The sequence below is a fragment of the Crassostrea angulata genome, chromosome 10 (genome assembly GCF_025612915.1).
Source record: "Crassostrea angulata isolate pt1a10 chromosome 10, ASM2561291v2, whole genome shotgun sequence".
In the NCBI taxonomy this organism is placed as follows: Eukaryota; Metazoa; Mollusca; class Bivalvia; order Ostreida; family Ostreidae; genus Magallana; species Magallana angulata.
Window position 1 is genome coordinate 20,199,633 of NC_069120.1, and position 125,960 is coordinate 20,325,592.

The 125,960-nt window shown below is 32.9% G+C and overlaps 7 protein-coding genes across 9 annotated transcripts; 2 read left to right on the top strand and 5 right to left on the bottom strand.

Annotated features, from left to right (window-relative positions):
* Nucleotides 1-4,370: 4,370 nt before the first annotated feature.
* Nucleotides 4,371-12,471, top strand: LOC128165631 (transmembrane protein 178B-like). The gene is made up of 5 exons (XM_052830356.1): nucleotides 4,371-4,762; nucleotides 8,600-8,707; nucleotides 8,919-9,056; nucleotides 9,462-9,562; nucleotides 11,511-12,471. The coding sequence occupies exons 1-5, from the start codon at nucleotides 4,546-4,548 to the stop codon at nucleotides 11,817-11,819; spliced, it is 873 nt and encodes a 290-aa protein (XP_052686316.1). The 5' UTR covers nucleotides 4,371-4,545; the 3' UTR covers nucleotides 11,820-12,471.
* Nucleotides 12,472-13,615: 1,144 nt separating this feature from the next.
* Nucleotides 13,616-15,870, bottom strand: LOC128168217 (uncharacterized). Its single transcript, XM_052834398.1, has 3 exons — nucleotides 15,741-15,870; nucleotides 15,064-15,184; nucleotides 13,616-14,766 (listed from the first exon to the last, which is right to left on the bottom strand). Exons 1-3 carry the CDS (start codon nucleotides 15,768-15,770, stop codon nucleotides 14,333-14,335), a joined length of 585 nt encoding a protein of 194 aa, XP_052690358.1. The 5' UTR covers nucleotides 15,771-15,870; the 3' UTR covers nucleotides 13,616-14,332.
* A 2,718-nt stretch (nucleotides 15,871-18,588) lies between these two features.
* LOC128167036 (epithelial membrane protein 1-like) lies at nucleotides 18,589-30,002 on the bottom strand. The gene is made up of 4 exons (XM_052832535.1): nucleotides 29,170-30,002; nucleotides 22,901-22,981; nucleotides 22,201-22,338; nucleotides 18,589-21,446 (listed from the first exon to the last, which is right to left on the bottom strand). The coding sequence occupies exons 1-4, from the start codon at nucleotides 29,408-29,410 to the stop codon at nucleotides 21,193-21,195; spliced, it is 714 nt and encodes a 237-aa protein (XP_052688495.1). The 5' UTR covers nucleotides 29,411-30,002; the 3' UTR covers nucleotides 18,589-21,192.
* Nucleotides 30,003-43,172: 13,170 nt separating this feature from the next.
* LOC128166155 (uncharacterized) lies at nucleotides 43,173-54,947 on the bottom strand. Of its 3 annotated transcripts, none has more exons than XM_052831134.1 (5): nucleotides 54,643-54,947; nucleotides 52,114-52,222; nucleotides 50,938-51,026; nucleotides 50,165-50,348; nucleotides 43,173-47,530 (listed from the first exon to the last, which is right to left on the bottom strand). In XM_052831134.1, exons 4-5 carry the CDS (start codon nucleotides 50,310-50,312, stop codon nucleotides 46,431-46,433), a joined length of 1,248 nt encoding a protein of 415 aa, XP_052687094.1. In that variant the 5' UTR covers nucleotides 50,313-50,348; nucleotides 50,938-51,026; nucleotides 52,114-52,222; nucleotides 54,643-54,947; the 3' UTR covers nucleotides 43,173-46,430. The 3 variants fall into 3 exon arrangements, with proteins under 3 accessions (XP_052687094.1, XP_052687095.1, XP_052687097.1); XM_052831135.1 differs by having other exon boundaries at nucleotides 52,109-52,222; XM_052831137.1 differs by having other exon boundaries at nucleotides 54,836-54,933.
* Nucleotides 54,948-55,112: 165 nt separating this feature from the next.
* LOC128166156 (5-demethoxyubiquinone hydroxylase, mitochondrial-like) lies at nucleotides 55,113-58,481 on the top strand. Its single transcript, XM_052831138.1, has 7 exons — nucleotides 55,113-55,266; nucleotides 55,455-55,745; nucleotides 56,102-56,216; nucleotides 56,405-56,489; nucleotides 56,836-56,890; nucleotides 57,600-57,668; nucleotides 58,227-58,481. The coding sequence occupies exons 2-7, from the start codon at nucleotides 55,560-55,562 to the stop codon at nucleotides 58,302-58,304; spliced, it is 588 nt and encodes a 195-aa protein (XP_052687098.1). The 5' UTR covers nucleotides 55,113-55,266; nucleotides 55,455-55,559; the 3' UTR covers nucleotides 58,305-58,481.
* A 1,134-nt stretch (nucleotides 58,482-59,615) lies between these two features.
* Nucleotides 59,616-71,225, bottom strand: LOC128166805 (ethanolamine-phosphate cytidylyltransferase-like). The gene is made up of 15 exons (XM_052832190.1): nucleotides 71,097-71,225; nucleotides 70,659-70,701; nucleotides 70,473-70,518; nucleotides 69,675-69,760; nucleotides 69,220-69,295; nucleotides 68,693-68,759; nucleotides 68,270-68,317; nucleotides 67,964-68,045; nucleotides 62,690-62,830; nucleotides 62,443-62,517; nucleotides 62,149-62,226; nucleotides 61,746-61,811; nucleotides 61,476-61,541; nucleotides 61,280-61,368; nucleotides 59,616-61,008 (listed from the first exon to the last, which is right to left on the bottom strand). The coding sequence occupies exons 1-15, from the start codon at nucleotides 71,186-71,188 to the stop codon at nucleotides 60,924-60,926; spliced, it is 1,140 nt and encodes a 379-aa protein (XP_052688150.1). The 5' UTR covers nucleotides 71,189-71,225; the 3' UTR covers nucleotides 59,616-60,923.
* Nucleotides 71,226-74,502: 3,277 nt separating this feature from the next.
* LOC128166271 (uncharacterized) lies at nucleotides 74,503-111,146 on the bottom strand. The gene is made up of 35 exons (XM_052831334.1): nucleotides 110,944-111,146; nucleotides 101,415-102,119; nucleotides 100,946-101,292; nucleotides 98,947-99,763; nucleotides 98,662-98,809; nucleotides 98,424-98,581; nucleotides 97,954-98,264; nucleotides 97,006-97,825; nucleotides 96,341-96,684; nucleotides 95,423-96,239; nucleotides 94,972-95,312; nucleotides 92,145-94,708; nucleotides 91,772-92,017; nucleotides 91,066-91,253; nucleotides 90,736-90,912; nucleotides 88,018-88,197; nucleotides 87,545-87,669; nucleotides 87,282-87,443; nucleotides 87,003-87,107; nucleotides 86,681-86,833; nucleotides 86,460-86,595; nucleotides 85,513-85,751; nucleotides 84,212-84,409; nucleotides 83,658-84,099; nucleotides 83,342-83,532; nucleotides 82,632-82,853; nucleotides 82,365-82,535; nucleotides 82,101-82,261; nucleotides 81,209-82,007; nucleotides 80,960-81,098; nucleotides 80,562-80,791; nucleotides 80,146-80,323; nucleotides 78,734-79,993; nucleotides 77,778-77,884; nucleotides 74,503-75,512 (listed from the first exon to the last, which is right to left on the bottom strand). The coding sequence occupies exons 1-35, from the start codon at nucleotides 110,990-110,992 to the stop codon at nucleotides 75,354-75,356; spliced, it is 13,389 nt and encodes a 4,462-aa protein (XP_052687294.1). The 5' UTR covers nucleotides 110,993-111,146; the 3' UTR covers nucleotides 74,503-75,353.
* Between the last annotated feature and the right edge of the window lie 14,814 nt (nucleotides 111,147-125,960).

Here is a 125,960-nt window from a genome sequence, read left to right on the forward strand (position 1 = left end):
ACTGTGAAATCATAATGATAATGGTTTAAAAGATCTAGATGAATCATGAATGATTTCAGACGCATCAACCTGTAGGAGAACGTGGAATTGCCAGAGAAAAGAACCCATCTCTCTGCTTGAGTGAACTATCAGTCGTTCACATCTCGATTTTCATGTTTAACTGCTAGCGTCAGATTTGTAGCTCTAAAGGAAAATTCGGGTCGGCAGACCGTTGAACTAGTTCCTCGTTCACAAAATCATTTAGAGTGCACAAAAACGTGCGCTTTTTTCACAATATGTCTGAAGATTCTATTATGTAATTATAAAGCATGCTTTAAGTCTACATCCCTAAACCCTTGGATTGTTAATTTTAGGTTCGGGGAAGTTTGTATTTTGTTTTTGTTTCTTTTCTTTTTTTATTATTAATTTTGTATTGTTGAGGCTTTTTGCTTCCACCCCCCCCCCTCCCCCACACACACACCCTGTAAAACGATGCTGTGTCTGTGATACGATTTAAGTTCATTTCTAGCTAGCGCTCGCTTTAATTGTCGTAAATTGAAAATTTTCACATACATGTATGTATAGCTTTATATGACTTACGGTGTTTCAACCCAGATTTTCCTATAGAGTACAGTTCTACAGCTACCTTCCTTTACAATGTAACTTAAATCAATTGCAATGTACAAAAATTGGTAAAGATAAAAGTGGCAAAAAACTTATTGCTAGCGCTCTCTCGAGCGCTAGCAACGCCGTTAGTCTTTTTCACTGGAATACGCACGCTCGACTCCATAGTCGGGGATTCTGGGAATACTGTTCTACTGTAGATGTACATATTGTAAATTGTACCATTTGAATTTCATTTTATCATCTTCACATGGAGTTTTGTGTTTTATTGCAAATGTCAAAAAGTAACAGTAGCTTGGGTCTTATAATGCAAAGTTATTTCAAATTTTATAATAGATACCTAGCTCTATCTAAAATTCCTCCAAGCTCGAAAAACAATTTCTGATATGTTTTCCGAGCTTGCCGGAAAGGCCCGAGAAGATACGATTGCGAAAAATCAGTACCAATGGTTCTTGAAAATTTTCATATCGAAATTGAAATTACAATACATACATAATGATTAAGGCATAGTCCATGAGCTATGCCATTGCCGTTATGAAGCCCACTCTGGATTCACAATTCTAAAATGAAACCCCACTCCAACACAATTCCACTTCACCACTGTGCCTTCCTATCGTTAATTAATCGATTCAGAGAGAACTATATATGATAAGAGTTAAATTTGGCCCCCACAATTCGCCATTTTTTAAGTGTTTCAGATACAATAAAATGTTAACTAATTTTTTAGAAGAGTTGATATTTTTTTTATTTTTCATCTATTTATTTGATTTATTTGCACTCACTGGCAGTATATGACGTCAGAAGTGACGCCATTTCTATAATTCAATCAATATCAGCCAAAAATTGACATTTTTCTTATCTACTTACGAATGGGAAATATAGAGCGCATGCTTGAACAAGAAATTTTTTTTTGTCACTTATTAGTCTTGGCTAGATACATCTCTGATTAAAATATTTCATTTGTTCAAGAATGCGCTCTTTGTTTTCGGAAGGAAAAACTGCTTGAAAACAAGCTGTTTTACGCTAAAAATGCAAAAATGGCGGGAAAAGGTTGTTTTTACAATGTCATATTTCTAAATTGTGGGCACTTGAATCAAAATGAATATTACGTAAACACATCAAATACATATCTGTACTAAGAAAACAAAGAATGATAGTAAAATGATGATGTTCATTTTAGGGGGCCATTTTAGGCCCTTATCATATATAGTCCTTTAAACAAATGTTTTATAAATCTGCTTAATTCTGTGTTTTATGATGGCTATAGCGCTAGCTCACCAATGTTTTTAAAAGACTAGACTTTGCCCCGTGTGTGCACGGGTTGACATTGCATATGATATCGGATATTTACAAAATAGATACATCAACACACCGTGTTGTTGACATTTACATAATAATGCTATTAATTTCACTACACTCTGTTTAGTTAAAATAAACTAACTGTGTCTCGGGACAGGCCTTCACCACAGTTAAAATGCCTCCGAAACGATTATGGAGAAAATTAATGAAGCTACATTGAAAAAAAAGTCAAAGTATAAATAACAAAGTATTCATAACAAACCATTTTGATGCTGTGAATACATTTTTTTCTAAAATTTTATTCATATTAATGAAGAATTCAACACTTTTTCACTAACGTTTTAAAAAATAAGAGCAAATTGGTAATCTTCAAGTACCAATGATGTTTAAAGTATATAAAACAAAAGACAGTACTCCTCTGATTTCTCGGTATTAAATCCCAAAATTTCGAGTCTATTATTTTAATATAGTACTATTACATAAGCTTGTATATATGGAATGAGAGTACCAATGCACCGGATGTTGACATCAGAGAAGTGTTAAAAAATACAAGATTGGCCGCGCAGAAAAAGGTATAGTTATTGTGATTGGCTGAATTAATTGCTGAAATAATGATTATTTCTAAGTAAATTTATCACTGTTAAAATTCAATGATAGATTAAAGAAGTGCTGTAGAAATTAAAGAAATAAGAGGGGTTGAAATACGGGGTGGGTGTCATTGATATTTTGAGACTTGGATTTATTTGCTGCGGGTCGCTATAAGTTGTAAACAAGCTCAATTTTGACCCATAAACGCAATGGGTCCCTATACATGTATGTTTCTAGTGAGTTTTTGTTAGTGCTTGGAATGAACTTTCAAATGTGACCAAGGATATGTCTTTAAGTAAAATAGCAAACTAGCCAGGTGTGTTTAGGTTAACATTGAGCCCTATGGAAAATGAATTGGTACTCTTTTCCCATATGGACATCAACGCCGCTGCTTTTAAAACTGTAACCTCTTCCAACATCTGAAATTTTTGGCTCACAGCATCCAAGTCTAGTGTAACATCATTTGCACCATCCAAGAAAGTTTAGTAAACTTAATTATAGACATGAGATTTGCTCAAAAACCAACCTAGGTATTGCATAAGCCCCCACAACCCATTCACCCATCTTATTAGGTTCCTCTATGGTAACATCAGAGCATTGGGCAAGTGGTTCGTCTTTAATGTATATCAGTTTGTCACTGGCGCCATTCAATCGAAAAGTTGTCTTACGAAATGCAATTTGGTATTTTGGTCTGCAGATATTTGATCGATGATTCACTCTCACGGAAAAGTTCGATATCGATTACATAACCAGAACAACTAATATGCATCTTTATGTTACATTTATTCATGTACCATATTAGTTTGAACAGTTCATCGCCAGTGACAGGACTTTTAGCCGGAGAAGATTTATTCAAGTACTCAAGGTACCAATGAATGACAAAATGTGCCGAAGTGCTGCCAGCAACAACAAAGCTCAGACATGTATTATCTATTTAACTACGTATTCATAACGTTCCAAATTTGCCTAACTGGCCATAAACAACATGCAGAAACAGGGGCGTCGAAAAACGAAAAGCCTTGTTAATGATAAAATGCACATATTTTTTTCAAAACAAAGACATGTAAATAAGATGTTTGCCATAATATACTAGTATGTATTAACATTCTCAAGATTTTTATCATAAAATTCAAAGTATATGAGTATTTAACCTGCTTTAAGTCTCCTGCTGACTGTAAACCATTTTTACAAATAACATGAAATTAAGAAATCGATTTAAAATGCATGTTGTACATGGAGCCTAAAAATTGCACATGTTTAGTAGTGAAGGGGGGGGTGCAAAGAGTTGAGAATCTAAACGGTTACTGGTACTATATGCTCCGTCAGCATGTTTTTTAAAATGCCTGGTCAAAAAAATAGTTCATTTCGACATATAACTGCAAAAAACTTGATAATAAGAGGTGTAATTTAGGGAAAAGACACGGTGCGCCAGTTGGTGTAACACTTTTACAAGTAGCTTGAGCGCGAACGCTTGTATTTCCAAAACGGAGCAAGTTACACATGTATATTCATGTAAATATATTCAATTCGAAAATAATAATTGTTTAAAGGTATGTACCAACAAACGAAAGCGGTCGGCGAAGTCAACGTGTTTTCATTATGGAAAACTTGGGACACAATAATACATACCGAACATATACTTTATTTAAAAATTTATTTGCAATTACTCCTAGGCTAAATTTTCTCATATAGAATACTTTTATTTTCAAATTAAAGAACGCTTGACTTCAAATTGGTTACGTTTCTTCAAAACGCGAACTTTTTTCGCACTGCAAGTGCCTCCTCAAGTTAGAAATTACCTTTACAGAATACGGCGAACATATTAATAGGGCTCTCCTTTATGTGAAATCATTGGTCCGGAACTTTTGCAAGGGCCTCAGTGTAAACTGATCAGTGAGCAAACAATATATGGATTTTCTTCACAGTCGGTGAGCTTGCTCTAAACGGCTCTGTTTCGTGGGTCCCTGCCCTGTTGTGTTGTTTTTTTCTTCTTTCGGACCAGAGGGTAGGTACTTTGTCAGGTTACCGGGAGCGAGATACAGAGGAGGGACAGCCATGAGGACCAGTACTTGTGGGACAGTGATGCTGGTGTGTGCCACCATTCTGGGGCCCATCACCATCGTCTTTCTAGCAGTTTCGTTTGCGACAGACCACTGGCTGGAATTTAAGGTGGACCCCGGTTACACGCGATCGTCGTCGGATAGGGACCGGGTGTCCCACACCCGACACAGAGGGATATTCCGGGAATGTTACCCCGGGAACGACACAGCATGTGAGTATCTATTTAGCGGAATCTAAATCTAAGGTTGATCACAATGCGTACCTGTAACAGGTATTTGGCAGAGGCCCCACCCTTTAAATGGCCGACTCAAAATCAAAATCACGATGCGTCCAAGGGTGGAATTTTCCAAATTTGCTTGAAAATAAATAAGAAAAAGACTCTCAGTGTTATTCCAAACCACTTTTATTGATTGAATACCTGATCCTACCTGTATAGACCAATAGTTCTGGCCGTAGGACGGTGAATTGTTTGTGTGACAACACATGTGACATTTCGCGTCATTTCCATATCAATCAGGTTATACATCATTATTCAGCGTGTGGTTTCTGACATCTATTCATTTAAGAAATTTCATTATTAAAATAAAAAGTGGATTTAATGGATAAACATATAGTGTTTCTTAAATATTGATAAACTGTTGAGAAATAAAAACTAACAGCATCCAAACCTTACGCTTTAGAAAGTTTTATTCAGTATTCTTCAAAAGTTTAAAAGAAAATTTCAACATTTTATTGATGAGGAGGAGAAAATGACCGCATGACCTACAAAGCCATCTTCATTGTAGGATCAAATTTCGGGGTGTGCTTGTGGAATGTCAAAGATGAGTGATTTTTATACAAAGCTATTCAAACTGTTGCCGATTCTAGGCGAGGTTTTAGGTTTCTCTGTGGCAAATGTTAACAAATTACATTAAAACGTGGTTATCCCTCATAACGGAGGGGGGTTAATCACCAATATACGATTTTAACAATTAAACAACAACAATCAACTTATATTAACTTAGAGAGAAGATTTGATTTTTGCAAAATCTCAGTTTTGAAAAAAAGATATGTCTCTCCTCCTTTTAACCCCTTAACCCTAACACCCTGTATTAAGAACTTCATGTATTTTTCAAACAAGATTTTATTTTTTGGCCTGTAAAACTTTACCAGGAGGTTTATAACGTATTTACTTTTACAGAGCGACATGTGACGTGTTTCTAATTACTCACGCTTGGTTTGAAAATGTTGGACGACAGAAATTTGCATAAATTAACTTCACATTTACACAATTAAATCGTAGATACACTTCCTCCATTACATACCGTCAGTTAGGTATTTCATTATTTTTATGTGAACGACTCTTTCTCTTTGTGCTTGAACAAATGAAATGTGCGTTTTTAAGGACTTCAACACTCACAATATGTTGCAAAAAATAATATAAGACTCTAACAAAACACTAATGTTGATACGAGTTTGAAAACATCAGAAACACAAGCAAAGTTCTTAAAGCGCGTATATGGTCCTTTTTGTAGCGTTCAGGTGTAGGTATGTGTAATTCTAAAAGTGATGAAGTTAGCGGATAGAATATGAATGTGATACCCCAAGGCATAACACTCACACACTAAATCGGGTAGATATGTTACAGAAAATTCTGAAGCGCATTGTATTGCCTTCCCGTGGACCCGTATATTTACTGTCAATAAGTCATGCTTCAGTACCTCGCTAGTCTACAATTTCCCTTAATGGATGAAGCTACTCAGGATACATGTAAATAAAAACGAAACGGGCAATGCTAGTTTGACCTATTTAATACAGAGAAAGTCAAAGAGAAGTTTTTAAGGCACATGTACATGTACATGTAGTTTCAAAAGTGAGAAAGAGACATTAACATTTTAACGCTTTCTTGCAAAATTAGTCATATTTCCTTAACAACCGCGCCCATACCATTTTCGACCTATACCCATTCGTGAGTTAAAGGGACTTGGACACGATTTGACTTAAAATTTTCAAATTTTGTTTTTCCATTTTCAATGTTTATACTGATAAATATAGAAGTTAATAATACTATGTCAAAATTTGAAACTCAAATATCAAGTTATAAGCAAGATACAGAGTTCATAATTCTTTGTTTTGTAAACAAAGCTCGAACATTGTCATTTTTACATATGTGTTGTATTGATGTAAGTTTTGATCAAATGTAACTTTCTTTTGTTGATAATAGCATTTATGAAGATATTGAATTAGTTTAAATTGTTTTTTACATGTCACTTTGTCTAAGAAATGGTAAAATTCTACATTACATTTTTTGTAAACAACTATAAGACTCGAGCTTTGTTTACTAAACTATCAATTCTTACCTCTGTATCTCGCTTGTAACTTGACTTTAACATTTATTATTTTGGTCAATCATTTAAAATGCACAAGTAAATCATTTTATACATAAAAAATGAAAATAAAATTTTTGATCTCAAATCGTGTCCAAGTCCCTTTAAGTATTTTGAAATCTTGATATAGGCCTACCAACATTTGCATTTATTTAAAAACAACAACAACACTAACACGAATATCTGTACATTCTTTGGATTAAAATAAAGGCCGATCCTGGTTTAAAGTAAATCGGTTTAAGAAATTCTAGGCCGTATGTATTTACCTGTATTACTTCCTTATTCAGATTTCCTGAAGTTTTACCTGGCCAGTCGTTGTGATTTCTCTTCCTTCTTTTCTGCATTGGACACTACTTTAGGGATGAAAAACAATGTTTTTGTGTAAATCTAGGCCTTAAAGTGTATTATGATATCATTACATGGTGAATAATTTTTAAATTCATTATTGCAAACTGTTTTCCTTGCAACAATATATTTTCTAATAGAAATATGTTGAAGTATTTTTATAGATTGGTTAAAATATGTGTTTATCAGTTTAACTAGACGCTTTAAACAGTTCTGTTGCACCAAATGCAAACGTGTACATAATTATCCCCAATGACAGCAGCATGGGTGTGATATCCTTGCAAAATGTACATAAAATATTTTTTGATTTTACGTTTCAAATAAAACATCTTTCTTAACATGTGACGAAGTTTTAAGAACTCCATTTTAAATGGTGCTTGAATATATCTAATTGGGAATATGGGTAATTTTCCTCTATTTACAGTGTAACCAGTTGAAATTTGACACGCATTCAATAGCTTTTGTGGTGTATTCATTTGAAGAAAAATAATAACTGCATTGAGCTCGCTGAATTTCAGATATTTTTTATTCAAACTGACATTTTGGAATTTACACAATGAATTGTTTGTTTGTTTGGTTGGTTTTGTTGTTGTTGAATGAAAGTATTGTCACCAAGGTTATTTTATCTATCAAACTTAGTGGTGCACAATACATATAATACATGATAACTTAAAGGATTGCTTCGTGAACTGTTGAATATACATCGAGTAAAGAATATATATATTTGCTAGTTTATAGGCGAGAGGGCCATATCGTGCACAGTTCACGTACATGTTTATGCAAGAATCTTGTAACCTGTCCCTAATTTATAAGTATTCTCGGGCTTTATCACCTTGGTGGACGTAAGCTATCAATTATTGACAGAATATTCCCAGTCTCTAGGAACACGATCACTGTCGGCCATCGATCCCAATACACTTAAGACAAATCTTACGGGTTACGGGTTAAATTTCTATCACAGAGTCTAAAAGTGCTTTTTAATCCATTGGTCATTTTAAATTTTCATTTGCTTGAGTAAATACGGCATATTTATTTGTGTATTATAATCAATGTTTATGCTGTATGCATCTTAGTTTGTGTTAGAACGTTTAGGAGAGAACATATATAGGCATTGTGCCTGCAAATTTGATACAGTTAATTTCATGTATTCATATAAACTTGAATAAAATTCTTATTAAATTAAATTAGATTATTTTAGACAGCAAGAAATTGGGGACTATCTGTATCATTTATATCCAAGAACTTAGCTGCAAATAATCACAAGTTGAGATACATGTATAATAACTTCAAACCAACATTATGTGTAACTCTGATAAAATGTTTTAATTTGTTGACAGTTTTACTGACGGCCAAGGATGTAGTTGACAACTACTGTTTCAACATCGACTATGAGGTTCCCGAGTCCAGCACCATCACACTCAGTACTGAGTTCATGGCCAGAATCCGTAAGTCGGAGGAAAAAGTACCTCACCACACAAATGATTTCAATCTAAAGATACAAACTATAATATTACAAATTTACATCTAAGTTGTTGTGACCGCTCGTGCTGCTTAGAAGATTTCCAGACATTAATGAGTAAAAACTGTTTAAAAATTGTTTTTTTTTTTTTTGTTTTTTTTTTAATTCTAAATGATTTGAATTATCTCGTGTTTCAGATCTCTCCCGTTGTTTCCTGGCCTTCTACGTGGTGGCGCTAGTGGTTTTCCTGCTAGCATTCATATTTGGTCTGGTCGTATGCTGCTGGAGAAGGTCTAAATGGGCGTACATCGCCGGCCTGTGCGCCTACATTGCAGGTAACGATACCGTCAGGCATGCTCCCATCTTTTATCTTAGTGTCACTAAGATCGAGATTATTTATTGCCTGTTTTTTATCGAACGAATGAATAGTCTCTAGTTGCTATTTACTAGTTTTGCAGAAATATTACAAATCTTGGATGGTTCGATCTTTCGTAAATTTCGTAGGCATTCCTCAAGAATTGACATCTAAGAATTATCAAAAATAGCATTTATTCATTATCAAAAACAGCGTTTATTATACGCTATACGAACCTTTAATAAAATACTGACCCCACGTATGGAAAATGGTTTTGAAGAAGGATGTGTAACTTTCAAAGAAAGAAAAATCATAACGTTTGAGCTTTCTTTTTGTACGTTACAAAAACCCAGCTTAACTTCTTTTCTTCTTTTTTCCTCCATAGCATTTGCGACTGCGGCGGCCATCGCTTTTTTCCATGGAGCAGAGTACCTCGAGAGGAACAAGATTGAAGATACCACGGAATTCTACTCCAAGTGGACTGCAGTAAGTGTGATAGTGGACAAAAAAACCCCCCAAAACAACCATGTTGAGGTGGTATGGGGCTTCCATATTGTGACTACTTTCGATCGAAATAGAAAATAAAATTAGTTACTATAGCATTGAATGATTTATTTTTGACGTCGTCGTGTCAATAACTGCCGTCAGGTGAGCAGACAAATTGAATAACGCGCGTTAGCGCGTTATGATAATTTGTCTGCTCACCTGACGGCAGTTATTGACACGACGACGTCAAAAATAAATCATTTAATGCTTATATTTACATTCCCTTACTGAATAAATCAATTATTTACTTAAATAAATCGATATAAAGTGCAGATCACGGAGGGAGTGAATAAGTAACAGCAAGAACAGCTGTTTTGTAAAACCGGTTTAAACTGGTTTTCACATAGACTGTTGAGATGAGATCCACGAGCATGAAAATATAATCCACGATAAATAACTCTTGAAATGTTGCTTTTAACAATAAAGTCAAATTTTTTTGTTGAATAATTATAAAACATGGTGTTTTGACAACATTCATGAAATACATTTTTAACCGATAACATAGAAATCACTGTTTGAGAACTACTTATGTAAATTACTCGTATATTCATACGCAGTGAATAGGTGTTGCATTTAGAGGCATTTAAACATCACAGAATTTAATGAAAAAACACAGTAGAATGTAAATATAATTTTATAAATGTTTTCTTTCCCAAAATTGTTACCTAACAGCGTAGTGCAATTGGTTCAAGCGTGAACTATAAATCTGTAAGTCATAAGTTCGAATCCCGCTGGGGCTATTATTTTATTTTTTTTACATTTCTACACAAAATTTAAAACATATTTTGGTCAATTAATGTAAAAATTGAGAATTCGAAACCGGTAAAAGTATTTTTTTTACTTTTATCCAAATTAATATGGACAGTTGTCCCATATACCACCTTAAATGTTTTTCTTTTTATTAACCTTTAAAGTTGTTTTACCTGAACTTGATTCAATTTGATTGACCCATTCTTTGTTGTATTACAGTATTTATCAAACAGCTTTCTAATATTCTATGCAATTTTCATCTACAGGATACTGTGTCAAAAATCAAATTTATAAAACATTAATACTACTAGACTTTGCAGAAGATTTTTTTAAAATAAATTCGTATTTTTCAGACACTTTGTATGAAATCATAATTTTTATTCAAATGCAAAAATTCCTCTTCTGAATGAAACAATATGTGCACAATATTAAGATTGTTATTTCACAATATCTTAGATAATGTTCCTCTCTTAGAATCATCTACCTGTACAAAGATTTGAAAGATTTCGAACTTTCAAAAAATGAAAACGTAAAATATAAAGCCACCAAGGTGTCTTTCATAAAATAAATTAATGATCTGGGCTTAATTCTCACTTTATTTCATGCATGCACGTGCGTGAACCTAAAGTATCATTCATGGCCAGTAATTCTGGTTCTTCTGGTTTTGTTCCTCATTGCATTTTAAACTTTTGATAGGCTTCTGTCTGCAAACCGGTTTCTTTTCTTATACTCTGCACTTTTATGACATGTTTCAAAGGCCCGTCTATCAAAAAGCCGCCCAAATTAGTCTACTCTCTAGAGTTTTAAGTTTTTGCGGGGGTTTGTTTGTTTATACCGATGTCTTGGCAAACATGTTTTGAATATAAAATATGAATGTAGAAGATATTCGTTTTTCTGTAAAGGTCATTCAGATATCATTCCAAAGGTTTGTCCTTATAAACATATCATTTATTATTTGATTTAGGCCTTGTTATTTAAAGAAGCTATTTACATGTAAATGTGTTATGTGTATTTAAATGTAACATAGTGCCTTATGTATCCAAGGGTGCTAATTATTTTAGTTCCAAATGATATCATGGTTGTTTTGTTTTGTTTTTCGTTGATGAGTGAATAAATGACCTTTGACTTTTATTTCCAGGGTTTGCAAAACGCTACAACTCGATCTTACGGCTGGTCGTACGTCCTGGGATGGGTCGGCATGATCCTCGCCGCACTCTCTGCAACGTTTTACTCGGTGGCTGGATGCTACATTGGAGGAGAGCGTTATGATGACAAAGAATATCTCGACAAAAGGCGGGAATACATGGAGACGCAGATGGGACCCGACTACTATTACGGCAGACCCTACCCACAACCCGCTATGATCGGACCCTATGTTTATGACATGGAAACAAGACGTCAGCTGCCGGCCATCGGATACGGAGACCCGTATGTTTCATGGAGCTAAAAAGTAAACGTCCTAGGCATCTCAAAACCTTCAATATGTTCCTAACGTTATAATTATAGTAAAGGAATGGATTTTGACATATTACTTGCTTGTTTGTGTAAAAGACACAAGGACTTGAATGGTTGGAACTCTCTACTGCCAGGTGTATGAAAGAGAACAATAGGCTATCGAAGAAAAATACATTCCATCTTGATGCTTTCATAAGTTTTGAAAGGGAAATACGCACTAAAGATTCACTCCATGATTTTTTTTAAAGTCGAAGATATCATTGGGAAGATTGAAATTTTATTAATTGTTGGATCAAAGATTGTAGAATTTAACAATTACTTGTTTAGGTATAGTTGATATAACTTCATCACGAAACATTTGATAACCATTGTACATTTGTACGAAAGAGCGCATTGTATGAGAAGTAATCTTTGTGTATTTCATGTGTTGTTACATGTATATGATATTTGAAAAGATCTTTTTGCTTTATATCCTATCGATTGGAGTCGTTTATAAATTTATATATATATAGACATTTGTATGTGTATATATATGATATTATGAATCTACATTACAATGTATCATTCACATATATTACAAAACATATCTTTCTAAAGTATTGTGAAACGTTCAAATTGAATATTATATTATTTTCACAATATTAGTTCCTTCTTGTTTTCTTTTTCACGTGCACATTTATACACAAAGGATTTCAATCAAACTCTAAAAAGGATAAAGCAGATCATAGCGAGTCGGGGAAAGAAACTGCTACAAATCGCATGATAATGCTACAGCTGGTATCTTTTCTTCGCAGTCTTAAGTTGTTTGATAACAATAAAGAGCAGGAAATGCATACATTGCATTCATATACAAGACCAAAAGCAGATCCAGAAATGATTGCTAAGATAGGTGGAGGAGATATAGGACCCGGACCCCTCCCTCCCCCTCTTGGAAAATTCAAACTACTAAACTTCTTTTAAAGTTAATCAACTCGCCTCTTTGTTTTTGCGGCGAAGTTGAAAGTACTGACCATTTTCTATTACACTGTAATACATATTCCAGAGTTAGGATCAATACAATCCTGACCCATATTTTCTTAATGTTGAATTATTGTTATATGGTAACGCTAATTTATCTGAAAGTGAAAACATCAATATTTTTTACCTTGTCCAGAAATTTCTTGTTGAAAGTAAAAGGTTCTGAGTTCACCTGTTGTTTTACTATAACTACTGTATTACATTAAATACCATATTTGTATGTACCTGTATGTTCACAGATATTTAATGCTTATTTAGAGCTACTAAGCAACATTATGGTTCAATATTAATACATGTTTAAGTAACCTTAGTCTATTAGTATAGACATTATCTATTGGTTTGATACAATTTCTTTCCCCTTCATTTTTCCCAATCAATGTTTATGTGCAATGTTATTGTAATTGAAAATTTTACCCACCTCTCATTTGTAAAATGACGAGAGCGAGACTAACATAAGCCTTTTGGCTTGTTTCTCAATCTTCTGTGTACTGTCATTTTAATATGTATGATGAAATTTACTAAATGAATATTGTTTAAACTAAATCTAAAATCAGAAACTTTAAGTTTAATTTACCAAAACTAGGCATCTAAAGTTTCTGGATTCGCGCAAAGAAAATATTATTTTTTTCAGAGGCAAGCCTTGATTTTCCTAGTAGGTATATTATCATCTTATATAGTATTTCAATATATGCTGAGAGAGAGAGAGAGAGAGAGAGAGAGAGAGAGAGAGAGAGAGAGAGAGAGAGAGAGAGATAGAGAGAGAGAGAGAGAGAGAGAGAGAGAGAGAGAGAGAGAGAGGAGAGAGAGATCTTGCTTCGCAGAACAACAAAACCATTACGTTTTCATCTCATTTATTCATTTGATGAAAGCACAGCTATGAATTAAACTATATATCATATAATTAATAAAAAGAGGGCGTATATGGCATAATAAATCTCTTGCTTTAATAGGGCAATCAGAATAGAACCTATTTATTAAATAAATTTGTAATAACAATCTATGAAATGTAGGATTCAATTTTACACAGCGCAAAGTTTTATGCAAAAATCCTCTCTGTCTACAATGTAGTACGTTTTCCTTAGAAACCACTGAATAAACAATAATTGATTTCATACATTGTGTACATTATATGAACTTTCACAACCTTGCTAAGTAACAGCCAAGTACAATCATGTTAACCCTATATTTTTGATCGTTAGTTATGAGATCGAAACTTTTTGAGATTTTCTTTATCTTTCGCAAATATTATACACAACGAAAATTTTAAACGGTGATTTTACGTGGATTTGTTGACTTTTAAATTCCAATTCTAGGATTGCATTTCTCTTCTTTTATGAATTTAATATTTTTTAAACTGTCATTTCTCTACACGTATATTGATTATTTATCAATGCACATCTATTTTTTTTTTCTCCTAAGACAGTTGTCGGCCTTGAATTCTAAATTTTGGAAATTTGACTTGCGTTGTAACGCCCATTCATGCATTTTTCACAAGTGGAAACAAGGATATTTACCCCATCCTTCCAAGCTGTGGTCGTTTTCTTTGTACATTCTGTACATGATCTGACACCGCGTGCACCAGCAGTAACGAGGCTCGTACGATGAATGACGACGTACACGCTCTGGTTTGGAGGCGGCTCCATTGCGCAACTCAGGAAAGACATGCAGTATTTCCGGTTCCGGTGTCCTATCTGGTAACTCCGTTATTGTTTGCTCTGTCGACTCGGTCTCTCCTACCTCTTTGTCGAGTTCTTGCAGCATCTGTTTAGTTTCAGTCGAGTGTTTCTTCAGAACACCTTCTGGTTCTTGGGGAACTGTTGCGATGGATACCCTTCTTTTTTCTGCATGATTATGGCACGATGTTATTCTAAGAGAGGAGGTAAGGGGAGGCAACGTGAAGGCAATGTGTCCGTCATGTCTACCTGTGAAAAATTGACATACATTACTGCAAACAGCCAGCAACGCTTTAGCCAACAGTTCATTTTAAGCAGTCTTCTATCTCGTCAAACGTACATGTAGCAGGAACGATTAATATAAGATCTAGGTATAAATATATAGTAAAGTATTTAAATTTTAAACCTATATAAATTTTTAAGTTTTTGAAATCTGAAGTTTTTCCTTACTAAATACATTTGTGATGACTTATATCTTAAAAATTCATTTCTAAAATTACAGTTAGATTTTATTGTAGTTAGCTGACCACTCGGCCTCTATCTTACTTTGCTGCTCCCTTGTCCGCGGTGGGAATGGGTTTGAGATACCAAGGGAGCTGTAATATTGTTGTTTCTCCTGGTCAAATGCACTCTTCCCTGTTAAACGTTTGCTTGATCTGGCCGTCTGCTGTATTTAATAAAGAATATTCATGTTTATAAGGACAGATTACTCCATTCTTTGTTGAACAAATTAAATTAATTTAATATCTTGCACTATAACTTAAATATAATAATAATAGATATTCGAATAGATAATATTTTAGAGAGTGTCGCTTGATTTTCTTAGTATGAAAATTAATTTATTTGATGAGAATCAATGACACACTTGTGACTCACATGTTGTGAGTAAGACCTCTTCATATTCGATTTTAGCTACTTTTTAAAATTTCATTTTTCCCTTTCTTATGTTAACAATGCTTCATTTGGATTTTAACAATGCTTCACAGTGAGATGCTTCTGATTATGGTATAAGTTGTTACAACAGAATGTTTCTTTTCGTCATGAAGATAAATATAGAACAATAGTGTTAGTCATATTTGAATTTGTTATAAACCTGGTATTTTCTACTCTGTACTCAGATTAAGACGTTACATTTCAAAGAATTTTAGTTCTTTATATTGATAGTAACTCGACGACAGACGTTAAAATTTAAGTTGACAATCGTACAACATGACTATACATACTGGAGAATTTTTTGGTACCCGGAAAGACATATTAAATCCAAGTATGCGATGTTCAAAAGCAGAGGAAATCTCAAAAGTCACAATAAGAGCCAACGTCGTAATGTTAATTTGAAGATCATTCTCAACAGCTGTGTCGTCCAAACTTAAATCTTATTTTATTTAATACCATCGTTATATGTCACAGTGTATCGTATTAATTGCAGGTGATAATTAGTACTTATGTACAGATATTGGAAAGAAGGTGGTATTTCTGTGACTGGTAAACAAGTTGGCGTCAACGTTTTCAGTGAAGAAAATCACTTGTCGTGGGTTCTATGACTCCACGTGTCGACATAACTGCCGTAAAAAACGGTTGATTACGCCTGGAAGAAATTTACACTACTTACGCGGTAAGCTTACGACCACGTAAAATACCCTCGTGCGCGTGGTAAAAAACTCAAACCTTTTGTGTGGAAATCACTCACCTGCTTATTTAATACCCACGCGTAATGACTGACCTCAGAAAAGGTGTACTGTTTTTTTTTACTAAGCCACAAGTGTAAATAACCACTTTTACAGTAATCTGGGCGTGGTAAAAAACTCAAACCTTTTGTGTGGAAATCACTCACCTGCTTATTTAATACCCACGCGTAATGACTGACCTTAGAAAAGGCGTACTGTTTTTTTTACTAAGCCACAAGTGTAAATAACCACTTTTACAGTAATCTGGGCGTTTGTTTTCGAAAGAAATTTCGTTCTTTCATACAACTGAAATACTCCTTTCCAACTAATAAAAACTGGTTTCTATAATTGGATTCATTCTTTATTTATCTGATATGAGGATTATTTCAGAATATACAATTATACATACTTGCAAAACATATAATTATAAGTCAAAGCATAAATACAATACATGTACTTATATATATATATATATATATATATATATATATATATATATATATATATATATATATATATATATATATATATATATATATATATATATATATATATATATATATATATATATATATATATATATATATATATATATATATATATATATATATATATATATATAGTTGTTATAGTACATACTAGTAGACAAAAAAATTGATGTATGTAGCGAATTGTAAAGCTTAAGGTAGTACGAAACACCCGTGAAATTAGTTACTAAATTTTTTTCTCAATTACACAAAGTTATGACTTAATAATGTGTAAAAGTTAATCTTAATACATTATCTTAGGAAAATGATATAAATCATTGCATACAGATAAATTACTCAAGGCAGAACAAGATTGAGATACAGCATATCAAAAGTAGGTTTCAAAATTATCAAAATACGCTGTATCTATATCAATTTTCACCTCTATCAAATATACTCAATTATACCTCAATTAATCTTTTTCTTTAGAGACCATTAATTGTTGCAAATTTTCGTCTCAAAAGATGATTAACAAGTGCTATATTTACCTTATATTACATAAGAAAATACATTTAGTACCAGTTAGAATTTATTTCAATGACTGTAAGTAACAAAAAGTCCCCGGTATAAATAGCAGTAGAAACATTTGTTATATCTTTTAAATAACTTAAGCCAAGCAAATTCTAACAATGGCTATTTCATTTAAACTCCACTAAAAGGAGATTCAAACGGTAGGTTTGAGGCGATGTGGGAAAAAATTGTCAGGTCAGATTTTTTTCTTCAAATAGATTTCATTCCAAACAACAAAAAATTAAAATTTCAGAAAAATTGAACTATGGGAAAGGTTTAGCTAACTAGTATCTGTTTTGTACTACCCTAAGGATTACATGATGCGACAACACCGCACCTCAGTTCATTGAATGCATACAAATGACAAGTGTCTGGGATCAGCGGGGGTTTATAAGACCTTTATCATTGTTACGTGTAATATACCTGGTATTGTCTTTTACAAAATTAAGATGTTATTTACAATAAATGATTTTTTGATTTGACAAACAACAGTCTGGTTTAGATTGGGAGCGCCTGTGGTCGTAAAGTTGACAATAATGAATTAAAGTACTGAAGTGAGTTGATTTTATCGATTATCATTTATTTTAAAATCAACTTATCTTGCATGGCAATTAGTTTCTAGTCTGTACTTGATTTACGCACTTTTTTATTATATGAACTTTTAGACTTTTCCGACAAGAATTTCGAGAAACCCCATATGAATCATGTTGTGTAATATTTAAAGATACTTAGATTTCAAACTATGTATTAGTAATTGAAACAAATCTCCGACAAGCAAGAGAGCCGAGCGTCTGGTTGAACGAGACTTTATTAAACACATGAGACTACAAAATTATCTAAATTGTTCGTATTATATAAAATCTGACTGTTTTCAAAGTGTTTACAGATAAGTTTCCTTGCAAAACAATGCTTCAGCATGCACTACATAGAATTTTTTCTATTATTTTCAAGAACTTAGTCTTGTCAGACAGCCGTGATGATTTGTGCTTAGGTCCAAACACTGTTTCACTTTCGGTTTGCCAGAGTAACTGCTTAGAAGAGTTGATAAAAATCAACTCCCAAAAATAGAGAAAATAAGATTGACGTTCTGAGGTTGATGTTCTTAGGTTCTCAATAAGGATTGAAATGAAATAATCACAGTCATGTATTTGCATGCAGTGATTTTGATTTAATCGGGAAAATTTTAGATTCTAAATCAAAATTTGAACATGATTATTTTAAATATCCCCACGTTATGGATCCTAGTTCGACATGTCTTCATGTAAAAGATCATGACTGTTCAATTACACATTTAGTTATCTCACGTGCGGTGAAGACAAACAAAATGCAAAATTACTGACCCACCAAAAGAGCAACAACAACGAAGTGTCCACCGTTTTTTTGGTGCAATGTAAAAACACTTTATTTGATTCATTGACGGTTTATTCAATCCAGACATAGGTAAAGGTAAATGCATCTTAACAATGAGAAAATTGGGATTCTTTTCAAAGAAAAAAAAATTGTATTCATTTTCTATCGTCAAGTGAACCATAGTCAAAATGTACATGTAACTATTACATATGGACATTCAATGACAGAGCGAAAATATGTTTTATTTATTTTAAGTATTGTTCATTTTATAGTTTTAGCTTCATGTGAAATCAAGTACATATTTATCACAGGCACCTAGCGTTACATATTTTTTCTCATAATAAAATTTATAATACCCTTTATCTATATTCTTATTATAAGAAAATTATATGACGTCAGGTGCCTGAGATATTCATGCAGTTATGCATGTACGCATATTTTCAACAACACGATTAAGAATAACCAATCTAAGTATAAAAAGTGAAAAAATCTATCAGCTACATGTATGTACAAATTGGAATATTCTATAATACACATGTATGAAAAAATACCCTGTTGTTTTAAAAAAAAAGATACACTACAGTAGAAAAAAAAACACAAGAAGTCCACGGGCCACATCGCTCACCTGAGCAACAATAGACATAGTAAAATCTTAGCATTGTGAAGTCATAAACATGTACAAAATAACTGAACTATATAGCAAAATAGGTCCTGTATAAAAAAATTAATTATTCTTCCCTTTGATATTCTTATGTTTATTATTGAACAAACTTAAATCTACCGTACTGAAGATGCTTATACAAATATTAAGTTTCAGCTTTTCTGACCAATCGGTTTCCTAGAAGAAGATTATTAAAAATATTTCTTTATATATTCTTCAGTAAAATTTTGACCCCCTGTTGTGATCCCACCCTACTCCTGGAGATCATGATATCCACCCTACTTGAGGATGCTTCCTCAATAGTTTCAGCTTTTTTTGACAAACAGTTTTTGAGAAAAAGATTTCTAGAAAAATACCAACAAAATTTTCATAGTTTTTAATTATCTCCCCATGGACGAGTGTGTGACCCTTTGTTTTAATAAACTTGAATTCCCTTTACCTAATCATGCCAATTTAATTGAAGCTGGCACAGTAGGTTGAGAAAAAGTCGAAAATGTAAAAAAAATCACAGACAGACTCACGGACAGACAGGCGCCGGACAAACTTGGATAAAAAAAGCTCACTTCAGATTTCATCTCAGGTGAGCTAAAACCAGTTCGGATTTCAACAGGAAGTACAAGTTTTTAACTGGCTGATTGGTATTTAAATCATTTAATAATCTAAAACGATTTTTATTTTTACAAATGTTATAGTCTACAAAGTTTAAAAGGCAGTGGGAAGATTCTGATAATCATGTGATGATTCAATGCACCCTGACAGTCATCTAGTATATCATACAGCTTCAATTAGAGCCGAATACATTTTGCTAGTTGTTGCCCTTGCTTGCATAGTCTCGTTAAAATGCGTATTTTTTTCTTTTTTATGATATACAGCTAAAAACACTTATAATGACAATGTCGTGGAATTCATTTATCTTTTTTTCTCTTTATATATTTCAGTTAATGTAAAATAAGAACTATAGGCCTACACGTTACTGCAGTATCGAAGTCTACTTGTATTAATATCATGTTATATTTACATGAAATTCCGCATTGACGACAAAACCCTTTCATTAATCTACATTAGAGGCGTTTGGGCCTACGGGTTGAAAAAAAGAATAACATTTGTGTACTCACACTGATTGGATAAAATTAAACAAAATGGTATAGAGACAATAATTATGAAAAATGTAAAAATTGAACACATTTTTTGGGAATAGAACATTTTGGAAGAAGGGTTGTGTACAAAATTTATATTACAATTGCAAAAAAAAAAAAAAAAAAAAAAAAAAAAAAAGACAAAAAAAACCTTCTAACCAGTTGGCTTACTGACTATTCATTCTACTATAAACAAACGATGATATAAACAAGGCCTCTGCAACCAAATAAAAATCATGGTATAATCTCATACTTTTGTCTCTGTTGAAAAACAGTAAAAATTCTGATTGATAATAAAAAAAAAACCCAAAATTTTCAATACAAGTTGGCTATGCTACATCTTAAATGTAAGTTTGAAATAAAGCACAATCGATTCTTTTAGGTTTTTACCGTGCATTAACAATATTTAATGTAAGTTATAATCAAAGTAAGAGTATCAACTCTGTAACTATTTCACTATATATGCACCGTGCAATGAACAATTCGATTAAAGAAGTGAGCAAATATTAAAGTTATGAAAGCTAACAAAATACGCAGACAACATTTATTTATCAAAAGTAACAAATTGCCATTCTTCTTTAGAGTTATTTTTTTCTGATTGCCGGGTATTTCCTTCGGATGTCCGATGTCACGTGGAATGCACTGTAAGCTGATATCTTGAAAAATACAAGCTGTCAGTTTATGCTTTCTATCACAAGTTTAACATAGGCTTGAATTGTCTTCAAATTACTTTTCTTACAAGTATAGTGTGGTACCATCCGATCGGTCAATTACATAGAACTGTTCGATTAAAACGGATATGACGTGTATTTGTTGCTATGATGACGTCAACGCCTAATGACAACAGGGTCGTCTTCTTCCACACACTCATCAAATTCATCCGCCATGTCTGCCTTTCTTTTGTGCGAGGTAAACAGGAACACTGCACCAGCTATAACATACGCCACAAAAGAGATCCAAGACATAACGAACGAATAACCATGAGATGTTTCTGCGCTTGCAGGAATGCGGTCGGGAAGGTTGTCTTGTGTGTATGATATTTTTCTGATGAAAACCTCGTTTTCAACTAATACACAAGCAGCTGCAAGAAAATGGCGTTAGTTAGAATTAAGTTTTATTTTCAGAAGTGACAAAAGTGAATAGTCTAGAAAGTTGTTAATTGATATACTGTATGGGTAAATAAATTGATTTTTAGAGTATTTAACAGATTGAAAAAGAATTGCCGATGAAACTGACATCTGCTGCAATTGTTGGAAAAAAATGTTTATGAAAAATTCATTATATCGATTTGTAAAGCTATGCATTGGCATAGATTATTTGACACAAGTTTTTACAATTACCGAGAAAATTCTAAAATTCAGTTCTTCTAAATTTTCTTTGAAATATATGTTTCACGGAAATTAAGAATATTATCAAAGTCAAGATTTCAAATGACTTTAAGACGGACTTCTTCTTTAGACCTTATATTCGCCTGTTTGTGTGGTAGTATAATACACGATAATTTGTAATACGTATTAGTTTTATTCTATTTTCAGCTTCTTGCTATTTGTTAATAGAGAGGCATTTTAATGAAACACAATGACATCAGCCAGATTTGACTCATATCTTTAAATGAAAAAAAATATATGTGACGTACTAGTATACAAAATGATCGTATGTATTTTATCAATTAATGCCGGAAATGTATATGACGTATATTGAAAACGATCGCCTCATTTCTATTTATAATACCTGTAACCATATAAATCGTGTTAATTGTCATTTTTATTTTAAACGAGGCATACATATCGTTGCTCTTTCTGGGTCTATAGTTTGTGACGTAATGTTTTTCATACCTGTCATGAAATGCATCAGTGATGTCAGACGCTTGACAATGTAGCGTGGCCTTCTCAGCGTATAGAAAGCGAAGATGTGACCCAGCATCATAATCAACAGAGATATTATGGCAAAGGCAGATCCCGTCCTTACGTAGTCTAAAAGCAACAAGATCAAAGATAACTGTGCCTCAAGGTAGTTCACTACAGTTGTACTTGGTTTACGCAAATACATCATTTCTATTATATAATAGTCTTCCTTAATTAAGCTAATTATTATAAAATGGCTGATAAAACATCTATATCTTTATATGTAATCGTAGCTCTACGTAAAAATAAGGGTTGAGCTACAGGTTAAAAATTTTGCAGCAAGTAATATAAAACTTGCTTATTTCATTTTTCTTACATACGTTTCCTACAACTTCACATAAATTGACATACATGTACATTGTATTAAAAACAAAACTGTTACAACCAAGAAACTTAATTTGAAGACCAAATACTGCATCTAAAATAAATTGACGTTTTGATCTCGTTCCTTCCTGTGAAAGCCAGCTGAACGACATTGGACAAAAATGAAAAATAAAAATATAAATGAGGTTTAAAAGCAGTTTTTATGATGAAATCTACGGCTAGACCTTGAAATCTTTGTAAACATTACATGTTGTCATTAATGTTATTTTGAATCAACATCCTCATGTAATTCTACATAAATCATTACCTACAATCTGTATATCAGTAGTCTTATCTTTCTTCAGCTCGTGTTCTTCGGGGAAAAACTTGTGTGATTTGCACCCCTCGTCTATAACAGAACAAACAACTGTTAACAAGAATATAGAGTACATAATGTACATACATTTAGTAGAAGTGCGTTCAGGTAACCAACATCATTGTCTCTTTTTCTTCAATTTTAAAGCATGCGTGGATCTAGAGGGGGGGGGGGGGGTCGGGGGGGTCCCGACCCCCCCTGGAAAATGAAAATTTATTAAATTTACATAGTAAAATTATCACGAAAATATGCCTCGGACCCCCCCTGGCAAACACAATTATCCTTCGGACCCCCCCTGGAAAAATTTTCTGGATCCGCGCATGTAAAGGTATATGTGGCGTATTTGGAGTAAAAATTTTAACATGAGTTCGAGTAAAAATATACATCATGCTTCTTATAATTAGACGTTTTACAAACTCTTGGCCCGTAAAACATGTTCTTTCTTTAGTTATTTGTCTCTTAACTTTGCTACACGTCTGATATGAATGAGAATACCAATGCACCGGATGTTGACATCAGAGAAGATGGAGCCGCGCAGAAAAAAGGTATGGCTAAGGTGATTTGCTGAATTAATTGCTGAAATTATGATTATTTCTAAGTAAATTTATCAAGGTTTAAATTATGGATGGAAGAAGTGCTGCAGAAAGTAAAGAAATAAGAGGGGTTGAAATACGGGGTGGGTGTCAATTTTGAGACTTGGATTTATTTGCTGCGGATCGCTGTAAGTTGTAAACAAGCTCAATTTTGACCTATAAACGCCATGGGACCCTATGTATTTCTAATGATTTTTTGTAAGTGCTGGGAATGAACTTTAAATGTGACCAAGGGTATGTCTGTAAGTATAATAGCAAACTAACCAGGTGGGTTTAGGTTAACATTGAACCCTATGGGAAATGAATTGGTACTCTTTTCCAAAGGATGAAACACGATTTTAGCATCAACGACACGGTAAAATGGGTGAATACCCCCTCCTGAGGGATGCATGTACTGAGAGTGTTTTTTTTTATTCTTTATTCAAAAATTCCCCTAAACGAAAATCCATTTGTGGTTTATAACTTATAAAGTAAAGACATGGAACACATGGAGCACGTACGAACCTGACTAGCAAAACCCCTACATTTTCATTATAAAAAAGTTTAATTCAGCTTTAATTTCTATTCCATCAATCTACATGGTCTCCGATGACAATCTTCCCTTTTTTCCAATCCTTGTCAGTCTGTCTCTTTTTTCTGTCTTAGCCAAATCTGTCAAACTTAACGGTTTACCTATCTTTATTGTCGTCGCCATTGTTGTTGTGATAGACTGAACGTGGTATAAGGTAACCGATTTAAGGCGGGGTTTATTCAAATGCCGTATTTATTGTGGACTCCACAATAATTATAAAAATTATTTATTAATTTCTATATATTTTTAACCCGATTGTTTTAAACTGTGTAATTTATTGTAAAGATCTATCTTTATATAACATATTTAAATAAATCAATCAATCTAATATTTCTTAGCATGAAAAAATACGCCACATATACCTTTAAATGTACTGGAAATTAAAAGTATTTTTACCTTGGTTATATCTAACTAAAGTTATAGTGATAAAAACGAAGGTATTGCTAATGGTGTAGTGTTTTAAAATCTCAAATATGCTTTTGTCTTTCCAGATTTGATTATACTGTAATATTGATCCGTATTTGGTCTTCTTCTAGCCGACTTCATATAACATCAGTATCCATGGTTACTCGTTCAACAGCTAATCGAAGAATTACATATTTTCAGATATAATTAGTTTAATTGAATAATTGTGTCTCTTTCTTTTTTCGAAAGAAATGTCATTGTTGAATAAATATTCAAAATGGCTTATTCGTGATCTTGGTACTAGGGTATACATATTTCATATGAACACGTGCCATTACAGTTCAGTGGAGACAGCATTTTCTTTCTAAAGTGTTTTAAAGACTTATATAAACAATAAGGCAGCTTATTCAAAGATGCAACGATTCAATATCGCCCGACTTAAAATAACACAACTGAATTAACGGCAGTTATCAAATTAAATTTTAATGCTCTTCCCAACCCAACCCACCCCTCCCCTCCAAAAAAATATTTTATCTTGAACACTGCATGTAATTTGAATGTTCAAATGTTAAAGACCAGATAAAACTTTTAATGATAATTATTCAACGAATAATGACCTTATTTGTGAAAAATAAGATGCTGTATATTGCATTTTCCACCATATTCTTTGTTTACGTTACATATAATTCTATAAGTTAACAAGAGGGATTGGTGGGAGTATAGTCACGTGATTCTTTTAATCTACATAAAGTTCATGGCAAAATAAACTGGATTTATCAATTAATAAGCACCTTTAAGTGATTTCGACCCCAAGGCCAATAAGAGGCATGGATGAAATTTTTGAAACAACATGATGAAATATATGTCTCATGTGGACTTGCTTACAAAAAAGAGATATTTGACTGGCTTATCATTCAAGCTTCAACGGTAAATTAATTGCTATTTTTTTTTATAAGATAACAAATATCGGTAAAGCAATAATACTGATTGTTTCTTATTGATCGTTTCTATATGACAATGACTTATTTTCAAAAATCCTTCATACAAATGCGCAGCAACGAAGCATATAAAAAATATAGAGAATATGCAAGTTCATCGCTTCGCTTTGTCTTAAAGCTTAGTCTTAAAAAATACACAATCAGAATCCATATTCATCTGAGATTCTAATGGTAAAGAGGTTTATTAAGATTTATCTAAACTGTAAGAGTATCGATCTAACATGTACATACAGATAGCATTTCGAAGTTCTTCCAAAGAAAGGCTAAAATAACGTGAACATGCGTGCCGAATGAAAAAGTATCCAGATGCTACATTTGTGGGGACATTAATTTCTCTTTCATGTTCTTTTTGTGTCATTTGCTTTGTACTCTACAGTTCATTGCTATCGTGTTTGACAAGATGAGGAATCAATATTTGTCAATTTCAAGTGATTGAATACATTCAATTTAATGCAACTCGTACTAATACACTGAGATGAGTTCGAAGTCTGTTTACACAACAAGAGAAATTTCAGGGAAAGGCGAACGCCTGTTTGGAATTCTGCCCTTGATGTTTTGATTAAATATGAATCCCTATCAATCTCACTGGCCTGCCTAGCACTGCTTCGGGCAGTTAGAGAGAGAGAGAGAGAGAGAGAGAGAGAGAGAGAGAGAGAGAGAGAGAGAGAGAGAGAGAGAGAGAGAGAGAGAGAGAGAGAGGTTTTTAGCAATTTTGTGATGCTCAATGGCAACGATTCGGAATGCAAGTGAATAGCAATCAAATAATAGGAAACAGATGACTGCACAAAATTGCAGTCAAACATACCCAGGACCTTTAACATGCCGCTTCCAACATCTCGAGTTCAACAATCACAATACTTTTGTAAGTAACGAGTGGTACCATAACTTATGACGTTTCTAATCTGATTCTCGACCAGACTATAGACAAAAGCGCACAGCCAACACGTGCATACTACAGTATAAAGTAAAATACAGTGTACCACGTAGATGTACGTTATATTTTGTAACTACCATTAGCAAATAGCAAGCTCATTCAGACTTGAAATCATACCATCAATTATATCATGGCTGGCATATGTCGCGGGTTGTTAGATTAATCGTAGTTTATGGTTTTATGCCGAATTCATCCGTCAATCTTTACATGAGGGAATAGATACTTCATGCAAAATGTTGGAGACAATGGGGATATTCTAGCATTACGACCAGATCTCATTCAGCTTTTGCAAGGCACTTGCGTGCAAAACGCGCATGCACAAATGAAATTCGTTACATTTCGCCATTTCTTAATACTGTTGATCGCTTCTTCTTGGGCATAAAGTCTAACAGTATAATTGAAAAAAGCTGAAGCCTGTAGGCTTTGTCATTTGGCTTACGTCAGCTTTGCTTGATACATGACACTCCTGTTGATTTTACATTCATTAACAAAGCCAAAGGGTGTAGCAAAATATATTCACGTACAGTAAACCCCCCCTCTCTCTCTCTCTCTCTCTCTCTCTCTCTCTCTCTTTAAAACTTCAGTTATTCCGGTAGATTAATAGTGCCCTTTACAATAAAAGAAGGGTATTTGTGAAAGTAAATGGGGAGCGCTACAAAGTTATTATAAATTTGATTCAAACAAAATAATATGTATATATATTTTAAATTTTATTTTGCTGAAAAAAAAAAATCAAGCATGTAACTTAATCCTTTCTGACGAAAATAAAAAAGAAATTCTCTTTTCACATTTCTTTATATTTTTGCGACTAGGGTAGTCTAACACTTATGTACGAAAGCAATCAAAATACACACTTGAAGGTGTAACTATTATATAGTATGTATTGGCAAGGGTACAGTAGGGGTTCAAGCATTTTCAAAATGAACAATATTCGTTTAAGGAGGCTGGATGATCAACAAATTAACCTCAGATTGCCTTAAGGTGGTATGGAACACCTGTCTACATTTACGTGGATAAAAGTACATTAAAATCAAAATACTCTCACAGGTTTAAAATTTGACAATGTTTCATTAAAAAATACGTTTTAAAAACTGTTGGAAAGGTGAAAATTATAAAAGCCCAATCGGGATTCGAACTCACGACTTGCAGCTTGCAGTCTGCGCTCTAACCCATTGCGCTAAGTTGTTAGGTATTAATTATGGGAAAGAAGACATTTATAAAATTATACTTGATTTTATTGTTTATTTCGATCGGAAATAAATCACAATATGGAAGTGTCCCATACCACCTTAATTCTTTTAGATTCGAAATCTTAAGCTATAAACTATCATTAAATAAAGAAAAAATCCATATATTTGATCATTGAAATTAAAAATTTTGCAATAAATTTTGAAGGTGATTTATATAGTGTAAAAATGGCGAGGATCATCCAGCTCTTAATTTTAAAAAGCCATTGAGCTGACGCCTGTTGATTTGAAATATGCAAATGATCGTTAAGGAAAATATCTGTAGATAGAAAGAACTGCATGATTGACCATTAAGTTAGAAATATGACAAATCCTGTTGTAAGTTCGTCTATTTCTGTGGTAGAAGGTGTTGCAATAATAATTGTATGTCTGCAGTACGCACTAGAGTCTGGCAAAATAAGAGACAGCTCCTATATATTGCGAACAATTCTCAGACAACATTGTCTGGGGAACAAAATAATGTACGTGTATTTCATGCAAGCTCTGAGAGAGAGAAAGAGAGAGAGAGAGATCTCCCCGCATTAGTATTTCCTTCGATTTCAATACTCAATAAATTGATAATATAATCAGGAGGAGACAAACAACTGATAATAGATTCTGGATTTAGAATTCTATCAGTGTTCTCTTTTGCGTGATATGAAAAATATAAAATGGGTCTATTTTTTCGTCTACTCGCCAGTCTTCTCAGTTATTGATTCAGAATTGTTGACAAAATTGACTGATATGATGATAAAATAACGATTCTTTGTTCCAGTTCAAATTATGACAAAACTGATAAGGCTTATTTATGCATGTAATGTCTTTTGGGATATTCTTCTTGATTTTATGGATGAGGTAAAATTGTCATAGGAAATAACAGTTATCAACAACCACCCGAGCAAATTTCCTCGGGGAACAGAAAAACGCTATCCTTTTGATGCGGAACCGAAGTCATCAATTCCAAATAATAAAATCAGGAACAACAAAAAAACCACAAAAGCGTTAACGGTGCTGGGGGTTTTGAAAGTTTATCTAAAGTATGCTTTTTTATCTGGGTAAATGTTTTATCATAATTGAAATCTTTTACACACATGGGGCAGTCTTGTTTATGGTGACTTTTTTTGTATAGCTGATCATATTTCTGTTCCAATTTTGTAAGTGATCGTGAGAGAAGCGCACGCATTACGTGCATTACACACGTTTCCACATTTGTAAACACGTGAATCTTTGTGACACTTATTGCATTATGAAGGCCAAACCATGCACATAGGCTATATGATTCTATTTCTTAGAGTAAGCTTTCTTAATCTTTACAGACATTATCTCATATAACAATATATAAATGGGTGTATTTTAAAAAAAAAAGAAATTACAATATATAAATGGGTGTTTATTGGGAGATATCTTTAATTATTCAACTTTGCAACTTTAGCACCATTGCTAGTGCATATGTTGCCCATAACGAATGAATGAAGCTGTCCATGGTATACTTACAATCATCTTTTTTCCCACTGCTGTCTACAGTGTATCCCTCTTCACAGGATCGCCACAACCCCCCACTATATCCTGTAATATACACATCCATTCCTGAGGCATTCCGAACAAACGCAGAACGAAACTGAATATGTATCCAACTCGTTGTCCCAACCGCTATAATTTGAAACAAAAAAGCCAGCAATGTTGCGGCTGTTGACCCGAAAAGTAGCCGTTTCTCCCAAATAAGCATGGCAGCCATGTCTAAATGATGTTTAGATTTGAAAGAAGACCGTCAAAGTAGTTTCCCTCACATCAGGCGTGGCTTTCCACAAGAGAGGAAAAAAATCTCCCCTTTGAACGGAAATCTTTTTCTATCACTACTGACCAGTCTTGTACAAGAGCAGGAAAAAACTCAATACAGAGTATATTTAGAAATAAACGTGGAAGCACACGGCCAGATGCTTTATCGGAGCGGCTATCCCCACTAGCACACTGCGTTTGACTTCAGTAGCATTTATTACATGTAGTAGAAAAGCAGCAACACTCGCGAGTTCTAATGAAAACCACAGGCGAAATTCTCTCCTCTCCCGTCTACGCTGTAAATTGTACTATAGCACTTTGGCCTCTTCCGATGCTCCATTTGGATTATCGTCAAATCTCTCGCCAATCTTACTTATTTAATATTTCATTTGATTACAAAAATAACCCATCGCCCTTTCTTCCTTTGCCATCCACGCGCGCACACATACACGGCGAGAGAACAAGAAAAATCTATATGGATCTCAAATAAAATATGGAAACTCTAAATGAAATTTAGCAGTATGTAAACAAGAGATACCGGAGCGCAATGGTTCAGTTTCTGGAATGTAATACTGAAGGTTTCACATTACATCAACGCTTTCAATAGTACAGTTCGATAGGATAAACAGATGTCTCTCTGAGGGATAAAAAAAAATTAATGCTTGTGACAAAGTTTTGCCGTAAGCCGTATAATGATCGGATTTCCAGCAGATGGTTTCGGCTTTTCACGGCTATGCCAAAGCAGAGCCCAGAGCGATTTTCTGCAATGTTGATGAATGCTTTTGTAAAAGTTTTTTATTTTAAAGACCGGGGTTGACCTAGTAAAATATCCACACGGACGGCAATTAAGCATATAAGGAGGCAGGCCACACCTCCTCACTGATAACACTGCAGAGTGAAGTTATTTATAGATAGCTGCATACCACAAGCACGTGCTGATAAGAGAATTAAAAGATCACAAGAAACCTGATTAATTTTTATTATTTCCTTCGTTTTGAAAACACAGATTTAATGTATCTTTTCCAAATGTTATTTCTGAACTGATATGTTTGTTTCTTGTAGTTCTTTTTACCCACTTTTCTTCTTGGGGCTTTAGGGTCACTTTTGTAAGAAACTGAAGTGAAATCCCTCCCAACATTTTCATTCCAGTGACATGTACCTAAAAATGCCCGCACTTTATACTGGTCACTACCGAAAGCAATCCTTTTGTCTTCATAGATATTTAAAGTGTTGTTAAAACTTTCAACATAGTAAGTGTCACGTCCTAATTTAAAATCTTCTGGGTATTTATAAATCAGTGAATTGATAATGACATTTCTCAATAATTTTTCAGCCACTGGGTTCTGTATAACAATTTTAGATGGTTCATAGTTAGGGTCCTTTTTACATCTTGATTCCGAATGACACTGCTTGTGATTCCCTTTGTAGTGTTCCACACAGTTTTCTAACATTGATCTTAAAGTGCTGGAATCTTCATTGCAATTCTTTATCGCCCAATAAAAATGAGTTGCTACAGGTTCAGGTTTGTCATACAACTCCTCGGACCAGGTTTTCCCCTCTTTGTATCTAGGCCCGCTAGAAACTAATGACATTGCCTTTTTTACACTTTTAATCCCATGCCAGATATCATTTTGGTTTGTTGTACTCACTGCTTCCTTCACCATTTTATTGATGGAAAGGTTGCGGTCATGGGTGTGAATTTGAACAGTGACTTGTTCTGCTTCTAAATCACGGTAAATTTTTTCAGTCCCGATTTTTTCGTGTCGCTGTGTTACAGGATCATCAGCAGTGGTAATGTGCACGCAATTTAAAATCTTGTGACTTTTTTCGCCAACTGCTACTACACTGGTGTCCTTGGCATTTTTCCGCCACCCGTGCCGAGCATCTGTGATGATATCAATTCCATCTAAATCTTCGTACATACCGATTTCTTCCAACAGCGCAGTACTTATGGAATCCTCATACTCCTGTTGTACAAACGTTTTGTACATTTTAAAAAAAGAAGTTCTCTTTTCTTTCGACAGCACTCCAAGTCCTGCAGAAGTGCAAAATCGGGAGTAATGGGAAGGAAGCATGCCACTACACAGGAAAGCATGGTTTATTCTTTGGTTTATTAAATATTTTCCATTTGGCAGATAGGGAGATGATGCCCAAATGTACTTATGTGGAGCATGTCCTGGTTTTGTACAGCATAACTTCAAAGAGACGACATGTCCACGTTTTGTCACTTTTCTAACTTCCAATTTTCCATGACAATACCTTCCATGAGTAGCAGTTATATCCATAAGCTTCTTGATAGAAGATAGTGATGTCACAAAAAAATCTTGGTTAACCTGTCCTCTCTTTACATTGATAAAGGTTCCTGGTGTTTTAGGACTTTGTTCTTCATCTTCAGCAGATAACTTCCAAGAATTCAACAAAGCATCCATTATATCTGTATTGTTGACAGGTCTTCCCAATTTTCTTACAAGAACTTCTCTTACACTTTGGAGATTGTGCAACATTTCCTGCTTCTTTTCAGCACTTGCTGGAATTTCCAACTTAAAAGTTGGGGGACGTTTTCGTTTGCTTTCTTCCATGATTAAAATTAAAGACTCAGTATAATAACAGTATATATGTACTTTTTGCTATGGATGGCAACAAATGAAAATAGATATGTATATACATATATACTCTTAGTATCATATTTCACTGGGCTGTGCCATTATTAGAGTTGTGAAAGTCTTGCTGTTAAAATGTACTTTCCACAATTAATGGTAAATCCAATAACTCTGAATATGCTTGTGAAATTAATTTAATAAATGTAGTTTTGAATAAAGACCAAAAGTCTCAATTCATGATACATGTAAAACTTTTTAAAAATGTGGTAAAAATAAAGATGATCCACCCCCATGGACGTTCTGGTGGAAGAGTCTAATGCACATGAGTCCTGGCTCAGTGGGGAAACCCTCCCGCCAAATGTCAATAAATCAGCCTCCAAATCAGCAAACTTGTGTGAGGTTCCACAGAGGTGTTTTCATAATAATGAGATATTTACCATGAAATTATTGGCAGTAAACTTTCTTCTGAACTATCTTTGTATTAGAAAAAACCATTTTTCCCAATACATTCAAATTTTGTTTTACAATATAACTGTGAATATTTGATGTGAAGTATTTTAGAATATACCAGTACTAAAATATCCTTTTGTTTTACCTCTACCCTAATAAAATTCCCTCCAAAATACTCAGAAACAAAATAATGGCGGAAAAAGAAGACACAAGTGTAATTTCACTGAGGGTAAATTCAGAGCAAAGAGAAGCAATTATACAGTTTTTTAACTTCAATAATTGGGATTTGGAAGAAGCAACAGGTGAAGGAATTCAGAGCAATGCTGATGAGACAGATGAGAATGGTGACGTGCTGGGAAATTTTGAACGGACATTTCACATTCCCCAGGACAACAATGTTGAGGAATGTCCCCATTGCTTATGCAGACCCTGTATAACCAATGAAAGAAACCATCAGATGTGGTGGAAATCGGAATGTGAACCACCAAGCAGACGGAATAGTTCTCTAAGAAAAGAAAAATATAAATTTTTCTGGACTATGCTGTTCCACAGAGGTGTATTTCAAGACCCAAGATACAAAAGCCGAAAACTTGAGATTATGCACCAAAATCCGAGGCTGCGTGGCGTAGTTTGTCATCGTAGGGATGTTTTACCTTCATGTGTTTTAGAGACAGTGAGAAGGTGGCTTCCAAATCTAAAAAATGTGCCATATATGGGACATCGCTGGGAGTAAAACCCTCATACATTTTTAATGATAATTGGTAATGTTTTCGATCAGTGTGCTGTATATCATTGATAAAATTTTATAATCTCGAAGTCCGACTGTAATTAATCCATCCACGAAGGCCCCATGCATTCATTGATAAGGAACTTGATACGGAGAGTAAAGCAGCAGGACGGACACTAGGCTGTAAACATGTGTGTTCTTTCTATTTGTATATGATTAGCAAAGTGATAACGAAGTAATAAAACAATTACAGGGATTACATTGTGTTATTCAGTTTTGAGGTAAGACAAGCTGTCCGCCATTTATTGTGAGTGCGTCTATAGCAATAGGCATTTCCGGTAGAAATGTAAACAATCAGCAACTGTCAATCAAATCTGAGGAAATTTGAATTTCTGGTTCACTTCAAAACTTTAAATGAAAATTTCAAGAGAAATAAAGCATCTATAATTAATCTTTTATTATCTGAAAAATCCTTTCAGTTGACTTGAGTTATGGAACAAAAATTATTTTAAAATTTTTGTTGATAAATGTTTAAATTCAGAAATTTCTTCTCTGAAGTGAAAGGTGGCAAGAAAATTGAAATTTCCTCCATTTTACTCATTGGCTGCTATTTATACCCCAACCCCGGTCTTTAAAGACCGGGGTTGGGGTATAAATAGCAGCCAATGAGTAAAATGGAGGAAATTTCAATTTTCTTGCCACCTTTCACTTCAGAGAAGAAATTTCTGAATTTAAACATTTATCAACAAAAATTTTAAAATAATTTTTGTTCCATAACTCAAGTCAACTGAAAGGATTTTTCAGATAATAAAAGATTAATTATAGATGCTTTATTTCTCTTGAAATTTTCATTTAAAGTTTTGAAGTGAACCAGAAATTCAAATTTCCTCAGATTTGATTGACAGTTGCTGATTGTTTACATTTCTACCGGAAATGCCTATTGCTATAGACGCACTCACAATAAATGGCGGACAGCTTGTCTTACCTCAAAACTGAATAACACAATGTAATCCCTGTAATTGTTTTATTACTTCGTTATCACTTTGCTAATCATATACAAATAGAAAGAACACACATGTTTACAGCCTAGTGTCCGTCCTGCTGCTTTACTCTCCGTATCAAGTTCCTTATCAATGAATGCATGGGGCCTTCGTGGATGGATTAATTACAGTCGGACTTCGAGATTATAAAATTTTATCAATGATATACAGCACACTGATCGAAAACATTACCAATTATCATTAAAAATGTATGAGGGTTTTACTCCCAGCGATGTCCCATATATGGCACATTTTTTAGATTTGGAAGCCACCTTCTCACTGTCTCTAAAACACATGAAGGTAAAACATCCCTACGATGACAAACTACGCCACGCAGCCTCGGATTTTGGTGCATAATCTCAAGTTTTCGGCTTTTGTATCTTGGGTCTTGAAATACACCTCTGTGGAACAGCATAGTCCAGAAAAATTTATATTTTTCTTTTCTTAGAGAACTATTCCGTCTGCTTGGTGGTTCACATTCCGATTTCCACCACATCTGATGGTTTCTTTCATTGGTTATACAGGGTCTGCATAAGCAATGGGGACATTCCTCAACATTGTTGTCCTGGGGAATGTGAAATGTCCGTTCAAAATTTCCCAGCACGTCACCATTCTCATCTGTCTCATCAGCATTGCTCTGAATTCCTTCACCTGTTGCTTCTTCCAAATCCCAATTATTGAAGTTAAAAAACTGTATAATTGCTTCTCTTTGCTCTGAATTTACCCTCAGTGAAATTACACTTGTGTCTTCTTTTTCCGCCATTATTTTGTTTCTGAGTATTTTGGAGGGAATTTTATTAGGGTAGAGGTAAAACAAAAGGATATTTTAGTACTGGTATATTCTAAAATACTTCACATCAAATATTCACAGTTATATTGTAAAACAAAATTTGAATGTATTGGGAAAAATGGTTTTTTCTAATACAAAGATAGTTCAGAAGAAAGTTTACTGCCAATAATTTCATGGTAAATATCTCATTATTATGAAAACACCTCTGTGGAACCTCACACAAGTTTGCTGATTTGGAGGCTGATTTATTGACATTTGGCGGGAGGGTTTCCCCACTGAGCCAGGACTCATGTGCATTAGACTCTTCCACCAGAACGTCCATGGGGGTGGATCATCTTTATTTTTACCACATTTTTAAAAAGTTTTACATGTATCATGAATTGAGACTTTTGGTCTTTATTCAAAACTACATTTATTAAATTAATTTCACAAGCATATTCAGAGTTATTGGATTTACCATTAATTGTGGAAAGTACATTTTAACAGCAAGACTTTCACAACTCTAATAATGGCACAGCCCAGTGAAATATGATACTAAGAGTATATATGTATATACATATCTATTTTCATTTGTTGCCATCCATAGCAAAAAGTACATATATACTGTTATTATACTGAGTCTTTAATTTTAATCATGGAAGAAAGCAAACGAAAACGTCCCCCAACTTTTAAGTTGGAAATTCCAGCAAGTGCTGAAAAGAAGCAGGAAATGTTGCACAATCTCCAAAGTGTAAGAGAAGTTCTTGTAAGAAAATTGGGAAGACCTGTCAACAATACAGATATAATGGATGCTTTGTTGAATTCTTGGAAGTTATCTGCTGAAGATGAAGAACAAAGTCCTAAAACACCAGGAACCTTTATCAATGTAAAGAGAGGACAGGTTAACCAAGATTTTTTTGTGACATCACTATCTTCTATCAAGAAGCTTATGGATATAACTGCTACTCATGGAAGGTATTGTCATGGAAAATTGGAAGTTAGAAAAGTGACAAAACGTGGACATGTCGTCTCTTTGAAGTTATGCTGTACAAAACCAGGACATGCTCCACATAAGTACATTTGGGCATCATCTCCCTATCTGCCAAATGGAAAATATTTAATAAACCAAAGAATAAACCATGCTTTCCTGTGTAGTGGCATGCTTCCTTCCCATTACTCCCGATTTTGCACTTCTGCAGGACTTGGAGTGCTGTCGAAAGAAAAGAGAACTTCTTTTTTTAAAATGTACAAAACGTTTGTACAACAGGAGTATGAGGATTCCATAAGTACTGCGCTGTTGGAAGAAATCGGTATGTACGAAGATTTAGATGGAATTGATATCATCACAGATGCTCGGCACGGGTGGCGGAAAAATGCCAAGGACACCAGTGTAGTAGCAGTTGGCGAAAAAAGTCACAAGATTTTAAATTGCGTGCACATTACCACTGCTGATGATCCTGTAACACAGCGACACGAAAAAATCGGGACTGAAAAAATTTACCGTGATTTAGAAGCAGAACAAGTCACTGTTCAAATTCACACCCATGACCGCAACCTTTCCATCAATAAAATGGTGAAGGAAGCAGTGAGTACAACAAACCAAAATGATATCTGGCATGGGATTAAAAGTGTAAAAAAGGCAATGTCATTAGTTTCTAGCGGGCCTAGATACAAAGAGGGGAAAACCTGGTCCGAGGAGTTGTATGACAAACCTGAACCTGTAGCAACTCATTTTTATTGGGCGATAAAGAATTGCAATGAAGATTCCAGCACTTTAAGATCAATGTTAGAAAACTGTGTGGAACACTACAAAGGGAATCACAAGCAGTGTCATTCGGAATCAAGATGTAAAAAGGACCCTAACTATGAACCATCTAAAATTGTTATACAGAACCCAGTGGCTGAAAAATTATTGAGAAATGTCATTATCAATTCACTGATTTATAAATACCCAGAAGATTTTAAATTAGGACGTGACACTTACTATGTTGAAAGTTTTAACAACACTTTAAATATCTATGAAGACAAAAGGATTGCTTTCGGTAGTGACCAGTATAAAGTGCGGGCATTTTTAGGTACATGTCACTGGAATGAAAATGTTGGGAGGGATTTCACTTCAGTTTCTTACAAAAGTGACCCTAAAGCCCCAAGAAGAAAAGTGGGTAAAAAGAACTACAAGAAACAAACATATCAGTTCAGAAATAACATTTGGAAAAGATACATTAAATCTGTGTTTTCAAAACGAAGGAAATAATAAAAATTAATCAGGTTTCTTGTGATCTTTTAATTCTCTTATCAGCACGTGCTTGTGGTATGCAGCTATCTATAAATAACTTCACTCTGCAGTGTTATCAGTGAGGAGGTGTGGCCTGCCTCCTTATATGCTTAATTGCCGTCCGTGTGGATATTTTACTAGGTCAACCCCGGTCTTGAAGTAGCTCAATGAAATTTACATAGACCTTATATAGTTCTTTCTCAGAAATGGCAAATGTGAAACTATGTAAATAAGCATACGATTATTAAAAATTGTGTTCATTTATAAGTTTTCAAAATAAAATGGAAACTGTATACAATAAAATCGTCTCAACAAAGTCGGATGAATCGTTCCAGTTTTGCTACCCTTGGCACAGATTCACCGGAACTACTTTTTACATTGTACTGTTTATTCTTCAAAGTACTCAGATTGTTTTTATTTACGCGAAAAAAGCGATGGAGATGTGAACAATTACAATTGTTAATCAGTAAATACATGTGTATATATATAGAGAGAGAATAACATGTGCGAATATATCTTCTTTTTTTAGATGTATTATATAATCTGGTAGAAATTATAAATTGGTCAAGAAAATCAACCGTTAGTACATGTATTATACATGTATATAAGCACTTCCAATAGCTCGATCGAACGGTTGCTGTATTTTCCATTTTTGAATTAAACGCACGATAAAAGTGAATAATTCACAAACTTCACGAAGAGTTGGCAACATAAAATGATGGATGGTTCTGTAAAATGGCATTGGGTTACTCTGCGTGCAGAAAAAAAGTGATTCATGAATTATTTCGGAAACTGTAGTGCTTTTAAATATAATCCATTTACTGGAAAATGAACAAAAAAAATATCTGCCATTATTAGCTTAGTAAAAATGTGAAATTATCTGATGATGTAAGCAGATACCATCGCCCAGCTCAATATGAAAGTAAACGTAAACGCAATTGTAACACTATCGATATCATTTGCAAAAAAAGTATTACATGTACAATTATCTCGAATTGTCTAAACAAAGATTTAACGAGCATCATCCCAATCGCTGATACTTTAGAACATGTATATAAGCAATGTCCTATTGAAATTAGTGTAACAGAAATCTCAAACTAATGCTAAAGGATTTTTTACCGATCAATGTCAAAATATTCAAGCTAACCTTGAACTCCGAAGCCCTCCCCCTTCTTAAAAATAGTAAATAAATAAGATCCATATCTTCGTAATCTATAAATATAAAAATCAGTTTTGCATGGGATTTCGTCTTAATTTCGTGACTGGTTCACTTAAAGCAATGCCCTTTATAAACTAACTTTAAAAGATGCTTCTCATGAGGGCTAACATTCAGAATGTTTATTTTTCTTTTAGTCAAAAACAAAAAAGCAATAAAATCCCCATTAGGGATATAAATTTCCGGTGGAAAATGGTCTTAATGGGTCTTTAGAGAATTTCCGCCTAATGAAAATTTAGTTCTATCACCATTTGTGTTGTACAGAAAATCATTTTTGTTGTCATGCAGCTATTCGAAAATACATTTTAGCTGTCTAATTGTCGCTTTTAAAACTATCTAAACATCGTGCGGATCAAGTCCTGTTTTGATTTTTTTTTGGGTATGTTTGGGACATATAGTTACATTAGTAATTTCAAGAGTTTTCAGAATTCGAGGATTATTAAATTTAAGGTTATTACTCAAATAGCTTCTTCATAGTATCATTTTAAGAACACACGCGACGTTACTCAGTATTAGACAATTTTCCTTGACAGATTATTTTTTTTTACATGTGCATTTGCTTTTAGACGTGTTAATGTACAAAAATTCAGGGTGCATTACCAGGCTATTTTGGAGTTAGAACATATTGAAAATTTTCTTTTAATATCATGCTTATTGCAATTGAATGCTTACTAGTATAAATAAAAGTCGTAGTATATATTTTCAATTGAAACTATACGTCCAGAGAGAAAAATATCAAATTAAATAAAAATATTATTTGGGAATTACGTATTGGAAATCTTCACATTGCAGAGATAGGGAAAAAAATAGAAATTACTGGAATATAGGTCATCTATAACATTAAGGTTACATCTACTCTCTAAGAAGAGAGATAACTCTAAACATCTACTCTCTAAGAAGAGAGATAACTCTAAATAATTTCTAAAATTAAAAAAAATCATCAAATTAAAGCCCTGAAAGGATGACTTGTGTAAGAAAACTATTTTTATCTTGCAAAGGCCACATGATATGTGCTAGATAATTATGTGGCGGCCACCAGCCAGCTAAAATATTTTAGCAACCTATCATCAACTGCTGTAAATTTCTGTTGTAAGAGTTTCTGAATTAATTCGCCAAGTTGTATATCTTTTTTTTATTTACTGTCAACAGTTGTCGTGCTAAAATTTTGGTATTTATTGCCTTAATTACTAAATAAAAAGCAAAACAAAACAATTTCACTGAAATCGATACAAAATGAAATGCATCAAATATAGCATATACATCAACAAACACATTTTAATAAACAAGGGAAGACTGCACTAGCACATCGGAAAGCCTCGGGTGCCATGGTAATCAATGAACACTACTCACTAGACCTACATGTAGGATACCCAATCTAGCCTGGTTTCCGATGCCTTCCTATTGTGCATGCACATCGAAAGGCCCCGGGAACCAGGGTATGTTTGATCAATGGACACTGCAAACTGGGCTAGGGACAACCCGATCGGTGAACACTTCTTATTGAGATAAGATAGTTGATCTCGGGTTGATCCCAATGCCTTCCGATTGTGCAAGCACATAGAAAGGACTCTATAACCAGGGTATGGTATGCTTGATCACCCGGAACTACTCGGATTGCCGATTGATGCTTGATCGGTGAACAGTACTTATTTCGATCGGTGATCATTGTATTGCTGATCTAGTTTAGTTCCCGATGCCTTCCGATTGTGCAAACATTTCGGAAGGCATTGGGAACCAGGGTATGCTTTGATTGGTGAACACTACTCACTGGGCTAGGGACACCCTAATCAGTGAACACTATTCCTTTGCCATACTCAATGGATCGGTGACACACAAATCATTACTTGGAACATTTCACATGGCAATTACACTCGAACTGATATACCGGTATATTATTGACCCTTGTGATACCCATAGTGAACACTACTCATCTGGTCTCCTGAATTTCTGATAAAAGAACACACGTCAAAGCACAATATTGTAACTTCATTGCCGATGTACTTATTTCTAAGAGTATGCCCAACTTTAATACATGTTATTTATACTACTAATATTATGTACTTGATTTTTTGTGATTTGCCTACCTAACTAGTCCTTGTTGCACATGGATGCCTATAGGGCAAAGACTGAGGATTAATATAACAATTACTTATTTGGGTTTTGTCTTTGATTTTTTTAAACGCTATCATTGCCTCTTTCCAAAAATCATTGTTAATACATGTATTTTCTTTTAAGTATACTGAGTATTTATATATTAATGTAGTTTTTAATCCTTTTATATATATTTTTAAATCAAACATTTTTAACTCCACCTGAGAATATTTTTATGTAATAATCTTTTTACTGTATCAGCATCCGAGTTCCACAAAGATCTAAAAAGTATGGAAAGCTATAAAAATACCCAAAAGTTTAAAATTTGTAGTCCATTGAAAATTAATTTCTGAGCACTTGTTGTCTTCGGAATAATTTTACTACCTATCCATACAATAATTGCATTTTTTATTTTGAGCCATGACATCATATAACACTTTTCTAGATCTTCTAGAGGAATTATGAATGTAGATTCATTTCATGAGTATCGTGTTTTGTCTTTTCAACCTTAACTACACGTAGCACGTTTTGCGCTGGATGCACGAATTTCTAGCTAATAAGAGGGATTGAAAGTTTTAAAAAATAAATCGCATGCAGCGAGGTAATTACTTTATATAGTGTGCCTAACATTTCTTAATCCATTGTTATAAAACAGTCTAAAAAGTTCAATCAATTCGATTGCTCTCACTTTTTACTAGATTTGGATTGAAGTTAAAACTCCGGGAGTTTAATAAGTTCAGTACTTTGATTGAAATACACAATACATGTATGTATAAGATACGTACATGTACCACAGTGTAAAATATAAACCATTTTCAAGGAAAACAAAAATCATATCTCACAAAAACCAATAATTTAATGACCAATGTGACAATGTCTTTCCACAGTCCTCTAATTCTTACAATTATGTCCATGAAACCCACAATTTGTTCAAAATTAGCAAGCGTTATTGATTATCTAAAGGTATACCTTTATATTGAGAACACGTACTGATTTTAAACAGCTAATCTGTATATAGATTTAACTATGTCGTTAGTGCAGATAAATAAATACAATATTACAATATATCTGCTATTTACTGCTGTCACCATTGTACAAATCAAAACATTCCCTCTGGAGTGTGATCCAAGAAGGAGATAATGACATATAGGCTAATGAACTGTTTGCTAACCCTCATATTCCTGGGGACATTTCCCATTTATTTACTAGTATTCGCCTGGTACCAGGAACAATGATTGTAGTATGTGAATAATTCATGACAATTGAGGGATCTAAAGGTTGTGTTGCGGAAAACGTAATCGGTAAATTATAATTAAACACCCGGCCGTCCCCTTTTCAAAACAAACTGCAATTGAAAGGGTCTAGTTTTAATTATCATTATATTATTGATCATAAAAATAAAATAAACAAATTCAACATCCCTCCCTGATAAATAAAATAATTTATTGTCACAAAAATATGATTATTATGATTAGATGTATTGTTTACACTTGTCAAACAACACGTGTAAATATTAAGTCTTTTCGAAACATTTCCAGGAAATAAAATTCAAACAACTTCCGTATCAAATTCATGAATTCATTTAATTGTAGCCTTAATGTTTGTTACAAGTGTGTTTTACTCGTATTCATGGCTTGTTCGAGTGGAAGACCCACATGTATATCAAAATGTCTATATTATCACTGCCCCCTCTAAAAAAAAACCTCATACAATTTGCAGTTTATTAAACATTATACATTTTCCAATTGCGGATTTTCAACAAAAAAAAAAAATAGTTCAAAGAATCATCATTAATGCAAGATTTCACTGTTAAACATTAACAAATCAAGACATGTGTTAAAGTTAACCATCGTCACCATTTGATTCATAATATTATAACACATATAAGATAGTTAATAAATCCAAGCCGACAGTAACATCTCCATTGCACTAGTATACCTCTTAATATCTTCTTTGTAAAAATGAATTACTGTTTAATTGAATTATATACAGGTTCTAGAGAAATCCCCATCCTTGTCAAAAGTAATAAACAGTTTCAAATTCTTCTGGCACCACAATAGAAACACTGATCATCTATCTTTCCTATATAAACGGAAGTGGAAGGTTATTTTGAAGCAGTGACTTCGTAAACCACACAGTAAGAATGTCAAGAACATTTATTCTATTCAATTGTTCTTGAGAGAGAATGTCTTTGATGTTTTCTTATCTGAAATTGCCCGGACAAAATTAATGCCAAATTGTAGAAAAGAAATCATAAACTGTTTAAACATGTCCAATGTATTTCTAAGGAAAACTTTCTTTGATCTGAAATAAAGTGCATTATGTAGACTCTTTTCTTCATTTCAGCATATTTTTTTTAAGTTACACAAAAACATTTATATATTTCGCTTAATTATATTTTTTCTTTCTATTTTCCATACACTCAGTTTTACTTTTGTTTCAAGACAAAAGTGTTGATGTATTTTGCAAGACTTAGTTACTTTGCAGGACAGATTCCTTAGCAATTAAACTTTTGCTGCAAGATACAACTCACATAAAAAAAGAAAGGCAATAGAGGTTTTCCCCTTTTATTGGGAACGAATCTTATTTTCATTAACAAGCAACAAAAACAAAGAATATTGCGTTCTGCAACTCACTATAAAGTTCTTAAAACAACCAAACGGGAGATTACTCTTGTATAGAGTATAATATTTACGATAAGTGGTGAAACTATTGCGCATGCACATTGCAAACTGTCTCCACACATTGTTGCGTCAAGCTATGTGGAATCTATGCTAAATAGTTAAAGCAATATGAGCTGCAATTTTCATGTTGAAATTTTTTTTTTTTACGAAAATGTTATTTTCTACTAAAATGACAAAAAATATTATGTTTTTTTTTTAAATTTCTGTTTGCATTTTATTGTGGGAAAAGCCGTTGAGAAGCCTTAATCGGGGCAAAATTGAATTATTGTCGTCCTGTACAAAAATTGATCTGTTATATATTCCTTAAACAAAAATCAATGATTTTTTCAAGTCTTTTTTATCATAAAAGTTTAAGTTATATGCAGACCTTTTATGTACTAGCAGGTTTTTGCAGCAAAATAAAATTCTAAAAAGATATATATAGCTCATATTGCTTTAAGTTACAATATCACCAAAAATTTGTATTCAAAATTGGTCAACATCCAATTAAACGTAGAATTTCATTTACTTTTAAAAGAATCAAAATTATCAAAAATCCATTTACAAAGGACATTGTAGAGTATATAATTTTATGAACAATGTTCAAACACATAATTCACATCCGTTGTAAAGGTTATTCATGTAGATCAAGGTTCAAAAGATATTGAACAATTAAGTGCATACGCCGCTTATAATTAACAGTATATATTTTTGTTTTCATAGATTTTGTCACAAGTTTACCCTTGATCTTAGAGTTTATATATTAAGCGTTGTACTCGACAAAGGCATGCCTCAAAACAACAAATACTCGCGTCTACATACATGAAAGTCAAAAGACACCTAGGTCATATAAAAATCGAAAACACAATCATTTTCATTAAAAACTCATATGCCAAGATCAAGTTATTAAAGATTCAACAAACATTTCGAAAAATGGTGCTCTTTGAAAAAGTTAACACTAGTCGACCAATTTCTCTGTTTGGAATACAAAAATACTTTTTGATGAGAAAATATATTTCTTGTACAAATATTAATATCTTTTTTTTTTCTAAAAAAACAGGATGAATAAAAACCAAAAGAAGCTTGATTCGAGTATATTGTCAACTGTTTTGAAACTATTCTTTGAAAATTGTAAACAATAAACTTATCGATTTTTTTCAAATCACACATCCATAAAAATACTTTGGCAACGTTTATTTTGGTTCCTCTTTTTCAACATACAATGTATGTACATTTGACAAAAAATGCAACTTGTGATTACAAAAAATCTTACTTAACTTGCAAATAAAACCAAAACAATTATCAGTACACAAGTTATTATATTAATATTTTACATGTTATGGAGCAAGATGATGCACTTATTTTGACAATAATATAAGAAAAGAAAGACAATGATATAACAACTTATAAATTCAACAGATTTTTAATCTATCACGAGTTTTCTTTACTGAAAACACATTAAAGCCTCGTACTTAAAGACGTCTTAAATATAAGCTTGAATGTGAAAAATACGGCGCTGCTCGCCTTAAAGATTGTACAAGAGCGACTAGATAGTTACATTAAAATAACCCGTATGTTATTGGCTTCAAATTCAGAGTATATCAAGAACCACTTATCGAGTATTAGTATAATGGTTCTTTTCACTTTCAGTTAAAACTATAACATCTAGGATAAAATAGAATGCACATACACAGATAAATCTAAAATGCCTTCATCCAAAAAGCAACCGTGTTTCCATCCGTCTGTTTATCAAAACAAACAATCTGTGTACAAGATTTTTGATGATAATTTCTTTACGGTTGAAACACAAGTTAACGCTCATCATCCCTTGTTTGTTCGTATAGAATTTATAAAGAGACAATTTTCAAAAGAAATCTATACGATTGAAATGGACACAATTTTCAGCATATCTTGCATGACAACCTTTGTTGGACAGTGACAAAAATGTAGTTTATTACCAGAGTATCAATGAACCTTAATTGAAAACTCTGGAAAATTAACAAATCGTAAATATATGATTATCTAACAACAAAATCCGTCTACATTGTATCTTGGTTTAATCCTGATTATAGAAAGATTTTGACAAAAGTATGAACACACTAATGGCACAACTAGACGTAAAGTTCACTCATAACACCGGATATAGAAATATACAATTTGATAGTTGGAGTAATTTGCTATGCAGCCCTTTCAATAATAAAATGACATCAATTGCCACCTGTAATGTATGTTGAAACTATGCTGTGTTAAAAACTGTGACGCTTGGTGTGCATTTATCTCAACAGATTATCTCATATCTGCATCTAAAATTATAGCAAATTACCCAATTACGTCATCTAAACAAGATCGTAAAAGGTGCGATTAAAAAAACGTGCCGTTAGAATTATTCTCTCTAAACGGCAGTATATCACATATTGGAATCTACTTGTTGGCTAATATGGTCCCGGGGTTCACGTTGATAAAAGACTATGTTATGTGGTCATCTTCAACTCCTCAGAGAATGTTCACGTTGATGAGGACAATGGCTGGTGGATTGGTGGTTCCTAATCATTAATTTGAGTGCATGGAGCAGGCTTTTCATCAAAACACAGATTTTTCGCTTTTTTTGATACTTGCAAATTTGCATTTTAAAACAAAAGAGTTACGCATGCATCATTTTCTCGTCCTTATTCATTCAATGCACTATTTGTCCATGCAACTACTCATAAATATAAAGCACTTTCAAATTCCTAGATGCATATCATGGTAATACAGCACTTCAAGCAATGAGTAAGCACGTTCTAAAGCTATTAAAAAACTCAAAGCTTTAAGAACATCAAGCACTATGTAATAACATGTAGTCATGTATGAGTGCAGCACAGAACAGTTGTAAACTTCTAAGTAATTTCTTTTTCTTTGACTAGAGACATTATGCATTCAAGATGCAAATATTATGTTAGATCTTTCTTGTTATAATAGGGAATTTCGCAGATCTTTGATAGTCCTTTTGAATATCTGTAAGGGATTCTCTAAGGGTGAAAATCCCTTTTTGGATATTCTAAACTGGCCATTTTGACTAGTGCCGACAGCCTTTGGTATACTTCTTAAAACATGTAATAATCCTCAAACGCCTCCGTTCCTCTTGTTTCACAATAGGTTCGCCTTTGTTTTAACCATATTCTGGTTGGTACTGCAAGAAATGGATAAGTCTTGCCGGTAAGGGGAGTTTTGGAATCATGTCCGGTGTAAAAGCCTGCATGATTTTAACTCTACACCTGTTTTGAAGAGAACCCATTGTAGGCAGTTTGTAGATTTGCAAATGGTCTACGTTAGAATCAGCCTCATTCAGGACGATAGCCATGCGGCTTCCACAATTCGAGAAAACGGGTAGAAAATTCACGGGACATGAATGCGTTCCGCAGGTGTAGCGGCTGTACTGCACACATCTAAGGGTTTGAGCATTGTCCGAGTTGAAAATATAAACACTGATATCAATAGGAGGATAGCGTCGAGCCTTCCTCTCTCTGCAATGACATCCGTCAGTAACCATGACAGCAAAAATCAGATTACCGTCTTTTGAATAGAACAGGTCTTTCAGCGTTGGATGGAGTGTCCATCTTGTATCGTCAAGTCTGGAATTTGTAGCGAGTACTTCCCAGTTCGAGGTCTGGACCAAACTTAAACTGTTGTCTTCCCCTTTCTGAAAGCTTGTCGCTGCAATACGCGAAGATGTGAAACGAGGGTCAAACGCAAAGAGGCTGTGGTGAAATGCAAGGGATATTTCATGCAGCATTTCCCGGCTTTTTAAGTCATACATTTGGTACACATAGGTACTCGCATTGTCATTCCGAATGCTTGGTATCTTCAATATGCAATAGTTCCCATCCGGACTGATTTGCCCTCGTAATGCTTCGTTTACAAATTCAACAGATTGTTTTCCAAATACTCCGATGAATTTGTTATCACTTAAATTTATGATACCAAATTGCGTCATCATATTTCTAACAAGATGTAAAATGACCGTTTGGTCATGGTAGCATAACACACTCTTAACGTGAAAATTTTGTATTGAGGACAGTTGCGCAGGAATATGATTGTATTCAAAATGCTCTGCCATCTTTGTGAACTTGTTTTTGCGACGGAAGCTGAAAACTGAGCTTGACTTGTTGATATTGATGATGCCCTGTCTGTTCATACAGAAAGTAGGACTGCAATCCTTGAACACCGCCCCACTACACGTCATGGACGTTTCACTGAATCCGGCAGCCTCTAAAAAAGAACAAATAATAGAATTTTAAAAAAACAATTAAGTGATATATTACATATTACATAACTCAAAATGTTGACAAAAAAGACTGTATCGCACATTTATCAGAATCTTATCAACTAATTGCTTGCATTTTTTTTTTTGTCATACTGGGTGCTATAGGACTGTGTTATGTAAGTCTGAACCTAAAATACACCATTCGATAGCGGTCTATCAATCTTTTCTCTGTTATAGTTTTCCTGATAAGTTGGTCCATAGCCTGTACGTCCGTCCCAACCTCGGCAGACTGAGAACACTCGCTTTCTAAGGTTCGGAACAAAGTTGCTTAGTATGAAAAAAACCAAGAACAGAACTATAAAGCCTCGCTGTGGCACGTAAAAAAAGGTCAACACTGACTGTTTGAGGTCAAAGGGACCATATGTATACATGATAAGAGTCAATTTTGGCTCGATTAAATTAATATATCAATCTAGGATCGATTATTTAAGACTGTTTTGTTACTTTGAAATAAGATATTTTACCCAGTGCTCTCATTCTTTTTATCAATTTAGCGCTCATTTGACTCTTTATATGAGTCAAAATGTCAAAAAAGACAAAGTTTGTGCAAATCAATAAAAATGAGGAAACGGTTCACTTTTAATTAAAAAAAATACTGTCATACTTCAAATGGTGAACAAGATAAGGACATTTTTTATATCAATTTGAGGGGGAAATGTTTGATGAAATTAAAATTTCAATTATTTTTCCAGCACGGCCTTAATTGGCTCAATATTTTCTGGAAACATCCCCTTGAAAAAAAACACACTTTCAAACAAAAATTGCACACATTCTGGGAAAAGGTTTATTTTCATGGTGTTACAGAGAGGATTTAGACAATATAGAAAATCAGGAATCAACTCAAAGTGTAAATGTATATCTATATAAGGCAGACCTCTATGTAAAATAAAAATAACAATGTTTATTTTAAGGGCCAATTGAGGCTCTTGTAATTCTTTGATGTTCTCCTCTTCTAGTGCTGATTGAATATGGGAGAAATGTTCTCAATTGGACACAAAACAAAACCCAATTAGCATTCAATTTCTATTTTTTACGAAATTCAATTTTTCCTTTGGAATATACAATTATCACACAACATTTTCATTCAGTTATAGTACAAATTAGGATAGAATATTCCATTAGCACAGGAAGATTGGATGTTAATGATTATAAGAATCAATTGTACATTGTGTTTTACGTGGAAAAAATAACTGCATATACATACACTGATGAATGAAAAAGTCTCTAGAACATTTCTCTGTTCAATAACAAAAATCCAATTTACCACGTCTGACTTTGTTGCCAGGTAGGTTGGGCCAGGTCTAGCAATTAATCAACGATCATAAGGCTGTAGCAATTAAGACAAATTTCAAGGAAGGGTCTCTCAGTAAAAGCTTCTATCTGCCTGATTGGCCTTCCCTGAAGAAATGAGACTGTTATGTGTTTGTTGGAGATAAGTCAAGTAAGAGTGGTTAACCAAGACTGCTGGCCAACTGTAGCATTGATTTCTGGAAACATTATCTATCCCCGACTCTTGCCTTAGTGTCATCTGAAAACCAACCCTGACTTGGCCTCCCCTTGATAATCAAAGACACAGGGCTACCCTATGAGCGTATGTACAATTCCATTGGGAGTAGAAATAATGTTGACGATATTGTTGATGATGCAAAAAAGAGAAACATTGCTTGTTTTTATCGTCTGAACTATGTGACCATGACCCTTTAAATGTGAATATAGGTCAAGGCTATTACAGTATTACTGTTAAATGGTGAGAGTCATGTCAAAACAAAGTAAACATGAAGCAGATAAGGGCCATATTTCCTGCTGCTTTGTGATTTCATGACATGCCTATTTTACATGTATATTGAAACAATTTATCTTTCTGACACATTGAAAGGGTTGTGAATTGCTTCCTTAGATATTCTTCCACAACAACTGAAATTATTTGTATTTGCTGTTCAGTTTTTTATATTTTTCAAAATCAATATTGATCAAAGCCCGTTTTGATATAACGCTTACAGTTAATCAGAACTTTAATTGCTTTTGCAGTTGTGATGACTCGGCCTTGTGCAATTACATAACCACTCAAACATATAACATAGTGACAATAATGTACAATTTATTCATTTGAAATATCTTTGGAAAGAAATGAATTGAAAATTTGAATGGCAGATAATACCTATCCTCCTCCTAACAATCATTATACAAAATACTGGTATATTCTGGATTTCAATAAATCTAGCGAGTTTGATGCACTAACTGATACATCAAATTAACGCTAATGGTTATACTGATGACTAAGTCGAAAATCAGTAATGAGGTATTACATCAGATTTACAAAACCACAAAATCCACAAAGCTTAATGTAGGGAAGATAAAAAACATGCATGCATCTGTCTTCATAACATGCACGTGTAAAACTACTTCAAATTTCTTTAAAGATGAATCCTCATCTTTTCCTTCCAATTCACATTATTTCACATTCTGGTACAATTTTGCTTTGACATAAATGTACGGCAGAAAGTTAAATTAAATTATATAAATTTATAGAACCTGCAAATAAAATGAACAAGGGGCCACAACTCTACATAGCCACAAACCTGCATGTCCATTCTTCCATTGCTCCAGTGAACACATGTGAAGCAAGGACCAGGGCCTCGCTGCCGTAGCCTGCTTATTCATGTTAGATTCCACTGAGGTAGCTCCCATCAGTCCATAGTTCCCTCCTTTACTTTCCTCCGCACCCATTCTTTGCAGCTGAAGAGTCTTGCGTTGTTGCAATAACTGATGAGCAAATTGATAGCAAAACATTGCAGCTAGAGCATGTGAATTTAATTCATGAATCTTCTGTTTTAATCTTTGGAGCACTACTAGATGACACTGAACCCATGATATATCTAACACTGAACATGTATGTTGTAAATAATAAACTAGCCAGAAGCAGTTCTACTGTGGCCTTAATACAAAGTAAACTTATTTTTTTTATATATATCTCTTCATTGTATAATATATCTATCAGGAAAGAAAAATATATTGCCTTGTTAATTCTTTCATAAAGGTTGCTTTAAACGTTTATAGGTAGAAACTATAGGCCACTTAAATTAAGACCAACTGATTCCTTTAAGTCTTCCTCCATACTTTTTTGCTGTCGATCATGCATGAGAAAATGCAGCGGCTCGATCATTAAAGTTTTCAAAAAATTATTTGTCACAATTCAAACTTTTGTCTTATGAAAATAAATGCATAATTTATAATCATAAGTCATAACTAAGGATAATGGTATTTTAGTGATGGACAGACTTGCAATATGAAATGTACATATATGTACATGCATTTCAATTATAATATGATAAATAACAATTATTATACTTACAAAATTCCTTTATCTCTGGGCTTGGTGAAGTTAGGTGTCAAAAGGCCTCTATCCTGTAGTCAGTGCAAGTTTCATTGACATATTGTCACCTATGATAAATATATACAGGTAAAAGAATTTCATCAAACATGTACATTAGATAAAAAGCACACTATAAATAGATCTACATGTACATCAGTTACAGCTATCTGAGGTTAGTTATCTTAAAAGTAAAACCAAGTTGCGTTGGATCAATTCACAACCCATTCTGGGTGAGGGGTGATATAAATATAGTCTTAAGGATCAATTAAGATAATCTCAGACCAGTATGTTTGTCACATCATGATCATATCATCATCATCATCATCATCATCATCATCATCAATTCATCATGATAATGTTGTAGATACTAATAATAAATATATACACATGTATTGTTGTCATATTGACCATAATTGGCATGAACATTTTATTGCAAGAAATAGCTAGGGTATTAATAATTCGAGATTTAGACTATATACAGAGAGGTGAAATTATATATAAAAAACATCTTGTTATATTGCACTGCAAGTACAAGTTTTTTCAACGCGTTTCCTAGGCTTAATTATTAGCCTAAAGGCTAATTAATAAGGTCACCGGTTACTGAGTATATGGTGACAATTAATACACATGTACATGTAAATCAAATGCGCGCCAGGACTGTCTGCATAACTTGGAGTTTACAATGAACATGTACTATTTGTTATGATAGTAAATATTTACACTTATGACTATAGTAATGTAAAAGTAATGAAATGTATAATTCAATTATTGGCCCAATTAGTGTTATAGCTTACATGTACAGTACATGTTTATGTGCATGTAATTAATTGCATGTACACTAACTAGACTAAATATACATTATTATCATATAAACAATCATCTATTTACTATGCATAATTGGAAATTGTACGTTTGTAAATTTCAAAATTTACTTTCATGTCAGTCCACATTAAACTTTTAGTAGTAAAGAAGATTGCTTGATGGAAATTATACTGCCTTATTTTAAGTCAAAGTATATATAGAAATATTGTGCAATCATTTTATTGAGATTTTACTCTTGATCAAAAATATGCATTGCTAATTTACAAATAAAAGAAACAAATATGCATTACTTTCTTTTGGTGTTATAATGATTAAAAAATGTAACAACCTTACCATCCACATGAACAGGTATCATTTTCAGATATCTTTTTCCTGACCATTTTCAGATTTAGGCCTAGGGTGTTCAAATCTTTAAGCAGTGAGTTTGCCAAATGTATTATCCCTGTCAAATAAAGCAGAAAGCCATGGGAATGTGTTAGTTCAACCATTATCTATTTGCTTTACAGGTACAGGAGATAGTGAGTGAAACCGGAATGTTGAAATCTCTGTGAGGCTTTAATCCACATTTTCATGTCAACATGTACGATAACAGAATTTTTACAAATAAATTTCATCTCCATAGGCTTATATAATGTAACCATTATGTAACTAAATTTAAGGTTTAAATGAGCTTGAATAAACATAAAATCAAATGGCTAAGTGCCACATTTGATCATTCAATTTAAATATATAAGCTTAGTTTTAAGCAACAATATATATAATATTCTATCAAGAAAACTGACATGAATATATATAATTTTAAATCATGGATAAAAACCAATAGCAGGATACATTTTTAAAAGATAACTGCATATAATTCCACCTGAGAATAATCATTTCCTTAAAATGATACTGCATATTTAAAAAAAAAAAATCATTTTGAATCATGACAAATAATAATTATTGATTTTTTGAAACATCAAAATTTAACTACCGGTACTTGGTGATAAATGATGCGAAAATTATAATATATATTAGCAGCTGCACATGAAATTATATAATTAAAATATTCTCATACTGTAACAGCTAGTACAATTCATTTTTTACAACTCGTTTAATACAATAGCAAAGCATGTGCCAATTTATATAACATCATGAAAAAAACATCCTGTATAATATATACATGTAACACACGTACAGAATTTAAGTAACCAGGAACAGGCATCATGATTTAAGAGATTGCGACATGGACATCGAGATTAACAGGAAATAAAGAGGAAATTACTTGCAAGATAACAACACGACGTCCCATGTCAATAGCTTCAGATGTTTTCGCTGCACAGATTTACCCAAATCAGATTCCTTTTCACAATTTATCTGCAGCATTGCTCTGCCCAAATTAAAGCTGCATCGATTGAAAGTCATTTTCTCTGCTGCAGTTAGCTTAATTACAAGTTTTTATTTACATTGTCACTAAAGTCAGCTAATAGCTAACTTTGTTTTTATTGATTTTCAGCTTGTTCATTGCATAACCCCATGTTAAACAGAACCCTTATGGATTCTCATTTTGTGAGGCACATATTGTGAGGCACATATTCTGTCCATCATCTCCTTTCGGAGGATGCTCTGTACACTTGCATTATTCATGACAGTAAACCCCATGTTACAATCAGATTATGTAATACCTGTACATGTTATATAAATTTTCATAATAAGCATCTCAGCCAGTTACTCAAAGGCCATTGTATATTAATGCATACATGTACATCCTACTTTTTTATATATACATTGTATATATATTAAATAACAGATAAATCATATAAATTGATATGTGTTGTAGGTGAATTATACCAAATCATACATGTGCAAATTATGAACCCTGCATGAATACATGCAAGCAAGTTTTTATAATCTCATCAGGTTTTTTAAAACAAATTTACAGCTCATATAAGTTCATAGTCAGACAATGCATGCATATAGCCTTTTCCGCATGGGAGTTTAAGACTAAAATTTTGGCAGTGTTTTGCAAGTATATTTAAAAAAAATATTCCTTTTAACTTCCCTTCAAATTTATCATGTAGCTTAGATTTTAGATAATTAGAAACAGGAAGTTTTATAGAACTGTAACTGTTACTTACATTATAGTTTGTAGATCATCAAATTTAGACGATATCATTTTTATTTTTATGACTTCTTGTACTGGTAGTTGATAAAGTAATATGTGCTATATATTATGAATAATATGCATAAGAATTATAAACATGAACAGTACTGACTGCATGTATAAAGAGAAGTTCAACCAGATTAATGCTGTCACCCCTACAAAAGCATTGAAATTCAGAAAATTTAGGTAAAAATCCTAATATTGAATATCTTTGACCAAATCCATGCACACACAAGAATTGAATAATATACAAGTCAGCTTTTATAATTGGCCCATCCCATATTATATGTGTGCTGTCTACAATGTTAGATTCTCTTTCTTGATCTAATCGTACCTTATTCATGCAATCCCAAGGCACTGATTGTACAGTTATGTCACTGACCTTATAGCCCAGCTATAGTGTATTAATGGGTTGTCCAGCTACAATGCTGGACATTTAAATTCTTATCTTGCCTGACAATCAAGTCCACCCTTTACACATGTTACACATGCATTAACAACATCAATCCATGACCATCTGTTCATGTTTTGAAAATATACAATTAAGAAAAGGACATTTCTAAAAATTATAGTTAAAAGAATTTAATGAAAAGGCATTTTCGGTTTTAAAAAAATGTATACAATTTGATGTAATTCCATATCTCATTACCTGGATGCTCCACAAAATCCATTACCTAGACAAAGCGCAAAATGCAATCGGAATAAGAAATTTCACTTACCCTCAAATTCTCTAGGTCATGTGTTTGTTCTTTTAAAGAACAAAGTCAGCTGTTTCTGTCCATTCATAAAGTATGACCTCGCTGAATCGCTCAACTAATTAGCATATTTGATGATTTAAACAAATATTACAGGATCTCTATGCACCACATCTGTCAATTATTTATCAATGATCACACTAAAGAAAAGTCTTACGAATGACAATGAAGTCCTTCAAGCTGACGAAATCCAATTTAAAGACCTCAGTTAATCGAAGATGGGGGTTTTTCACCTGTCAACTCTGTTATGACGGGGTCGATAAATATAAACAAAGAATTTCATTGGTCATTATTTTAGAAACATTTGAATGAAAAAACATAATGGTGATTGAATATCAGAACTATAGCCAGAAATCTTTTAGAAATAACACTAAATGTAAATTAACAATATAGTCAAATACCGAATCTTTTTAGGTTTAACATATTCTGTGCGGACCTGCATACTTTCGGTTTTGTGACACAAGACCGAAAGTAGTATATAAGTTGTGTGCGTGACAGAAGACGCGTTTCAAGTTTGGCACTGCCTGTGACCTGTAGTTCACTGAAAAAGCATGGATAAATAATCTGGAAGGTGACATGTCATCTAATGTAAGCATAAAATAATGTATATTTGTCGCAATACTTCGAATTTACACGCGATATGGTCAAAATGTCATCGAGAAAATTCGGAAGATTTTTTTCTATCGTTGCATAAGATTCTTAATCATAAAGAGATGCAGGTTAACATCATTATAAATATATGAAAAGTGTTGATGATTATTTTTTTTTGCTTACAGGTAACAGATAAATGAACCTGTCATAAACCATTTCTGATTGACAGTTTGAGTTTCATAACGCAGAAAACGTGTTTTGTAACTTTAAAGAAATCTGAATATTACGAAATGTCTTTCCCTCTAATATGTCAAATGAGCATAAGGCGCATCAGCCAGCGAGCAAAAGATGAAAAAACAAGAAAACTATTGAGTCGCATAATTAGGGTTGATCAAGCTGGAGAACTGGGAGCTGATAGAATTTATGCTGGACAAATTGCAGTGTTGGGCAATACTCCTGTAGGACCCATTATACAGGTATGTTATTGTAGAAGTTAGAACTAGGGGAAGTGTCAATCAAAACTAGCCCCTAATCTATTTTCGATCACCCGAGGCTGAATCGAAACCTTCAGTTTGCTTTTCTTAATGACTTATCCATATTATTTTGGCAATTAACTGCCAATATTGGCAATACTATTTTTCCATTGAATTAGACTTGTATATACTTGGTAGAGGACCTTTAATGGATTTTGAAGTTAAAATATCAAAGCTCAAGGGTTAAACTACAGTAGACATTGAAAGAAAGATACTCAATATTCCCTTCATGCAGTGTTATGTAGTAAAAGTTTATGTATTTTGAATCAGTACAAGTATCGCCACATTTTTTTTAAAAGGAAATGAAAGAGCAAGAACAAGAACATCTTGAGACGTTTAACAAGCTGATTGTAGAGAAGAGAGTGAGGCCCACAGCATTACTACCACTTTGGAACATCGCTGGATTTGCTTTAGGTACAAATATTTAGGAGGTCTTTGTTGCATGACATTGGATTTATTACAAGTATGTCTGTATGTAGATTAGTTCTCTGAAGATTGATTAAATGTTTCATAGAAGCAGGTACAGTTATGCTTACAGGCATTTATTACATGTATGTCTATAAATAGATTAACTAACTGGAGATTGATTTGATATTTTGTAGGAGCAGGTACAGCTTTGCTTGGGAAGGAAGGAGCTATGGCCTGTACAGTGGCAGTGGAGTCCGTCATTGGGGAACATTATAACAGGTACCAGTCAAATCTTACATTGTCCATTATAAAAATAGACATAAATAGTCAACTACTCACCCAAATACCTCCTATTTGAATTTTGATAATTAAACCTGCAAATGGGTAACTTTCTGTTTAGAATTGTCAAATACAAGGGTATTCATTGGGTGTTTTTTCACTTGTGGATTAACTTTGTTCTGCTTGTCACATAGAAGTAATTTTATAATGTATTGTACCTTTGCATGCACAGGTATGTGTAGAGGAGGAAAAGTTATAAGCATGTATTTTTTTATTAGGTTAGGTACTTTCTTTGCTCACTGTAATTGTGGTTTATGGTTTATATTTTTCCAATTTTATTTTACAGTCAAATTCGGGACCTGATGGAAGATGACCCTGAAAAACACAAAGAACTTATAAAAGTAAGTTAGAGTAAAGACTTTTGATGCAATCTGAAATTTTTATTAGAAAAGGATGGCAAAGATTCTTTGTAATATTGTTTGAGGATTTTGAGGTTTTTATTGATGCTCTATACAACAACTTTAGTTTAAAGCCCATTTCTTCAAATTTTCTGACATTTTTTATGCAGTTATTGAAAACAAAAATCTAAATTAAATAGTTCATATTGTAACTACCATATACTGTAAACCTACTTTTATTCGCGACAACTTTATTTCACGATTCACTTCTTATAAAGTGGTTCGCGATGACTTCTTTTCGTGACCAAGCCTTATCTTGTCCCGTGTTGTTATAAAAACCATACGTTCGCGGCGAGAAGTATTCGCGACGACGAGGCTCTCGCAAACCTCGCGGAAATTACTTGCACGCGAATAAAAGTTGGTTTACAGTACATATCATAAACTGAAAACAAAGTTTTATTAATCAAATTTTGCTTTGAATGACTAGTGGAAAGCTAAACTGTTACAATTCTCGATGACAAAATCCTAGTTAGAGCAGAGGTTGCATGCTCATGAATCTCTTGATATATTGTTCACTCACATATAATACTTGGTTTATTGTCTGTATAAAAAGTATATCATAAAAAAAGTTACATGACAATTACTGGACCTTTAATCTTTATATTCATGGTCTATTTAAAAATATATCTAGCTTTTACTTCCTAAATTACAGAAATTGAGCAAGTTTCGAGATGATGAGCTACATCACCACGATACTGGGTTAGAACATGATGCAGAAAAGGTGAGTTGCCTATTGAGCTACAAAAAGAAATTGTGAAGATATTTTCCATCTTAAGTGAGCTATCCATTACTTGTTGAACCACAAATTTGTGGAAATCATTGTTAAGTGACCCACAAAATCAAATACAGTACTCATCAAAGAAAGGAGTGGGACAATCCTTGTTGGAAGGATATTTTTTCTCCCATTGGCTCAGCATTGCTCACAGTTTACCATAAGACTGCTTGTAGGTAGAAGACTTGCAGTTTTCTATGATTAATGTCAAGGTCATGGCAGACCTTTGTGTAAAATCCTTGTCAAGACCGAATTTTCCTTCCTGTGCTCTAACTATCAGTCTTTGATAAAGAATATGCAGTGATCTTGAACAAATTGCTAGGTCAGAGGTTATGGTCAAGCAAAGTACCCCAAAACTGTGTGCTTTTTTTTTTTTACCATAATGTCCTCCATTAAAGGTAGACCCTTTGAGATGGTCACCATCTCAATGATATCTAGTTTAGAAATGGTACTGAACTGCATTTTGAATTAAATGTTTTAAATCATTCTTTATGTTTCATCTTTCAGGCACCCTTGTATGATGCTCTTTCACAAGTGATCAAGGTTGGGTGCATAGGAGCAATCTGGTTATCAGAGAGAATATAAATCCATTATCTGCAATGTTTTGGACATACATGTATATTATGTGTGTTTATCTTCATTATATGAGTGGATGCTACTGTAACATGTGACAAATGGGACTATTTCATAGAGATGCAAGTAGCAACATTAGTATCTTGAAGTGATACGTGTATTATAAGAAATAAATCATATGCAAATTTTCTTTGTCTCCAATTTCTAAAGAAGGATATGAAGGATATTTTTCACAAAAGTTTACATGTGGGCATTGGCTTCGATTTGCAAATTTTGCAAATTAATCATAGCTTGGAATTTAGCACTTCAAATGTTTTAACGAATTACTGTATTCAGGGTTATTTTTGCCTTCTTCACCAGCAAATGGTTTCACCCTGTTTTGAATTTGCCCAGACATAGTGGTGTTTAAAGAGAATAAATCTGAGATACTGGCATTCGCCCAGTCTAAAATTCGCCCGCTGACAACAAGGGCGAAAGGAGCAAAATAAAATGGCGTGAATATTTCCCAGTACACAGTAATACATGACTGTATTTAAGGCATTTGTGTTACAAAGTAGCAGCTAGGACTGCATTTCTTATTGTTAGTGATTTAGAGCATATCTGAATCACTGGATGATTGTTCAAACTTTCACCATCTGAAACATTGTACATTTTCCTATTCAAAGGGTACATGCAATTAAATATTGCACGATGAGACATTGATGTTAAAGTATGTTTTGACTCTCATGTAAAGTACTGAAACCCAGCTTCTAAATATTCTCATATTAATATACATCTTTTTCCTTATCAGCTTATGATTACAACTTTGCTGCAACATATTATCTGCTATAAAAGTGTAACATTTTTACCTCCATTGAAAGAGGGGGTACCAGGTATTAACCATAATTTGAACACCCCTTCCTCTTTCAATCTTTTATGAGTGGTGAGGAGTAAAATTATTGATAAGCTTAGCCGGCCCTAGTGCTCACAAGCACTTGCCAAGATACCCTATCCGTATTATGTTAATTTTTGTGAGAGTTGACTTCGCTGAATAGATCCCTGATTCGACCGCTCTCAAAATAAAACTTTACTTTGACCTGATAATTTGCAATTTCTCCCTTCTTAATTAACTGCACAAATTTGTATACATGTACCTGGTACATGCATTAGCTTGTTGCAAATACATGCACATATATAAATACACATAAATTGTGTAACAACTTGACACAAGGTTTCTATGTCTTACAAGACCACTTCCATTGTCACATACTACCATAACTGATTGCACTTTAGCCCTACATGTTCATTATGAAAATTTCTTACATATATTATACGAAAACAAAGTTGCTTATTACCCAAAATTTATTTCAGTATTATGCAAGGATTGTCAAAATACATTTACCCAATGGAATGATCGAATGTTGTCAAAATAAGTGAAGATAAATGAGACAATACACTTTCTTTGAAGATAATATTAAATATTACTTTGTGACGCTATTTAATTTGACTTCATGTGTAAATGAGCTCGATAAACAGACATTTTAAAGCCATAGCAATAATGCTTTTCCAAGAATGCTGGAAATTAAGGTAAAGCAAATACACATAAGGAAAATGCAATAAAAACTTTTCCCACCATAAGATACACATGCTAATGTACTTGAAAGAATCCGGATTTCACGGAGACATTGAAACAACATGTATTTAAACGCAAAAAAAAAATAATAATTTACAAATATATATAGTATGATATCACAAGCTCTCCTGTCAAGCAGAATAAAAATTTTACACAGCAGCACACAAGTATAAGAAATTTGATAAAAATGTTAAATAAAAATAACATAATCCTGTAAAACACACATAGATAAATACTAATATTTACTATAACATATAATTGCACTGCCATATCTTTGCTAACTATAATATTTCTCTTAGAGAATGCAAATAAATATGACTCGAAATTACATGTATATGAAATATCAACAGAAAAGAACAGTCTGAGATTATTACAGCAAGGATGTTTGTTCTCAGGCTATTATAGTATTCTTTCTAAAATCTGAATTCAAGTAGAAACTTTCTCACAGAGAGAAAACAAAGGAAATCATATAATAAACTTACTTCAATATGAAGTTGTGTTCTTATTTGTTAAGTAAAACCTAACAATAAGTGTTTATACTATATAAACAAGAGCAATAAATAAGAACATTGATCACAGAGTAGGAAATAAAAACTGAGTTTGGTTTTCAAAATAGTGAAATAAAATGAAAAGCTGCTAAGTCATACATGTACATGTGGTTTCTTTTGTTTGATCAGCATTATTTGAGTTCATCTTCATAATAAATGGGATGAACCAATAGCAGCATATAACCACCAAACAGAGCTGGTTTATATGCATCAATATTCTACACTTACTGATCGATGTCTGGTGTCAAAAAGCTTGAGACATCTAAACTAGTAAACAAAACAAAATCAAACTGTCTTACAATATACCATGCCTTAACATTAATACCAGTATACAATACATGTATCTATTTGAAAAGTTCTAAGTACAGAAAAGGACCCCATTTATTTAGTAAAATGTTAGGTCTGCCGTCTCTAATCTACATATTAAATTCAGTCAAGAAAATAGTCTTGAGCACTTTTTCTTTATGGCTTTTATCCACTGTTTTCTCTTTCCAACATGGCAAGAATCTTCAGTTCTTTGTCCTGCTTCTTTTTGTTGCGGGACTCGTATGTTAACCTGTATGATATCAATCAGTACGATTAGATTTAAACCATTTTTATGCAAACGTATCAAAGTTAAGCAATGGAGATAACAAGCTGTCGTGAGTAGCATCCCTGCATTGATACTAATCAAATGACACAAGATGTTTTATTGATAGAAATAGAAGATCTTCTATTTCATAGCAGCAATTTTCAACAAATAATAACTTGGTACACGTATTATCAAAATCAGTTTCTATGCTGTAAAATGAGCCTAAATGGGTGTTTTATGATCAACAATTTCGTACCTATGAGAAATGATTCTCTCTATGATCATCTGTGTTGTCAGTTCACATCCACTGTCCAACAGCTTGAATTTGTTTCTCTTTTTTGGCTCCTAAATAAAGATGAAAAACCCCTCAAAAATGGTAATAACAGGTTGGCACTACAACCACCACTGTCAGTAGAATTAGAAATATGAAATACAATGTACAATGTACATACAGCATAAGGATCAGCACCGTCAACATCGGGCATGATGGGAGTTTGTCCATGGCAGACGACATCAACCTGTATATAATACCTGTCACTTTAATTTAAGGGCAAAAAAGCACAACTGGATTCTATTTTTCAATCTATTTTTTCAGTCAGACTAAAATGTACCAATTACAATTAATAAATGAGCTATATTCTTCTTTCAGAAACATTTTCTCTTTCATATATTCATGTGGCAAAAAAACATTCTTTGAAAATGGAATATCTGTGAAAAGTCACCTTAAAGTGGTCCATGAGATCAGCTGTCACTGCATAAGGAGCCCCAATAACAACCTCTGACACATACTGTAAATAGAACATGTTAGTCCAGATATGCAAGCAGAGGTTTAACTGAATATTTCTCACAAATCCCACACCTTTTATTTGTAAGAAATTGGAACTACTGTAAACCAATTTTTATTCGCGGCGACTTTATTTCGCAATCAACTGCCGATAAACTCGTTCACGACGACTAATGTTCGCGACCAAGCCTTATCCAGACCTGTATTGTTATAAAAACTACAGACAAAGGATTGGTTTGCGGCGAGAAATATTCGTGACAACAAGGCTCTCGCTAACCTTGCGAGAATTTCTCGCACACGAATAAAAGTTGGTTTACAGTATACTGTGTACTTAGACTCACCCTACAAGCTAACACACTTAGCGTTCTTTCATGCAAGTTCATGATTGGGTAGTTCGAGCCTTTGTATCTGTTTACAGCCTTTGAGAGAAGAAAACAGTACCAGGTAATAAATTTACATGCAAAACTGTATACTGTCAAAATTATTATTCAACCATTAATCAATATATTTAGGCATTTTATTCCTCAAAATCAAACAGTTTTTGAGGTTTACTTTAATTATAAGGTTGCCAAATGATATTAAATTAATATCAAGTATCAACTGTCACAGTTATAAATTGAAAGAATGTTACTTACAGGGTCTGTATGTAGTCCAACTATCACAAAGTCCCCCTCTGCTTTGGCCTTTTCTAGAAAATCTAAATGTCCTAGATGTATACAATGAGTTAAGGTTGCAACGTACATTGATTTCTTTAATTTATCAACTTCATGAACTTCTGATTACCGGTAATATAAATTGATTGTCTTTATCCCAAAATCCCAAAATATAATGATTTCACAAAAGTCTTCAGTTTTAAATAAACCCATTCATTAATAAAAGGATATGGAAGAGATCATAAGCCCCTGCCACATAGACAATTTTGTCGCCAGGTTTGGGTTCCTTTCCGGAGGAGAACTGGATGATCTTGTTGGAGGTTGGGAGGAATTGTGACACACCAGTCCAGGGACTCGAGGCAGTGCTACCCTGAGAAGGGAAAACCAATAATGTAAATAAATCAACATCATGATATCAGATCACATTATCTCATTTTCTAACTTTTTGTACCCAGGGGAGTCATATTTTGTTTTATAGTACATTTGTACCTCTGCTATTCTTTTCTATGTAAAATTACAATGAATGAACATAATACCCTATCTAACTGTGAAATAGTTATTGAGTTAACTGCCCATTGTGAATGGTCATCATAACTATTCAATGGTGGCATTCTATTTTCCTTCTGAATCTTTTTAAACTCGGAACACCACTGGGGTAATCCAAGTTTTTACATTAAATAACTCGATCTGATTAAATAAGATACATGACTTGTATTATGTGAATTATTACAAGCATTATAACAAATGCACACAGAAGATCAATGAAAGATGCCAAAACTTTAATCATCAAGCAAAACAAAATTAAGTACTTGTACTGGGGGTATCTTAAGAAGCAATTAACATACTATGCATATAATCTGGGATGTACATGTATGTCTGTCCCTGATATAATTGATCTACATTTTTGGGAGTATACCACAGGTGGTCACAAAGTTTTTCACTTTTTTATATCTACCACAATAGCTATACAATAAAATACACAAGGGAGGAATGAAAACTCAAAAAAAAAAAATTGCTAACTCCCGATTTCGATTACCACATATTAATTTTTCTCGGATGTTAAACCTTGCACTCTTAGGTTTCAATATATCAGTAAAGGACCATAGTTTTTAGAAATACCTGCAAAATTTAAACATCAGCAACAATTTTAGAAGTTTTTACGCGCTCCAGTGACACTTTCTTCGATCATCTGTTGTGCTCTCATTGGCCAATTTAATGTTGCATGATCAAGATAACATGTATACAAACTCTTATTTTAGAGGGATATTCAAATGATATTAAAACTTGCTTTGATGCAAGAAATACAGTCACATCCTACTGAATGTCCCAGGTCTTCTTAAAATGGTTCTACATAGATATGAAAATTAACACATATATACTCACAATGTTATAAGAACTTCTTCACTCATCGTTTGAATATCCCTCTAAAATACGAGTTATCTTGATCAACAAAATTAACCAATGAGAGTGCATGAATAAATTTGGCAAGCGACAGCTGATTGAAGAAAGTGTCATATCTCTTCTCCGCTTGGTCCAATCTGGCTCATACTCACTCTATTGTTAAAAGGTGTGCAGTGACCTTGAATGACATTTGTAGGTCAGACCATGTGCAAATCCTTTTTTTCAGAGCATATATACTTTCTTCTTAGCCCTAGTTGGCTCATACTTCACATAAACAGAGCTTTTGAATAAAGGGTGTGTAGGGACCTTAAACCAATTTTTAAGGTCATATGTGAAGGTCATAACAAAATAATGTTGTGTATGAAAAATCCTTGTCCAGAGAATATCTTCTCTCCCTTTGCCTAATCTGTCTCATACTTCTCCCACATACTTCACCCACATGGTGCCTTTGATCAAAGGGTATGCAGTGACCTTGATTGATATTTATAGGTCAAGTGTCACGTGTGATCTTTGGAAAAACAATTGGTGCTTTTAACAAGTAGAGGCACAAGTGCTCGAGTACAGTGTCTTTCTAACGATGGTCTAACTGGATCACTTAAAAGAAAACAATATATTTGACTGCAAGGGATTGAACAGAGATTTACAAAGTTGTCATGCAAGGCTTTCGTGATAGTATGGGAAGTAAATCTGGCGAATGTAGAAGTTGCCTATCCCGTTAATATATCCCTTATGCTTATGGTTATTTCTTTTAAATGTTCAATGAGCTGTATTTTAAGTAATTATTATCCACAGAATTCATGACGATACCTGGTTTTGTTGCATGAATGCTTTCATATATTAGTGACTTTCTCACGCCTGTTACAGGTCCCTACAAACACTATAAATAAAACATTCCTTGCTTTCTCTAGGTTATATCTTCTTTCCTATTTGATAGCATTGTTAATTATGTTCCGATTCTGGCTAGTCCACGTTTTTCAAGTTGTATTTATGCCGTAGCGTGTATATTAACCATTGTTTTATTTGATTACAATGTAAATATGCAAGGGGCACAACTCAAGATAGATAGCGCCACCGCATCACAGAGTTTTCGTAATGAGATCTGCCAAGGGTTTATGGGGAGTAGAGTGGACCAAAATCCTTGGCTAGCGAAGATGAAAAATCCTTTGGAGCATATATATCCTCTCCACTATCCAGCCCTTTTCAGCGAATACTTTTCTTAAACAGAGCTTTTTGGTTAATGGCGGATTTCATTATAATCAGTTTTTAGACCGTAGATTATTTCCCATTTGCTTGATCTTGTGCAGATTGGTCAAAATTGCTTGTATGTAAGGAGTTATGAGATTGATTTAGTTCTTTAGCAGCTGGAACATTTCTAAGTTAAAGGTCAAGGTCAAAGTAAAATTCTCTGAAATTATTTTTATCCTACTGTCCATTATTGAAGCAGGGCCTTTTGAGATGCATAATCACCATCTCAATGTTGTCTAGTTTAATGTCATGAACTCCGTTTTACCGTAATTAATTTATTCAGGAGAGGTACAAAATATTCAGACTGGGCCAACCTCTACCACCCCTCCAAAAAAAAGTAAAAAGCAAAAGAAACAAACTATCAAATGCATAAAATGCATACAAAGTAGAATATCAAATTAAGTATCTTTAAAAATCAAATTTCTACATGAATACACAAGCATATACAACTCAGTTATGAAACTACCATACAAGCACATATGTATATATACAATTTGAAACTTTATGAGATGACAATTTTTAATTTTCAATATTGCTAGCAAGAAAATGTATTCAATTTAAAACCTTGCTGAAGCTTAAAAATTAATAAACAATGCATTAATTAGGGAAGGAAACCAACACAAGATATTGATCTCCTGATGGATTTTCTAACTTGAACAACCTGATCAATAAAAATTTGAACAGAAAAAAAAATGTGAAACAATGCTGTCCCTGGTAATTGGGCTATCATATTCATTTCCATATATAAATCCACATGTGTACATAGTACATGTCTGTATCAACCTATTATTTTGAATAAAATGAGCGTGCAAGTTATATGAAATGAAGGATAGTTGTGCACCATCTGGTTTTAAACTACTGTGAAATCATTGTTTGCAGTGGTTAAAAATGTTCATTTAATTCATGGATACATTTTACCTACGGATTTAAACTTAAATTTAGCATCCATTATTTACACTGAAGTTATTATTTTAATTGGGTAGGTTATTGATAAAAATTCTAGCCACATAAAACAATGATTGTTTTTTACTACACATGTACATAAGCCCCACAAATTAATATGATTCAAACAAAGTAGAAGTATTTGCACAAAACCAGTGCTTTCTCTCATTAAGGAAAGACAAGGGGGTTCAGCTCAGTTCTCAATGACCACAGACATGCCTATTAATGGGTATTGTATTAAAGATAAGTAACTACCCCCCTTCCCCAAAGAAAAAAAAATATAAAAAGATTCGGCTTTTAAGATACATGTATTAAAATTGCGGAAACATTTAAATGCAGCATCAATGTGTATATACTCATATATTTATGTATGGTAATTTTTGAAAGTTGCACTGATTTCATACATGTGTATTATGAAAGTTAAAAGGCATTAAAAAATAAAATAGTCAACGTTACCATTCCCTAAAAGACAATATATAAGAAAATAAAGCATTATTATAAAAAATACATGTACATGTAGTAATTACCCTCCCTTTCTTTACATTGTATTATCAAATACCTGTTAAATTATAATTAAAACAAACTTACAGTAAAATTAACTCACTTATAGCAAAGGCCTAGGGATCTGTAGATTAACTTTACTTTATTTGTTGTGTTTATCAAGTTTATAATAAAATTGTTAAATAGATATAGGGATTAAGGAAACTTTAATATTCTTAACATTTCAGAGACAAAAATTTATTAAATTGGTTATATCTATTTGTTATAATGATACCATTTTATTTAAATTAGCAAACATGTATTGTTTTTATTAATATTTTGTTGTATGAATATGCTGTCTATAATTTACACATTTTGGTTTTGCGCAGGAGAGGTCACATTTCATACTTTATTTGATCCTACATCCAATATCGAATGACTTCACTACAAGACCTCCCCTTTAGTCTGTTTTTATTTTCTTAATTGTCAAAAATAAATGACAATATTCACACTATATAAAATGTGCCTGTTTGGGAGGGTAACTGTTGAAATTGACACCCCGAGACATCGGTTGACAATGGTTTTCGAGGGGTGTCAATTTCAACAGTTACCCTCCCAAACAGACACTATTTATTTTATTATACTGAATGTCTTAATTTTAAAGAAAATTTTACTGCTTTTTTACACAAATGAAGTGAATTCTAAGGCGAACCGTACACACATAAAATACGTGCATGTAACAATTCGTTGTGTTACCCATTGCCAAGTGCGTTGCTAACGCTGAGGGTAATAGAACGGATTGGGATTACCAACTGATCAGATTTCAGTATTTAACATGAAAGTATAATAAAAACAGTTGTTATGTGTTGACAGTAGTCCTGGTAGATCACCAGTAGTACATAAAAGGGAGTTGTTAAGAATGTTGCTAAGGCTCCAACAATATTTTGCTAAACATCAGCAATTTTTTCTACATCCATGTTTGCACTAAAAAAGTTTTCCAGTATTTTATATAGCTATAGCTATTATATTCTTATTGAAATAAATTGTTTTTTTTTCTCTAAATAGAATAAAGAAATGTTTTTTAAGTTTATATATATGTCCATGCATGATGGGTGAAATTCAAAAACTTTTTACTGAGACAATTCAGTATTTTTTTTCACATGATTGACATAATTTTTTTTGGCTCTAGCAAAGCTGGCGCTGATGTGGTTCATATAAAATGCTTTAATACTTGTATAAAATATCTAAATATTTTTTTGGTACAAAAGAATATGTTCTTTAACATGTGCATTAGCAAAGCAAATTACACATATACATGTATAACAAAATCTTCTTTCCATATACAATTCCATAGATGATATTTTAACAAGAAAGTACTCATACTGTCCATTGGGAAAACCAAACTGAACATACATAAGCCGAGAGGTTTACTTACTGATCCAATGTCTCCGGCTTGGTTCTTGTCCACAGCCTTCTCTTCGTCTCTTTCATGGTGTGATTTGGTCACCAGTAACATCCTACAGTAGTCCATTGAAAACTTTATACGTGATTCGTATTTTTGATGATGTCAAATTGCGAGAATCACGCAAAATTTGGGATATATGGCATGTATAAACATTATTGTATGACAATCTAATCAGTTTCAATCATTAGATAAAAATATCTATTCTAATATTAAATTTACAGTAACTAAGATTTTAAAATCTTTTCCCATATCAAAAATTTCTCATAAAGAATGTACCTTCCTACAAGATCAGTAGTTGATACTCCTGCTGTTCTCTTGCATTCTCTACAAAAGTTAGAAACAATAATGAAAATATTGTAAACTTTTTATTAAATAGCGTTTTACATTCTACACAATTGAAGGAGCCCCATTGAAGTTTATATTTTTGGTAAAACTGGATCAATATGAAATATAATCTAAAAAGAAAATCCTTTTTTTTTTTTTTTATATGAAACTACATCTATACTAGGGAAGCTATAATTAATTCTGATTGATCTGATTTGACAGCCGAAAACACTTTTGATTTCCTATATGCTTAAAAAAGAAATTTTGTAAGGAAGTATTTCTTGCTAGCCATCTGTTATCAACACGCCCATAAACAATCAATAGAAGGTGTGGACATTTTTCAATTTCACGTAAGAAAGATAAATGAAGACATACTTGTACTTTCCTGCTGCTTTGACCAGATGGTAAGTATCGGTTCCATCAGCTGTCACTGTGATGTCATCTAAAACAAAACAGATGTTGAAAGTCTGTATGACAAGAATCATTATCCCCCATTGCATCTGATCATTTTAAGATATTTTCATTTCAGTAAAGAATCATTTGTATATTGTAGTTTGCACTTGCCTTTCTGAAAACATTAGACCAATTTCTAAACAATACCATTTGGATGAAAGTACATTTTAATATTAAAAAGACTTTCACTGGTTTAGTAAAATTTGTCAATATTTGACCAAAAAATATGTTTTGATAAATTTTGGAGAGGTTAAAAAATGTAAAAACCCCAGTGGGATTTGAACTCAAGTAAGACTTACAAATTTGTAGTCAATGCTTTTATACATTGTGCTATAATCAATGTTAGCTATCAATTTAAGGAAAGAAAAAATTTAAAGAATTATTCTTGATTTATCAATTATTTCAAAAGCACCACATAAAACTATTACATGAGTAAACAATCAACATACCTCCATGAACACAGAAATCACAGTTATATTTTTCAAGTGTTTCTAATGTAGTGACATAAGGTGCGTCCTCTACAACCTGTCAACATAGTTCAATTTAGTTTATTTTTCATATTTAGGAGAAATCATGATTTCTGCAAAGGATGAACTGGATATCAAAATAAGAACTGATGAATAATAAATAAGCATAAATATGCTCAAAAAGAAGTAAAACATTGTAACTAATTGAAGTTTTATTTTAAATATTTGCAAGACTCTTGAGTTTAGAAGCTCTACACGTGATGGATAATTCTTTAAGGTCTAGTTCTAGCTGTAACATATGCAAGATAATTAGACAACAAAAGAGTTTGTCAATATCCTACCCAACAATAAAATATGCTGGGTCTCAATAATATTGATCTTAATGATAAAAATTATCATAATTAGGACAAACAGTCTCCATAATTTTGGATATATACCTCATCTACCCACTTTATGGCTCGAACCATCTTGTATCTTTCTTGTTCATTGTAAACTGGGGGACCCTTGTGCTTGGATATTTCCTCTGTGAATCAAATACACATAATTTAATATATATATGGATTAATAATGAACAGCACAACAATCATCAAACATTCACAAACTTCCATTGCCACTGTATTGTCATATTTTTGTTGTTGTTTTGCATTAACTCTTTTACATGTATGACGTTAAAACATTTAAAGCATTTTTCATCTTAACTTTTGCATAAATATTGATTATAATAACTCCTTATACATTTATAGTGAATTTGTATGAAATCTTATAACGAATCGTTATAAAATAGTAAGCTGAAAGTATTTCACACTATTGTAGCTTATAAAATCAATAATAACACCATATACAAATCATAATACTAACATAACATTTTCATACATTTTTTTTTTTTTAAGATTTATAATTAATTAATACACTGTGTTATTTTTTTAATTTGAATTTTAAGATATGCATCGTATGAAGTGTTCAATGAAATTTGTAAGTGAAAAAATTTGGTATATGGATGATAAAATATGTTAAAGGTTTGCCAGCAGGGGGTTAAAATTACTTTGTTATAGCTGTAAATTCATTTAATATAGTCAGTATGTACCGCAACTTTCTAAAGGTTTATATAAGAATTTTGCTGTGACATGAATAAGAATTTGTTATAGCCATAATTCGCTATATCAGAGTTCATTTTATTCGAGTTTCGTAGTAATAAAATTTTATATATAAAAGTTTTTAATACATGTAATACATACCATCTGAATGCACTCCAACTATCAGATAATCTCCCATTTGCTTCGCCTAAATTATACAGTTAATAAAAGAATATACATGATAATATAACATCGTAATGTATTATATGTTAAATTTCATTACTGAGAGAGAGAGAGAGAGAGAGAGAGAGAGAGAGAGAGAGAGAGAGAGAGAGATGTATACATTACCTGTCTAATGGCATTTGCATGGCCAAAGTGAACCATATCAAAACTGTAAAAAAAATAACGGGGGGTTACAAAATATAGTGAAACAAAATATATCTTTATTAATATTTACCGGTGAATATTTCCTGCCTACTGTCATCTGTCGAGTAACACACAATCATGTATGAAACACAAAAATCGATAAACTAAATTCGAAGGATATTCAATTCAAATAACAAAGATGCATCGAATCAGATTAAAGATCATTGCAAGAAATCAATTTTCATCATGCTCTTGTGTACATTCTGTATTGCACAAAAATATAATTTCAAAAACAATTTTTATAACCGAGTAACTGAGTAAGGTACACGGTAACTGCACAATCAATTTGAGAAAACGTGCAAAAGTGTAATCAGATAGGAAAAACAAATAAATTTTTCAATTCAATGCAGTCACACTCACCATCCATCGACCCACACTCTAACTTGCTTCTGCTTCTTTTCGCTAGCCATCTCTGCTGAACTTTGAACATCCGATACACGCTTCGTAGCCATGCTTGATTGGTTCCCTTTATCAGGCGATATTTTTTGACGAGAACCAGTTTATACACACTGATTCATGCGCGGATCTACATGTATGGGGAGGGGGCTCTGAAATGGATGTACATTTGTATATACTGATTTTGAACCTCAAATACCAGTGAACTGGTCTTGAGCGAATAAAGAATTGAAAAACCCCCACCCTCTGCAAAATTTAAAACGTACTAAATTCACATTGAAACTTTTCTGCATCCGCACAATGACTTGAGAACAACGCGGGTTTAAGAATGTATTGAATCACTGCATATGTTTTGCTTTTGAAAAAATAAACAATTTATTTTTATATATATAAAATATTCATGCATGTACGTTTACCATATAACATTTTGTAATTTTTGTTTTTAGCACGTAACAAACTAACGTGTATTTGTTTATCAATTGCTACCCCAAAATAAATCAATAGGCCTATTTGAAAACTGATATCAAGTTTTTTTTTTCATTCTTGCCATCAAATATCCCCGATGATTTAATTATAGATATATGATACATATTTCTAAACATCATCATTTATGCATAGACCCTTCACTGTAACAAGAACTGAATTCCAAGGTATTAATTTCAATATCCTTGTTGTTATTCATATAGTTTATGAAATATCGTTTTTCAAAAATCAACAAAACAAACACAGAGTCTTGATTTTAAAGATGTAAAATGTACTTTCCTCATAACTTTCAACAGAAAAAAAATGTTAGCTGAAAATTCTTTACGTGAGCTGTGGAAATCGTGTATTCACATTGCGCGTTTAATATTATTCATTTATTCAGTAATGTTTTACCAGTATAATATATATGTGATCGAATTTAAATGATCGTAACAAATGAAAAAAAAATTCACATGAAATTCAACACAATAATGACACCATTTTAAAAATTCATAGATCATCTTTTGCTAAATAATGTTTGTTTGCAATTTGCAGTAACAGGCGCCGTAGGTTGTAGATTCAATATATTCGAAATAATACTAGCAGTCAAAATGATTTATTAAATAAAATAAAAATGCAGTGATCTTTTTCAAGAATGATATATTTACATATTGGCGAAAATATAATATTCAAAATGTGGCCTAATGCTAATTTTTAAACATTTAATGTTCTGTTTTCAAGCCGTATATGATCGTGTGGACGTTTGGTTGGTCTATTGGGATGATTTTTTTTTCAGAGTCTGTGTCAGCCAAAAATGTCCAGTCCATGCACGTGCGCTTTATGTATAGTAATAGCAGAATTAATTTTCAATAAACACGAAAACCAAAATATAACGTCCGTTGTCGTTTTAGGAGAAAAATCATAAAGTTTCCTTAGTAGTTTTGAAGAACATTTTGAAAATTTTACCCCGTGGGCTATGACGGCGGAAAAGTGGTCATACATAAAACTAGATTAATGAAAATTGACCCTTTTAAGCCAGGTGAGCAAAAGCCTAAGGATACAATACACATAGAATTTATATTGCTTACAAGACAGCCATGTGTTCCAAAGTCATTGATAATTATTTAAGAATGAAATTTCAAAGAGAATTACCTCGAGTTATCTCATATCATTGATAGATTTCGATCATTTCTGTACACAGATTATATGTACACTGTAGGTGTATTTCAAGTGTATATAGGTACTCGATATAATATATTATGCAGAAACATGTATTCAAAAAATAAAAACGTACATCAGAACGTTACATAAACGAAACAGCCAAGTCTTCATAAATGGGAATTTCAGTCTTGCATCATCATGATTATTTCGTGCATTCAGTCCATGATTTTTCTCTGGTTGCTAAAGGTTAACTTTCTAATAATCGATAAACTGGTTAGAACTCGATCGTTTAAAATTTAGCTCTGTCAGTTTCTACAACGTAGAAGTACAATCGGGTTGCTCAAGTAATATAGGAGAAAATACACACTGAATGTAATTAAGGAATAAGAATTTATTCTCTGAGTATTATACGGTGATCAACTGCGGTCGGGGGTGATTAAATTTAATAAAGCGCTTCGGGCTATAATATATGATATATATGATCACGCCCGACCGTATCCTACCTCATAATATCCAAAGAATTCATCATTACTTAAATTTATATAATATTCAGCAACTGAACAATTAAATATTAAAAAAGTCATTAATGAAATGTATTTGGATATACATTACACAATCGATTCTTAGTGTTAACACAGACAAAGACCCTGGAAAATGTATTTTTCCCTCTAAGACATCCAAATTTTTGAAATTTTATAACGTATATTTTATACTTTTGATAACGGAATTGATTTACCAAAAGCCCTAATTTTGTTTAACAAGATGATGTGCATGTGACTGTCACCAGCAAATTATACATGTATCTCCATATCCTTTACAAGCTCAGGAACCAAATGACATCCGCGGTCATGCGAAAATTTTACAGTAGCAGGAAATCCCCATAAAGCGAAAGGTTGATAGCGACTCTTCCTAAGAATGAATGAAGTAATACATCTCTACAATTAAAGTAAAATAACTCTTCCCGATGCTTATAAACAACAGTTAGATAACGACTATTTTCTAGGATAGTGCCTCGATCTCCCATGCAATCCTTTTTATTGAAAATATCTAGCATCGTATACTATAGTGTATAGTATATTTCTTGTACTTCAAAACCCAAACCACATCTATTTAGCAATAAATGCACACGTGTATCTGTAAACGGATGTATACCAGAGAACTTCAATGGATCAGAAATAATAACCAAGTATTGTACACACCATGCATGTACATTATGTACATGTACTTGTACATGCATATGTACCGTATGTAGATATTTTCTAGTTATATATTTATTTTCTGGCTTACTCCTCCATTTTGTTCATTTTTCGTTTAAGTCATTCAACTATAAATTTCTCTTTTGTGATTATGTAAATACTCTTACTGTACTTAGAACCATTTTAGCAGGAGCTTGGAATTTGGGCATGTGTTTCAGAGGCAATTTTGACGTAGGTCTGTCTATTTCATTGCTGACCTCTCAGCTGTGGCTATTTGAAATCAACAAGATTTGTCGGGATTTTGACCTAAGACTACGCAATCTGTGTATATTTCACTTGAAACCTGTGTTATGTTTTACTTGTTTAGACGCAAAAAAGATAGTTACATGCTACCGAAAGTCCAAGGTCTTGTTAAAGTGATTCTAATGCATGTCATATAAATTTATGATGCACAAACGTGTTGCTCCTTGAATGAGAGCAAATAATTGGTAATACCAGATAAATGAACGCCCTTCCAAAAGAAAGAAATGATAATTGAATTTATACAGTCAACATTTTCATTTGTTTATTCAAAATCAAAATTGTGTAACAATGTGAACAAGTAACATAACTTATCGGTATATATATGTACATCAATAAATAGAACCGCTTTCTCTTAAAAGTAAAATTGTCATCTTATCACTCTCTTATCACATCGATAAATAATACTTTCAGCTCTGGAACTCATTGGGAGAAATAAGCTATATTTTCCCAAAAGAATATAATTAAAACTCAGTTTCTATTAAAGGAATAAAGCCTATAAACTGTAATCAAATAAGAAAAAAAAACCCCATTAGAATCCTTATATATATATCCAGCATATCTTTAGAATATCCATTCTCAACGGTATATATTGATCAGAATATCGATTTTAAGCATGTCGATCGAATATACCTGGTGTAAGATTTCCAAAATATGAAAGTTTTATTTTCAAGAGTATATGCGCTTTTTCATTTTACGAGTGGGTCTTGTTCCAAATTGTTGTCAATGAATACTTGATACCCTTTTTCATAAAAAAAAACTAGGCGATGAATCACTGTAACACGGTATTATCATCTTCCATGAAATTATTAGAGGTTCAAAATCTGTTCTACGATCAAGTGAGCATATATATTATCCATTTTATTTTAACACTGATTTCCTCCGTAAATTATGCTGTTCAAACATGTGTGAAATTCGAAAATATTGTCATTTAACTGAAAATATTGTGGTATAAGTTTAACTTTTATCAGTGAAACTCATTTCACTTTTGTCGAATGGTTGTGCTAATCGTACAAACTTAATGATCAAATTTAAGTTGCATAGAAAAAAACAAACAATACAGATTTTAACAAGTCCAAAAAGGTGACAAACCAATGGTCACTCATATAAACTTAAATCGGACTTTCTTCTCGTCATCGTCCAACTCCTCTCGAAGAGATATCTGGGATGGACTATCGGAGCCTAGCTCTGAATTTCCTCTGTCCACGTTTAGAAGGAATTCTTCGACTCCCGTCGCCGATTTGTTTTCCGTCTTCTCTGGCTATAAGAAGAAGTTAAGTATATATACAATGTCTACTATTTAGTTGAATATATTTACAAGTTACAGGAATCACAATAGTAAGAAAGTGTGACAAATTATCATTAATATTTGGTAAATTCTTATTGCAAAATAATTTATTTTTTTATTGTATGAAATTTCAACTCATTGGTATGCTAAATTTGTGTTAACTATTAAAACATTAACGTATGCAAGATATCATAAACAATTTAAACATATTCAATTTAAAAGGCAACAACAAGAGGGTAGCCTTACAGGTATTCGGGACAATTAAGGAAAGCTCAATTAGGATGGGATAAAAATGTAAAGTATAAATCCAAGTACAAACTGTTTATCCAATAAACACAAAATCCGGTATAGAAAGTCTCTTCGTATGTTATACGTATACATGTAATTCATGTATAGTTATGCAATTTTTGACTCAAATAGTATATAAAAATTATATAGGAATGCTTTTAAGTAATCCTTACATAGTAACTAAAGGCTTAGTATTGAGTAACATGCAAGGCACGTAATATTCATTTTGCATATAATGGGAATACGTAATATGCAATGCCTACTATATTTGACAGTGAAAATATGAATGTAAAAGCACACGAACAACATTAAATACACACCAATAAAAGGAATAACACCCCCTCAAAAAACACCCAAACAATTATACACAATAATGTACGGTGTAAGGAAAACATATGGTCATTGGGTTGAGTATATGCATGCAGGTTAGGATCGATATATCGTATATTGGGATACTAGTATACCAGTCAGCATCAATTCTTCATGTACAAAACACTGCAAATATCACTAAAGCCCCTGTCATACTGTCACGATTTATACTACGACTGCCCACGAATTACTCAAAGTTAAAAATCGCCATTATTTGCCTGGTCAGTCTTGCGATAATTTTACAGACGGTGTTTTTTTTTTCGACTTTAGTCAACTCGACCACGATGTTTGCTCGACAATGTGATAATTCTACAGACGGTACTTTCTTCTAATCCAGTACGACTCGACTACGATGTCTACTCGACAATGTACGATGTTTGTACGATAACAGAACTAGTTGTGGCGATTCATATACGAATTTTAGCGATTAAGTAACGAACGCTTTGAGATCTTCCTACGAGGAGGTAAGATGGAGGACGATTTTTATACGACAATCTTACGAATGAGTACAAAATTGTACGATTCATACATGCTACTCCTACGAATATATACGAGTTTTTACGATTATATATCGGGTGTGTTAATTTATAAAGTGATTATTAAACAAATTAACGATTGCATATTTTGCATAATATATTTACATGGAAGTATTATTTTAATTTCAAGATGAAAAATGCAATCAAAGTAATATTCCTATAGATAATAAATGATGTATAAAAACACGTACACGTAGATGTAAATTTGCGAGTTAAGATTACCAACAAAATACAAATTGTTACAATGTTTGAAACTGTGAATAATATTGTTTAATTTGCTGTCTGACGTTTATTATTTTAATTATAAACGAACAAGAAGATCGTGATAATGTATCATGAATTGCTTAAAAATTCAGGTAAGCGGCAGCAGTGATCTTTGAATTATTCCCTGTATAAGATAATAAATGAAGAACAAAATTCTTTTTAAGAATGAAGAAATTACAAGCATATGTAAAATTTTGAAATAAAAGGTTCTGAAAGTAACTTTAAGCTACAAAATTACTGAATGTTGTGCTTAGTAATCAAAAGAATGATATAATTGCAAAACACTAACTAGTCTCGTATTTTCGTACTAACTCGAAGTTCACTCTTGAGGATCTCGTATTGCACTCTCCCCTGAACGCATGTTTTCGTATTGTATTCGCATGAAATCGAACTACATTCCCATTCACTCGGACGACATTCGGGGAAGACTCGAGAAACAATGGCATGAACTCGTAGAATACTCAGAGTAGATCGTAAAATATTTTAGCATCTTAAGTACTACGAAGTTTCGCAAGTTTCCTACGAATGTCGAAGATTTGTTGCGACTAAGTGCTCAACTGCCGTGCAAGTGTCGCGCGAAAGTCTACGAATACTTAAAAATCGTACCGTGGACACGTTTGTTTAGAACATGTTCATGCCATTATTGAAATCGTACTCTATCGAAGCTCAAAATCGTGATAGTGTGAGAAGGTCTTAAAGTCTACACATTCACAATGTGTTATGACTATAGTTCTAAGAAATGCAGATTTTGGTACTTGAGGAATTGGCACATGTTATGTACCTGGGGCTGCACTTCCACTCCTTCAATGTCACTAAATGTTTCTCTTACTAGTCGCATCACATTAATTGCGTTTACATTTCCTTTACGCAGCTCGTCTTGTAGATTACCTGTGGTGCAGGAGGCAAAAATTCATATGAAAATTGAAAAAGAAACCGAGAGAGAGAGAGAGAGAGAGAGAGAGAGAGAGAGAGAGAGAGATATTTAGTTTTTAATCAATAAAACATGCATTGAATGTGCAGTTTTCATCATCAAATCAAACATTTTGCGGTTTTTCCTAATCTAAGTACGTATTATACCAAACATAAATATTAAGAGAGCTAAATAGTCCATGTCATTATTAAACCTTATTGATCTCAATGAAATAAGAGCTCTGTATAAAAATATAATAAAACACTAAAAAGTAAAAGTGAAAAAAATTGATATAAAAAATAAATAAAATAGTAGTTCAAAGCTAAACAGATTATAGATTTAAAGCAGATCTGATTGTTAATTTGTTGACTTTCCAGCCTCCTAAATAAATTTTATCCTTCATTCTTTGTCGAAAAAGATGATGCTACTAAATATTATTTGCATGAATTACAGATACTTAAATTCAACTAGCATTAATGATAAACGTACATTTCACCTGTAAATAAAAACTACACATGTATAAATTCTACAATGTGCAGAACACCAAATTGAATAATAAATCTTAAAGAAGAAAAATTCAACATTAATAGATAAAAGGGGAAAATATATTTAAGGAATATTAATACCATTACTCATTCGACAAGTAATACCTAAATCTCTGACAATCAAAATTAAGATTAATAATTCAAAGTAAGTCTTGACAGTTTATCCCAAATTAAATCAATCAGGGTCTTATATTTCCAAGACATAACCCTACTGTATATAAAAAAATTAAAAAACAAATCACGCGCATAAAACGAATTCATAAAAAGGTAAATGATACTTACTCCAGTTTTCATTTTTTTCATCGGCAGCATTGTTTTTGCCCACGGAAGGCACAAAAGCTAATGCTGACTTAGCGGACTTCAACACTATATCCATTACACCAACGATCTCTGCAGCGCCTGCGCTCTCTTCCTTCACATCAGTAATACTTTTGTTCAGAATGGCGGCAAAAATAGTGAACAAAGTCATGATAACCAGGAGAATGTACATGAAGTAGAACATTCTAGCCACCACAGGGTTCGATTCTACCAAAGCATCAAGGCTGTTCACACCAATGAAGGTATTTGTCAGACTTCCAATAACGCTGAAGAAACTTTTGTATTCTTTGACGCTTGATCCAAATAAGAGGTAACCTGTTCCTACGAAGGTAAAGAACATGATGGAAAACATGATCAAGAATCCGTAGAGATCTCGTCCGACATTAGTGATGACGGAGAGGATTTCCGTTACTTTCTTGCTGTAACCCAAAATCCGTAGAAACTGTATGATGGAAACAAAGACAAGTATGGCGAAAATTATAGAAAACGTGTTGTCCCATATCACGACGTTTGCAAAGTTGATGAACTGCGATCCTGTAACCAACTGATCATAATAAAGATCCATTGCTTTTGATGCAGCTTGGATGCGGACTATATAAACACCGATTGCAGCAAATCCCAAAAATGCCATTATCATATCAACATAATGCCATGGGTGTTTCAGATAATCGGGACAGCCCAAGTTTCGAATTCCTCTGATAAACTTTACAAAAGAGTAAATGACGTAAGCAATAAAAATTGAATAGCAAGCTATGACGTAAGTCCCAACGGCTTCAGCAGACGATACTGGTCGAAATGCTTCCGACTCATACCAAATCAAAACTCGACCAAACTCGGTAAATTCTGTCAGAAACATTACATAGGCGAATAGATTTACGTTTGGGTTGTATAAAGTGAACTCGAGGAATACTGCCCTTGTTTGTCTGTCGATCCACTGTTCGGTCAAAAGGTCATTCGCAATATCCATCGCTTCAGATATTGTTTCTTTTAAGCTTATGATATAACCACCACCACTGTAGGTATTATATTCCCCTGCCTTTGGAATCCCCCATATGTCAAGCGCACTTGTGAATTTCCAAGCATTGATTGTTTTGTCGTTTGAGTTGGCGCAGCTCTCGTTGTACGGAGTCCATCCGACACAGTATGATTGGTCATCCTCATCTGTGATTGAGTATCGGTCATAGCAAGGATAGGGCCATGTTAGACTTGAATATTCGCAATCACCTTAGAAAATGAACAGTTGATCTCAAGTTGATAAAATAACATTGGTTAATGAAAAACTTCCAGGAAAATCATTTTAAAATTCAATTCTAATCAAACATTAACAAGCAAATGAGGAAAATTAAAGAGAATACCTGAAAGACAGTGTATCTTACCTGTTCCCATCCGGACCTGCCTTAGCCTTGGTGGACCTATTCGTATGCTAACATTGTCCGAAAAGTATTGTAGGTCACGAGCAAAAAATATTGTTTGATTGGCGTAGTTTTTCTGCGGAAAATAGGTCGGCAGCAAAGAGCCCTTTAACCAACCGAAGAAAGAGTCTATATCTGACACCTAAATAAGAAGAAACATTTTTGTAATCACTTATTTTAATTCTTTAGCAATTTAATACAATTTAAATTTTATTTTACAACTTTGATCATGAATTATTCTTGGTGTTTTTTCGACAATGCAATGACTGTATTATTTTGCTCAACGACAGAATTTACAGCTAGTATTCCAGTTTCTTTTACTGTTTTGCTCGTTAATTAACCTGACACTTACACTTAGGAGTGGTTATCGAATGACTTACTTTAGAAAATGAACTGTACATGTAATCATCTAAACTCTGTTTAAACGTATAACCTCGCTGGTCACGCTCCATGTAGCTGATGCTGTAAATGGCCGACACGTATATCGCATACACTAGTAGTGTTATCATTGCGGCCTTTGCTGTTCGTTCCTCTTGCCGTTTCTTTCTCATGATTGCCACCTGCTCTTCCGATAGGGGTTTCTGGCTAGTTACTATATTGTTGACCAATGCTAAAACATATAAAACGTTGTTATGATATCTGTTTTTAGCATTGAACCCTCATAATTAATTATATGAAACATACCCGCAAAATAATAGTAACTACCCATGCATAAAAATAAACACTTTTAATTTAATTTAAAAATATCATGTCAAAACATAATGAGTTGAAAACATACCGTTAAATCCTTCTCTGCTCTTTGCCTTGAATTGGGACTTTGAAATTGTTTGAAGTTTTTCAAAATCAACTTTTGGAGGGACTGATTCGTCAGCCATTCTTTTGAATATCAACGCAAACACAACCGAAATCAGAAGAACCTGATAATTGAAATTATAACGTTAAACAGAATTAACCATGAAAAGAAAACTTTTTATAATCAAAATTTAGCAATATAAGGTATTGGACAAGCATCTTCGTCCTTCAATACCTTTAGTGGATCCACGCACAAAAGGGATTCAAAGAAAGACAGCATAAAGGAGGAGAGCCATTCTTCTGACTTTTCTATTCCCCACTCCATGCTGTACAACAGCAAGAAGAAGGCTGAAGAGAGAACGGACATAAACACAACAAACCACGCAATTCTTCGAACCCAATGAGGCAATGGAAGATGATTGTTATCAAGTAAATTTTCCAAGTTCTTAGCTATCATCTTATTATTGGAATCATCGTCTTCTGATGCGTTTTCAATTCCATCATCTTCAGTCCCAGATCCTGCATCATCATTTTCTATTTCTGAACTGTATACTTCATTATCGCTACCAGAGATTGTTGCAATCGGTTTTTTCTTTTTCGGTTTTGTAATCTTAGGTGGTGGAGGACGACATTTTCGAAAGGCAAATGTTATGAACATAATTGGTGGTGTGGTAATGGATATTCCTATTATGGACACAATGATAGTTGTTATTGAAATTCTTATTACACCAACCTGCCAAACCCCGTCTACTTTATCCTCAGAAGAGGACCGGAAAAACATGGCATTGGTAATCATCGTAAGGAAAAGCATGCATAATATACAGGAGAGACGTTGAACGCGGGAAAATATGCTTCTTTGAGGTCTAATAAACATGGATAGCCACAAATGCTGTTCACTTATGTTTGACTGTGCATGATCGGAAAAGAGGTTATTGAAAGATGTTATGTCATCATTGCTTGAGACAGGAAGAATTCTGTCAATCATTCCATCTTCTTCTTCGACTGAGAGCCATTTGTCACACAAGAAAATATATCTATAAATAGGATGAAACCGTATAAGAAATAATCTTACTTTTTTAAATATAAATGTTTATTGATTGCATCATTAACTTTACAAACCATAATACCTTTCTTGGGTATGTAAATCATCCACGACTACTCTATTCAAATACCAACTCTGGCTTCCTTTTGGTCCCGAATTGTCATGCCATATTCGAAGGTGTGTCAGGTTGCCAAGAGGTTCTGAGGTTCCCATAATATATTTATTTACACTTGCTGTTGCAAACCCCTATAAAGAAAGGCAATTTAGTATACATAAAATACACGCGGTTAAAATGTACCTGAAAATATGTCCAGGAAATCATGGATCTTGTACACACAGACTTGCATACCTTTCGAACACCATCCGACAAAGTTCTAATCCCAGTGTCAGATTCGTCACCAGAAAGGATAAAATTAACATTTGATAAGGTTCCAGCTCCTTTACGCATGCCAGTTTGTACTGTTAGTAAATAAAAGTTTGTATCCCCACCATCAGTGTCACTTAGAAAATGTGTCGCCCACTATGAAAACAAAATAAAATATTGTAATACTAGTAATCAGTTTTAGAAACCTCATGTAAATAACGGTCCATATTATTGTGGTTTTTTTTTTTTTACCTTTTCCTCGTCTTTTTTATCTTGACGTCTGAGATATAAGGCTGCTATTACGTATACAACAAGAAATGCAATGAGCGTTCCATACACGGCAGCATTTGCAGGATCAAACTTTCCCCATACATTTGCGAAATCTATCGTATTCAGAGGTACTACAAACGTTGAAGAAAAGGTTGTCCCTGAACATCGGCACACCGTATTTTCTTTTGTACTGATTCTCAAAACCTTTAAAATAATATAAAATATTTGATATACATGTTTGTTAGTTTGGATAAATAAAACCAGTAAATAGTTATAAAATGTTATATTAATTATTTGTTCATAGGATAGCACTATATAAATAGTGCCTTTTTGGGAGGGTAACAGTTGAAATTGACACCCCGAGAAAACCATTGTCAATCGGCGCGAAGCGGAGGTTAACAATGGTTTTCGAGGGGTGTCAATTTCAACTGTTATCCTCCCAAACAGGCACTATTTATTTTATTATACTGAATGTCTTAATTTTAAGAAAACTTAACTGCTTTCACATAGGAATAACGTGAATTCTATAGCGAACCGTACGCGCATAATTTTCGCGCATGTAACAATTTGTAATGTTACACGTTGCTAAGTGCGTTGCTAATGCTGAGGGTAATAGAACGGATTGTGAACTGCGTCTTAACCAATCAGATTTCAGTAATTAACATGAAAGTATAACAAAGTATATTGGGTACCTCGCAATTATCCGATGTCCAGGTATCCGTAGCTTTGTCATAAGAACGACATCCGGTAGTTGTAATGGCCATGCTAAAGTTAGAGGCTGTTGGAGTGAACGCCGCGGTGTCATTGGCTGCTTCTTGACCTGTGTCACGCCTTCTTCTTCTGGAGTTACCAGTGGTATCAGACTGAGAGGAAGTTACGTCCACTACAATCCAGATATAACAATCAACAATTAATTAACTGTCTAACATTAAAAACGAAATTGAATTATTTACTCTCCTTGACAACAATAACCAAATTCTACACGTTTTTGACCACTTTTAACCTTACCTACTCCTAATTTTATTCCCATGTAACATATTCCTTTGTTGCAAACACCGCCATCCAAAAATATCTTGAAACCGTCGTCTGCAGTCGACCAATTGGCAGCTGACACAACAACTTCAAAATCTTGGGATGTCGGGAAGTAGACGCTACTAAAATAAAAGCTATACAGTGTGTCGTTGGGGGTACTGCTAATGTCAAAGTTGTCTGGCTTGAAGAACACCACACCAGCATCCCCGTCATTTTCTACTTCAAACTTGAAGTAAATCATTGGTTCGGGGTATGTAGTCTGGAGTTTTGGTTCATAGACTGTAGCCTCGGGAACTGGTGGGTTCTTTATTACTGAATCCACAATTGCATCTGGGCCCATATCAATGGAAGACACACCAGTTGTCAATGAAGAAGCGTTCTCAACGTAGTTGTAAGGATTTCTTTTGTACACTATAATCTAAATATATTACAATACAGATATATACCTTTGGATCATGTAGTGTCGCGAAATTGAATACTAAGTATACAACCCCGTGTATATTTATTTTTAATATAATAAAATTTAAAACCTTGATCAGGAGCTCTGTTTTGTTGCTTTCGAAGTTTTTGACGTATGTTTCATCTACGTCATCGGGTGTTACTCTCTGAGTGACTATGTCTAGTACAGTAGTTGATATTAGTGATTTTTCACCCAGCGACAAAGACCTCAACGTAATTTCTTGTAGTATTGCGATAACTTCTTGTTGTCTATGAAGTATTTTGGCTGTCTAATTGGAAGAGATGAAAAACAATCAACAGGTATAAGTAACTATTACAAGAATCTTTCAGCAATAACAATATTTAATGCCCGTGAAAAATTAGCATTGTTGATTTTTCCAACATACATATGAATTTCGTGGATTCGTCGGTTTTCAATTTCTGTAAGATAACTCTTTCAAAAAACTTTTTGTCGAGGATGTAAATTCGTGGACGAGGGCAACCCACGAATACCACGAAAATTGAGCCACCACGAATTCTAATGGTTCCACAGCATAGCATGAAATAAGCTAATTTTAGGCCAAAATTGGAGTTAATTTTTTTCTTAACTTCTATGAAATATAAGATAAATGTTAATATGCCATAATATAGAGAGAAATATCAAACTATTGTTTAAATATGTTTTTTTTTTTTTAGAATATCATGAATATAATACAGAAACTATCTACAAGTTTGGTCTGCGCTAAAAATTAGGAAGCTAAAGTAACAGTACTCTAAAACTAGTGAGTTATGAAAATTGTTCATTTTCTTCTTGAACACCTTACGCCACAAAATATAGTGCCTTACTTAACTCTGTAAAAATGTAAGTTTTTAAAAACAGTTTTATTCACTAAGTGTATTTTGGCATTGTAAAATAAAAATATACTACTAGAATTAATATGTAATGAAGAATTTTCAGACTAGAGGTAACCGAAAATGGCTACCCGAGACCTAAGGAGCGAACATCTTAAAGAGAATGTTAACAATTTAAAGCTAAGATATTGGGATTTTTTCTGACTAAAACAAGTTATGGCATAAAATATTGACTTTTAAAGGTTTCTGGTGGATCCGATTGGTTAATTGTTGATCACATAATCTTTAAAACGAGGCTCGGTGGTCAACAGATTGGCCATTAGATCTACTTTAAATTATCAGAAATGACCAATCATTTTATATACCTTAGTTTGTAAAGAAAATTTCACATGTATTAGCTTTAAAAATTGAGTATACTCCAACATTTTCCTCTAAAACTCCTCTTCTTTGGGATATTCATATAGTCTAATATAGGCACAACTATCGAACCCTCTTAATACTAATACTTAGTCTATCAAATTCGAACCGATTTTGCACTCACCAGGTTGACCTGACTTTGTTGAATACCGCGAACGTGCTGGCGGACCAGAAGAACTTGATTTGCTTTTCCTCTGTAATTTGTTACGTTTGATAAGCCTTTGTGTGCATTCATTTTGTTTTCAAATTCTGTTTTCAAAGCAAGTTCTGCTTCAATGTCTTCCAAATTTAGATCCACATCCAAATTCTGTAGTTTGGCTGGTAACATTTTGTCCATAACTGTGTTCAAAACCCGAAGAGCAACTTTCAAAAAGAACAGAAAATAATTGTAATTAACCCATAAAGGCTTGTTTTAGGTGTAAACGTTTTCTAAAGAAAAGATGAATAATTGAATCTGGTGTGGGCGATGTAAAATACTCTCTTTCAGAGTAGAGTGTTTCAAAATCTTTTATATATATTGTTTAACTTGTGTGTACCAGGGCCTATTGTACAAATAAAATCAATCTTATCATTTAAATTCTGTAAACTATTTGTTTTTTTTTTAACTGACAGCTTAACAATCTAGAGGTATGGGTTCAATTACGTTTCGATTTTTTGATGCCATATCTTTTCACTGGGGGTGTTGCATTCATTTGATTATTAGTACAGAACAATAGGTGTACGTTTTGTTTTCACAGCAATTATAGTTTGTATTTATCTAAAATTTCCCTGAATTTTTCCAACGAGTTCATACAGAGGAAATGAGTGGATTTTAAATGCAGATGAGTGAATTTCAATTTCAATGTCACAGTACAGACATTTAGGTGTAGGGTAAGAGACATGACTTTTCAAAGTTTAATAAACATCAACTGCAACTGTAAACATATGTTGTAATTTAATCATGGTTTTAATGAATTATAACGACATAAAATTTTGATGGTAAGGAAACACTATAAATATTTAGAATGTTTATGAAATGATAACACCATAAATGTTTAAATTCAGTAAAACGTAGAAGCGTATTGATCAAACCTTCACATATATCTCTGATAATGTCGCTGTATTGAATCGGAATAAACGTTACACCGTCATCGAGCTCGTCTGTGACAAAATTAACAACTCCTTCAAAACAATGCGTCATGTTGAAAATAAAAGTTGTCAAGTCCTCCTGTGAATGTAAATAACGTAAAAGATAACCATGAATTATCCAAACAAATATTAATCAAATACGCACTTTAAAATTCAGTACGTACCAAAATATCTATAGGTATGTACTGTGTTAGCAGAACGAGGGATTCCAAGGTACTGAATACATGTTGGATATCACTGATACTGAACTTCTTCGCATTTTCTGTACAGTCTAGTGTGATGTCCGACTTAAAAAATCCCATGATCTCTTTTATTTTCTGGTAAAAAAAAACCCAAACAAATCAAAAATACGATCACTGTATCTGATTTTACTATTGCACTTTTTTCTTAAAAACTCATTATTTTTTATTTCATGAACATGTATACATGTAATTAATTTTGCAAATTCACAATAAATATCCTCATAAGTGTTTCTGCAAATTGTACCTGAATATAAAGCGCTTCAACGGGGTTGATGGTTGGATTCATGGTGTCCTCGTCGGCTACACGTTTGCTCGATAAAACCTCGTCCTCGGTAGGTACCGTAGTTGTCTACAAAAATTCGAAGGATGAAAATAGTATTACAATTAAGTTATTCACAAACGACACAAACTACTCGAATATCAATCAAGTGACATAATTATAATAAGCACAAGCTCCTCTTTCCCCTTGTATCAGTTTACATGGTTTTTTTTTTACAAATTATAAATCTTTGATGGCGGTTACATTTGTAACGTTGTCAAACAGCGATGCTGCAGCTCCCAAGACTCCAACAGCCGCCATATTGTTACCCCCAGCAACAGCCTGGGAATATGACGCAAGAACGTTATCGAAGAATCCCTCTACAGAGTTGACATTAATCTGAGCTGGTTTTGTTGGTGGAATAATCTGAGGAATAAAATTATTTTGGAAGTGAAGTACATGAGCGGAATTTGTCTTGAATAACTTTATTTTTTATTTTGTAAAATTCATTTAACGATTTCACTCACTTGTGTTGTAGTTTCGAAAAGAGAAAAATCCCCTTGCTCGTCAAAGATTTTGACCAGAATAGTCACATTGTAGTCGGTAAAGTTATCGCCAGCTTGAACGGGAACTTCTTTAATTGTACTTTCGCCTTTTAAATAAATAAAATGTTATAAACTGTTTATACTGCATGCAGCTTAACAGCATTCGATATTTATTTCGTATTATGTCTTTAGAGTTTAATTATGGATTCATAGATTTTAACTTTAAAATAAAAAAAAATGAATTAAACTACAGTGGATTGCGGAGTATATAAAACTGAATATGCTGTAAAATTCCATAATATAAATTCAATAAATATACATGAACCTATTACATGTAAAATCAGACTGAGTGTTTAGTAGTTTAAAATGTGAATAAATGAATGTCAAACTTATATGATAAATAAAACATTTGATTGAAAACAAGAGGAGATGAAATAGGGCTAAAATAAACATACCGCCACGGTATAGATAATGTGTCATTGTTTGAACTCCAAAGGACGTATTTCTGGTGATTTTAGTTTCATACAAATATTGAAACACTACTGCGTTACTCCGGTCCCTCACTGCATCTCTATTTTCATGTAACCCCTCATCCAACCAATCAAAGCAATTCACACTCAGTCGGTTGATTGTATCTGAAATTTATATTTTTTTGTTTGTTTAAATGATTTACAGTCTCTAGGTTTACTTCCATTTTCATAGAATATTTTTATAACATGCATATAATTTAAGCAAATCAAAATCAAAATCACAACTGTAAAATAAAAGTTTGACACCTCGTCTCCGAAAAGTCATTTTAAAGATACGAGATTCGAGATGTCTTAATCCACCGGCATATACCAACTTCAATATAATGGCTAGCGTGTACATAACATTGTACACACTGTTAGACTTATGTGATCATCGTGAGAGTATGTTTCTTATAAGCACGTGCCGTTACAGCTTTTTAAATTATATTGATTTTAGATAAAGTATTTCACATTGCGTAAATTATACATATAGTACTGTATAGTACCGTTTGAGCCATTCTGTCCACAAATAAGTATAGATAGAAACAACCCTTCCATATTATATAACATTCATGTCACCGGAATAGAGAAAATATAGATGAAATGTATTTGTATTGGTTAACATGTTTGCTACTGATCGGCAAGTTCAAAACCCATTCTACAAATGTAACTCTTTCAAAGTTTACCCTATAAATGAGAAGAATTTGAATCTAAGAACTGAAGTACTGACGGGAGTTGATTTTATCGATTATTATTTATTTCAAAAACGATATGTTATTTTGCTTGGCAAGTAGTTTATAATCTGTATTTGAATTACGCACATTTTTATAATATGAATTCTCGGACTTTTCCGCCAAAGAATTTCGAGAAAACCCCGTATGAATCATGTTGTGTAATATTCAAAAATAGAATTGATTCCATCAAACTATGTATCAGTAATCGAAATATTTCAAAAATTGTACGGATCTAATTTCAAGCAATCATGAACTCTAGTCTCGTTAACTAGAACCTCGTTAATCTCTGACAAGCAAGAGATACTCTCGGCCAACACAAGTTCAAGACCGTAGCAGCTATCCTAGCCGCTAGGTCGTAGATATCTAGGTCTATTGAACGGACCGCTAGGTCTCAGATTTAAAGCTGGAAATATTCGACTAAAGACTAATTTCAACGACATAATTTGTTAATTTCAAGCGGAAATGTACATATTAAAATTCATTATCACTTAAAGGATAGATAAATTATTACTAGATACATAGATTTCATGTTTGTTACAAAGTGGTAACTAAGGTTGCCATCTTGAATTCGATGCTTAGCATAAAATATTTAGGCTACGAATTTCTACCTAGCGGCTACGCTAGCTTACCATTCAACTACGTAGCAGCTACGATCTTTAACGCAACCCAGCTCACGTGATAGCTTAATGACACGACCTCTAAATATAGAATGACTCTCTGCTTGTAGGAGATTTACGGAGACAGCGGATGGTTGAACGGGATTATATTGAACTGTGGCGTAGGAATACATAACACTGCCAAAAATATCTAAATTGTTCGTACTATTTAAAATCTGACTATTTTCATGGTATTTATAAAAAAAAGTTTCCTTTGAAAAATGCTTCAGCATACATTACATAGAATTTATCGATTATTTTTAAGAACTAAGTCTTGTCAGCGGTAATGATTTGTGCTTAGGTCCTAACACTGTTTCAGTCCCGGTTTGCCAGAATAACTGCACAGGAGAGTTGATTAAAATCAACTCCCAAAAATGCAATGAACAGTCAAATATAGAACTATTACAGGAGGCGCTTTGCACAGGCAGAATTTATCCCGTATAAAATATAAACTGTAAAACTCTCTCTCTCTCTCTCTCTCTCTCTCTCTCTCTCTCTCTCAAACAAATAGAACTCCTTCATATTCATAACAGAATTTGGAAACATTATCAAATACTCATAGCACGGATCAAAATGTCGTTCACTTTCATTTATTAGTCCCCTACCCCTGCGTCCGTCCGTCCGTCTGTCCGTCCGTCCGTCCGTCTGTCTGTCCCACTTCAGTTTACCACACTTTTTTTCTTTATGCGTTTGAAAAATAATATAAAATTTGCTGAACAGCTTCAAAATGTCAAACTACAGATCAAGTTTATACTTTTGTAGTGTCTGGTTGACATATTTTCGAGAAAATTAATTTTTTATACTCCAATTTTTTAATGTTCGGGTTCGTTATCGGACTCGGTGTGTATCAAATAAACGAGGGAAGTAGAACTTTGTCAGAAATAATATCGTGCATTACTTGGACCATTCCGTTTATTGTTTCTACAAGTAACAAACATATTAAACAAATAAGTTCTGTAAAATAGTGTCAAGCATTGTGTTGTAAATTTAATCGACAGGGGTTTTTGTATTATTACAATCGGGTTCGTTATCGGGTTGGTCTGTTGAGACGGTAAGAAATGATATTCTGCATAACATGGCATTTTTTTCACAAATTTCTACAGACCGGCAGGGGACGTGTATTGCTTATGCAATACTCTCAGAATGCTTGTTTTAGTAGACAAATATTGACGAATCTCGAATACGTATTCTGAATTTTGCCACAGAAACATACAAATAATATGCAGTGCATCATTTATGACAATGATCTTCTTCACGTCCGGAGTGGCCATTACCTGTGGTGGTATTCACTGTACAGTGTCCATTGTATGGTGGAAAGTTCGTTTTAAATGTTGTGTATACGAAATTGGGGGTATATGAGCTGTCATTGAATGCGCCTTCCATTGCAATAAGGTATTTCTTTCCACTTTCTAGTTGACCACCATCAATTATAACACTCTCTTTGAAAGTACCTGGAGTAAAAGAAATATACATATTACGAAAAAAAATTACTTTACTTTTACATCCAAACCAGCGCAGTAATATTTTTCAAACCTTGCATTATTCTTTTACTTCAATTAAACTGATTATTGATTTCTTTACATAAAAATCGATTTGCAAATTACCTGTAATTCCAGTCATATTGGTGAAATTAGCAACCTCCACGAATACATCGGCCGATGTTTCTTTTTCAACCCACAGTTTCCATTTTGACCTTAACTTTTTCAGGCCTGAACTTTCACAGTTCGAGCAAACTCCTCTCAGTGCATGGGGAGATGCAACAGCTACTTTTGATAGGCAATTTTTTGTGCATCTGTAATCAGTTTATTGAGATTTTAAACAGATAAGAGTCATCTACTTATCGACACGTCGACATAATTTTGAAATACGACCAAGTTTCTAACATGACTTTATTTAAAAATCGTTTATAATGCATCTTCTGCTCAAATACTATTCTTGTTTTAACATATGATTAGATTGTGGAAATAAAAAGTTTTCAACCTCACTGGTGTCTATACCATAAGCACATTAACTAAGCAAAGCAATCATCATTCACTACTGTATACAGGATTATTTTTTATCTGAGCTATTTTCGTCCTTCTACACTTGCAAATTGCTTCGCCAAGTCTTGAATTCGCCCAGACACAATAAAAATAGATAATCCTTCTTATTTAAACTGTTATTTAAAACTCTTTTGAATTTGCCCGGTCTTAAATTCGCCCGCTGATACCGAGGGCGAAAGGGGCGAAAAAAAACCCGGGGGAGAATATTTTGTTTTATAGCGTACATGTATATACTATATTTAATAGTGTGATTTCTTCTTCAATTCACCTTAATGAGAGAACCGGGATAGAGCCGGAGTCGACAACTAAAAGCTGGGTAAAGCTGTCTGTTGGTTGATTAACATCACTTATTCTTTGAACAGTAACCGTTGCTTCAAACATTTCACCAGGATTAAGACCTGTAATTTCGTATCTGCCGTTGGACTGTGAATTTCCTGTGCCACAGGAACCGCCTTGATTGCTCCTTGCTTTCATGTCAATTTCATTATTACCAAAAGGAAACGCTTGATTGATCCTTAAAATACATGAATTCAAAATAGAAGATGGAATGGTTAAGTACTTTAGTTAATTCTTACATAATTCAAGTAATATGACATTTTTCTTAAATACAAAAAAAAAAAAAAACTAAAAGAAAAGCATACTTTTTACAAGTCCATGTAAATCTGATGATGTTTCCCCTTTCACCTTTTCCATCATGAGAGAAGGTAGCATCAAACTCATACGATTGTGTGTTCGATGATACTGTCCTTGTGCTACCACCAGAAATGTATGAAAATGGCAGTGGGTCCTTAAAAGTCATGTACGTATACTCGTGGAAGTATGTAGAGCTGAGGGTAACGTTTAATTCAATTTTGTAATACCCTGCAGCAAATGATCCGTTCGTTATCAAAAACGTTCCCGTGTTTGTTCCTAGAGGATTTGTATAATTTACAACCTCCAGATCTGCTCCAACTAGATTTGTTTTTCGGATGGTCCAGTTGTATTTGATATTATGTTCAAGACAATGGACATTTATCCTACTATATATATAGACATCCGTTGCAGTGGATACAGGTAAAGACTCATTTGGCATTGAATATTTTCGTTCAAATAGACCAACTTTTGAATAACAGTCATTCCCTACGTAAATCGGTTTGGTAATCGTTACATCCGAAATATTGTTTGAACAAGAGATAGACACAGTAAGGTTTCCGAGTGAAATATACGTATTGTTATATTGCATTGGGGTGTCTGCCGTGATGTTAAAAGTTTGTTTATACTGAAATCTATCCACCAGGTCCCCAGTGAGGAGACTACAATGTGTAAATGGCCTCTTTGGTATTCCAAACCGAGAATCTTCTGTTTTATTTATAATTTCAACAAAGAATTTCACTTCCCCTGGTGGAGATACAACTCTCCAATTACTAGCATCAGCAACAAGATCTATTTCACCTGTAATGTTATAATCAGCAATGATCGGATTGTCTAGATATACAATTTCTGTCACAGAACCATTGAAACCCTTGACTTTCGGAAGATAAAATCCGTACTCATAAAATTGCAGACTCACATTTGTTGTACTATATGCGTGGAGGGGTTCATAAGAGTCTTCAATTACCTGCAAGTTATAGATGTTTTGGTTATTTTCTAAAACGTCAACCTGAAACTCGTATGTTGCATTTCCTAACATTTTCGTAGCCGTAAGTGTAAATGTTTCTTTTCTTAAATCAACGCTATGTTTGTCGCAGAACAAAATCATGGTTCCAAGTGTAATATTATGCACACGGATTGACGACGTATTATAGTTGTGATCTAAAATTGTAAAGGTCATCGTATAGTTACCACGCATTTTGAACTCGTGTATATATTCAAATTCGGTCTGAATGAACCGGTTTTCGCTGGTTCCGTCACCAAAAACCCAAACCGTTTCAATATTCGGAGGCAGACGAGAACATTCAAATAAAGTTAAGTTAAATATGACGTTCACAGGGTCATGTTTTGGTTTAAATGGAAAATGTATTCCATCAGATGGAATTGTAGGCACAAGTGACATGTTCATGTTCACAGGATTCAAAAATGTATAATTGAAGTCATCAGCAGTAAAAGAGCGAACTTGTATTACTGAAAAGCCTTGGTAGCTACTGACTGAATTGTAACAAGTGAAAGTAACGTTCTTGTCCCCATCCCTTTGGAATGTGTAGTTTCTTTTTACAGGATGATTGTATCCGAATCGAGAAATAGTGTAATTTATCACTAAATCATCTTCATCATTGTCAAAAGTGCAAACAACATTGGATGGGTCAGGCAGATTTTCAAGAAGACTCATTGTAATATTCTGCTTTCCATCAGGCCTGGGAATCATTTCAATATTCGGTGACATTCCTATCTTTCCCTCATGTAAAGGATGTTCAATTAGAACATCAATCCAGTTTATGGAAGAATGAACTGGATTCCATGCCTTCACTGACACATTATAATATTTCTTTGGTTGGGAATACGACTTGTTCCAAGAAGTAAAGTTATAGTGGTGATACAGATCGCTTTCTTTGTTTGTAACGAATGTCCCATCATCATAAGAAACATTGTACATAAAATTAGAGTTTGGGGTTGAAATAAACGAAAATTCGGCTTCATGGTTTACTCTAGTAGGAGAAACTGGTGCTAGATTAACGTCTAATTTGTCCCAAATACCAATATCTGTTGTCAAATTCTTGCTGTTGATGTGCGATTTGAGGATTGCAGTAATATTGTAAACCCCTTGATAAACATAGTGGTGACTAAACGGAACTCCAACTGCAAGCTCATCGTCTTTTGCATCCAAAGATATATTTGTTGAGTCACCATCGCCGAAATCAATTTCAATATATACCATTCCTTGGGGTTGGTTTGCAGAGTTTTCTACCCGCAAAACGATTGTTGCATTTTCAATTGTTTGGACGGTCGTATTTGATTGCAAGACAAATCCATTGATTTGATAGTAGTGGTAAGCAATGACGCTTTTACTTAATGCAGACACACGATTTTTCCCAACAACAGTGACATTGATGTCTCCTGTTTCTTTGAACGTGTGGTTGAAAAGAAGTGACCGAGTAGAATTACAAGGATGTAAAAAATGGAGTGTGTCTGTCGGACCCAGAAACCAATCAGTCTCCATGTTTGATCCATTAATTATGCTCACATTGAATGCAAGGGGGAATCCTACCTCTGTGTATAGGTCGTAGTCAACCTTAAAAAAATGAAACATTGATATTAAGCGGTAATGATAAACGAAATATTGTTTTATTTGTTCTGATATCAGACAATATTTACATTTAACCACATTTGTCTGCATCACACCAAGTGGTGCAGACAAATTATCATACCGCGCTAACGCGCGGTATACATTTTGTCTGCACTGCTTGGTGCATTATAAGACTGACTGCATCCAAAAATAAGTATTCAATGCCTTATTGACTTATCCGAAATACTAATATATCGTATGACATTTACCATTATATCTTCAATTGCTTGCTCATAAATAATGGTCATATCTAAGGAATGCTCTTCAGTTTCATTCTGAGCTAGCATTGAGAACTTGATGGTGTACAATTCGTAAATAAGATTCCCCATCAGCGACGAATCCATGCTAAACACAAGAAGACCGGCCCGTTGATCAATTTTGGCTGTCCTGGTATCGATGCTTAAGTTGCCAATAGTAGCATTGAAGAGGAGATCGGGAACTATTGTATTGTTGAGGGTGGAAAAGTTAAAGTGGACATCGACAACCGACTTTGAAACTAGCAAAATTGGCATTGACTGATTTCCATCAAATGTAAAATTTGTTATCTGGTCTGCAAGAAGTATGAAAGATGTTAATAGGTAACATTGGGTAATATATATATAATATTCACAATCTTCATTAGAAAACTACAAATAATATATTTTTAACTCATATACAAACCTTGTGTCACATGAATCATATATGAATGGAAACTGCTGTATACTGGATTCCAAGCATAGAGAGAAACATTATAGTCATTTGGATAATTGTAAGATTTGTTCCAGCTTTCGAAATCATATGGTCGAAATAAATCACTGTAGTTGTTTTGACGGATATCACCATCACCATATGATAAGATATATAAAAAGTTAGAATTGGGCGTGTTTTGAAATTCAAACGTAATGTTTTCAAAAACTTTTTTTTCCACTTCCGAGGACACATTCACTGTCAACTTGTCCCACACATATACAGTGGACGAAAAAACTTCAGATCCAAGCGGAGATGTTAAGTTAGCAATAATTGTATAGTTTCCTTGAATAGGATACTGTTTAGATGTGTTATATCCCGAATTCAAGGTGCCATCACCAGTTGTTAAATTTGTGTCAATCACTTTATTATCTCCCATATCTAAATTGAGATTCACATTGCCCTGGGGTTGTTTAGCAGTACTGTTAACAATAACTGCCACCTCAAATGTGTCTGTTGTTTCATAAAATTCTCCAACTTTGAGGAAAATACCGTTTATTCTGTAATAACCATGAAACAGGAATGAATACGTCTGGTTGGAAACAAGATTTGTGACAGTTACAGAAGCTTCTATGTCCCCAGTGTCAAACAAGGTAAAGTTGTGACTAAAATATCTAGTATTGTTGTTTAAATACATAAACTCAGCTGAGTTATTTTTGTAAATCCATTTCACTCCAAAATTTGATCCACTTTCGAGTGTTGCGTCAAACACGACATTTTTTTCGACTTCAACATTCTTTTCGAAAAACACCTAAATCAATGAAAAAATGAAGCGATTTTATAGTTAGTTAGATTTTCAGTTAGTTTTAGAAAAATGTGTAACAAAATAAATCAAAACGAATAAATACATACCTGTAAGCCGGTTATTTTCTCCTCGTAGTATAATTGAACGATTAATCCATTGACCTCGGTTCTGTTTTGAGCAAAAAGTGTCATATTCATAGAATGGTTTCCAAAGGGAATATCTTGCAATAGCCGATGGAGAGGAAGATGAATTGTCTTTACTTTTGCCTCAGACTGGTTTATGATAATAGAACTGGAGTTAATTAATGCATCTCCAATCATCAATTCAAATTCTACTTCTTGCACAGTATTGTTGCGGGTTTCGAAATAAAGCAAAATTTCTTTTGAGTCCCCGTAAAAGTATGGAATGATCTGGCTATTTTCTTTGTCGATGGTGTAATTCAATATCTGGTCTGAAAGTGGGTGAGAAAAGAAGTCATGAATCACATTTCTCAAACAATAATTAAGGAGGATGCGTAGTCAACTAATTTCCCACCATATCTACATTAATTCTATGAAAATTATTAGATACCTCTCAACTTTTATTTAGTGAATAAAAATTCATATATTTTCATTTTGAATTTGGATAGTTTCCTTTTCCTTTATACAGAGCTCTTCTTATAAAGGAGATTTATAAAGTCTTAAAATGGCCACGACCATTCACCCCTCTTAAGATAACGATAAGATACCGTAGTTTGTGATCAAAACTGATTCGCCTTTCAATGTATTCTTACCTTGCGTGATTTTGATAAGATAAGAAAAGTAACTGTCATGGACCGGATTCCAAGCCTTCATGGACACGTTGTATAGTCCAGGCTCGTTGTATGATTTATTCCAGCTTTCAAAGTCGTAATTCCGATAGAGATCGGTTTCATTATTCTGAATGTGTGTTCCATCTCCGTATGATATATGATACAAAAAATTTGACCGTGGCGTTGCTCCAAAGGTAAACTGAATACCAACGTCCACTTTCCCCTCAGTAACAGATGAGAGATTAACATTCAGTTTATCCCATACTTGGATATTATGCGTCTTGTATAAAGTATCGCCGTACGACTTAAGAATAAGCGGTATTGAATAATTTCCTTGAGTTTCATAATGATGGAAAAAGTTTAAATTTGGTATAAGATACGTATCGTTAACAGACAGAAGGCAATGGGTAATGTTTCCATTTCCGAAATCTATGGTTGCGTTTACCTGTCCTTGAGGTTGAAGTGCATCATCTGTAACCATTAAATTTATGTCAACTTCCTCGAGTGTTTCATACGATGGTTTACTTGTATTGATAATTATCCCATTGATTCTGTTAAACACAATGACATTGAATGACTGCGTTGCTGTGGCAATGGAATTTGAGGCAACAACCGTGACATTTACGTTGCCGTATTCGGTAATTGTATGGTTAAAACTAAAGAATTGTGTGCCATTTCCAGTGAAGTTGCAGTTAATTACAGTGGAACCAAACACCCATGTAAAATGCAAATTTGATCCAGAAGCAACCGTAGCATTAAAGTTTGTAGGTTTTCTATATTCGACGAACTTATCGTATTCAACCTAAAAATATAGCATACATATACAGTAACATACGTAAATAATATGGAATGTAATGAAGTAAAATAAACAATAATTTGCAATTTTGATTTTTAGCTTGGGATTTTAGAACAATCTAAAATTTCATATACCTGAAATTGGCTGATATTTTCTTCAAAATTGACTTCAACTTTCACCTCTTTCACGCTCATTTCGCTAGTTAGTCTGAATACGATCTGGTGAATCCCATATCCGGAAATCATTGTTGGAGAAAGAGAGAACTGGTACGTTTTGTTTTGAATGTTGTTTTGTACACCTTGAGTATCAAGAGCAATGTTGTTATCTAGTATTGCTTCAAAGGAAGCAATGTCGGCGACATAATCAAAGTTGATCACTGTGTCTTGTCCAGTCAACAACGAGACAGTAGAATCTTGACCATTGGATAGTTTCAGCATGAACACCCCTAAGAAAGTCATAAAATCCTTTTTTCTCGAATACAAACAGAACCATTTCATTTTAAACTTTTTCGTTTTTTTTCAATTTCAAGAAGTTGTCCATACATTTCCAAACGTTTAACTTTTGAATTTCCTTGCTACATACAAATATAATTATATGAAAATACCGTTTGTGGAGCAGTGAACTCCAGCAAGTGGACAGGTTGGTACATTAATCTGAGGACTGCAATCTTCTATGTCCCACTCCTCTCCTCCACAATTAATTGACATGCATATCGTTGCACCAACGCCAAAGTGTGTACCTAGGTACGGCGTAGCGGCAGTTCTGTGAGTACAACATGTACAGAAATGTGCATAACAAATAATTCAAACCCCTCTCAAGATTACAGTTCATTATTTACTTACCTGGCATACCCTGCCATAAAACAGACAATATTGGCTTCCGTTATATCCCAGTCTGTGTCGCATATTGACCACCATTTTCCGGCATAAAACACCTCAACTGATCCTTCGAAATGTACAGCGCCACCAAAGAGACGGACGGGCGTGTAGGCTGTAAATGAATAAGTATGTTAAAGATGAATGAAGAATATTATAGACATTGTACATGTACATAATAATAATTGTAAGATCTATGGTATTTACAATATTCAATATTGTTACGAAATGTTGGTTCATTTATTATATTACCTGTGACATTAACTGTATATGCATTCGAGCTGCTATAAAATGGATTCCATGCTTGCATAGAAACGTCAAAAAGACCCGGTGTCGAAAAAGATTTCATTAACGTTGAAATATCAAATGGTCTATACAAGTCAGATTCCACATTTTGCATCGAGGATCCATCTCCATAGGTCACGAGGTATCGAAAATTTGAGTTTGGAGGATTGGAAAACATAAACTCAATTTCTTCATTTACTTTTGCTTTTACAGACGAGTTGAGCAATACACTCAGCCTATCCCATATGTAAACGTTGTATGATAGGTTTAAAGCTTCCAGTTGCGATTGAAGAGTTAAAACAACAGTGTAGTTCCCTTGAATGGAGTATGGATGGAGGAGTTGAATCTGCTGTTTTAGAGGTTGTTCATTGAGGTCAAGGATTCCCATGGAATAGTTACCATCACTCCAGTCGACAGTGAAGTTGATGAATCCTTGGGGTATCATCACGTTTAATTCAGTGAAAAGATTCATCGTCACAGCCTCGCTAGTATTGTAAACGCTACTTATATTTGTTGTAGATATTCCATTTATCGGATAATATTTGTAAATGATGAAGGATTTCGACATCTGCGATATGTCGTTTGAAACAATTATAGTAATATTGATATCGCCTGTAAGATTGAAATTATAACTCCATTCATACACCAAAGCATTGCTGTCTTCATCACAGACTATAGTGGTTTGATTATTAATCACAGCTAAGGTTGTGTGGTTCGAGCCACTGGTCAATGAAATGTTGAAAATCGTCAAATTCCCATAAAACGAATAGGGACTATAGTCTATCTGAAATTAAATATTGGAATAAAATAGAGTGTCAATTTATTATTTTTTTTTGTTGCAAATTAATATGACACTTTATTTGATTACATTTAAATTTCTTTACGTTTTGTCAACTATTTTTCTATTGATATATGTACTTAATGCAATTGGTGTACATAATAAATGAGATTCGATCATGTGTATAAAATAATGAAAATAAACAGTTTTACACCGCCGAGTTTTGTCTTTAATTGTTATATTGTTAGTTTAATCGGAGTAACCAACACGATGTACATATATTTGGTTAAAACAGTAAATTTGGATGAATTGCAAATATTTTCACGGCAATGTGGATAATTACATTCATTAAACTGGAAATCAATCCGATTTCAGTCCAAACTAATCATAATAACATCACTGAAATTTTGTTAAACAACATATTAGAATTAAGTGATGACCTTGACAGAAGATGGCTTTGGTCATCAAGTATAATTGATGCGATAGCAGACACAAATATGTATTTTGTCAAAAATCTTTTTAGTTATTTAAAGCAGCTATAAACGCTTATTGTTTTTTTTATGAAAGACGGCGAAAACGCATATTTCTGTTTTCTGGTTAACGGTACCTTTAAGCTGCAAACAACAATGCTGAATTCGACCGCTCTACGAAGACATACAATTTTAATAATAATTTTTTTTTTACATTTCTTTCATTAAAAAATGTCTCCTTTTAAACATCACAATATCAGGTTACCGCTCTACGAAGATATAAAAATTTAATATTGTTTTGAATTTTTCTGCCATTAAAATAATGCCTTCTTCTTTTAGATATCACATTACATCAAATAAAATGTGTTTTACCGTAAGTTTTTTTTTCTTATATCTTGCGATGCTTAACCGATTAAAAACACGCAGGAGTAAGGGTAAGGGCATCAAAAATATTTTACACTCATTATGCGTGGTTATAATGTCTTACTAGTATATCATAAAAATTTTACAATAGGAGTACATTTACCTCTGAGATCTTACATGTTATATTGATTCTTTTACTTTACACTTCGTTTGCTTGTGATTATCCTAAACGTCCTAACCATTTGAAAGTCAAAAAATGCACAGGATGTTGACATCAACTCATCTAAAGATACCATTGCAAAAAGCCATTTTAAACAAAATACAATGCCGTAAAAAATTAAATCGAAACAATTACCTGTAAACCATTGATCTCTTGTATGGATGCAGCGTTAGATTCATCATTAACATCCGTTGTCTCGACAGTTGTAGTTACCAAGGCATCTGACGAAATTACAGCTTCTTCCGTTGTTGTGTCGTTTGCCAAGGCAGTTGTCATAACTTCATCAACATCACTTGTTGTATCGAAAGTTGTTGTTGATGATGTTGTAGTTGTTGATGTCTGTGTTGTAATTGTTGTTGATGTATCAATTGCGTCTGTCGTAGTCGAAGCTGAATTTGATGTAATGTCATTTGTCGTTTCAGTTTGCAAAATTTCTGTTGAAGTCTCTCCATTTGCAGGAGTGGTTGATGTAGATATAACTTCTGTATAGGAATTGTAAACATTATATCATTATGTGCCAAATTAGTTTAGCGTTATAAAGTATAAATATTTAAGAAATCAATATGTGGAACATGGATCGACCCTTTCTTTTCCTTCTACTTACCTGTAGTGCTAACATCCGTTATATCCAGCACTGTTGTTGTTTCAATAGCCTCTGTTGTAGTTACAGCTTGTTCCGTTGTAGTGTTGCTTGCGAGGATAGTTGTCATAACTTCATCGACAGCACTTGTTGTATCGAAAGTTGTTGTTGTTGGTGATGTTGATGTTGTTGATGGTTGTGTTGTAATTGTTGTTGTTGTTGTATCAGTTGACTCTGTTGTAGTTGCAGCTTGTTCCGTTGTTGTGTCAGTTGCCATAACAGTTGTCATAACTTCATCAGCAACACTTGTTGTATCGAAAGTTGTTGTTGATGGTGTTGTTGTTGGTGGTGTTGTTGACGATGTTGATGGTTGTGTTGTAATTGTTGTTGTTGTTGTATCAATTGCCTCTGTTGTAGTTTCAGCTTGTTTCGTTGTTGTGTCAATTGCCATAACAGTTGTCATAACTTCATCAACAGCACTTGTTGTATCGAAAGTTGTTGTTGTTGATGATGTTGTTGTTGGTGGTGTTGTTGACGATGTTGATGGTTGTGTTGTAATTGTTGTTGTATCAGTTGACTCTGTTGTAGTATCAGCTGGTTCCGTCGTTGTATCGATTGCCTCTGTTGTAGTCGCAGCTGAGTCTGATGTGGTGTCATTTGTCGTTTCAGTTTGCGAAATTTCTGTTGTGCTCCCGTCATTTCCATTTGTGGTTGATGTAGATATAACTTCTAAATTAAAATTGTAAACCACATTTTATTAATAAATTTGTTAAGGATTATAAACTGAAAAGTTTATTTATGACAGAAACTAATAAGTGGAACATAAATCGGTCGTTATATGAGCTTCGTTTCGATATTTATTATTCTTAATATTTGTTTCATTTTGTCAATTTTTAACATATAAGCATTCGTGCAATAGTAATTTACCTTTATAATTCAATTCAGTATTAATTAAATTTATTTTTCGTGACCTGGTGTTACGATCTTTTATTAATTATGAATAACAAAAGGATTATATGTATATAAAATATTATATATATATATATATATATATATATATATATATATATATATATATATATATATATATATATATATATATATATATATATATATAACTTCAGACAAAATAATTCACGAAATAAAAGGGTTCGGTTCAATGCAATTAACTGAAGAAAAGGTTCCATGGCCATGGAACACTTTGAATAATAAAATAGAATATATTATAGAATATATTAACTTCTACATAAACATTGTTTTCTTCTATAAAATTCTTCAAATTTGCATTTTTTGTGTTATACTGTTCATGTTTACCAAATTACCAAAAATACGTCTTTTTCTATAAAAAATTGTAGAACAAAAAAATTGAAACTAAAGTGTATACATGTTTACTCATCTTCTTGTTCGTCATGCAGCGCGACATTAAAAAAAGTATCGTATAATGGTATGTTTACATGTAAGATACTGTGTTGATTAGGTTAATAAGCAAAAAATTATATATGGCCTCATACATGTAATAAAATGTATATTACCAAATGTGAATCAATTATAGAATATTCCGCACATGTCTGTGATCAATGTTATATTGAACATTTTCGATATTCATTTATTATGTTTCAAATATGCAATTTATGAAAGTCGACAAGAAACTTAACTATGCTGGTATGCGACCTTGTAATGTTTGCATGTTACTCATTCGTGATGTCATCATACATTAAACATATTTCGTCAATTATTAAAATTCATTCTGTTACCGTGCCGCTGATTTATGCGACTTCCAAGTAAAACTTCGTTGTTTTTTTTATCAGAAAGGGGAGTCCTCTTTATTTCACATGTTAACATATTTAAGCAACTTATTTTGACAAAATAAATCCCATGTTAATATGATTTTAAAATATGATATATCAATCTGATATAACAACATAGTTACAATGCACATTGACCAGTCTCTAATTATCAAAAACATAATAAAGCTGCATAGCAAAAGTCACTTGCATGCTAAAATAACTATTTAGGATGTCAATATAATATATCACGAATTAACTAACTGTAACACTATAGGGCAAAATGTTCCACTTAAAGAATCGATTGATTGTCACTTCAGGTTTGGCTATAAACTTTCCACTTCGCTAATATTTCATCAAGAGTGAAATTACTACACTCTTTGTATTCAACTCCTTTTAATTTGAAACACTCATGAATTATATATAATTTCATAGACTTAGATTTCTTTTCGAGCATCATTATGCTTGTTTTAAAATTATATTGTTATGCTTGCTGTACTCAACTGGTTTTCAAAAGAATAAAGCACTATTTCAGATCAAATGGATTTTCAGAGATTCATTAACTCTGGAAAGTTTTGTGAAACAAAATTAATCATACAGTTTTAAGTTGTTGTGATAGAGAAGATGTAATCTAATATCAGATAAATCCCAAACTAAAGTACCAATACATATAATACAATGAATAAAGTTCATATTTTCACAGATACTTCGTCGCACTTGTTGTAAATCACGTGATTGATTTTACCGTAACATCATGAACTATATCTAGTACTCCAGTTATACATTTTACTACTTTTTGAGATATACAAGGGTTGATCCAAAAGTAATATCACATTTTGAACCGCACTTCTCATGGGCGCTGTATTGTATAAACTGATGCATCAACGTGTTTGAAACCAAAACTTTAATTCGAATAAAAATTTGATTAAATTTCGTTAAATAATTTAAAGGATACTGATATTGATAAAATGATACATACTCAACATCGCTGCATCATGAATTAACCTTTTTAAAAAGTTTTTTTTTTCTCAGAATAAATTTCATGCTTCAGAAAAAACAACACAATATTTTGAAACAGATGAACCATAGAACTTTTTTTGTTTTAAACAATTAGGGAACGTTACCGTCCATTCAGATAACTACACGGTGACTTTTGTCTCTAAATCAAGTATAGTAATAACTATAGAGGTCTTCCGTTTGAATACACCTTAAAATAGGATATCGGGATCGTTGTTCTTTTCTATCATTTCTAAAAGAGGTTTGCACCTCACTTTTTGGATAGTTTAGTCACCTCTTGTCTAAAATTCTGCATCATTTATTAATTCTATCCGTAGATTTGTATTTTACAGTGCCAAGAAAAACATGTTGTAAAATTTGTAATTTCCATAACACAATAGTTTTAGAGTACTTTTTTTTAGTCTCCCAATTTTCAGCGTAGACTAAACTTCCAGTTTGTGTATAAAGATTCATGTTGTTTTGAAAAACATATTTGAAATTTTTTTTTTTATGTTTATCTATCTATATTTTTGGCTTATTCAGCTTATATTTCATGGAAGTCAATACAAAATTAACTTCAATTTTTGCTTAAAATTACCTTATTTCATGTCATATCTCATTTTTTTGAGATCTGGCCCCCACTATTTTTACTTTTAAATGAGACATTAAATGTATGTCTATTTGTTTGCAAAGATTTGGAAAGATGACATTACTATTATTTTTTAAAATTTAGTAATTTGATTACTCCAAAATTTTGTAACTTTCTCTCCATTTGCTGTTAAATTCATTATGAACTGGCATTTAAAGCCATTAGTAAAGAAATGTTTTTGAAACTTTGACTTGGATTTTACTTTTATAGTGTTCAACTTCATACTGTATTGAAATCTAGATAAATAATAATTCAAACTATGACTTTTTGTGTGATTTCTTCAACAAATTAATTTCCATGCCAAAAAAATGGCATATGACATAGGTCACAAATAAACAAATGAACATTTAAGGTCCCCGTCTTTATATTAAGGATGTTTTCGGATGATTGACATTACTAATATCTTAGGTGCCAAACTTCTTAAGGGGCAATAACACATCGTCACAAAATGGCTGACCTCTGATTGAAACGATATTTCGTTTCATTAAAAATTTTTTTATGGCAACATGTAACTTACTCCATAGCCGAATGGATAAGGACTCAGTCTTGTCATCCGCACACCCCGAGTTCGAATCCCGTAGGGGCTTTTTGTTGTTACTTACTGAATTAATCTTTTTAGATAAACATTTTTATCCCAAACTGCAATTTGTTCGCTTATTTGACATATGTATAGGTTTTTTTTTATCATTATATCTTTCATAATAAAAAAAAAATTGTAAACATGAGTGATTTTTCTATGTGTGATATTATATAAATAGTGCCTGTTTGGGAGGGTAACAGTTGAAATTGACACCCCGAGAAAACCATTGTCAACCGACGCGAAGCGGAGGTTGACAATGGTTTTCGAGGGGTGTCAATTTCAACTGTTATCCTCCCAAACAGGCACTATTTATTTTGTTATACTGAATGTCTTTTTTAAAATTTTTAAGAACATTTTACTGCTTTTATATAGGAATAACGTGAATTCTACAGCGAACCGTACGCGCATAATTTTCGCGCATGTAACATTTTTTAATGTTACCCGTTGCCAAGTGCGTTGCTAACGCTGAGGGTAATAGTAAATATTATTAACTGCGTCTTAACCAATCAGATTTCAGTATTTAACATGAAAGTATAACAATCCATCTTAAAGCTGACTTGATATAGAAAACGCATTATTTCCCTTTTATCTCCGTCTACCGCCATACTAGTTGTCAATTTCTTTTGTTCTGCTCATCGCTACACATCTCTTTCTTTCAAAGAATAAATATATTATTTTTGCGTTTTATTGATGGTAATTTCCTTAATTTGTTATTACATATGTAGAAACATTTGACTACAATGTGTAGTTTATGCATTTAGAAGTCCATGCAACCTGACTGCTTCGATCGGAAAGCAACCGACAGTAACTTTCTCAAGCGGTATATATACCCCAGTGGCAGTAGAAAAGCGATCGAAACTAATATGGCGACCAAATGCTTTTATGAATTCATGTAAGCTTAAACATTTAACCCTCTCTAAGGATTTCAATAGACATAGGTATAATAATATTTTAAAAAGGCGCTATTATTGTGATTTTTCATAAAACTAAATCGGAAATTAGTAAAATCAATCACTTCCCTGGTGAAATCGTAAATTGAAAGACAATTAAGAAAGAAAACAACAGTCGGCATTGGAGGACTGAACCCGAGTCGCCTAAGCACAAGTCCACGATTCTAACGAGGACTCTCGCGTCAGGACTTTGAAGCCCAAAATCTCAAAAACGCGTGGACCGATAGAGTCATTCTCTTACAAATTTTGCCAAGAGTAAAATATAATCGGCTGAAAAGTTTTTGAGAAACGTAACAGAAAAAATAAAACCTGAGGCAATATCAAGGATGTCTTCCGTTGGTAACGGAAGACCTTAAAAAGGCCGGAGATGTGAATTGTGATACGATGCATCTTTTGCTTTAATAGACAGAAATAACTCTTAATTTTTATGAAATTGATATATCAACCTAGTGAGAGCTTATGAACAGGGTACCCCTAATGTGGTTCCAGTATATTTTATAAAAGCATATACCATTAATAAAATTAGCATAAATAATCATTATGGAAAAGAAAATATAAATTGCAAAAATTATGGGTTAATTCTGTTTCAAATCTGAGTTATTACGAAAATAATAATGAAGGAAAGGCGTGTTTCAATCAATTTAAAACTTCGGATTCGGTATTTCATTCTTCTAAAACGATGTTCTTTGTTTAAAGCAGCTATGTCAGGGAAGTTATATGTTTGTCAATACATTGATTATAATAGCTCATTTTTCATTTCAGTGTATTCATCTATCAAGTGATTAAGGTTATAAAAGTCTCACGAGTTTACGCCAGGTAAACAACAGTGGTTTTATTATAATGGGGAAGTTTTGATTGATTTTAATTTGAGAAATTGAGCGCAATGAGGTACAATTTTCCTCTTCACATCTATCGGAATTTTAAAATAAAACACAATAGCTATTATAATACATATGTATATTTAAAAGAATCACAACTAGTAAATAGTTGATGAAGAAAAAGTACCTACATGCTCTAATATATTTTGATCGCTTTATAAAGTGGGGAAAAGGGGGACGAAAATAAGGGAATTGAAAGTTAAGAGTAAACCCCTAACAAAAGTTAAGCTGTATATTTTGCATAGAATTTTCTTATTTTCGGTAAAAATAGTATTCCATAAAGATACAATGTCAAAGATTAGGTGTATGCAAAAATAAATGTAAAATTCGAATACCTTATTCAATATTCATTTTTTGTTATTCTACCAAGGGGCCATATGGCACAAAATCCTTTGAACGCTAACATAAAGTCACTGTTGCTCAGGTGAGAGATGTAGCCCCAATGGGCCTCTTGTTTAAAAATCACCATTACTTACTGCATTTTACCAATATTTATTTAGAGATTAGTTTAGATAAAATGTAATGATCCACTATGTAATGCTAATTTTAAATATCCTGTAGAAATGGCGTACGTATACAATCATACACGTGAACGGCACGGTACCTCTTTGTTAGCGAGACATATTTTGTGTATGTTCGCGAATCTTGTCCAACGAAATCTTTTCTTGCTTCGGTATCCAAAAAATGTAATTAAATGTTTCCTTTCCCTGGTTGTTTTATAATTTTTAGTATTCATCATAAATGCTTCGTTTTTATGTATCATAATGTACATTATATTTAGAAAGTAAGAAGGATGTAATTATGTTTTAAATTCAATCTATTGTTTAGGGCGTATTGTTAATCATGGGTGTATGGACCCTTGTATGCAAACTCACGAGGATTTCAAAGGGGTAGGGTATGATATTAATTTCTTATAAGATTCTACATTTAATGTGTTCTGTCACGTAACGATATAGACCGATCAGATTCAGATAACATATCATACAGATTATAATGAGGTTTAAAAATGCAACTAAATCAATGATACGACAAAATCAAGATTATAGATGTTGTTATTTGAATACGATCTTCTCACATTGATATCGAAAGGTGGATAATACTACAGTAAGGATGAGAAATAATATGGCAAGTGAAGAATTTTGTTTACTTATTTCAGTTCAGGAAATGTCTTTATTTCGTCCTGAGTAAATCTAAAATTGTCTGATCACTAAAAAAACCAGTTGACGTTAACAGGGACCCGGATATTTTTATCCATAAAATAAAAGTTGTTAACATATCTGTAAAGAACAGTTTATTAAAGACTAAAGAGGGCTGAATGGTCTTGGCCATTTTTACATCATATCAATCTTCTTAAAAAGAAGATCTCTGTATATATACATAGATATTGCAAAATAATCAAATTCAGTGCAGAAATGTATGGATTTTTTTTATTACAAGATAGTTTATAGCTAAAGACATCATATCTAAAAATATAAGGACGATCTGATGGATCATTTGTTTACCATCCGGTCTCCTTAACTGGCCCCCACCCGAGAAATGTAATAAATAAGGTAATAGAAATAGTCTTGAAAAGATAGCATTTTTCTCTAAATATAAGATATCATTGACAAATAGGATACTAACGTCAAAAATGTACTTGCTATAAAATAGCAAACGAAAGTTGCAAGGATTGTGATTTACATTTGACTGATTACAGTAAAAAAAATGACAATAACAAACCGTGAAAATACAAACTCAAAGCAGAGCAACACGGACCTCCAAATAGATAGAGGTAGGATCGGGTGTCTAGGAGGAGTGAGCATCCTCTGCTGACCGGTCACACCCGCCGTGTGCTCTTTGTCGTAATCGGGAAAAAAATTGGAAAAGTCCGTAGGCAATTAGGTGATTACTAATGGTCTAAAAATTAATATTAAAAACGCCAGTCAGCATGCGACCCAGTGGAAGATTGTATTTGCTGACAAGGTCGTTGTATCGGCCATAGATCTGACGAAAAGATGACTTCAAGCTAGACTGTTTATAGTCCTGTTTTATCAACTTGTTTGTCAGTAGCTTGCTTTGTCTTAGAAACTGTTCATACGAAGAGCATGCCCTTGCGTATCGAATAAACTGAGAGACAAAAACACCATATGTATATTGCTACATAAGTAAGGAAAGTTGACTATAGAAAAATTGAAGTCACCGCGTTTATCATAAAGTTTTGTTGTTAGGTTACCAACAATGTCTATGTCCAGTAAAATATCCAAATATGAAACAGATGATGCAGACTCTGTAGTACCTTTTATTTCAAGTTCACTGGGATATATCGAGTCGAAGTAAGTATGGAAGTAACAATTGTTAATTGATAATACGTCGTCGATATACCTGAATGTTGAGTTGAAGGCAACAGCGAGTATTTATTTTTTTCATGTACAAGTTTTTGAATAAGTTCTGATTCATAAGAATACAAAAATAGATCTGCTAACAATGGGGCACAATTGGTACCCATGGAAATTCCAACAGATTGTTAGAAGACTTGATTTCCAAAAACTACATAGATGTTGTCTATCAGAAACTTAAGCATCTTTTTAATGTTAACTTCAGAGTACTTGTGTTTGCAATCAAAATGGCTTTTAACAAAATAATATTTTAGATTTTTCACAGATCAAATACCTCAGATATATGAAAAAGTTTATATTCTATTTTAGTTATCAAAGTATGCTTTTTTTTTCAATTTTCTAGACTATACGAATTTATCATAAATATTTTATAGGCAATTTGAATTTTGGATGTTTGTATCAAACATACCGGTTGTTTAACATATTGTAATAATGAAATGTATAACTACATTGAAACCTTGTCAAGGCACGTAGCATCGTTTTTGAAAGTGGGGAGGGGGCAGACTCATCCAAAATATCTTGACAAGCTGATTGGAAAAAAAAGGAAAAGGTTAGTTTCCAAAACCCTGAAAATCCTAAACCGTAGAGGGGGGGGGGGGGGGAGTAGTATACTTTTAACTTCAATTTTACGATTATTTCCTTATTTTCAATTCAATTTTTTACATGGTCCCATAAAATTGGGGGGGGGGGGGGCAGCTCCATCTTAATTCAATTTTTTGTATGTAAATTTTAGAAAATTCATTGATGCTTAAAAAAGTGTGTGTGTGTATGGGGGGGGGGGGGGGAGCCAGCCCATAATTATAATCATAATTATTAAATCACATTTCATGTAAATACAAGTTCAACAAAATGCAAACGAGATTTGTTACAAATTTATCCCAAATGGGTTTCAAAAGGCTTGTAACATTTGACCGCTATAAGAAAAAACGTTTCTCAATCTCATGCAGATCCCAAAATCTCGAATTCTCAAAATTCAAATCTTTGAGCAAACCATATAAGTGATTAAAATAGTCTCGTTTGAATTATGTGTTACGTCATCATTATTAATTTTTTTAATAGTTTCACAAGTGCGTTTATCATTATATTTTAGCCATTGAAACTGCCGAGTCACGCCAAATAAGCAATACCCACCCCAAAACACATTCAACGCCGACTAGAAATTACACAGTTTTTAAATTGTTTGTGTCTTGGTGAATATGAATCAACAATACATGTATGTAATAAAACCAATAATGGTTGCCCCTTCAAAAAGAATAGTCATGCTTTGAATGAAAATATCATTAACAACTTATCCTAAAACGCATAAAAATTAATTAAAAAGAAATTTAACTACTATCTTACCTGATGCACATATAAATGCTATAAGCAAAGCGATATGTATTTCCCTCATGTTTGATAACTTTTCAGACACAATAATTCACCCAGAGAGACATCCTTAAACTTGTTAACAATTTTCTCTAAAAGTAATTTTTTAAACAGGATTTAAAAAAAAACTTATCGATTTTTCTGCGTATTTCAGCATGAAACATCTACTTTGCAAGGCAGCCCAGTCTATTGTTTGTTATTTTATCAGAACCTAGCGGTTAGTATCAAAACCCAAACCCGTGGTGTCAATCGCTCTCATTTATTATACATAAAAGGTAATGTAAACCTTTGTTTAATACGCCTATCATTTTTAAAGGTTTAATAAATTCCCAACAACGTAATTATTAGCAGCATCACGTCATGAGACTATCTGTAAAAATTTGATATGAATTCAGACTCCCTGCCAAGAAATGGTTATTGATTATTAGGTAAATGGTATAGTTTATCAAAATTTAATAATGCTACAATCTATGGACTTGAAATATAATAGCAGAAGCACGAAGCATGGCATGTGATAGATATTAAAAAAAAACCTACAAAGAATCCCTTTAACGCTGCTTAATTGAGGCTTACTAATATCTAAAGACAGAACTTGCTCAATTATGAATTGTTAATCTCAATGTCTTTTAGTTCTATGATATCCTGTATTGATATGTACAATGTATGTCTAAACATATGTAAATTATACAAATTGAATCCTTTTTAAGATCAAACTGAAAATGGTTTCTGTCAATGTTTAATCAATTTATTTTTCACATTTAAGTTGGAATTATTCAAATAATGTCTTTAAAGAATTTTTGCATAAGACTTTACGGAAAACCAAAACCAAAATGACAAGTAAAATGCTTCATCAATTTGGCTCTAGTGGGGACATTTTCGATATAGGATGAATCTTAACACACTTTGTTATTTCAATGAAAGTTCGGTATTTTAATGATGTTTAAAATGCCACCAATACTGTATTATCTCGCACATAATCCTCCATTTATTAGAAAACTAACGGTTAATTATTTTAATGTTTCGAAATAACACAAGTTTAAGAATCTTGTATGAAAACGTAGATGTTTTACTAAGGTGTAGCCAATTCATCCGGAATATAGCGTATCAAATCATAGCGTATCAATCCTTAGGGTACATGTGATTCTAATACATAATTAAATAAAAAAAATTGCGATCCGGCTATGTTCTTAATATGTGGTTAACATTTATATATTTTTAAATTTTCTTGTAAAAATGATTTGTTCGCGTTTTATAAATGTATTAATGATAACTCTATCAGTGTCACTTCGGAGGACATTTAAGGTCTTTCTGGGAAGAAGTAATAAGGTTGTGTATTTTTATTTATTTCGCCCTAAATGCTGACTAAAATTTCCTCTTGTCCGCTTAATTTGTTACTTGTGTGTCCCAATTAAACAAAATAATAGGTTTCGTATTGAACATCTTGTGTTTACGCCAATTCAGCAAATTCCAAATTGCCATAATTATGAGAATAAATGCACATCTTTAAAATTTAGAGAACTTTTTTTTTTTTTAAATCTTTTAGATATTGATTATTCACTGATGCAACAAATGTATGCATATTTCCATTTTAAATACATAAACATAACAATCATCTTATGATCGATGTAAATGTCCCTAAGACGTGACAAGAGATAAATTATGTACTCTTAAACAGTTGTTAATAGTTTCTTTTTCAAAGTAGCCTAGGAGTACAGACGATTTTCTAGATTAGGTGATCATAATTAATGAGATAGATATTCATCTAAACTTTTGTTTAATCATCTGTAGATAATTCTTTACATTTTAAAGGCACATAGAATAAATAAATTGTAAAAAATTTGATTTGTATCCTCGAGATGTCTTTGATCAGGATGCAGTTTACAGAAGTTTACAAATATGAATGATTAAAGGAAAGGAAAATTCGTTTATGATATTAATAGCTCAATGAAGAAAGAGGATAAAAAATATTGAGCGTTATAATAAAGGTACACTATATTGATGAGATAAAAGAATATGATCTCGGTTTATTTGGTAGATGGAAGAGGTAAGCTTAAAACGATATGAAGAAAAACATACCATAATTTAAAATGTGATATAAAGTAAAATGCTTTTGAGATTTAATTTCATTCAAGTCACATATGCATAACTTAAGTTTTCTGTCCTTAAATGATTTTCTTCTTTAACGACCTGTTTCTATCCTAAGGGGAAGTACAACAAATCTAAACATTGCCAACGTTTATCTGATAGGTTTTGGGAGATACTATTATAGTAAAACGTATTTTTCGACTATGGAACTGTATATAAGAGGATAAATGTCAAAAGCGTTGAAGATTGTTGAGGCATTCGATTTCAAAACCAGTATGCAACTTTTCCACTGCAGAGTATAGATATAGGAAATCGGTGTTATTATTGTCATAGTTTAAAGATTCCAGGTACATTAAACTTGAGAACAGTTAGAATTATAAATTTGGCAACGGTGAAAAAGAAGCACATGTTTAATTTGGTAATGCATTATATATTTAAGACTTGTGTCATTTGAATATATATATATATATATATATATATATATATATATATATATATATATATATATATATATATATATATATTAAAATGACGCAAAATATTGATGTTGTTGTGACAATTAGAGTATAACCACCCATTTTACTACTGGACTACTTTAATACAGTGATGATTCTTGTATCCCCATGCCCAAATTCTGCGATTTAGGAATGTAGCGACATAATTATTAAAAAAAGATTCGTAGGTTTGGAATCCAGCTGATTAATTGCATTGATTTTTTAAATGATAGATCCCAGGCCCCTTCTCTCGGACTTGGTGATATCTTCAGCATTTTTTGAAAAATCACGTTTTTCGTCCAAAATCACTCAAAGATATTTGCAAGACCTCTTGTAATCCGGATTTTTTCTCCTAAATAAAAGATAAAGTTGCTGCTTCTGAAATGAACATTCTGAATATTTACTATAATATTAGAAACCAGTTATCTCTATTTCTACTACTAATTTGCTATTTATTCAGTTTCACAATTTGTTACAGGATAAATCACAGGATATATATAGTCCAATCAGTCTGCGAAGAACTTAAAGTATTATATATATATAAAAACACAGGTAAAATTCAATAGTGATGTCATTCACTTTTATTAAATAGAATCCGCAAAAAAACAAGTATTAAATTATACCAGTAAATTGATAAAAGGTAAGAATTGCAAATAAAATTTCTGTGTTTAAAATCCGAAAAGTGAAGGATGTTGGATAATAAAGTGATTTGTGTGATAGTGTAATTCAAACATAAGAGTAATAAGTAAATAGTTTTGTGGGTTTATTTTCCATATAGATTGGATGAAGCATAGTTAGAACTAATCTTCGTTTTGCATTTGAAGTAACATTAAAGCTGAACAAAACTAATAAATATGCAGTAGTACACAAACCCATATACACCCGTCGCAACATCTGAGTATCGTGCTCAACACCTATGATTATCACGTTGTTGTATTTTCTGTAATTTTTCTTGTTGTTTAAATTTGTGCATTTTTTTGCAATTTTTTTTTGTTAAAATGCACTAACCTGTACATTTTATGTTACTTAATACCTCCTGGGGCCCTTTTCACGAAACTATCTTATGAATAAGGTCTTTCCTAAGACAAGATCTCAACCTTGATGTTTCTCTAAACTGTCATATTTTATTATCTGTTTTAATATCACTACAATCAAATGCACATTTTAAGTCTTAAATGTACAGGTTAGTAGCCCTATTTTGATTCAACAGAAAATGTCTACATATGTAAATTTGTAGTTGCACAATTTTAAATTACAGTCACTTGTGTGAATGCATTTATTTACTTTTTTTATCATTGTGTATATAATAAAAATTAACATTTATGCTACATTTGTTGATTTGTAGTTGCACAATTTCAAATTGCACACATTCGCTTGAGTGCATGCATTCCTTTTTTGGTCATTAATTGTTTAATAAAAATTAACATTTATGTACTAAAGAATGGTAATTTTTTTATTTTAAGGTCATATGACACACCATGTGATGTATTACTTACAGAATAAACAATAAAATCAAATGTAATTTTATAAATAGTTTCTTCTCACAAGTGTCAGATAATAACGTTACGTAGTTGGTTAGTATTTCTCTTTAGATCTAGAAGTCATGAGTTCAAATTCTGTTGGTTAATCAAAAATGTTTACTTTTCCAATATTTTTTAGAACGCACTTTTTTATTAAATATTTTGAAAATTGTAAACCGTTGAAAGTATTTTAATGACAAATTACTTTAAAGGGACTAAGACACGATTTGAGCTCAATTTTTTCAAAATTTATTTTTTCAATTTTATTGTCTGGAATTCTCAATATGGATGTTTTGAAAGTCAAATATCGAATTCTTTGTGCACAAAGCTTGAGTCTTTTTATTGTTTACATATGTGTTGTATTGGTATAAGTTTAAAGCTAATATTGCTTTTTGTTGTTGATAAAATTATTGATGAATACATTTAATCAGTTTATCTTCTTTTCGCAAATTATTTTGTCAAAGAAATGATAATTTCTTTACTTTACATGATATGTCAACAAATATAAGACTCGAGCTTTGTTTACATACCAACGACGTCTTTCATCTGTATCTCGCTTGTAACATGACTTCTAGCATTAAAATTTTGGTAAATCATTCAAAATACAAAAGGAAACTATTTCATACATAAAAATAAAAAAAAAAAAATTTTCATCTGAAGTCGTGTCTAGGTCCTTTTAATCCACATTAATATCGACATGTGTCACACACCACCTAAATCATACTACGTTTTACGGTGCTACCGTTATGGCGAGCCAGCAAAAATGACACTTACATTGCATCATTGTTAACTTAGTGTTATTTAGTTCGCTTATTATCGATGTTTAATCCATCTCTGAATTTATCGAATCTAGACAATGCGTATCGGACAATTACGAAATATACATCGACACACCGTATTGTAGACATCTACATAACAAAGCTATAAACCTATAATAATGCTATTAATTTCACTATTCCTTTTTTCTTTGCTACAGACACAATACACATGATACACGGAACGGATTCTATCGTAAAACCAGGTCCGTTGGACAGTGATCATTTTAACGATAAAACATTCTTTCTTCACTCTCCTAAGAAATACAATGTAATTTTTTTTTGCATGGAATCAAATATTTTTTTGCCATCACGAAGACAAAAGTAAATGCTAAGCTGATATGTATAATTGTTATTTTATAATTTCTATCATAAGAAATCATAAATATTTATGAACAGAATATAAAGCAAATTTCCAATGAAAATGTACACGTATGTTTATGTTTCTGAGTTTATTCATGGAACTATTGTAATGTGGAAACATAAACTAAAGATCCCGTCAGCATGAATGTATTGCGCACGCGCAAGATTGTAAAATCCGAAAAATCCAGATGAATTTCGGGATCTTTTGAGGAATTTTCGTTGATTATTAATTAGCGAAGCTTAATTGAGAAAAAAGAAAACAAAGTGGTAATCTTCAAGTACCAATGATGTTAATAATATATAAAACAAAAGACAACACTCTTCCGATTGATCGGTATTAAAGCCTACACATTCAAGTCTATTAATTTAATATAGTAGTATAGATATAGCGCCGTCATACGTTAAAATATAGAATCATTTGTTTGTGTATCTCAACTCAATATACGAAAAAATCGAAACATGTAAGAATGTCTTGGGTTTCAACAAAGCTTGCATGGTACTTTGAAAGTGTATTCAAACCTCAAGGCACCGTAAATTACAAGTTATGGCATTTTTTTTTTGAAAAAAAAAAACATTAGAGAGCATCATTTGACGTAGACAAAAAAATTTCTCGATGAATGTTTAGGTTTTGTTCGGTCATTTTCTCGCGCGCACTGGTTTTTATAGCTCGCTTCGCTCGCCGCTATAGAATGCTTAAAAAGCAGTTACGATAAATTTGGAAAAGAGAGTAGAATTGTCAAGACAGTTTACAAAAGAAAAATGACTGAGGCAGCGTGTGATGAAGTTGAATTCAGTTTATTTCAGTTTTGTATTTTGTTTGTGTAAATAGTTGTAATTTTAGACCAACTTGTATTCCATATTTGTCAATCGAGAGTGTTCGGTATAAGGGGTATTTTTAGTATAACCGGTTTGGTGAGTGAGAGCCGTGGCTGCTTGTCAAGTGTGCGGCCACGTTGGTGAATTCATCCTCCAGTTTGTTAATTTTGGTGAATTCCAGAAGTTAGTCTGGTAGACTGGTAGCCATAAATTACTGTGAATCTGTTTGGGCATTTGCTTTTCTCCAGCCGGTAAGTTTTTGTAAATATTTTGTCAGTTTCATTGTATATTTACGAGGGTGTGGTCTTTGTTATTTTCGTTGTATAAATAAGTATGTCTATAGGTTTTAGAATAGGTAATTATTGTTTCAGTGCAGGGATAGTTATATCGTTAGAGCCGGTGGGTCAGTGGTGAAACGTCAGTGAAGGCTAAGCGTAGCATTTGTGGGACAGGTCTAGGACCGAGAAATAAAAACGGAGCAGCGCGTGACGCAAGTGGGACGCACGGAAGCTCGTGTTTGACGAACGTTTATGGTTAAGAGGCCCTGTGTGGATAGTTTTCCAATAAGAGACCTTCGAGTCCGCGACTGGAGACAGGATATTTTGTTTGTGTTTTGTGTGCTATGGAGGCCCAGTGGTGACTATTTTAGGGTGGCTTTTGCAATTATTTGAAGCCAAACTTTCAATTCTATTTTATGATTAAATGATTTATCAGTTTGCCTAGTGATAAAAATTGATTGTTTAATTACAGATAACATTCCAATTTACTTTTTCTGTGAAATTACATATAACAGTATTGGTAATTTTGATTTGTTGGTTTATTCCTTACATACTGTTATAGTTATATTTAGCCAGCGTTTAAAGCATTTATTTGTTTCATATAGATACTGACAATTGAATGCGTTAAAAATTAATTCACTGTTGTTTCAATGTCACTGTTGATTGATTAACTTTTTAAAGTTATATTTTCTTTCTTAGTGGGAGATGAGGGTGTGTGTTTGTGAATGTGAGTCTCTTCATTTTCTATTATTTTAATTTGTTTTGTTGATAAATAAATTCATTTTGTTTTGTTTATTTTACTGTTTGTCGTTTTCGCTATCACCCCCACAAAATCCAAAAAGAACTTCATTACACAGCGCAATTTTTTTAAAGACAGGATTGTTACAACTGATGAAAGCTGGTTCGATTATTATGATCCCGAAACAAAGCAACAGTCCAGCCAATGGAAAAATACAAACTCTCCTCCACCGAAAAAAGCGAGAGTTACAAAATCACTTGGAAATAATATGTTCATTATTTTATGCACTGTAAGAGAGTTATCCTTACACACGCAGTACCCAAGACCGAAAGAAATCATGCTCGGTATGCATTGTGGAAAATTAAGTCATGCAGGATTTTCGCGCATGATTTTAAGAGCCTTCGAGTTATTCCCTTCCATTCAATACGTCTATTCTTATGTAACGATGTATGTTAACAATTATCGCGAGAAAGTATGCGCTATGTACAAACATCCTATATTTTTAATCGACTAATACTCACGAATTCATTTGTTGTTAACTCGGCGATCATGGAGCTTTCACGATTTTTTTTAAAATTGTTAGATTAGGGTATTTTGGATTATGTGTGTACACATTTACCACATCTACATAAGTAAGCGCATTCCACGCATATTCTTGGTTATAGATTTTGTAATCAATCAGTGACAATGGTTTATGCTTCAACTAGAAACGTTGGCCTACAGGTTACTTTGAAATGACTGATAAATCGAAACACGAAGGCATGCGCTTAAATACGTATATAACTTCAGTACCGATCAGACCCAACCTAACAGAAAGTAAACCCCAACTAAACCCTGGGTTTACTTTCTGGGTTTACTCTGGGTTTACTAGAGTGGACCCAGAGTAAACCCAGAGTAAACCCCAAGTAAACCCAGAGTGGACACAGAGAGTAAACCCCGATCAGAAGAATACCCTGAAAGCAGACGCTACATGTGTATTCGGAATATACAAGGGGCAGGAATTACAGACAGTAGGATGATAAGATAAAATACAGGTCTGTTTCACACTTCAGTGCGTATAGTTGACTCCAAAAGCAATTCTCGAGTAAACCAAAAGATTGGTAAAAGTCTTTAGTAAAAGTCTAAAAATTTAAACATTTTCAATGGTCATAACGACAATTCAGCAAAAAGCCATGGCCGTTGGAATGCTGATGCCAGGATTGTTCCTACAACAGGTTGTACTCACTTCATATCTGCTGTTCATTTCGTCCTCGATATTGTTTTTATTAATTAATCAATGCGAGTGAAACATTACTTTTATCATGTTTCTTGTCAATAAACGCAAGGTCATTTCAATCGGCAACCTTAAACAATCCTATGGACGAAATTCAACCAAACCGGAAGTGTTCTTGAATAAGTATGCAACAAAGGTCAAGTTCTCAGGTCGCAAACAGTGTTCAAGATTACACCGTTTTAACCTCTTAAGTTAAAATCAGTCATCTAAACGGCAAGACAATCAAATGTGTTTATTTCATACAGTAAAAACATTACATTTAGTGAAAACATAGATCGTGTGTTCTGTATATACATGGTTTCAAATATTTAGGAAATCAAAATCTACATACACAATAACTTCTGGGACAGCTGTAAGGAGGACGAGATCTAACCGAGGGACGAATACGGCTGGGGGTTATTCTTCTTGCAGACAAGGAATTTATCTCTACAATTTCAAAGATCACATCAACATTAGTTAATATTAGAGATTATTTATTTCATATATTTGTAGTTTATATATATATATATATATATATATATATATATATATATATATATATATATATATATATATATATATATATATATATATATATATATATACACATTGTTACATGTATCAATAATTATGGTCGATTTCTATTCAACAAAAATCATCTTAAAATTAGAATGAATTAATCATATTGAAAAACTAGGAAATGGTTTCCTTATTAGGTTTTATGTTATGTGGATTGGAAAAATATTTTTTGTATTATACGTTGGTATAATATATATTTATAGTTGAATATCATTGGTATTCCCTATTTTATTTATTTGCTATAGGCTTTAAGTTGAAAAAGTTTATTTCGCATTTTTCATCTATATTGAAAGAGTTCAAGAAACAGAAAGTAGAAAATGGAAATTAAGAATTCATACTCACGTGCATGTATCCCAATTACAGCCAACAAAAAAAGTAATAAAGAAATAGGGAGATCATGTTTCAAATGCTGATTTGAAATGTTTTGTTTGTAAGAACCTAGTCATAGGTTTTCTTGATCAATGTTGATCAGGTTTATGATGAGAAATCTGATTAATTATATTTAATTAAAACATTGATTGGCTTGCATTAATCAGGACAATAGTTCCATCTTAATCCATCACCTTGACACTATTTTTGATTTATAAAATGTTCTTTTGACTTCAATGAATTTATGCACGCATATAAACAGAATATTAATTATACGATAAAAATAAAACAAAAAGAGTGATTAAAAGCGCTGTAAAATTTTGTTATTGGTTTAGGAGTGGTTTTTTTTTTAAATATTGATACATTTCGATCAAAATTATGAATTTTGTTAAGAATCATACTTAATAGTTTTGAAGTAAAAACAACTGCTTTGAAATCAAATTAAATTATATATCAATCAAATGATGCATATAGTACACGCACTCTCAAAAGTTAAATTGTACAAATGGGGGAAATAAATATTCAGCAGTAAAATGTGCATTATGTAAAATAATTACAAAATTTCATTATTTACGAGCATTTGACCAATAATTGGCTAAAAAGTTTACGATGTCAAGTTTTCCTCGTATACCTTGTTTCAGAAAAAACGACAAAGTAGTAAATAAAATACAATCGTACCCAAATCAACATTGTAGCGAATCTTCATAAGGGTTGCCTATGATTTAATGTTTTACGAACATATTCTGTTAAACATTTTGTTGGTCGGGAAAGCTACTATATTGCCTTTTTATCATACATTAGCTAAACAAAACCATTGTCTAACACATCATGCATAAATTTGATATGAAATAATCATGGACCATGCAGCTTAAACAGAATATCTTCATGACTACACATGTAAGTGGGAAATCATCTAAAGACAAATAAAAAAAACCCTGCGTCTTAAAAAAGGCTTCTTTTAGATTAATAGGTTTTATCTGTATGCATAATAATTTTTTGTCCTAAAAATTCCCAATCAAAAAATATTTAATTTAGTTTTTTTGATATATTGATGTTAATTAGTTCTTTACACAATTCGACGTGTGATTTGAAAAGAATGGATTGGACTTCACTGATTTTTTTTTCAATTAGTTAGGTCGTACTAAGTTTGTTAATCATAAAAAAATATCTTTTTTAAAAATGTCGATAATTTAATATAATGGATAATATTTACAATTAGTAATATGTTTGAAAATTGTTTTGGAGATACTTTGCGCCCTATACTTCCTATGGTTGAAAATGAATAAAAACTGATGAATTTTTCATGTTTTTGAGAAATAACCAGAAAGGGCACATTTATGAGACGTCATAGAATCACAAGGAATGGTCCATATTGTACCTTTTGTTTGTCTTATAGACTTTTAACGTTAAATTTTAAAAAGTTGCGTTAGAGTGAGGTGTACTGCATAGAATAAATTGACATTGACCCAAATTTACCACCTGAATTAGGTTAAATTTTATTTCTTCTTATTCAAATATTGTTTGGGCTTGAACTTAGTTGTGATCCTTTTACACGAAAGATTTTAAACTTGGAACATGGATAGGTATTGTTGAGAAGGAGTGCAAACTACAAACATTTTTGACAGTTATTAATGTTTTTTATTTGAAGTCAATCATTTTCTTTAAAATGTTGCTCAGGCTATAACTTAATAATCCTTCAACATACAGACTGAACTCTAAACATAGACAAATGCTAGAAAACGTTGCTGAACACTGCCAAAATTTGACCTAACATCTTTATTTCCAGGTCAAATGAAGAAAAAAAATTCTTGGTTATTTCCCGAATATTTTCTCTCTATCAGAGGGACTTAAAACTTGAAAGAAAAAAAACCCAATAAAAGTGCACTGAGAATCTTCACTCTTTTTCATCTCAATGTCAAATTGAGAGATACCCCCCCCCCCCCCCCCCCAACACACATTTTGTCCAGACGAAAGTTTTTGACTGACAAATCGCAGACTTGAAACAGACATCATTTTGAAAAAAGTGAATTATACCGTCATTTTTTACTTTGCCCCTTTTGTATCTCAGGGTCAATCATATTCTAGAAATATTGTTATAGCATGAGAATATTCTATCGTACAGTCTGTAAACTTGTACCATCGATAAATTATATTTAGCACACGGCGGGTGTGACCGGTCACCAGAGGATGCTCACTCCTCCTAGGCAGCTGATCCTACCTCTATCTTTCTGGAGGTCCGTGTTGCTCTGCTTTCAATTTGTATTTCGTTTTATGTCTTTTTGAGATGGTTGACGGTTTGTTATTGACATTTTTTCATGAAACGAAGCTAAATCCTGACAAAATTGTTGACTATGGGGTAACATTTTTACGTCAAAGTCAAAAAAATCGCCATTCAATTTATTTTTAACATGCTTTGACAAAATGATCTAAACTTGATAGAAAGAACAATAAAAATATACTGAGATCATAGACTACCACTGTTAAAGTTTTGATATTGACCCTTTTCTTATCTCAAGGTTTAATTAAGACGAGATAAACGAATTGTAGGTTTAGGACCTAAGTGACCGAATTCTTGGGATTTTTCTAATGACTGTTCTCGATAACAATAAATTTGTCTTTAGAATTTGAAATAATATTTATCATAATTACAAATAAGTTATAGAAAGAATCATTTTATTAACGGTTAATTTTCAAATGATTTTTGCTATCATAATTTAAAAAAAAAATGTTTTTTAGAAAAATAGTATGATTGCGCTTATTGAATTTGTAACAGGACTTGAGTTCAATATCAATAACATTATTCATTGCATTGACTTGTTTTTTTTTGTTTCTAATAAATTTAAAAATGGTTAAAGTTAAATCTCGAAATCTATACTCACGTGCATGTATCCAGCTACAAATATCAGAAAAAAGCAGTAGAAAGCTTAAGACTACCCGAAAGTTCATGTTTCAAAGCTAGGTGTTTGTTTGTATATTTATGAACTTATATAAATTCTTAAATCAACTTTGTTAGATTTATGTTGCAAACTAAAAATAAATCTAATTTTGATGCGAAATCCAATACCGCAATTAGATAATGATATTGTTTGATTTGCACGTGTTAAGTTAGTAGTTTCCGTCTACATAATTTGTCACAATGACAGTTATGAATTTATGACATGTACATTGATAGATTCAAAACACCAGCTGTGTAGTTTTATCCCTCTCTTATAAATAGGTCAATTAAAATCAAAAATAAAGGAAGCGGCAACAAGTTTTTCTTAACAAGCGTTATAACATTATATATATATAGTCAATATATATTTTGAGAAAATTGGACATTTTGTGAAATTTTGATAAAAAGATGGAACAAGTTCAATATGTTTTGAGCAGATTTTTACACTATGTCGGAGTAAATTCCGTCCTGGTTTGTGATCATCTCTTTTCAATGAATAAAAAAGAGTAAGGTGGTGGACCTTGGTACAATATAGACGGTATCTGAAGATTGGCTAAAGGGAGGATGGGAGTTTGCATAAATACGTCATACCTTGGATAGTCCCATCCCAAATATAGCACTGGTTCACATATTGAAAAGGCGTCGATTTTGAATTCTATCATCATACACGTTTTAATAATAATGGAAGTAACTGTTATATACTGTCAATTTTATGTATGCATGTTTATAAATGCATTCATTTTAAGATATTGACACAACACACGGTGTAAGGAAACCTCATATACACCAATGTCTAAACTTCCGTCTTCCCATTATACATTTATTTGCATATCAAAAGCAGTAGATGCAGATCAAGGAGTGATTTTCATTAATTACAGGTGTAATGTGCCGTTTTTTGTTGTCAGTTGTAATTTAGATGTTGAAGGACTGATCGGAAGACGGAGATGATCGCAAAATACTTTTATCGATGAGTTTTAGGCAGAAATTTCAGCTGTTGTGACAGTTTTAAACAAATCCAAGATGGCGGCAATGTGTACCATGTGTATTACTATGTAGAGTGTATATATATGTTTCATTAGGAGAAATGTATGTATATAAAGTCAGGCGCCTGTGGTTAAGAATAATTAGCTTGGTCATTTCTTCTGTTTGACTTAAATTGGAAAGTGAGAAGTCAACAATGTCGTGGCAATAATTACGCTTCGTATTTTTTTAATTGATTGATATCATTACGTAATGGTTTTTGTTCACTTTGAGATCACAGCTAAAGCTGCCTAGGCTCTGTGGAAAAAATATGCCATGCAGGATTCCAGCATAAACATTGGCAGAATTTTCATGCGCCTTTAAATTATTTCCCATTCTAATATTTTGTGTGTTTACAATTATCGAGAGAAAGGATTATGTTGATAGCAAACGCAATTTAATATGGTCAAAAGATAATATTGGTTTCTGATTCATCAGCTTTTTTAAGCAACTACAAAAAATCATAAGATGTATTTCGTGCGATCAATCTGAAAATAAGTATTTTTATAGGATTATAGACATTAAAAATACGCATGTATATTTCTTGACAGAAGCGAAATCAAGTTAAGGTTGATTACTCATTACGTAAAAGTCTCTGATGGAAGTTGAAAAAGAACTGATTTCAACTAATAAACTTAAATATCATCAATAATTCAATAATTAAAATGTGCATGTCATCACACTTTTTAAGATGTCAGATAAACAAACTGAATAACATTTAACACCAGAAAAATGATAGCATTTAGACATAAAACTGATAGAATAATTCGAAAAAGAATTATTTACCCTAAGCATAGATAAAACGAAGCAAAACACGGAAATAATGAAGAGAGTTTCGAAAATATTTTGAATTTAACGACTATTTTATTAATATTTATTTCCGCGATGTAATATTCACATAAAATATATAAAACTATCTTGTACACATTTTTAAGAATTCAGTTTTGCAAAGAAGTATAAAATCTTGGAAGACTGAATCTACTTCAAATGTAAACATTGATGTCATTAAATGTTATTTATATTAATGGCATACAACAAATCCGGCGTAAGATAGCAAAAAAATACTGAACAACATTAAGAACTTTATTTCAATGCAGTGAAAAGTAGACAAAAATTATCAATTTTAAATGATTAATCCTTTGTTCTTATAAATTTAGAGTTTTAAAAGTATCGTTGAAGTGAACGTCTGCTCTCACTTTCCTACTCCACCGATCCCTGTAAAAAATAAAAAAAATGTGGTGCATAATTATTTTTTGTTTAGAAAATTCAAGTATTAAATTTTACCGGTAAATTTTAAAAATTACAGAATTGCAAATTATGTCTCCTTGTTTAAAAACGAAAAATGAACGAAAAGTATGAAACAATATTTTTGTATATACCGTAAGAAGGTACTTGTTACGGTCGGTGCATGATCAAATCCAACAAAGCTCGAAGGAATTTTTATCACGCATCGACCGTACTGTTCACCTCGTAATGTTCAAAGGATGATCCTCATTCTTTTATGTATAGTTGCTATTAATTGTACGATTAAATATTAAACTCTTCACAGTATTAATTTATTTTCATTTCATATAATTATGCAAACCCCGCTTGTGTCCCAACAGTACTTCATTTGCGTCATTAATGAAATTATTGAAGTAAACGTTACAAGTTTGATTCGTAGTGTTATAACCACAAAGACAATGGAAAATGTAAATATTAATACATAATTAACTGCTCCTTATGAAG

Bases quoted from the DNA above. Each gene is read 5' to 3' on its own strand.
- LOC128165631 (XM_052830356.1), top strand. From the start codon at position 4,546: ATGAGGACCAGTACTTGTGGGACAGTGATGCTGGTGTGTGCCACCATT. The intron at 8,708-8,918 runs GTAAGTCGGAGG...CTCGTGTTTCAG, and splicing joins TGAGTTCATGGCCAGAATCC to ATCTCTCCCGTTGTTTCCTG. The intron at 9,057-9,461 runs GTAACGATACCG...TTTCCTCCATAG, and splicing joins CCTGTGCGCCTACATTGCAG to CATTTGCGACTGCGGCGGCC.
- LOC128168217 (XM_052834398.1), bottom strand. From the start codon at position 15,770: ATGTCTTTCCGGGTACCAAAAAATTCTCCA. The intron at 15,185-15,740 runs GTATGTATAGTC...TATTAAATACAG, and splicing joins GGGTACCAAAAAATTCTCCA to CAGACGGCCAGATCAAGCAA. The intron at 14,767-15,063 runs GTAAGATAGAGG...AATTTTTCACAG, and splicing joins GCGGACAAGGGAGCAGCAAA to GTAGACATGACGGACACATT.
- LOC128167036 (XM_052832535.1), bottom strand. From the start codon at position 29,410: ATGGCTGCCATGCTTATTTGGGAGAAACGGCTACTTTTCGGGTCAACA. The intron at 22,339-22,900 runs GTAATGATTTAT...TGTTGCTTTTAG, and splicing joins TACTGATATACAGATTGTAG to ACTACGTAAGGACGGGATCT. The intron at 21,447-22,200 runs GTATGAAAAACA...ATTTTCTTGCAG, and splicing joins ACTGATGCATTTCATGACAG to CTGCTTGTGTATTAGTTGAA.
- LOC128166155 (XM_052831134.1), bottom strand. From the start codon at position 50,312: ATGGGTGCGGAGGAAAGTAAAGGAGGGAACTATGGACTGATGGGAGCT. The intron at 47,531-50,164 runs GTTTGTGGCTAT...GTTCTTTTTTAG, and splicing joins ATGGAAGAATGGACATGCAG to AGGCTGCCGGATTCAGTGAA.
- LOC128166156 (XM_052831138.1), top strand. From the start codon at position 55,560: ATGTCTTTCCCTCTAATATGTCAAATGAGCATAAGGCGCATCAGCCAG. The intron at 55,746-56,101 runs GTATGTTATTGT...TTTTTTTAAAAG, and splicing joins CTGTAGGACCCATTATACAG to GAAATGAAAGAGCAAGAACA. The intron at 56,490-56,835 runs GTACCAGTCAAA...TTTATTTTACAG, and splicing joins ATTGGGGAACATTATAACAG to TCAAATTCGGGACCTGATGG.
- LOC128166805 (XM_052832190.1), bottom strand. From the start codon at position 71,188: ATGGCTACGAAGCGTGTATCGGATGTTCAAAGTTCAGCAGAGATGGCT. The intron at 69,296-69,674 runs GTATATATCCAA...CTATGTTGACAG, and splicing joins CCATAAAGTGGGTAGATGAG to GTTGTAGAGGACGCACCTTA. The intron at 68,318-68,692 runs GTATGTCTTCAT...TAACTTTTGTAG, and splicing joins AAAGCAGCAGGAAAGTACAA to AGAATGCAAGAGAACAGCAG.
- LOC128166271 (XM_052831334.1), bottom strand. From the start codon at position 110,992: ATGAGGGAAATACATATCGCTTTGCTTATAGCATTTATATGTGCATCA. The intron at 83,533-83,657 runs GTAAGGTTAAAA...TCTGGATTGTAG, and splicing joins GGGAATAAAATTAGGAGTAG to TGGACGTAACTTCCTCTCAG. The intron at 82,008-82,100 runs GTATTATGGTTT...TCCTATTTATAG, and splicing joins GATTTACATACCCAAGAAAG to ATATATTTTCTTGTGTGACA.